Raw genomic sequence first — 144,179 nt, forward strand, 5'->3', positions numbered from 1 at the left:
CATTTTAGTCCTTTTAGGGACTAATATGGGTCTTTTTTGAATTTGTGAGGGACCACGATTTCAACTAAATTGATCCATTTTGAATTTATTAGGGACCACAATGGGCCTTTTTATTTGCTAGGGACTAAAGCGAGCATCATGAAATTTACTGAGGACCAAAAAGGGTATTTACTCTAATATTTATAAATAGCATGATTAATTTTTTTTAATTTTTTTTGTATAATAAATTCATGGATTCCCCGCCTAGTTCATCGTCTGATTCACGGTGTGGTTCACCGCCCCGTGAGGACCATGACCCCACACCTCCTGGCTCCCTAGGATCTCCTCGTAGCATGATTACACTGGGCCTCATTGACCCCTCTCTCCTGACATTACATGATAATCACATATGCACATATGTGTGGTATGGTGCAAAGGATCAACGATTTAATGTCAGGATGACGGCCACACATGATCCTATAAACATACCTGAGGATATCCATCCATACTTGAGGCAGCTGGTTTCTTTCACATTGCGCGATTGTGCAACCACGATGTTAGTATACAATTTTTGGTTATTTTGGTTCATATGGTTTAATTGTAATAATTCAAAAACTTTACCCATTTTTGTTGTTTCAGATTGACCATGCTCTTATTTTTGTTCTTGTTGAGTGTTGGCGGCCTAAGACGCAGACTTTTCATATGGTATATGGTAAGATGACGATCACTTTGGAGGATGTACACCATCTGTTGGGTTTGCCCACGGATGGTGAAGTTATCTCTAGTCGAGCTGGACAACATTATTGGCAGCAGCTGATATTGGAATACATAGGACTTGTGCCAGCCACAGATCGAGATTTAAATGGAGGTTGGTTGAATCTATGATTTTTGCACTAGGCATATGGTTCTTATGCTCGGCATGCTGCGACTGAGGCATATCGCATTATGTACAAGTGCGCATTGATCATGTGCATCTTGGGTGGGATTCTATTCATGGACATTGCCTCCAGCTTTGTGTCTGCACGGTTTTTACTATTCCTTGATGATTCTCAGTGAGCGGGCACTTTTAGTTGGGATTATGCGGTACTTGCGCATCTATATCATGAGTTGTCTAAACTGATAGACATAGCACAGTCAAATATGGATTATGTGTATCACTTCTACAGCTGTGGACGTTGACGTGATTGCGGAGGATCTCTCCTCCTCTCCCCCATGTGGTAGACCTAGAGGCCATATATGGTCATAGGTATGATATATAGGTTACTTTTATAAATTTGCTATGGTTGCTATATTTATTACTCATACCCAAATTTTGATTATACAGATTTAATGTGTATAATCGGCAGCAACATCGATCCGCAAACTTGCCCAGGTATCATTACCGCCTGGATGTTATATGTAGGCACAAGAATATTTGGAGGTCGTATTTGGATTTTTCCTGCACATCAGTTGACCGTTGAGCAGTTTCGTAGATGGCTGATGGCCTACCCCCTTATTTATTATCACATTATGGTGTGCCATCAGCCAGACATGGTGCTTAGACAATCTGGCTTCAGGCAGCTGATCCTCGCTCCCCTTGTTAATTGTCCGCCTTATATGTCCACTACTGCGCTGAGGGGAAAGCCCAGTGTGGACTGGTCAGATCGGTTTATTGTTTACATTTCACAGTGGCATAACAGGGATAATCTAGTGGTGGAGAATCTTCAAGATATGGCAGGTGAGGAGCATTTATCAGTTAATAACAAATATATTTACTGGTATAGGGGAGTGACCTGGTGTTGGCTTACTTAGAGAGCGGCTTAGGCATCACATGTGGTATGTTTAAGTAGTTGTTTCTTATTTAATGATTTTTACATCCATATGAGTTAATATTGATTCATTTTGTGTAAAAAAAACAATTGCAGGCTGATCGGGTGGAGACGATCTACTATATGGCACAACCTTAGTCTCGAAGTGTGTTCTCGATGAATAACCTCATTCATGAGGCAGAGCGAGCTTTGTTTGCCATCCATGAGGGAAACAAGACACTGAGCTTGGAGAGGATTTTCCAGCGCTTATTTTCCATCACACGCAGTGCCCACCCCACGAAGGCCATAGATTCCTATCGGCACGCATTGAGGGACATCCTTTGCACCACACTCATTCGAATGTTGCAGACAGGCCTATGTGTGTGCTTGTTCTTCTACAGCGACCCCCGAGGTTTTTCTTTGCACCAAGATATCCTACAAGGCCATCACTGTCGTATTTTCGGCCATCAGGCCCATTTACACAATACGGCCACTGCCCCAGTATCTAGGACCTAGTGTCAGTGGTCACGCATATCCACCGTCGTAGTATCCCATGTATATAGATGGAGCAGTTCATAGCCCTCTCACGGCTTAGAGGAGTTCGTAGAAGGAAACAAGCTCGACCCTTATGTGGCCACCCTACATCATTTGCCACCAGTTTCATGCAGTCACCCCATGGATGTTTTATTCCTGAGTTTTCATGGGAGAGAATGAAGACGATACACAGGACGATGTTGGGCATGATGACGATGAAGTTGGCATACAGAGGAACCTGTAAGAACCCGCACCGTTAATTAAGGTATTTAATTAATTAATTATGCAAAAATAAGAAATGATTCCATAATTGACCCTAATAATTATTTATGAGGCTTAATAATCATAATAAGTGATTAAGAATGCTGAAAGTCGCTTTTCGGAAGAAAAGTGCAGATACCGACTCTGCTAGTCGGTATAAATGTGTACCGAAAAAGTATCCCGGAAAATTAAAGTAAGTGCATGATAATTACTAGAATAATATGTAGGACTTGTAAAACGAGTTTCAAGTCCAAATAATGAGAACTGGTGCTAGAAACCGGTACTGACTTGGAAAAGCGCGTACCGGAAAGTTGCTCAGAAAATTATAAGAAAAATATGTTAATTCTTAGAAAATTATGTAGTTTCATAATCCAAAGTTTGGGATTAAAATGCTAAGCGTAGCAATTAAAGTTAATACTGCGGGCTTAAGTGAGTTTTGGCTATAAATACTCCCATTATGGGCACAAAACCCTAGGATCAGTTTTCTATACGTGAGTTGGGGCTGACCATTTGCTGGTTACTGTTCCATTGGCTTTCCCTTCCATTTCTTGAGCCAAGTTGTGATCTTTCTTGAGTTTCTTCACATTTCCACCTTGTAAACACTTGGGAGCAGCCTTGTGGGAGTGAAAGGAGGGTCTTTTCTGAGTCTTAGCCACTGTTTGAGTCAGTCTTGGGGGCTGAGTTTGGAGGTTGAGTAGTGGAAGCCTTGGTCTTGCCATTTGTGAACTCCAAGTGTCTATCTTTGTGGAGAAAGGAGCCATCTTGTTGTGCATTTTCGTGCACCTTCTTAGTTAGAATTGTGAGGAGCTGTGTTGAGCTCCAAGAGCATCTCCCTTTGCTGTTTTTGAGCTGTGGTATGATCACCAACCTTTAACTTGAGTTTTAAGGCTTAAAAATGGAAGCTTGATGCATGTTAAGGTTAAAAGATGATAACTTGTTGTTGAGTAAGGCTTAACACACCTAGAAATGCATGATTAGGTGTTTAAAATCGGTAAAAGGGAACCTTTAAGGGATATCTTCACGGAAATGCAGAAACTGCATTCTGTCGTGAAATATCCGGATATCTGCCCGTGGAATATCCGGATATGGGATATCCGGATATATGTATTCGGATATGGGGTTTTGGGATATCTGAATATTGTATATTCGGATATGGGATTCTGGATATCCGGATATTGAATATCCGGATATGTACAGTGAGATATTCGGATATTGCATATCCGGATATGGTCCCGAGGAGTATCCGGATATTCTGGGATTTCGCAGAACAGTAGCTGTGCTGTGCATACAGTAGGCTATTGGGGGTTTGTAGACCCTAGATTGATGAAGTTGAACTTCTGTATTTAATGGATTAAGCCAGAATCATGGGATTTAGGGTTTGTGGCTTTGTTAGAAGCTTTAAGACTTGAAAACGTAATGAAAAGGCGTTGTCTTTAGTTTGTATGCATGTGGTATATGTTTTTGATTTATGTTTGGTCCATATCAGATTGTGATCTGCTGTGATTGGACTTTGAGCTTGTGGCATTGGATAGCTAGCTTAGAGGTAAGCTTTCGTGTCCTCGGTTTAGCCATGCTGTGGTTCCACCATGTCCCATGGGGATATGGTATATGCATGCTGTGTTACATGCTTTTGATGTTTTGGAAATGTGGTTGAGCTATTATATGTTAGTGCCTTGTTGATATGCATGGAGGTGTTCCACCTATACGGTAAGCCTGAGTATGTAGAACATACAAGAGGGTGAGGCTGTGGGTGAGGTGCAAGCGGTGTTCCTTGTACTACATGTAGGGAATAGACGTATTCCTACATTTCTCTGGACAGTAGATAGTGATTACACACATGCCATAGATATCTGTTGCACTACATAGTTTTGGAACTGATAATGATATAAATGCTTTTTGAACTTATATTGCACATGTAAGTGAGCTTGGGGTGGAAGATCCTTGAGGACCCCTTGTCTTACTGAGATTTCTAGTTTAGAGATCTCACCCCACGTTTGGGGAATGCTTATTTCAGGGTCAGGTAATGTTGAGACCTCAGGCGGCAGGAGGCCGGAGCTGAGTTAGATTGCTGTTATATTATGCTGCCATGATTGGATGCTGGATTTGCATGCTGCTTATGCTTATAGCTTTAGTTTATGTTATGGAGTTTTATGTTGAGACTTGTTGTTTACTATGTTATTTGGTGAGCATGAGGATTGTCCATGACACATAGTATTATTATGTCTTGGTTATGTCTTGAGTCTTTTGGAGTTGTATTAATGTATCAGGATATTGTCCGGATTACTTGATGTAATGCCGCGATCTAGATACACACTTTATCTATATATTGAGGTATTTCAGTAGATGTCTTATTGCAATTTACATACAGGCGATATTTTATGAAATTGATTAAGTAATCAAGTTGGTAATTGATAATGACGTCATAATTGAAAAGAAAAAGAATATTCCGCATTTTTAATTAAGCACCGCTTAATACGATGTAATGTTAATATTCCGGGTATACACGGGGTGTTACAGAACCCTAATAGAGGGGCCAGAATTGATGTAACCTGTCATTATATTTTCATGACACAATACTCTGTCGGGTGATCATGGACCCCATTAATTGTTACTTTTATATATATTTTTGGTTATAACGCTGTGATGTATGATGATGCACTATGGACATTTATGACTTATTTATGTTTATGTTATTTTAGTACTTATTGTGAGCTGCACCGAAGCCGTGATAGGAAGATTTCTTCTGCCCTTAAGGACCTTATTAACACACTCCGACAAGTTTGTGGTCATATGACCAAACCTTTTTCCCTCTTCATCGTATGTGATTCTCCATTTTTCTTTCGAAATGGAATCTTTCCATGCAGCTATTTGAGGACAGGTTTCTTTTAATTTTTCTAATCCAGATCAAAATCCAACCGGGAAGTTGTATAACCTGCATAGAATAACAAAGACAACAACTTATGACATACGAAAAAAGAGATGAATAAGTCTAAACGTATACATAACTTCTTCAGTTGCATCTTCAAAATAACATTCTTGAACTTGTGATTGAAATTATTGCCAAGATGTTGAATATAGAAGACATGGTATGCTTTGGGAGGTTGCTAACCCAGCGCCGCATTGTTGATTGCAAACAATATGTCTACATGCTGATCAAAAACAAGACAGATGAATTCTTTTTGGGAACAGTGACCAAAATGTCAATGTTCACCGAGTTATTTACCTAACTGTCACGTGAACAGTGTTATTTTCCAATATGCCACGTGTCCAAGTTCGCTACAATGCCCAGTGAACTTGGTTTGCTGATGTGGCACGTTTGTAGTGGACAACAAGTTCGCTACTAGGTGTAGCGAACTAGGTAACAATAAATGTCCCTAGGCTCTGACAAAATGGCAGGAAAAGTAGACAAGTTCGCTTCCCATATCAGCGAACTAGGTGTGATTAGACAAAAAAGTAGCACAAGTTCGCTCCTCTATCTAGCGAACTAAGTACAAATGGGTAATACTCTTACCCCACTTCATTTTCCACCTCGATTTACTCAAAAAAATTTAGGTGCCAACTTTCATTTATTCACTTTGAAAATCGCACCAAAAATACACATTTCTACTGTGGCTTGGTCTGTTGCCTAGGCATTATTGTCTTATATATATAATAAAGCACTCAGCTTTTTTTGTTATTAGAAATATCAACTTTTTTTATCCCTCTTCTATGCTTGTTTTGTCTCAAATTTATATGTAGTTTCTTATTGTGTGCTTATTTTGTTAAATTCATGTCTTGTGAAGAATTGCTATTTTGATCCTCTTTAATCAAGTGTACACACATTATCTGCTTGCAATTTTCTAAAGACACAAAATGCAAGTTTAATGAAGACCTTAATTAAAAAGGACCTGTTTGGTTTTATTATTATTTTTAAAATTTTTAAAATAGAATTAATATAAAAAAATATTTAATAATGTTAAAATATTTAAAAGTTTATTTTGAATTTTATCTCAAGGACAAACTCTTCAAACTTAATAATATGCCAGAAATAAAATGATGATAGCAAAAAATTCTGATATCAAAAATATTGGAAATAGTTTATTAGATTAAAGTGAGTGTATATATTTTATAAAAATATTTTAAATAAATAAAATAAAATAATTTTTCTACTTTTTATTCTTTAAACAAATTTATAAAACAATGAAATATTTAAAAGTACTCAAGAAGACACTATTCCAAAGATACAATACTTTTGATGCCCTTTTCAAAATGGTGAATCACAAAATCGTAATCAGTAAATTGCTTTTGAAAGCTGGCACCAAATAAACTTTGAGTATATCGAGGTGGACAATAAAGTGTGGTTAAGAGTATTATCCATCGTGGAATGGGTGTGGTGACAAATTTGCACTGAGTTCGCTTGATAGAGGAGCGAACTTGTGCTACTTTTTCGTCTAGTCACACCTAGTTCGCTGATATGGACAGCGAACTTGTGCTACTTTTTTGTCTAGTCACACCTAGTTCGCTGATATGGGCAGCGAACTTGTCTACTTTTCCTTCCATTTTGCCAGAGCCTAGGGACATTTATTATTACCTAGTTCGCTACACCTAGTAGCGAACTTGTTGTCTACTAAAAACGTACCACATCAGTAAACCAAGTTCGCTGGTCACTGTAGCGAACTTGGACGCGTGGCATATTGGAAAATAACACTGTTCGCGTGGCAGTTAGGTAAATAACTCGGTGAACAGTGGCATTTTGGTCACTGTCTCTTCTTTTTGTGTCACATGCATCCATTAATGCTAAAAACTACGACCAACATCAAGATTCTCCCATTCTACAATTGTGAAAGCAATTCGCAACATGTAACTATTACATCCATAGTTGTTGCAATTAATGGGGTCCCCTGATATTTCCTATATAAGTGTGTACCATCTATTTGGATAACGGGCTTGCAATAATTGAAGGCATTAACACATTGTTTGAAAGTCCAAAACACCCTATCGAACACCTTTCGAGATCGATCTAGCCAATTGTTAATAAAATGATCGTTCAAATCCAGCTTATATATAGCCTCACGTGAAAATAACAACATATAATCCAACCATCTTGGCAGAAAAACGTAATATTTATCCCAATCCCCATAAATTTTGATAATTGTCTTTTCATTTGCCTTCCATGTCTTCCTGTATGATATATGAAACTCATAATTTGTTGCTATCATTTCCTGGATTAAAGCAATTTTAACATTGTGCTCCTCCCTTATAATCTATTCATGTGGTCAAACAATTATTTTTTTCCATAAATATTAATAAAAATGGCTTTAATTTGACATACCTAAGATTATTGAACATATGAAATTAGAGTCCAGTTGCTTGCAATCTTGAGAAATAGTTTGGTTAACACAGTTATGTTCGTTAACCTATTTGCCAATAATCCATTCAGTGCCACCCTTTTTAATGTGTGCCCTCATCCTTCACGGACAACTATCATTGTGATTTTCACATACCATAATTAATCTTTTGGTATCACTTTTAGATGCAATGGTTATGTGATACTCATCCATACAAAATTATTTTATTGACATCTTCACATCGTGCTTGTTGTCAAACACTCGGTCCTTATACAGCTCTTGATCCATCTACCAGTTAGGTATTTGCGCTCTATCTATTGCCAGCAACTCGTGATTTGCATATGCCCATTTAATATGCGTATAGTGACTTCTTTGAGACCAAATTGGGACATTAGTGTCTCATGTATAAGCACACATGCGTAGCAATTATCCACATGTGTAGTGAACAATCATATTAGTAAAAAATTCATTAATTTGGGTTAATAATCTCCCACTAGTGGGTCGTGCATTTCAACAATGCCCGATGAAGGAATCGGATGACACAGGCGGTAGACTGACATGAATCAAAATCGCCATCCATGTCAGTGTTCGATGAGTCACTGTCTGGAACAACGCCTCCATCCACCTCTTCATCGAAACTATCAGTATGCCATGCCAAATCATACATATTGTTAGCAGGAATAATTTTTGCAGACATTGGTGGGGTAGGTGTGGTGGGGGTGACATGTACCTGTCTTCAGGATTCACCAATGGCTCCCTGTTGATGTCGATGAAGTGAATAGAAGGGAAAGAATGTTGACTGCTAGACTGTACGCTGGAGTCTACTTCTGCATAAAGTTCAATAAATGTGGAGTGTGGATGATGTCAAAATGTATCTACTACTAACGCGATATCTTCATCCTCAATAATCTTTACAGGAACCCAACTTTCTGGTCCCAAGGCGCATCTAGCAGTCAACCGAGACAGAGATTGACCGCATTGTAATCTCAACTTCTTGTATATTGTCTTCTTCAGTTCATTAAAACTACATCGCGGGCTCATGCGAAATAATTTCGTATCTACTTCAAAAACTTGTCTATTGAGACCAAAAATTTTCTCCTATTGTAGTATACTATGGCAATTACTAAATCATTGTTGTCACTCTTTTTGAAAATATTTAGGCAAAAGTACAAAAGAAACAACGAAAAATTAGAGCACTTGAAATAGAAAAACAAAATTTAGAGCATCGACAAAATGTTGCAACTGGCATGAAATAAGGTATTTTTATAGAATTATACTCGATGTACTGTTGGCCAAGTTGTACACGTGTCAGTCAGTAAAATACTCGGTCCATAGTGTAGTGAGTTATGTTGGCTCCTGACATGTGGAAAAAGCTACACCAAAGTCGCGCAACAGCCTAGCGAATTATGCCACGTGGATAACTTTTTCATACCGCGTATTATGCCACTTTGACTGGCAATCTCGCTTCACTTTTCACCGGCTTTATTGGCCTTCAAGAAACAACCACATGTCCAAAAAACTGTCGCCTATTGTTGTAGCGACTTTGTGATGTGACATTTTGGAAAAATTTGACTCGAGCATTTCATTATGATAAATAGTATGCAATACTGTGGCAAATGGGTATACTAGTTTTGGGGACATATGATTTTATGATTTTTTTAACAAAATCGTATCATTTAATTTTTCGGGAAATGTTATACTTTCTACATTTTTTTTTACTACCAAATTTTCACCGTTGATTTCCATCAATCTAACCGTTATAATTTATTGGAAAATAATAATTAATTAATAAGTGTGGCCCAATACATTATAACCGTTAGATTGACGAAAATAAACGGTTAAGATTTGGTAGTAAAAGTTAATAAAAAAGGTTGTAACTTGTAAGTATAACCCCCCCTAATTTTTCACTATATTTTATTATTTAATATTTAGAAAAATCATATCATTCAATTTTATTTTTTGCCATATTGTACCATATAATTATCTACTACATATATATCCTATCATTAAATTTTGTGTGATATATATGTTGTTGGATATTTGTTATACCCAAACTTTTTAATTGATTTAAAATATGTTTTGAGGATTACAATCAATTTAATGTTAATTTAATTGATAATAATGTATTGTTTTAAAATTACTAATGAGTTGATTGTTTGAGATTTTAGAATAATATTTATTCTGAAATGAAATAGTATTCAATATTGTATAAAGATTGGAGAAGATATGGAAGATATCATGAAGAGAGAGAAGATCGGAGAAGATATGAAAGATATCATGAATAGAGAAAAAAACATGGAATCAAGTAAAGTTTATGATAGATTTTATCTTTTCAGATTTCATGTAAGAGAAATAAATTATCTTTTGCCAAAGATTTTGATTAGGATTACATTGCATAATAGGATAAGATATTTAATGCTTCACACATTTTTATTTGAAAAAACCATAAATCTTATTTTTGGTAATTGCATTTAAAATTTCGTATAAGGATAAAAGATTTCTAGTTAGTTTTTGGAAAAGATTTTAAAAATTAATTTTGAAAAAGTTGTTGGGAAAAGTTACGTTCCGGGAGAGAGAAAATCTTATTATTATAAATATGGCTCATTGCATATTATTTATATGTGAACAAATACAAGAAGAAAGAGAATATTTTCAAAATTAGGATTCTTTCTTGTACATTAATTGTAAAGCTTTCTCAAGAACATTCATTCATACATTCATCTTTTGGCAAAGTGAATGTTTCTCTATAGGAATTCAAGTTACCCATCTGCTTGAAGAAAGGAAGCATTGAGGTAAATCATTTTAATTGTAAATTTCTTCTTGACCTTTTTTAATGTCTGTAATGAGAAATTTGGATATCAGTTCTTGTGCTAGGAAACTGGGATACCAATATATGTCTTTTCCTTGGAAGTTGAGAGTAAATTGAGAACTTTTGTGTGATTGGGTTTCAGAATCCCAAAGGGTTAGGATTTCATACTGGGAAACTAGGATAGCATGTGAGAATTTATGTAAGGGGTACACTAGAAAATTAAGATACTAGAGAATTCCTTGTACACAAGTTTCATAGTCGAGTTGTCCGTCGAATTTCAGTATTCGATATTAGGCCCGTATTTTTTTTTCTTTTGGATTTTTCACGTAAAAACTATTATGTCAATATATCTCTTTCCTTATTTTGATTCATTGTTTTGAGTTAATTTTTAATTAACAAATTAATTTTATAAAACTTAATTCATCACCTTCTTGAGTTTATCTGGACCAGCATATGTATCATTTAACTTTCAGTAAAATCATACCACATTATTCTTATCAGAGGCATGTCATTTATTCTTCTGCCATACCACATTATTTTATTTTAACAATATCATATCATTAAATTTTCTGTCAAATTATATAATCCTGTCGGTTACTTTTCTTCGGTATATACAATTTGATTTAAGTAAATTTATGAGGTTACAAGGAATTGAACACAACACCTTACACTACACACACTCCTAACACACACACCCTACACCACTAGGCTAACCCTAGTGGTATTTAAGTAAATTTCTTATCATTTAAGTTTCTATTGAATCATATTTTCTATTGTTTTATCGCGTCATATTATGTATATTTCTTTCATAATATTCATTTCCGCATCATTTAATTTATCTTTATCTCATTTCATCTTTTTTTACGAAATTGATATTAGTTGAACAAAATATATCTTCGTCTTGATTCATTCTTTACCCAAGAAAAATGAGGAACAAAGTTTCACATTATCACCTTATAAAAAATCAATAAAGAGGGATTGACGAATGAAAATAGAAAGTGTAAAATAACAAGAGACGAGAGAAATATTGAAACAAATTTGTATATTGAATTGATTAAAGAGAATACAATATATAAAGAAATATTGATGGGCTTGGCACATACGTATCCTAAATCATAATGAAATAAAGAAATAGATTTTTACAAATAATAAAGATATTCCAAAGATATTTTTTTCAATAGAAAAATTACGAGATCACAAAATTAGATTGAGAGAGAAAAAAGAGAGAGTAGAGTATACTATTGGAATCCAAAAGAAAATTAGAGTTCTTTTATCTCTTATATAACTCGTGTTTATTCTTCATAGAAGATTATACAAGTGTCTAGATAGTGTCTCCACCATTCAAGAGGAGTGTTCGAATAGGAGAACCCACTTTATAGACAAGTCTTTCGTAGATCTGCGAATCGAAAGAGGTATGTTTTATTTGATTTATTTTTGTATACCAATGTTTCAGTTGCTAACTTAATTTAAATATACGCCATTAGAATTGGTCCGAGGAATTCAGGTAGTATACATGAGGTCATGTATTTGAATCTCAATGCCATCGTTGTATCCAAAAAAAAAATACTTAATTCAAATGTTCACTTTGTTCTCTTGTATGCTTGTACCTCCTTCCCACTAAAAAATTTCTATACGATGAAAAGTATATATGATTTAATAATTAAATAAATGACTAACTGCAGCGGCGGACCTAGGTGGATGTAAGCGTGTGCAAGTGTACACACATATTTTTTGAAAAAAAATAAAATAAAGAATAATATATATTTTGGGTCATCAACAAAAATTATAGGATCCAATTTAATCTCTTAAAAAAAAGTCGGCTCGTGATACTTTTAAATTCCAAAATAAACCCATGTTACTTCTTTTGAGGGATTAATGTGAGTCTTTTTGAATTTCTGAGATCATGATTTTGTTTATCTGGATCTATTTTTGAATTATGAGGATCACGAGTAGACTTTTTTTCCCTAAAAGATTAAATTGAGGCCCGTAAATTTTTTTGATGACCCAAAATATTGTATTATAACAATTTAGTTGATTTTTGAATGCCTGTTTGGATCCTTTCTTTTTTTAAGCTAAAAGCTACTCATAAGCATAAGCTAAGTCAAACGGGTTTTGAGAAAAACTCTCATAACGAGAAAACAGGTAGAAGCTATTTATAAGCTAAAACTAAAAAAAAACTTAAAAAATAAGCTAAAAGCTGTTTGGAAATTTTATAAAAATTTTAACTTAAAAATTATTTAAAAGCACGTATTTCAAGAAAATTCTCTCTCTTTCTATCTTTATCACTCTTCATTTAAGAAAAAGCACACAATTCAAGAAAAACAGACAACAACTTAGTTTTCAGCTTTTTTCTTCATTATAAAAAAAGAGCTTTTCATTATAAGAGCTTTTCCCAGAGCCTGTTTGGATCCTCTTATTTTTAAGCTAGAAGCTACTTATAAGTTAAAGCTAAAAAAAAGAGCTTAAAAAAAGAAGTTAAAAGCTGTTTGGTAATTACATAAAAAATTTAGCTTAAAAATTACTTAAAAGCACATGTTTCAAGAAAATTATTTCTCTCTCTATCTTTATAACTCTTCATTTAAAAAAAAAAAACACACAGTTCAAGAAAAACAGATAAGAGCTTAAAAAAAAGCTCCTTCTATCATTATAAAAAAAAGAGCTTTTCATTATAAGAGCTTTTTTCAAAACCTGTTTGGCCTAGCTTATGCTTATAAGTAGCTTCTAGCTTAAAAATAAGAGGATCCAAACAGGCACCAAAACCTATTTGGTCTAGCTTATACTTATAAATAGCTTCTAACTTAAAAAAGAGAGGATCCAAACAGGCACTAAAAGCTCCTGGGAGGGGCTTTTTTTAAGCTCTTATCTGTTTTTTTTTTAATTGTGTGCTTTTTTTAAATGAAGAGTGATAAAGTTAGAGAGAGATAATTTTCTTGAAATATGTGCTTTTATGTTATTTTTAAGCTAAACTTTTATGTAATTTTCAAACAACTTTTAACTTCTTCTTTTTAACTTTAACTTATAAGTAACTTCTAACTTAAGAATAAGAGGATCCAAATAGGCTCTCAAAAAAATTACGAATTGCACCACTAACAAGATCCTCATACCAGCCCGTGAAATTTGAATAAATATAAAAAAATGGGTAATAGAACTATCATGTAACATGATAGTTGTTGCATCATGTCACAGACACAATATTTGTGGGGTCTACCAATATTTTTTTTTTTTTTTGAAAAAAACAATTTAATAAAAAAATATGCATGTGTGTGCAGGAATGAAAATAGAATTCCTGTAACAGAACAATAGCAAAACCCTAAAAAGATTGCTATGGGATTCTATCATCATATTGCAAGTTCTAAAACTGGTTTTCATATGAATATAAAAACTATGAATTCTTAAGATTCTTATTCATGCTTTTGATTTATGATTGTTGAATATGAATTTCATACATAATTTAGATATAAGAATACAATTTTAGGTGGGAGAAGATATGATTTATTATCCTTTCATTCATATTCAATATATGGATTATATTTCAACTTGTTTTAACCAGTTATATTTTATAGTTAAAATTACAATTAAATCACTGCTGAATCAAATAATATTTAGATTGGAAATATACTCGATTCGTGGTGAAGTTTAATTAGACAAATTAGTTTGTTTTTTAAATTGAAGTTCTTGCTTGCAACAGAAGATACGCAAAAGCAAACCCTGAAACGATATTGGTTTAGGGTTTGAAAAAATACACAGGACATTTTAATAAAATTTATATTATAAAAAATAAAACTCCCATAACATTCTATATATTTTTTTTTCTAAAATCCAATATATATATATATATATAGGAAGGATCCGTTTACAAATTTTTTTTACAAAATTTTGCAAATTACACTATGTTCTCCTGGGAGAACATAGTATAACTTAATGTTCTCCCGGGAGAACATAATGTAGCTAGTAAGAGTTAGTAAATAAAAAATTTGTAAATATAACCTTCCCTATATATATATGTGTGTGTGTGGGTGGGAGAATTTAATGTCTCTTATATTGTAAGAGATAATTTTATCTTCCATACATACATAAAAATATGTGGGATCTATTTTTTTTCTCTCATTTTTTTCATATGGCTCCATATGTGTGTGTAGGAGATAATTTTATCCCCTTTACCCTGAGAAATATCAAACCTTATATACAGAGAGAGTTAGGATGATTTATTAAATATTTGAGCCATTAGATACAAACAAATCAATGATTATGATTTATTGTAAAACTTTTTATTCTTATATCGGTGTAAAAACATTCTACCCCACACACGTGTGGTAATGATTCTAATTTATTAGGTATTTGAACCATTAGATAGAAGCAAATCCATGATTATATTCTACCCCACGCTTGTGTGTTTGTAAACACAACCACCCAAGCCAATACGCCAAACCATACACACATCCAATTATCCAAAGCAAACCTTGCACCTACTCTTGGGTTCGTGATTTGGGTTGGGTAATAGGTTTAGTTTTTTTTTTTTTAAGGCTAATTTGTTAAAAAAAAAAAAAGCCTTAAATCTCTTTGAGGGTTTGATTAAAATTCTTGCTTGACGGTATTTTTTAGGTGGTTCTTTTATCTATTCATGTTTTTCTTTGCTTGAGTTATTATTATTGGCTTATTTAATCTTATTGCACGTGTTTTTTTTTCTAATCAATAACAAAAAATCTTTTATATTTTTCAATAAAATCATTTTAAAATTTCATTTTATGCTCGCAACAGTTATTAAAGTTGTTCAAACAGCCTTGTGCTATTTGCACAGCAGTTTGAATCCACAAAAGTTTACCAAACTAGTAACATAATAGTGACAAATAAAAATAATGAGTGTTTTTACATTGAAGTAATTTTACCCACTATAAATCAATTTTTTTAAATTGAGTTAATTTTAATATATTTTTTTACGATAACTAATTTATAAATTGGATGTTTTTAGAGATTCCAAAACCAAGTAATGTCTTTAATATAGAAAATGATACACAGATAAACAATTCCGTGATTAATTTTTCACAAGCTTCCATATGCAAGGTCAATGAATAACCTTTTTTAATTTCACTATAATTTTTTTATTAGAGTTTGTGAGAAATTAGTAAAAATAAAATATCTAAATATAATGTATGTTTTTTATTTATTTAAGAATGTGAGGTTTTATAATTGATAAAGACTTGTAAATTTTATATAAATCCATATAATAGTGATATAAAGACTAGAAATCAAGCCAAAGCCCGATTAAGAAACCCGGAAAGTTACAAAAACCCGAAAATGTCCTTGGGCTTAAACACTTTACACATGTTGCAAGCTTCAACCCCAAAAAGAAAGTTGACCAAAAAAAAAAAAAAAAAAAAAAAGAAACCCAAAGGAAAAAAATAAAATAAAAATCATCTTGACATTAATGAAGAGGATGCAGATTTGTCTATGTTGCTTCCTCAATCGTCTTATTCCTCCATCTTGTTAGGGTTTGTAGATTTTGCAGTTTGTCTTCAATTCTTTACGCTCATCGTTCTTAACAACAGCCATCTATAGGACTTCGAAATTGTGCTTTCTTTATTGACCTATACTTTATTGTATTAACCCATATTTTCCTGCATCACACCATACAAATAGAACATCGCAATTCCTCCACGATTTCCTTTAGGAATCTCGTGATAGGGTATGGTCTTTTGTTAGTTGTTAGGATTTTAGCTAATTGCTACAAAATTGCTTGATTATAGTAAAATTGACCAAGGTTTCTTTTTATTATTATTATTATTACTATTATTGTTATTATTATTATTTGTATTATTATTTGCTTGGTTTCCATCCACTTAAAAATTCCAAATAATTGTATTGTAGTGAATTTATAATGATGTGTTATGTTCTCTGAATCTGTACATATAATGGTAAGCACAGCTTTTGAAGAACCTTTCTACCTGATCTTTTAGGTTATATTTGAGATTCTGTCAGTGATTGCTGAATTGTTTCAACATTTTTATCTTATGATCTGGCTGTTGTAATGTAATGAACTAGGGATTTGGTCCTGAGAAAGGGTGAAAGGAGGGTGAAGAGAAATATTAGAAGAGAATATGTCAGAAAGGGATAAACAATGTTGGTCATTATGTGCATTTAGATTATGCATTCTCCTACATTAAGCTTTTCCCTTCATTTGTCGATTAGTCCTACATGACCAAACAAGAATATCAACAAACAAGAACATACTGAAGTTTCAATATGCATTTGCTTTCGGATCTGCCATTCTGTTGGATGAATGTAAATACCCTTAGTGAAAATAATTATAGTTTTAGTCAGACAATATTAAGGATAGAGATTTTGACTAGATATCATAGAAAAAAAATAAGAATATTAAGATACTAAGTTGCTTGTATCTGTGTTACTTTATCTGAGCTCTCTCTCTGTCTGTTTATTGTGACATATTTATGATTGATGCTCTCCAGCTATTTATGAAGTTATGGGACCTAGAATCACCTTAAATCGCTATGATTTCTAGCTGTAATATTCTGTGGAAGTTCAGAGATTGAACAAACTCTACATCTTTCACTTCATAAGTACGCTTCCTATCAAAGTAAGTTTAACAAAACCTGGAATATCTGCTCTCTTTTTTTGTGTGTGTGCGCGTGGATTATGGCATTGTGCTGACTCCTTTATTCATACAGGGAAGACAAATCAGAGACATTATTATCTATTGCCTCTTGCATGAGGTTACTGATGGGGACTGAGCTTATGAGAATATGTGTCAAAGAAGATAATGATGACTTTCCATCAGTTCCACCAGGTTTTGAGTCATATACATCTTTCTCCCTGAAGAGGGTAGAAGAGAATGAGAAACAAGGCGATAAGAATATGACCAGTTGTTCAGCCTCTACAAGTGCTTCTGAATCACAATCAACTCAGGTGGAAAATGATGTTGAAGTTCGTGGTACTGCAAAGGTTCCTAGATCCGTTCGAGGAAGACCATGGATTAACTATGGTCGGTTTGAGAACAGTTCAGAAGAAGACTCTGATTGTGAGCGGCTTGATCAAGTCAGTCTTATGTTGCTTCGTTTTTTGTTTTGGATGTCTTGATTTTGTATGACATTTCCTAAATGTAAGAGTGTACTTTCTGGTTAGTGTCTTACATATGAATGTCAATGCAGAATTTCTCCTCAAGACCTTGTCTCCCCAGGGGAGTCATCCGTGGATGTCCAGATTGCAGTAATTGCCAAAAGGTTCTGTTTATTTAATATGCATGCTTTACTTCTGTCTGCATTACTATCACCTTAATTAATGAATCAACTCTGACCTGACATTTCCTCTATCATTATTATTTCTATTACTTATATTAAAATATAGTAATAATGATATTTGCATTACCATTTTTTATGAGTTGGGATGTTCCCTTATCGTCTGTTAAAATTGAAGTGACTTGGTTTACCTTAACATCTAACAGACTGATTATTGTAATAACTACAATGGAGATGAACTGGTAATTTTATCATATATTATAGAGGCTCCTTAACCGCAAATTAGCCAGAGATGCTCTTCTGTTGTGGGCAACATTTTTGCATAATGAGTAATTAACAATTGAAGTTTCTGACAGGTTGTTGCCAGATGGCGACCGGAAGATGCCCGTAGGCCAAATCTCGAGGATGCTCCTGTTTTTCGCCCCACTGAAGAGGTCTTGTTCAGTTCTTGTGGCTTATTTAAATTCACTTCTGTACCTGTCATTGATCAGTTTATTTCTACAAGTTAGCTATATTGTAGAGTTAGATCTTTGACTTGTTCATAATTTTTTTTCAGGAGTTTCAAGATACTTTGAAATATATATCAAGCATTCGCGCCAGTGCTGAGCCATATGGAATTTGTCGCATTGTTCCTCCGTCTTCTTGGAAACCCCCTTGTCCTCTCAAGGAAAAAAGTGTATGGGAGGGTTCTAAATTTGCTACTCGTGTTCAGAGGATTGACAAACTTCAGAATCGTGAGTCAGTGAGAAAGATATCAAGGATTCAAAGTAATATGAAAAGGAAAAGGAGAAGATGCACAAGAATGGGAATGGATAATGGCACTGGAAGGGGACCTAATATGGGATTTTGTGAAGCTGAAAGGTTTGGGTTTGAACCTGGTCCAGAATTTACCTTAGAGACATTTCAGAGATATGCGGATGATTTTAAGGCCAAATACTTCAGACAAAATGATAATATATCTCATTTAGGTGCTAATACAACAATTTTGAATGGCACCTTGGAGCCTTCTGTGGAGAACATAGAGGGTGAATATTGGCGGATGGTCGAGAATCCTACTGAAGAAATTGAGGTTACTTTCCTTATAATCTCAATACTTTGCTGCTTCATCAAATTATTTCGTATGCATTGCGCTTTGTACGTATCCCTGTCCTTACATTTCGTTTTGTATGTACTTCTAGGTGCTTTATGGAGCTGATCTGGAAACTGGGGATTTTGGGAGTGGTTTTCCTAGTAAGTCTAGTCATGTTAGTTCTGCATCACATGAACATTACAGAAAAGCCGGCTGGAATTTAAATAACTTTGCAAGGCTACCTGGATCTGTACTCTCTTATGAAAGTAGTGATATATCTGGTGTTCTGGTGCCATGGTTGTATGTAGGAATGTGCTTTTCCTCCTTTTGTTGGGTAAGGACCACATCTTTACGATAATTTTCTAGCTTGTATTTCATGTATTCTTCACCCAATTTGTACTTATAACCAATGAAATTATATGTATCTTTATTAATTTAATATATATTACCATGACTTGCATTTGTTGTTCTTTATACGAGCCTATGCATGCCCATGTGTATGTTATGTTTGTATATTTTGTCTACATAGATTGTTGCTTCTTCGTATGCCCATCTAGGGTGTGTGAGGGGATGTTCTGGTTGGGTGGGTGGGTGTGTTTTTTTTTTTTTTTTTTTGGGGGGGGGGGGGGGGGGATGTAAAGGAATTCATATAGTTGGCATCATTTCCTTGATTTGTTTGGTAAACCACTACATCATAACTATTCATTGTGTCTTGAGTGGAAATTTGTTGAAGTTTTTTTTGTGTATGGGTGAGAGAGAAGTTGCTTAGCTAGCATCTTTAATTGTTGTAGCTGCTTTATCTTTTCTTAATGGGTTAATTATGGGTACAGCATGTGGAAGATCACCATTTATATTCCCTGAATTATATGCATTGGGGTGCTCCAAAAATGTGGTATGGTGTCCCTGGAAAAGATGCTTGCAAATTGGAAGAGGCCATGAGAAAGCATTTACCTGAACTTTTTGAAGAACAACCTGACTTGCTTCATAAGCTGGTGAGTTATAGTTCTTCTACCCTTGCTCAAATGTCATTTGGTCAGGTGTTGCTAATGGGGATCACATGTTTGTCTCTTGCTTCGCATGCTATTCTTTTCCTTCTTTTATCATTTTGTTTGTTTTGTCTGCTAGAGAGAGATAACAAACAAGGTTAAAATTATTGTTATGTTGGGTGGGGTGAAGTTCCATCTTCCGTTTTTTGCCTATCTTCATTTCATCCACCTGTCCGTAATTCTAATTGAGAAGATTAATGGCCATGTAGGATGATTATGTTTCTTTCTTTGGACATATATTTATCTAATGCCTTTTGTTTGCAGGTCACTCAGCTTTCTCCTTCTATCCTTAAGTCTAAAGGAGTGCCAGTTTATAGGTGTGTCCAAAACGCTGGTGAATTTGTTCTGACATTTCCTCGAGCCTACCACTCTGGGTTCAATTGCGGCTTCAACTGTGCTGAGGCTGTTAATGTAGCTCCTGTTGACTGGCTGCCCCATGGGCATATCGCTATAGAGCTGTACCGGGAGCAGGGACGCAAGACTTCTATATCCCACGATAAGCTGTTGCTTGGGGCTGCAAGGGAAGCAGTACGAGCTCAATGGGAGCTTAATTTGCTGAAGAAAAATACTTCAGATAATCTACGATGGAAAGATGTCTGTGGAAAGGATAGCCTTCTGGCAAAAGCACTCAAGGTAAATTCTGCTTCTCCTGTTCTCCATGTAATGCAGTATGAAGGGATAGCATTTATGATTTTGTATTAATTTGTGAAGTGACCATAATAAGGGAATTTGAGGCTAAGTAGTTTTGTTTGAACCACCATATAAGGCATATTATCTGTCTTAGGGATTTCTACTTTATTATTAATTTTTTGTTGATAATTTTAAGTGTTTTTGGATATTTCCGTTCTGTTCATCCCTTTGTTCTAATTGGTCTCGTCTTCTGTATTTTATTGTTGGGAGTCTGTAAATTGAAAGCATAAAGTGCTAGATTGAATTTAAATGTTTTTTGATGAAGATTTATTTTAATGGGTAGGAAGAGATTAACATATAGAAGAACAATGAATCTTTCTCCTACAATAGAATAAATTTAAAAAAGAAAAAAACATAAAGTCAATGATTTCGATACGTCATTGACCAATTATCCTAAAAGCTTAAGCTGTTAAGTGAAGGCTCATGAATTTATATGTAACAAGTCCCTTTAACAAGAGCCCTTTGAGCTTGAAGTGTAAACAATTCACAAGCTTGCTTACCTTGTGCTTAAATTCCACTTGAATTCAGAAGAATGGGGTGACAAGAATCAATCATGATTACTTGGTCATAGAGACTCTACTAAAAGATTAAGCTATTAAGTGAAGGCTCATAGCTGGTTTTATATCTAACATTATCAGTGTCTACATTTGCTAATATTTTGAAAGTTTAAGTTGTTAAGTGAGGACCTAAATATGATTTTCTGTATCTAACATGGCTCCTCTACAACAAGAGTATTAGAGCACTTAGGGCTTGAAGTATAGGCAATGCACAAGCACATTTACCTTATGTCGAAATTCAAATTTATTAGGAGTACAGAGGCAACAAGGATCGACCACTTTGTCATAGAGTTTTTTTTTATACATGACTACATGTTAAAGTCCAGTTCTCCTAAAAGCTGAAGTTGTTAGGTGGAGGCCCAAAAATGGTTTTAAATTTCTAAAAGCAATTATCTTTAAAGAAGTTTATATTATATCTTGCAAGATATTCAGGAGTCAGGATTTGATACTAAATTTTTAACCACACAACATAAAGGAATGGAGGTGGAGTGAAGCATATATCTGGATACTTAATTCATATCCATTGAGTTTTTTATTGGGCCTCTTGAATATTTTATTGTATGCAAACTTATTTATGGTGTCATTTCTGTTTCCTATTCCGCCATGTCCATTTGGAAACCATCAATATTGGTTGGCATGCACTCTCTACAGGTTATTTAGAGGCCACAGCCTGTATTGGTCATCATCCTTTATAATTTTTCACTTGTCTTCCACTGGGCGTGAAAAATCCCTGACTAATAGCAAGAGGTCCTTTTATTTACTGGTTGACACCTAACTTCAATAATGACAACAGATTCTAATTCCCTAATATTGTAACTAAACTAAGGAGTTTTTGTTCTATTTGCTGAATATTTGGGGATCTTGTTTTAAAATATGAACTTTTTAAGGTAGAGCAAACATTACCTATCAATTACATTTTCAAAGGAATTGAAATCGATCCTTCTAATTTATAAGCAGCCCCACCCCCCCACCGTGCTGGGAAAAAATAAAAGGTTTGAATTTGAAGTATAAATCAAAATTATATGCCAAATGAATTGAAGATATATGGAATATGCTTTGTGAATACAAATTCTGTAAAGGTACATCATTGGTACCCTTTTATTGAATTTTAATGTTAATAATCTCCCTTTCTGATTTTCTTATGTATTCTACCCTAGATGCGTGTTGAGATGGAGCGAGCAAGAAGGGAATTTCTCTGCAGTTCTTTACAGGCATTAAAAATGGAGAGTGGTTTTGATGCTACAAGTGAAAGGGAATGCAACATTTGCTTTTTTGATTTACATCTATCTGCAGCTGGTTGTCACTGTTCCCCAGATACATATGCTTGCTTGGATCATGCAAAGCACTTTTGTTCATGCCCTTGGGATTCCAAATTTTTCCTCTTTCGTTATGATATTAGTGAACTAAATATTCTTGTTGAGGCATTGGAAGGAAAATTGAGCGCGGTATACAGATGGGCAAAATTCGATCTTGGGCTGGCATTAACTTCTTATGTCTCAGTAGACAAGGAAACAATACTTAAGGAATTGAGAACGCATTCGTCCAACTTGTCTCATTCTTCCGGGGCCACTTTGCATCCTTCAAATAAATTTATTGAAGATTCTCAGTTGATAGATGTTCCAATAGAGAATCAAGCAAATCCAGCACATAGCGAAGATCAGAGCTATCTTCAACAGAGGAAATCTGCAGAAGCTGTGTCTCCTTTGAGTCACATGAAGGAACTGTTAACAATTAATTGCTCAAAACCAACATGTGAGGCGGCTAATCTTAATATCTGTGTTAATAAAGAAGGATCTGTTATTTGCAGAACAAAGTTGAGAACCCCTGGTAGTCAATTGTCTCAAGAGGATTCATCATATGCTTTATCTCTGCCTCTAGCTCAAAATGGAGGTGAGAAAAGTTCACTCTACAGGCACAACAGTATTATACTTCTTAGTGACGATGAAGATGATAAAATGAAGATGCCAGATTCAAATAGAAGGAAGGATTCTTCTCAGATGCTTCAAGGTTCTAGAGATAAAGCAAGCCCATGTAACAATATAGAAAATACACACTTGACCATCCCTGTGACAGATGCTGCTGTGATGGGTGAAAAGGATGTTATTGCATTGCCTCGCAAAGATAAAAGTCCTGACTCAACTCAGCTTTTGCATGTGAAACAGGAATGTCATGAAAACAGAGGACCAGTTCTTGCTTCTACCCCAGTAGATCTTTCTTTTCATATAGGTCTTACTAGTGCAGAATCAGTTGGAAATATTCCAGCTTCTTCAATAGTAGAGGCTGGCGGTCATCGTTTGGAAAGTTCAGGGGTTTGTCCTGTGGACCCACAACCTTCTGGCACTATCAAGGTTAAAAATGAGGATAATGATGAAAAGTTTGGAGGATGTGCCACCTCTAATGTAGCAGACAATGTAAGAGCCATTAATGGAAACTTTTCTTGCAACCTAAACAATAATCGTCAGAAAGGACCTCGTATTGCAAAGGTTGTCCGGCGTATCAACTGCAATGTTGAACCTTTAGAATTTGGAGTTGTGCTTTCTGGAAAGTTATGGTGTAGCAGTCAAGCTATATTTCCAAAGGGTATGTATACTTTGCTTATAATGAATTGCAGCTTCCCTGGCAGTGTTTAATTGAATATGTAAACTGTGTATTTATGCAAATTAAATTAATTGATGCAGGATTTAGAAGCCGTGTTAGATACATAAGTGTCTTAGATCCATCCAGTATGTGCTACTATATTTCAGAAATTCTTGATGCTGGACGTGATCGACCTCTATTTATGGTACTTTCTCTTTCTTATTTTTAATTCCAGGCTTTTGTCATGCTATTTGTATTATAATATGTACTTTTTGTCAGTATGTCTGGAAAGGTCTTTCATATTTCTGATACAAATTTGTCGACACACACTGAAATCTAAATCCCTTGCAAACATTTCTAGAGTTTCACCGTTTTGTTATGTGGGCGAAAGTTTGGTGGAAGTTTCTTGGCTCATCTACTTTGCACTTCATGACTTTACTGTAGGTTTGAGGCTAAGTTTTGTTTTTCGGAAGTTGTTCCGTTTGACATTAATGTTATAGACAGTCTTTTGGCCCTTCACCTGAGCCCTTTGACATGGATATTGTTTAATTACAGGTCATTCTGGACCGTCTAGTTTTAAAAGTGGAGTCATGAAGAAAATGTGAATAAGCTGTTGTGATCTCTTGTAGGGATGGCAATGCGGGCAACCCGCCCGCCCCATTTATGAAAGTGGGTTGAAAATCTCTATCCATCCAATTTTAAGGTGAATTGGTGGGTCATAGTGCAAAAATAATGAAAATAAATAAAGAAAGAGAGCGAAAGAGGAAGATTGAGTTGACTAGGGTTTAGAAGAAAAGTGATATATTTTACCCAAACTATCCAATTAAGCTTAAAAAAATCTCAATGCATTGGGTCAACCTGCCACAACCTGCACCCGACCTACTTTAACCCACTTGGGTGAGTTGTGATGTGTTTGAACATGTAGCTCAACCCGCCAAATTTGACGGGTTAGGCGGGTTGACCCAACAGGTCAAACCCATTTTGCCATCTCTATTGTACTCTTATTTAGGAGTAGTCATGTGTTTAACCCATCGAGTAACTTACTGCTTGATTTGTTCATATCAAAATTGAGATTTTCATACTTTTAGGTGTTAGTTCCTTTTAGTTGAGAATTACATTGGACGTTGAAATGGACTGCTGTGAGTGATTCAGTTGGCTGGAATTGGGAAGAGGTGATGTGTAAAATAGCTAAATCTTGTTTATCCCCTCAGGTTTCCTTGGAAAATTGTCCAAGTGAGGTCTTCATTCATTTGTTGGCTACAAGATGCTGGGAACTGGTAAGAGAGAGAGTGAATCAGGAGATCACAAAGCAACATAAGCTGGGAAGAAAGGGTCTTCCTCCTTTACAGCCTCCTGGCAGCCTTGATGGCTTTGAAATGTTTGGGTTTTCTTCACCAGCAATAGTGCAGGTAATTTTACTGATCAAAACATTTACAATTTAAAGTGCTTCAATTGAGTATGACATGGACTGGAAGGATATTCTGTTCCAATCCTTGTGTTCCCCCACCTTCCATGAACAAATATCTAGTAATTATGCATCAACATCAACATCAACATCACCTTTTTCCAAATTAATTGGGGTCGGAGTAATTATGCATATAACCAAAAAATTTGTAGCTTCTTTTAGGTTGATGTAACAACGATTTGGGATTGAATTGTAGCTTTTGGAGTTAGGGAACCAACGAGTAACATATTCCTTAAAACTCAATCAAACATGTTTTTAAACCTGTTCACGCTCATAGCTAGTTTCGTTACTATATCTACTTTCTTTACTAAGAGAGCAAGTGGGAGTGTGTCTAGACTCAATTTTAATTTATTTTAAAAATATTTCAGCTTCCTTTATGAAGAAAACATGAAGACCTAGTAATGCAATGTTCAGTCTCGTCACTTGTTTTACATCTGGATTTTAAAGATAGCCTTATTTTTGTTTATTCAGCGTAGCCTATCAAAACAAATAAAATTCAATCATTTAGCCTTTATATAATATTTTTTAAGCTAATTTCTTAGGGATGTAAACTTCTTTCTGGTTTTTCATCTAAATTGTTAGTATTTATAATGCCCTATTTGATTTTGTTTCCTTAGATATAGTTTTGATAGCTCTCAATATATGCTTTCTTTCGTCAGGCTATTGAGGCACTGGATCGATGTCGAGTTTGTAATGGATATTGGGACTCACGGCCCTACTCCAGGCCTCAAGGGCAGTTTTCACAAGCTTACCAAACCGATGTTAATGGTGGAAATGGTCAAGGGGTTCTCATGAATCAGCACATGCCCGTTGGAGTTGTTGCAATACTAAGGAACCTATTTAAAAAGGTTAATGCAGAAGAATTGAACTCATTGTATAGCATTCTTAGTGACAATATGCCAGCGGCTGACAGGGTCCTAATAGCGCAACTTCTCAATGAAGAAATTCACAAATCACAACCGCCCTAGGTGATTGATTATTTGGACGGAATTGTTCATACGCCTAACCTTTTCTTAACATGTAAATTGTAATTCCTGAGGTTGCACATGCAATTTCATGCAACCTTAATCTTTGGTTTTTTCACCTGAATGGAAGTTATAGAGAAAGGAAAAAGAAATAAAATTACACAAAGGTAAAAAGAAAGCCTATTTCCCTTTTAAATTTTGCTTATTTCAAGTGGCAGCGAGGATAGGAAGTTGTCGAGTGTCACTTTGGCTGCCTCATCTGAAAGAGAGTATAGGTACGAGTCCACAATGTAATAATATTTTCAAATTTTGTCGTATTTGGAATGAGGGATTTTTTTGGTATAACTATTTAATTTAATTTAATTTTATAGTGTTTGAAATTGTTGATTTGAATATAATCTAATGTTAGAAGAATATAATAAGGATACAAAGATTGAAATGTAGTCAATATCAGTGTTGTGAAAACTGGCTTGGACTGGTAGTTCGACTCGAGAATTAATGAATTTGTCATGTTATCGGTTCGAGTTATACAATATATTGATCATGCATACGAATTGAAGTGAACCGGCTTGACTTGTCGGTTTTTGTAAAAATAGTTAAACCACTAGGTTATAAAGTTAAGAAAATCTCATGAAAATAGGCTTTGTTATCGACAACTTGGTGCTTGGAACACTTGGTTCTTGGAAGGCGGAGGGAAATTTAGAAGCTTCTGGCAAAGATGAACCCGGATGATATATTGAAGATAAAGAACTCATCGATGATCATCGCCTTTTGGTGAAACAATGCCTTCTTGTTGAAGGATTTGTGGGGGAAAAAAAAATAGTTTGAGGTGCGACAATGACTCTTGCTAACGGACTCGGATTTGGAACTAATTTTAGATGCGGTACAAAATATTTCTCTTAGGTGTTGATGAGGGGGTGATAGACCTTGTTACCCCCGATAAAAATTAATATTACAACTTTGTCTTCGTACCAAAACATATAATCAATCTTATGTAATCGAGTACAGGACCTTGATACTCAAGTATTTTTCGCGAAACAATGTTTACTCGGTACACTGGTTGAGTACACGAGTATTGTTTGTCAACTGGATTTTTTTCAGCATTATGTACTCGAGTACTTTTTGCGAGCTGAGTTTTTTATAAAACCCTTATATCACAAATTCCTCCCCCCCTCATTACCCATGTGAATACTAGAAAAATTTTCGTTCAATCACCCTCATATAGAGAATACAATAAACCATTAAAAAGGCTTTCACCCAAAATCTTAAGGTTTTGGTTGAATTGGTTCTTTATATGGTATCAGAGCTTGTGACCATAAGGTCACAAATTTGATCCTCACTGCCCCCACTTTCTCGTGGAATTAAATAAAAAGCACAAACGGTAAACCAAAAATTGGGTCTGTGTAATATTCACGTTTTAAGGCCAAAGGGCTCTTGCGTGAGGGGGTGTGTTGGAGAATACAATAAATCATTAAAAAGGCATTCACCCAAAACCTTAAGATTTTGAGTTGAATTGGTTCTTTATACCCCTACTCAGCAACTACAATCAATTGGTCTTTTTCCCACCATCATCATCCTTTCCTTCTTCAACCGATTGAAATCCCACTTAGGTATGTATTTGGGTTTTTTTTTGTGAACCCTAACCCAAATCCCCCATTTTCCTCTCAAAATTTTTATTTGTATGTTAGTTTTTTGGGTTTGTTTGGTTGATTAACATGTAAAATTTGTTATGAATTAGAGTTGTGAACCCAAATTTGTGAAACCTAGGTTTTCCAATTTGAGTTTTTTTTTGGCTGAATTATTCACTATTTTGTTGTTGTTGTTATTTTGTGTTTTGTGTTGTTGATTTAACATATGTGTTTTATAAAATGTGAAAATTAACTGACAGACGTTCTTCCAAGAGAGCCTTGACCACCGAGAAAAGCACAAAGCACCGACACGACGCGTCCTCATCCTCTCAGCCAGAGCCAGTTGTGAAGGAGTCTCCTGACATGCCTTTCGATTATTTATTCAATAATGATATGGTGGGCTCAGTTCGTGAAGGACTTCATAAGCTGCCCCATATGTGAGCTGAAGTCACTGGTTCGACATTCTTCCAGTTCGAGGGGTTCCACATTATGTCACTGTTGGGACAGACACATCTCTTGGTGCTTGTGGAGATGGAGTGCCTGCATTCAGAGGTTATGATGAGGGCGTTCTACCAGAACCTCCACTACTCATTGGGCGAGTTGACGTCCCGCGTCTGCGGAGTTGATATTGTCATGATTGCCCCTGTGTGGACAGAGCTTCTCGGCTTCGACTTTGATGCGCAACCAGACGCAGCTATGTACGATGAGACTCCCCTACTATTATTAATGGTTATGATCAGGATGCGATCGTTGTCGAGACTCGGAGGCCTAATGCAATGGCTGACCATTTTACTTAGTATCCTGTGAGCAATTTGAATGTGCATGCTCGTATATTTCATTATGTCATGACACATATCCTGTTCCAGCAGCCGCATAATCACGTGAAGGTGCTGGAGTGTGATTTTGTTATTATGTGGGCCATACTTCACCACATTAAGGTGAACTAGAGGCACTATATATGCATACTGATGCGTAAGGCTGCCAAGTCTAGATCTGCTCCACTTCCCTATGCATTCCTGGTTCAAAAGATATTACATAGATTTGGTGTGCCTATGGGGATTGAAACCCTGAAGACTGTCATGGGCTGGAATGTCAGGTTTGGCAAGCGTCTACTACAACTGTGTGAGATTACTCAGAGGAGGGAGGGTGTGCGACAATGGAAGTCTGCACCTGTGCTCCTGAAGTTCCCCTTCACGAAGATGCTGACACTCCTAACAATGCTGGTGTACCTGCACATTTGCCCCGCGTTCAGCCACCACTTCCTCATGCTCCTGAGGGCGAATAAACCATTGATGATGTTATGACATCCATGCATAACTTGATGTGGGACATGAGTAATGTTATGACATCCATTGGCACCTTGACGATAGAGTTAAGGGGATTTAGACAGGCCCAGTGCAGGTGGCGGTTTGAGATGGAGTTGAAGGTGGGATGCCTGGAGGCAGGGTACAGACAGGGTCCACGCACTGTGGAGGAGTCTGCTGATGAGGACAAGGTGACACACTCAGATACCATACATTAGGTTTTTTTTTATGTATTCACAATTAAGTTTCACTCACTCAGGATCCAGATGTATTTAGGGTTTATCTTGTACTTGGTAGTTTATGTAAAAAAAAAATTATTAATGAAATGATTATTTGTTAATGTTTAACGACTTTATGTTTACATTTTAGCATAGATATTGTTATTTTGCCGCTTAAAATTGATCTGAATATGGGCCATTGCATTTTACATGCGGAAACACCCTACCCAAGTCCAAATGCATTAAACTATGCCAATTGACTCATGGTTTGGTCATTGTTTGACCTAAATGACAACTTGGTATATTGAAACCAAGTTGCCTTTAATGGTTTTGTACGCACTAAGGACTGTTTGTAACCCTTATGCAGCCAATAACGCCTTCCCTGGGTCATAACGTATGAGTATACACATTTACAAACTTATTTTGATAAAAAAAATCGTGGAACAGAAGCTAGATGTCAAACCCAGCTGGTGTACTCGAGTAACCTGTACCGATTTATTCGAGTACACTATACTGTGAAGTGCTTGTATGCATGGGTAAAGATGAAGGCTTACCAGAATCAACTTCAACATATATCTCAATAAAATTTTATACTTTATGATTAACAAAATGCATCTATGACACTATCTACATCTTCATCATCATTGATATCGTTACCAATGCAGTATATTGTATCGTTACCAACTATAGTCTCGTACCTGGCTATCAAGTGATTAATGCATTGGCTGCCTTGAAGCCCCATTTTTTGGTGAATTCTCCTCTTGAGTTCATCGTATGTAGTGCTTCGTTTGATTTTCATCGTTTTCATTTTCTTTAGATTATTGGGACCTTCAAATTGCCTCCCATTGTGGTAGATAAGGTTTGATTTGAACTCATTTTTCACATGAAAATAGGATTAAGGTTTGAATTTGGTTCATATTTTTGAAAAAAACTTGGAATATATAAGTGTAATGACAATGATTTAACAAAATTAAGATTTTAGAGATGGTGATATAAAATACAATCTTGATGGGTTGGAATAGAGATGAGAAACGAGAGAGATTTTGGTGTAGAAAGCATGTAAATGAAAATTGAGGCCGAAACCCACTCATATTGGGGTTTCTGGCGGACAATTACTCGAGTACAAGAGCTGGGTACTCATGTAACTTGTGACATACTCGAGTATAAACCCATGAGTTGTATAAGCAATTTTAACCCGCAAAATGTACTCAAGTATATAAGTTGCATACTCGAGTATGACTTCTAGTCAACGATCAAACATGGGCAGATAGATGTTATGTTTAGCGAAAAGGTCAATTTTTTTAAATAGTTTAAAAATGAGGGCATAGTAGTAATTTTTACTTTAATTAGGGGCACAATGGTCAAAAAGCCGTTGATGAGGAGATTACGATTTATTTTGAAAATATAAGTTAGTGGGTCAGGTTGATTCTCGGATCATGGATTATTGGTTTTAGGCTGACAATAGATTAGTCTATTTTTTACTCTCTCTTTTTCCCTAAAGCCTTTTAAAAGTTAAATAATTTTCATTTTCATTTTTTTTATTTTGTTAGATGCTACTTTTTTTAGGTTGTGTAATTATAATTTTTAATTTTTAGTATAAAATATAAACTTATATTCATGTATTAGGTTGAAGCGGTTAAACCAATTACTCGCAGGATTAAACCAGTGACCCGGTGATCCCATATTCCAACCGAACCAATAGCCGAATTGGTTTTTATATCATCGATTAATATCACCAGCCATTTAGGATTATTGCCTTTAGATGATATCAAAAGCTCACGGAGAGACAACTTTTTACCCGAATTAGATAAATGAGTTATAATTATCAATATCTTACGATACACGATACGATATAATTCACAAGCCTAGTGATACCTATCGTGGGGTGTATCAGAAAGGAGTTTGTATCGAACAATACGATATTGTATCTTACGATACGATACAATACGTGTATTATATGATACAAAAATTAACTCAAAATTTGTAATTTTTAATATAAAAAATAAAGATTTGATTTTGTGATTTAAACCAAAAAATTATATGAAAAACCTGTATTAATAAAGAAAATAATTAAATAAATATTCTATTTTTTTTTATCTATAAGGAAGATAAATGCATTATCATACAAGAACGAGAAAATGTCAACAGGCTTGATAAACGAAATGATATTGACAACAAGAATAATAAAGAAAAAGGACCTCAGATTGTTGAACAAAAAATGAGAGATGAGTTATGTACCAAAAAAAAATTTGAGAGATGAGTCAAATGACTATCCTAATGAAAGAATAAATCTTTGGTACTACTGTTGTATCTAGATTCAGTGCATCTCATCAATGAGAGCATTACACATCAGAGGAGAGAGAAAAAATTTGACATAAAAAAAATAATTTTAACTGACATGTATATTTTTATTGGTGGGGATACACTGAATCTTTGGTACAACAGTAGTACCAAAGATTTATTTCTAATGAAGAGGATGTTGGATTAGTTATGTCACTGGTAGATGCTGATAGTGTGGAAAGATCCGATGCAGCTATCGAGAGATATAAGCTTGCCAGCCCGGAGTGGAGGGAAAGATTAGCTCCTTGTCAGTAGTGATAATATTATTCTTAATGATTGATGTGTAGGAGAATAAATAGTTTGCACTTTAGTTATGTATTTTGCTTATGAGATCCTTTTTGGAATTTAGATTTATATGATATTAATTGTATTATATATTTTTAAATTATTTTTTTATTATATTTATGAATTTTACGATTCGATATAATTCACGGGCAAAAAAATTAAAATATTACTATTTTAATAAATAATTACGAATACATAACTGTTTCGAAACTATCTACAGATCTATTGCACTCATTCACGTCCAAATTAGGCTTGACTATTCACGCCCAAATTAGGCGTGACACCCAAGGCATTCACGCCTAATTTAGGCGTGAATCATCTGGTGTTGACACGTGGCAAAAAAAAGTCAACTTACGAATCGTAAAACTTTGAAAAGCCATAACTTTTGACTCGGGTATCCGAATGAGGTAATTCTTTTTTTGATTTTTACATAACTTTTTGAGATCTACGCAATGACATCTTATTTGATATATTTTATCTCTCACAAACACAATTCAAATTTACAATAATTGTATTATATAGTGTATTACCAAAAAAAAAATTAAAAAATTATTAATAATATGAAAAACAAAATAAAGATTTAATTTGTGATTTAAACTCAAAAATCAATTTGAAAATCTTTATTAATAAAGAAAATAATTAAATAAATATTCTAAACACTTGGTAGAATATTATATAAATGTGTATATATTTTAATAATTACGAATATATTGCACTCATTCACGCCCAATAATGGTACTATAACATTAAATTCAAAATTCAAAATTCAAATACCTCCAATAAGTTGATTGCATTTTGTATTTAATAGGAGTTGATTGTGTTTTGTATTTAATAGGAGCTGATTGCGTTGTAATTTTATGAGTTGATTATAGATTGTCGCCAATTCAAATAAATTTGCTGGTGGTTATTTGAATTTTTTATTTAATTTAATAGGAGTTGATTGCGTTTTGTATTTAATAGGAGCTGATTGCGTTTTGTATTTAATAGGAAATTTGGTGTCATCTTATTTATAGATGAGTTAATCCACTTTGATGCCATCTTTATAGTATAACATTGTTGTAAATTTGAATTGTATTTGCGAGAGATAAAACATATCAGATGAGATGTCATTGCGTACATCTCGAAAAGTTATGTAGAATCAAAACAAGAATTACCTCATTCGGATACCCGAGTCAAAAGTTATGGCCTTATAAAGTTTTACGGTTAAACTATTAATTTTTTGTACCACGTGTCAACACCAGACGAGTCACACTTAATTTAGACGTGAATGGCTTGAGAGACACGCCTAATTTGGACGTGAATGAGTGCAATAGATCATTCACGATATAAAAAATTCGTCAAACAGTACAGGATAGGTATTGCGATTTAACAACTTTGTGTTAGACCATTTTTTATTTCTTTTGAAAATCTAATTCGGAAAGTGATTTTTTTAATGCAATATTTTGTTGTCTTAAAACTAAATATTTAACTTACAGGTTGAAATAAGTAAAAAAAATAAAATGGGAAGCTAAAAATGTATATCACTTAAGAGATAAAACCTAATTAAAAAATTGTAAAAAACAATAGGTATTACTAAAATATTGCACTATCAAATATCAAAAGAAGTTGGGAAGTTGTCATTGGGTGGACATTCTAAAATTTTATATAAATAGATAAAATCAGATTGAGGATTTCTAAAAATAGAAAAAACCTAAAATAAATAAATAACATCTATCCTTTCAAAGAATATAAACTTAGATCCTTTTAGATCCTAACCGTTGATTTCTGTTCATCAGCGGTTATAATTTATTGAATTAAAATTATTAATTAATTTATAATAAATTTGGCCCATTAAGTTTGGCCCAATAGATTATAATCGTTGATGGACAGAAATTAACGGTTAGGATCTAAAAGAATATAAACTTATATATTTAAAAAGATCAAATGCCTTGACTGAAAAAATAAAATAAAATAAAACAAAATAAAATGAAATCCCTCGGATGAGGGTAACCGTGTTCGTGTATTGGCGGAAATTTTACGCTAATGAGGCCTATATATAAACAAGAAAATGCTTGATTCAATCCTAGTCTGTGTAACTGTGGTTGATTGAAGCCAAAGGTAAAACGCTGTGGCTGAACCCAACCCTAACACCGTTCAAGTCATTGACTTCGAAACAGTTTCTCTTTTCATTCTCTTGCCCTAATCGCACGATTCAACTTGTGCAGCCAAGATCTATCTTCCCAATTCCACTGTAAGCGTTTTTTTCCCCCCTCTTAAACTCAGAACTCGCATTTTCGTCGTTTAATTCCTGTGATTTACGTGATATAATGTCGATGATAAATCCATCAAAACCTTACGACAAGCTGCGTTTTGCGTATTTCTTTCTTGTTATTTTTATTTTCTTCGTATTGTGAAGAAGCAGAGAAAAGAAAAGCTAATGATTTGATGTGTGTTCAAAATCGATTGCAGTTAGAGAGAAACAAGTTACCACTGTGTTTGGAAAGTTATAAGGATGTTCGGTTCAACAAACCGTAAGTTTCACCTCCTTTTCTATTATACTGTCCGTTAACTTGCTTTCTTTCTCGGTTTCTGATTAGGCTTATTGCATATTTGTTGGAGTGTTGGGGTCCTTATGGTTCCTTTTCACTGTCAAAATTGAATAATCTTTGTTAAATGGTGTTAGGAGTGATCTAAGTATTGGACAATGATTGTTTTTCATTTAGTATTCTTTGTTGTTGTTGTTGTTAATATCAAAATATTAATGAATGGAAATTATTTTAACAGCTTTTGGGCAGTCATCGACGAGCCCATTTGGCTCTCAGTCAGTTTTTGGACAGAACAATTCAAATAGCAATCCTTTTGCCGCTAAGCCATTTGGTAGTACAACTCCATTTGGTGCGCAAACAGGTAGTTCCATGTTTGGAGGTACTTCTACTGGTGTATTTGGTGCAGCTCAATCCTCTTCTCCCTTCTCTTCCACTACAGCTTTTGGTGCTTCGTCTTCACCAGCTTTTGGTAGTTCAGTGCCTGCTTTTGGGTCATCTTCAACTCCAGCTTTTGGCAGTTCATCATCATCATCATTTGGTGGTAAGCATGTACATGGATTGCTTTTGTTATTACATTTATTAGTTGCCTCTTCCTTTTATTCATTATACAGTCTTCTTGGACCCTTTGAAAACCAGTTTAGTGATGTGTAATTTGTGGAAAGCTCATGATTTTAGTGAACCAAAATACCAGTTTTCAGATATAAATACTTTCTGCTGCTTCTCTTGTGCGATATAGCAGTCTTCTAGGATTCTATGTAGTGCTCAGCTAATGCTTTTTGGAGGGAATTGTTTTTATGATGGACTTGCAAAACAAATGGGGAGCTTTTTCTATTCTGAATTTACTTTTTTTATGCGTACTTTTTTATTTCATTTGGCATGATATCTTATCCTCTACTGGCTTGTACTTCATTTGTTTACTACTGGTATTGTGACCTACGAAATGTTTTTGCTATGAATGCTAATACACATATGAGGACAGAGTATAGACGTTCAGCCACTCAAATACAATTTTGAAAATGTCAGACTTTGTAAAGGAGTAGATTTGTTTATACTCTATGTATGATAATACAGAGGAAATACTGCATTCTGTTTACGGATTTGTTCCCCACCCCCACCCCTAAGTTTTTTTTATTTACATGTCAGTACATTGTTATCATTAGAAACACAGGATAATGCCAAATCTCATGTGAAAGTGAAACAATTAAGAACAATAACATTATGAAGAGATGACATTCCTTTCTGCTGTATATTCTCTCTATCCATTACCAGTTTGTAGTTCTCTTTAAAGACTTGAAGATTGCATAACTTAACAACTGAGATATGCATCAGTAGTTTATGGCATCGTTGAATTTTTTACGTATAATGATAGCAAACATTATTATCTTTTGCTTTCTTTTCTTCCTTTTTCATATTTATTTTATCTAAGGTTTTCTAATTCAATCTGAGAATCAACTCTCTTGTTTCCTAGGATCATCAGTTTTTGGTCAGAAGCCTGTTTTTGGAGGCTTTGGATCTACTCCTACTCAAACAAGTCCATTTGGAAGTGCCACCCAACCATCACAACCAGCATTTGGAAGCAGCATATTTGGTTCCTCTACTCCTTTTGGGGCGTCAACTCAGCCAACATTTGGTTCAACAGGCAACCCTGCTTTTGGTGGTTCCGCATTTGGTGCTACAAGTGCCCCTGCATTTGGTGGCACGAGCACCCCTGCATTTGGTGCAACGAGTACTCCTGCATTTGGTGCAACTAGCACCCCTGCTTTTGGTGCAAGTGCAACTACCACCCCTGCATTTGGTTCAACCTCAAGCCCACCTTTTGGGAGCACGGGGAGTGCATTTGGTGTGTCAAGTGCTCCTGTGTTTGGAGGTGGGGGAGCATTTGGGGCCTCAAGTAACCCTATGTTTGGTTCATCAAGTACGTCTGCTTTTGGCACTTCAAGTACTCCATCATTTGGGGCTTCTAGTTCTCCTGCTTTTGGTGCTTCTAGCTCCCCGGCCTTTAGTTTTGGTTCTGCTCAAGCTTTTGGTCAGTCCACTTCTACATTTGGTAGCAGCAGCCCATACGGGAGTACAACCTCTCCCTTTGGAGGTCAGAGTTCTGCATTTGGTAAGTTCAAAAGCCATTAAAATTTTGACTACTTTGTGGTATATCTATTTTCAAGACATAAGGGACTTCTGTATCTTAATGCCTTTTTTGTTATTAAAAGTTATTTTTACATATTTTCTCATGCAGGATCCCAGACTCCAACACCGACTTTTGGAAATCCTGGTATGGGACAATCAGGTTTTGGAGTTCAACGGGGTGGAAGTAGAGTTGCTAGTTACACACCAACAACTGAAGCAGATAGTGGTACCTCTGGACAGACTGCAAAATTGGAGTCCATATCAGCCATGCCTATTTACAAAGATAAAAGTCATGAGGAGCTAAGATGGGAGGACTATCAATTGGGAGATAAAGGTACTTTTTTATTTAACTATAAATAATTTGATAATCCTGCTGGGTTTCATTGCAGTATTGATGACCTTGACTTCTATTATATTTAATTGAAATTTAGGTGGACCACTTCCCTCTGCCCAGTCAACTGGTTTAGCAGGCTTTAGTTCATCTACAACACAGACAAATGCCTTTTCTCCTTCACCAGTGTTTGGTCAATCATCAGCCAATCCTTTCTCTAGCACAACGCCATCTAATTCTAATCCATTTGCACCGAAGACTTCAACTTTTTCTTCTGGATTTGGAACTTCTGCTGCTCCTGCCTTCAGTTCATCAGCTTTTGGTTCTTCAACATCAGCTACAGCACCTTCTATATTTGGCTCATCCACGTCTGTATTTGGAGCTAACTCTTCTTCATCACCGAGCTTTGGACAATCTGCATCCCTGTTTAATCCTGCTCCTGCTCAGGGTGCGTCATCCCCATTTGGCACAAGCACTTTTGGAAACACCCAGTCATCCCCGTTATTTAGTTCTGCACTCCCTACAGTTGCACAGACAGGTTCTACTTTTGGACAGAATACCTCCCCCTTTGGGCAGACTACATCTTTTAGTCAATCAAGCTTGTTCAATTCACCTTCTTCTGGGCTTGTTGGAAGCATTTTCTCAACCAGTGCACCACTCACTTCTAACAATCTAACAGGTTTTGGTCAAACAGCGGTGAGTAGTTTTGTATTTAATAATGCTTTTCACTTATAGTCTTTTTATTTTCCCATAAAGATCAGAATTTTTTTATGAGTCAAGCGAAAATGTAATCTTGCTTGAGCTGAACTTTACAAACTTACTGAGCTTTTTACAAAACTGGTTATGTCAATATTCTAAAAATATTGCATATAAATGATAAATAGAGCAACAATCACCACCAAGCCTTATCCAATTATGTAGGGTTGGCTACATGGATCAATATATGTCATTGGGCTCTATTAAAAACCAAATTCAGTAAAAGTGTAAAAGCGTTTGTAAATTATTGTTTTAATATTAAATGAGCTATTGCAAACTAAGCAAATGAAAGATTATCTGTATGAAATATGATCATACTATTTAAACATTAAACAAGCTATTGTAAGCTAAGTAACTGAAAGATTATCTGTATGAAATATGATTATACTATTTAAAAATTAAAGAAGCTATTTGCAGCTTAAACAAATGAGGTATTGTTTATGTTGAGATAGAGAACCATACGTGTTTCACTTCCCAAAAGATTAAGCTATTGGGAGACTTGATCCTTAACGAAGATCAGAGAGTAAGTTGAGAGAGAAGAGAGAAATGAGTGAGAGAATCCATTGGAAGATCTGAATGTTATTAAAACAATACAATAAGACACAAGCACAGCTATTATTTATATAGAGAATGTGGAGCTGACTCAGCAATGAGTCAGTTAACTAACAGAAACTGACTAGATCTAACAAAATAACACTAGGATATATAATCTGCTGTAACTCAGCATACAGTAAATGCCCAGCTAGACAGTGCATAAAGCAACAGATAGAGCAGTAACCAATAGGTAATTCTATATCTATGATAATCCTCGACAAGGTATCAGAGTACAATGGCCAACTGATTAGGAGTTCGGTCTCTGATGCCCCATTCTTTGTAATTAAAATTAAGTTTCAGCCCAAAAAGCTATTGCTTTTAGGGGGCTTTTTTGAGATATAAAACCATTTCAAGGTCCTCTACACAACAGCCTAAGCTTTTGAGAGAGTTGGTTCCGAGCTATTTATATATCATTACTCACACAGACTTCAATTGCGAGGATGTTCCAACTTGATTCAATTACACCTTTAGATCCCGCATAATGAATTATGAATCCTTCGTGGAATTATTGATGTGAACTTATAGAGCATAAATTTTAAAATAGTTAATTTATTCATATGTGGATATTTCTGACTAAACTTAGCATCTTTATATGTTAATTAATTTAATTGTATTTTGTCCATTTTCAAGTTTGAAATCTTTGTGTTATGCATGTATAGTGAGTTAATGGACTCTCAAGTTTTTACCATGTTTTGTTTGTTTGACTTTATACGTGCAGCCATCCATGTCAACACCTTTCCAACCCGCACAAGTTGCTCAATCCAGTGGTACTTTTGCCTTTAGCAACTATGGCCAGACACAACCTGGTCAGTTCAATAATTATATATGCATATACTACTTGTTATGTTTCATGAAATGGTATTAGGATTAATGTTTGGAATTGATTGTTTTACCCTACTGTCTTAAATAGCTGGTGCAGGTAACTTCAGTGGCGCTCCAGGCATGTTTGGTCAGAATAATTTTGGACTTCCGTAAGTTACACTTGTTTTAGTTTCTCAGAGTTATGCATTTACTTTCAATTTTTATATTTGTTTGCACCTTTGGGGGGTGACCAAGGGGCAGTGACTTTTCTCAGACTCATTTGTGTAATGTATCTTTTTATCTTCTCTCTCTCTTTTTTTTTGGAATAGAATGTTATTTTATTTTTTCGTTTGGATGTTTTTTGTTTGACAGGTCTTCTACCCAGAGCTCTATGGTCGTACAAGCAGCACCCCTTACTAATCCATTTGGAACACTTCCTGCTTTGCCTCAGATGTCAATTGCTCGAGTTGGAACCACTCCTTCAATTCAATATGGAATCTCTAGCATGCCTGTAAAACTATATTTCTTGATTTTAACTTTATGATTTTGTTATTTTTATACTGGTTTTGTACTTTAACTTGAGCAGGAATTATTTCAATTTTTTTGCTATCCAAACTATAGTCAACCTTTGAGTGGTTTTACTTTTTATGAAAGTGAATAAGTTTCAAGCTGACACTTCATTTCAGGCTCTAGACAAACCTGCTAATGCTAGAATATCATCTTTATTGACTTCTCGACACCTCTCAAGACGAATCAAGTTTCCTGTCAGGAAATATAATTCTAAGAATGATGGAGCAAAGGTGTGTAATTGTATTTTCATTTATTATCGATCTGTTTTTCTATTATAACATGGCTTTTATGATGCTGAATATGGTATGTATCTTAACTATACCGCTCTCTTGCAGGTTCCATTCTTTAGTGATGATGAGGATACTCCAACCACACCTAAGGCTGATGCTCTTTTCATTCCTAGGGAAAATCCAAGGGCGTTAATCATTAGTCCCATAGAGCAGTGGCCTGGAAGGGCTTCCGAGAAAGCATCATCTTTCAAGGATAGATCCACACCAGTGAATGAGAATGGTAATATCTTAATTGATTGCATTTAGTGTTCTGTCCTACTTGAGTTGTAGGAATAAAGTAGTGTGTTTTATACAATGGTGATTAGGCGTGCCATACAAATATTTGTGAATATATTTCTGCTCTAGGACATTGGGCACCACTTTCTAATGGGATTTTGAAAACCTTACTTATGGATGAGTAGTGTCTCATTCCTTCTATAATGTCTATGGAGAGAACAAGCACATTCTGCCTTATTTAGGGTATGTTTGGATAAGCTTTTAAAAAAGAAGTTTTATAAATTTTTTATAGATGTTTTTCAAAAGCTACTCTTTCTAACTTATGAGAAAAACAAAAACTTTTTTTTCTTGGTTCGTTAGAAACACAAAAAAGGTTACAAATAAAATAGCCCTTATTTTATGTGTAATGTTCCGGAATTATCTCTAAAGAAGCATGTATCATTCCTGCTGATTGGACCAGGCGACCAGCTCATTGTGAATTTCTAATATTAAATTATAAAGGATAGCTGTAGCTTTATTGATCTCATCTGATCACAAATTTTGGATTATTTTATTGAACATTGGTTGTTGTGCTCCTTTAGTTGCAATGACATCCCTGGTTGCCGTGGATGGTAATGCACGTATTATTAAGTCACTATGTTTAAACAAATTTTAAAATCATGGATACCCTCCCACATAGTGAGGTGATTGTATACATGGATGATGCAAAGAAACCTGCCAAAAAAATTATGCATTTTATAATTTTTATAGCTTTATTCCTGTGCCATAATTTCTGTGAATGATTCCAGAAACTGCAGTAGAAAATGGTCATGTCAAGGAGCAAGTTCAACCTACAACAACAGAGCAGGTGGTATCCAATGGGAGTAATGAAGACCATTCTCCACAAAAGGCGGGCATGTATAAGACCCTCAGCGGGTACAGAGCTGGTGAGGCTGCCATTGTGTATGAACATGGAGCTGATGTCGAGGCATTAATGCCAAAGCTTCGACGTTCTGATTACTACACTTTGCCTCGAATTCATGAACTGGCGGCCAAGGAAAGAGCTGAACCAGGATTCTGCAGTCATGTCAAGGAGTTCGTGGTTGGAAGGCAAGGTTATGGAAGCATCAGATTTTTGGGTGAGACAGATGTACGAGGGCTTGATCTTGAGTCCCTTATTCAGTTTAACAATCGTGAGGTGGTTGTATACATGGATGATGCAAAGAAACCTCCTGTTGGACAAGGGCTGAATAAGCCTGCTGAGGTAACACTCCTCAACATAAAATGTGTTGATAAAAAAACTGGAAATCAGTATACGGAAGGGCCAAAGATCGAGAAATACAAGGAGATGCTTAAGAGAAAGGCTGAGGACCAAGGTGCTGAATTTGTATCATATGATCCCACCAAAGGAGAGTGGAAGATTAAGGTCAACCACTTCAGTGTCTACAAGCTGGTAGATGAAGACAGTTGGATAAATGTTGACAAATGAAGGTTGGTCCCGTAAAATATAGGGGATGACAACATTACACTTAAATAGTTTCAGAACGGACTCCTGCTTTAAAGTGTTTTTTGTTTTTTCCTGTAAATTTTTACTGTTTTATGTTGATAGAGCAAGTTGTTGATGTGCTTTCTATCTTGCTTTGGGTTTTTTTTTTAATAGATCGTACAGTTGGGGATGTTCAAATGTTGTTTTGCTAGTATCATTTTTTCTCAACTTCTTAAATACTATTAAATTTGTTTTGCTATGGTGGTGTTTGATATGACATTTTTTATTTCATACGATGTGATTCTTAAGAATATTATCAAAATGTGTTTGGTTTGTTTAAAAATATTCCTTAAATATTTGGAATTTTTTCAAGAATATGACTTATTTTTATTTCAGGACAATAGTCGGAAACATACTTGACATTTTATCGAAAATACACAATGTCAATTTCGATCAAATTCTTAATTATGCTATCAGTCACCAAATCTAATGTAATAATATAACAAGTCATAGGATAAAGTTGTTCAATCCATAAACTAAAGCAATTTATCGAATGTTCATACCCAGAATGATCCTTAGTTAGTTTGTTCTGTTTGTTTATTTTCCCTAATATCCAAAAAAGAAGAAGCAATTTATCGAATTACATTTGCCATCATGGCAATCAACGAAAATGTCATCAACATATTGTGTCAACTTTGGTGGGACAATAAATAGAAGATAATGAAAATAATCATATGGGTCTACTCCATAAATTTAAAAGGGTTAGTATTTGAATGTAAATTTTCGAGTAATTTGAAAATAAACTACAATTAAAAACAATATCTTCGTATTACCTAATTAAATGTAAATAAGAGATTTGATATCTCTCAAATATCGGATTCTGCACGAACTTCACAAAAAATTGCACTAACAATATAATGAATGGACTTTGCTTATGCTACAAACATAATAAATTGTACCTCAACCCATATCAACAAAATTTATATCAATAAGGTTTATACTAATTCCTTTACCTAAACTGAATCGTCATCAATCCATTTTTCTTTCTTTTTTAATATACATTTGCTTCTTCTTTTTTCATGTTTTGATTCTAGGAAGATACAGCTTAACACTTACAGAAGTGTGTCATATTACGAATAGTTTGGTTAAGTCAATAAAAAAAGGAAAAAAAATATAACAACTTAAAATTAACAATTTAAAACATTATTATCATCATTATTATTTTATAGTTGATGTTATTAAATTATTAAAAACGCAGAATTCAAGGTTCCATTTAAGTCTTGGAATAGTTAATGTCATTAAATTATTATTATTATTATCATCATTATTATTTTGATATATATTATCCGATGAAAACGTATTGTGACCGCTAATCTGATGATCCTTATCCGTATCCGTATCTCTCCACGACAGTGTGTCGTGTTGTTCAGTATCCCTTAAAGAGCCCATTTCTTTTTCTTACTCGTCCCTTATTTATCTTGTTAGCCAAAATTCTCCTTAATAATCAATCGCTGTGCTTTCATGCCCCCACCATTTATCGATTAAATTTATGGAAATTTTGCAGAGACCCACAATTGTTGACATATTAGGAGACTTTCTCATGTTCATAGCTCCGTTATGGATAGCTGTTATCTTCGGTGTTATCGTCGGTTGGGTTTGGAAACCCGAATGGGCCATCCACCTTAGGGATCTCTTCAAGTGCTTTCGCTTCCCTTGGCCCCTTAATTCGGACCTCCAAAACGACTCTGCGTTTTCGTACTCCACCAGGTTTCGTAATTTTGCATTTCTATTTCATTTCATTTCATTTCGTTGTAATTTCATTCTAATTTGTAACCGTTTTTCGATTGTGCAATGCATGCGCAGTTCGAGTTCGTCAGAGATTGAAAAAGACGCGAGTCCTGGTTCGGTGACGGAGCAAGATTTGCAACATTTATGCAAGTTGGTTGAGGAAAAAGATGGTGGTCCTACTTGGATTCAGATGATGGATCGTTCTACCCCAACCATGAGTTATCAAGCTTGGCGTAGGGATCCAGAGGTATTATTATTTGATTGGATTGGTTCAACTTGAATATGCAATTGAAAATTGTAATGTATGGTTTATTGGTTTTGTTTGTTTGTTTGTTAGAGTGGACCGCCTCAGTATCGGAGCAGAACTGTGTTCGAAGATGCGAGTCCTGAGTTGGTTAGGGATTTCTTTTGGGATGATGATTTCCGTTTGAAGTGGGATGACATGCTTATATATGCTTCAACCATACAAGAGTGTGCTCTCACTGGAACAATGCTAGTGCACTGGGTGCGCAAGGTTTGTTAGTTAGTTAGTTATTTTTGTATTACCCGAAGCTTCATTGTATTCTAACTTTATCTCTCTCACTTTCTTGCATTCTCATTTTTTTGCAATTCTCGCTTGCTACAGTTTCCCTTCTTTTGCAGTGATAGAGAATATATCATTGGTCGTCGAATTTGGGACGCAGGACAAGCCTACTACTGTGTAACTAAGGTATGCAAGCTAACAAATATCTCACGTTCTTGTGAAGTCTTAGATACTAATTTGTGTGTTGGGATTGGGTATGTTAAGATTTTCTTGTTTCATCCATGAAGAGTTAACAAGCTAGTTTTTGCTGGATCTTTCATAATATTCTTATAATAGAAGACTTAAGTTAAGAGTTACACTAGTACAAGTTTGTATTGTGAAGTATGCTCCATGGTCGTCTCACTTGACTTGAGACTTTACTTACTGGAATTTAACAAGCTATTTCCCATTTTAGAGAATTGCTAATAGATAATTATGATAATTTTCTCATTCTTTGATATCAATTTGTGGCATATTTTGCTTCTTCAGGGAGTGCCTTGCTCCTCTATGCCAAGGCATAGCAAACCTAAACGAGTTGATCTATATTATTCGAGCTGGCGTATTCGAGCAGGTAATGAGCAACTTAGAGCTAAATTCTTGAAAGTACTATCTATTTGACAAGCATTGCATGTGTTAGTAAATTATTAATGTGTGTACATATTTGAATTATCAGCTATGGTTTTAGAAAAGCTTACCAATATGTATTTTGGAATATGTTTTCTAGGACTCCGTTTTTTCTTTTGAATTCTTTTTGGGTTTGTCAACTTTCGAATCCAACAAGGTTGGGATGAAGGTGATGATGATGTTGATGATCCTCGGATAAAAAATCAATTTTAGTTTGGAATTGAGAGCTGGTACATGGATTTTATTTTTTTTTTCCTTTTTTATTTTTAGACCAAACTAAGAGAAGGCTTTCAGATGTTTTATTTGGAATGATCCCCTTGCCTTCAGTATGGTTCTACGTCTGGAATCTTGAGGTTCATATCTAACCTTTGACATATGGTTTAGATTGGGCATTTTTGGTTTTTATCCTTTGCTATCTAGGTAATTTTGTCAACAACCAAGCCTTATTCAACCTGGTAGGTTAGCTACATGGATCAATTAATGCCATTATTCCAAAATTTAAATGAAAACCATTATTCCAGTCTAGAGTTGGTTCGCGTTATGCTTGAACTTTAAACAATATTATTAAGTGGTAAAAAAATTATCAACAGGCCCATCATTCCATTTTTAAAAACTAACCATAGCCCATAATATCATCAATGCATGCTATTGTGCTTTTTTTGTTGCTACTAGGTTTAAGTTCGGAACAATTTCAAAGTAACATTTTGGGTCAATTGTTACCCACTTCCCAAACGTGGTAAGCAGGGGATTTGAGCAAACGATGTAATTGTTCTAAACTTTCTCTTGCATTCATTCATTCTTAATTTGCTCTTCTCTTGTATTTTCGTTCATCTAGCTCAGCATCCTCATCTACGCTACATATATTATGTTTCTTTCGTTGGCACTTAACTGGCCAAAGTTTACTACCATATAGCATGTTGGTCTTATAGATGTGTGGTAGAATTTTGATAGGCTGATCTCAATTTATGCTTAAACCGTGCAATTTGTGTTTGATGTGTTCCCCAATTTTCATACCCAAATTATTGCTAACTTGTGTCTTACTGAACTAGCATTCCATGTTCTCTGTCATACTCCTACTTAACTGGGACTCAATTTTAGAATTTACTCGTCTCAAATCATCAATTAAGACTTCATTATTGTCTAAAAATTATTGCTCTTTAAATTTGGAATCCAGCTGGGAGATTAAGGTTTCATATAAATGATGGAACCTGAGAAAGTTCTGTTTATTTTCCTCAAAGTAGGATTTATATCATGGGATGCCAAAAAAATCTTTAAATTCTGTATTATTTTCATTTGTTGTGGTTTTATAAACAATAGAGATTTATGTGCATCTGTTGCATATGTGGATCAGTTAAATCAAGAAAAGATGGCCAGCTAACTGCATGTGAAGTGTTATTGTTTCATCATGAAGATATGGGCATACCCTGGGAAATTGCTAAGCTTGGAGTTCGTCAGGGTATGTGGGGAGCTGTCAAGAAGTTTGATCCTGGACTACGGACATATCAGAAAGAGAGAGCTTCTGGTGCCCCATTGTCACGCTGTGCTTGTGCTGCTAAAATCAACACTAAAGTAACTGCAGACTATCTGAGGTCTCTGGAAAACACAACCAGTAACTTGTTGGAGACTGAAAATCAGGAATCTTCTGGCAAACCAATTGGGAGAAACATACCTAAGCTTCTAGTTGTTGGTGGAGCCATTGCCCTTGCCTGCACTCTTGACCAAGGACTACTGACTAAGGCAGTTATATTTGGAGTCGCCCGGAGGTTTGCAAAAATTGGAAGGAGGTTATGATACATTATGCTTTTTGCTTCTTTGAGAAATTGCCAGCCAAGTCTTTCAGGCAGTAGAATTAGAAACAGAGATCTCAGATCTTGCTTTCAAGCATCAGTTTGCAGGCATGATTCAAGAGGAATGGTACTATTCTTTCTCCATTTGTTTGAGCTATGAGGAAGCTTTTAATTGGAATAGGGACATTGTATATTTAAGTCATTGAAAATTCTCGTGCTGCAGAGCACGAATAACACCAATCTTCCTGTTCTTTTTCTTTGGTTCATGTTATCTTATTGTTAGCTTCTCCGGTCTTTCGTGTCTTGTCGACCTTCTCAAGTTGAGTTCATTTAGAATGCATTTGAAATGGAGTACATAGTTACCTATGTGCTATTGTGGTTATAGTCTTAATAGACCTGACCAGCGATACAAATTAGACAATATTGGAGGGAAATTTTGAAAGACCAGAACACTGACAACATACCAAAAACATAACAATAGTTGGAGCTAAAATTTCAAAAAAGGAAAAATAGAAGCAAAACACTAAACCACAGACCAAATAACCAAATTCGTATGTTAAACATAACAATAGTTGGACCGGAAAATTGGAAGCAATAAAACACTTACAGCAGACCAAATGAATCGAAATTCGTATCCAATGCACAACAATAGTTGCAGAAAAAATTTGCAACAGCCAAAAATACTGACACCAGATGAAATCATCAAAATTTTTGAACAAATCTCCTTATCTATTGCTATCTACTTGTAATGGCTTGAGTACAAGGACTTATTTCTGTTCTAAAGCAGGAAAAGGAAGCTCAGATACACCAAACCTGGTTATCTGCTGCTATCTACGCGCCATGGCCTGAGTATAAGGAACTTTTCCTGTTCTCAAACAGGAAAAGGAAGTTCAGATACACACAAAAGCTAGTGATAATATGCCATCCAATTAAAAAGTTTCTTCCTGTGGCGCTTAAGAAAATAAAGTGCATAATTTTGATGAGAAAATCAATTGTTTCTATATGGTAATCCATTTTTTTTTTTAATCAACGATTGTAATTTTGCAGTTTACTCAATGGGATGCATCCCCCGCTATAGAAGATTCAAAATTAAGGTTGTTAAATCGCTATACGTATCGTGTATCGTTTAATTATTTTTTTGTATCGTGTATCATAATCGTAAGATACAGAAATATAATAAAAAAATAATTTAAAAATATATATTAAAATATTTATTTAGTTATTTTCTTTATTAATATAGATTTTTCAGATTGATTTTTGAGTTCAAATTACAAATCAAATCTTTATTTTCTTTTTCTTCTTAATAATAAATTTTAGATCTTTTTAATTTAAATCATAAATCAAATTTTTATTTTTTTTAATTTTAAAAATTATAAATTTTGATTTAATTTTCGTATTGTATGATTCACGATACGTACCATATCGTGTGATACAATATCGTATCATCTGATACAAATTCTTTTCCGACACATCCTACAATATGCATCATTGCACTTCTGAATCGTATCGTGTATCGTACTGTACTAATAATTATGTTCAAAAATTTTAAATTTGATATGCCATAAATAGTAAACAAATAACGGAAATGACAAAAATGCCTTGACCTAGCTAAAAAGTAGAAATATTGATAAGATCAAAATTGTCATTGTACAGCAACATTAATAGAAAAAAAAAATACCAAAAATACACTCACTTTCGAACAATTGATAAAGGGTTTAATATTTTTTTGGTCTCTAGACAAAATTATCTTCAATAACTTTAAAATGATGTCATTTTGAGTTTGAGAGGAAAAAAATTAATGATAAAAATTAATATAATTCTAGAATAAATTAGAATTACAAAAAAAAGTTTTTTTCCAACATCATTTTAAAATCATTGGAGATAATTTATTTCCCGCAACGAATAAACATTAAATCCAATAAAAAAAATGAGATTATAAAGAAATAAAATCTAAGGGATTGGGTAAGTGAAGAAAGGACATTTTGATAAAAATGGAGAATGAACAGGAACACTGCTAAGGAAAAACAGATTTTTTTGTATATTGGATGATGATTAGTTAAAGTTTCCTCTCTTCTCATGGGAAAATTTCTTCTCCTACTATATAGAATCTAGATACAAGATGAGATGGGTTTCATCTCTCAATAACAAATCAATAACAAAAAAAAAAAAAAAAAAAAGTTGTTACACACATTTCGATGTAGCACTAGTAGGAGAAAGAATTCTCTTATAATATGAGAATTCTTTTCCCTTTAGTTAAAGGGAAATGCATCCATTATGTTGTAGGAACCAAAAGTTTTATCATGTTAAGAAAAGGACAAATCAATTCATTGAATAAAGTGTCTTATCATTATTTTAATATTATATATACCTTGTCTTTTTTTAACATGACAACAACATTAGTTCTTACAACATGAAGGATATAATACCTTAGTTAAATAATACATACTTTGCTTTAAGTTTAATAATATAAAGTAAAATATTTAAGTTATATAAATATAGGGTTTTACATATGTTATGTTGTAGAATATTTTTAGTGTATTAGAGTAACATGACACTACAAATGTCCTACAATATCACATATATAATGTATTCGAGTGGGACCCACATTAAATATATTAGAGTAACGTGACACTAAAAATATTCTACAACGTCACGTGTATAAAACCCATAAATATAATAGTTAGCAAAGATTTTTCTGATAATATGTGAAACTGGTATCCGTATTGGCTGAGTTTATTCTTTATTTGGAGTGAATATGAAAGGTATCAAGCAGATATTATTTAAAAATTGCAAATATTATATACATAGTATCAAATAAGAACATAAAAGGTGAGAAAAATAATTTTTGATCATTCATATAAAATTAAATATTCAAAATTTATTTTTTCTTTACATTTTCATTTAATACGCTCGTATAGACATTTTTTTTTTGAAACGGTAATAATTACATGAATTAAATAGAATTTAAAATAAATAGTTTAAGCACTTATAATTTATGTTGTACCGCAGGATACTGGACACAAACTCTACATATTAATTTTAAAAAATATTTTGATATTAAATAATATTTTTAATTTATGTAATATATATTATATTCAATATTCATTACATATTCAATAAGCACTTATAATAAATGTGAATGCATCCGATTTCATTGTATATCCTCCTCCACCGTCCATTGCTTCTAACATGTCCATTTCAGGTACAATTTGGTTGGGTTGCTTTGCAGACTGCATTGGCCTTCACATAAATTTATTTCATTTTAAAATTTGCCTTAAAATATCTAATCGGATAGCGACCTTGTTCTAGGATGCAAGCATGTCCCATACTAATATTCATTAAAAAAAATTCTAGTGTCTTGACTCTTGACAGAGATAGATTTATTAATTTGTATCGTTGATTATATATCGTCTCGAAAAAAAACTTTGTTGAAGCATGTTGCTAAAACACATTCGAAAATCAAAATAAAATTGATTAACAAAAAGAATGTTTAATATTTCAAGAATTCAAAAAATATATAATATTTTTAAAACATTTGAAACTATTTGATGAATTATAATAAATGTTTTTTTAACTTGTACTATGAAGTGTCTATCATTTAAAATTACACAACTTACATCTTTTCACTCTCACAAAGAGGTAGGACCCACACCTTTATTTTTTTTTTGTCAACTCTCTCTCCTCCTTTATTTATCTCTTTCTCTCTCTTAAAATGACACAACTTTACATCCTTTAAAATTATACACACTTGTTATCAAAAAAAAAAAAAAAAAATTATACACACTTTTCCCTTAACAAAATCATAAAAATACAAAATAAAAGTCATGTCAGCCTTGTCTCCTATTGTAAGAATATTCATATTATTTTGAGAAAAAAATTATATTGATAAACTTTTTTTTAACAAATTTATAGATTATATTATATTTTATCTGTAAGATTTCATTTAAAAGTGTCTTATCTTTAAAATGTAATGTAATTTATAAGAATTTGTAAATATAATATATTTTTTTATTTTCAATGTAAAAATTATATTTATAGTTTTATGATTAAAGGGATACCCCTTCAATTATTCGAGCATATGGACTAATTTTCATTTTGAGCTTTCCAATTCTATAGTGTATGTTTTTCAGTTTCCTAGGAGGTGTTGACCCACTTATTTTGTATGATAGTGATGAATCTGTATCGCATGGTGGGGCGTTTGTTTGTCCTTTTCGCCTACCACTTGATTTTTCTCGGCAAAGGAACACTGAAATTATTTTCTGTTTTTTGACAATACACTAAAGCCAACTAGTGCTAGTGGCAGTGTGGCACAACCGCACAATATATTATATATGTATTTATTTATCGGAGAAAAATAAAAAAAGAGAGGCCGTTGGTTCATTCAGCTAATCAAAATTCAGCAGCCTTCTTGCGATTTGAGTTGATGTAACAATAGGAAAATCCACGTGAAAGTGGGTTGCAAGAGGAGAAAAAATCTTCGCAATTCCTGAGGCATTATTGACATGTATCGATATTTCAAAATATTTCACCTATCGTATACGATACTTTTCGACATTTTGTTGACACAGACATTTTTTTACACTCTAACATGTACTGTAGAGACTTAAAAAGTTCAAAAATTGTTTTGCGTTACGTTTTTTGTTTTAACTATTAGATTCGTTCGATTATAATTACTATTTTATTAAATTTAATATAAATATTTATGATATCTTATGTTTTTTTATAAAATTGATGAGTATTATAAATTTAACTTTAATTTTTTTAAAATTATTCAATATTAAATATAATATACACTACTTAAATTAAAAATATTATTTAATATCAAAACGAGTCAAAATCTAATATTTTTTTAAAATTAACTATCATAATATTGTGTTGTATCTCGTGTCGGTGCAGGTTAGTATTAACCTCTAAAATGCATTTTTCTGCATCATATTCATTATTTACCAGAATCACATGATGGTATGGCCCACTGGCTTGAGGTACTGATTGCCACGTGTCAACATGCAATACGCAAAGGTGGAAGGCACCCCTCCCTCTACAAATGCCATGCCACTCTCGTGATCTGTGTTGCACTCAACTCAACTGAACACACTCAGCAGCCATTATTTCTGTTCAGCTTCCTTCCGCCGGCGATTGTTGCTCAGATCACTCTCTTAACGGTGAATGACTGTAACTGTTTACTGTTACTATCTTCTTTCTCAATGATTCAAAACACACGTCACCATCAGATCCAGATTTATCGCCTTAATTTCTCACCTATTTATTTTGCTCTTAAGTCGCAACTCTAATTTTAATTTTAATTTTAAATTAATCACACTCCTTCACTTGTTTTGATCACAAGCTTTTCACTCGTTAGAATACTTTAATAACTCACGGTTTGATCTAATTTCTTTAGCTTAAGCTTCTGTTTTTTTTTTTTTCTTGTTTCTTAATATCTTTACATGATGATAATCATTCATAAACAATAAGTATTGTTATTCTGAGTAGCATAGCGTATTTTTAATGTGGCATGCAGAAGCAGAAGTGCTATTTTGACATAAACCATGACAACTGTGACGGCCTCTTGTGTGGTAACAAGAAGCGCGTGCCTCAACAACATTGGAACCTTGAGAACAGAGGCCAAAGTGAATTTGCATCAGATAACTCTGAATAACCAGGCATTGACTTATGATGGGTTAAGATCTCTGAACAAGCTGTGCCTGAGAACCACCAATGCAATCAAAACCTCTTCCTCTCAGAGAAGTGATAAAAGTGGGAGTGACAAGGTTTTGGGGAAAATTGTATGTGGCAAAGGGATGAACTTGATCTTTGTGGGAGCTGAGGTAGGACCATGGAGCAAAACTGGTGGACTTGGTGATGTTCTTGGAGGGCTTCCAACAGCTTTGGCCGTAAGTGGATTTTCAATCACACTCATGTTTTTACAATTATCTTAATTCTGTGACCTGTTTTTACTTTTGGTCATTGTTATTATTGTTATTATCTGATACAGTTTTATGCTAATTAATTTAGGCAAATGGGAACCGTGTTATGACAGTGTCGCCGCGTTATGATCAATACAAGGATGCTTGGGACACTTGTGTGCAAGTGGAGGTAACTTTTTGTTTCTCATGTGTATATAAATCTAGGAACTACCCCTCGTTAATGATTTACCCGTTTCATCTCTGTTTTTTTGTTGGTAGGTTGAAGTTGGAGATAGAGTAGAAACTGTCCGTTTCTTTCACTGCTACAAGCGAGGAGTTGATCGTGTTTTTGTGGATCACCCACTGTTCCTTGAGAAGGTTATATGCTTTTGTTGTGGTCAACCATTTCATACAATGGAATATTTATAGGATTGAATTGAAGACAGTGTGACGCCTTAAAGTTTAACTGACTTTTTTAAGCATTTTGAATTTGAAAGGTATGGGGCAAGACAAGGTCAAAACTCTATGGCCCAACGGCTGGACTGGATTATAAAGATAACCAACTTAGATTCAGCTTGTTGTGCCAGGTATCTTTTTATTGCCTTTTGCTTTCTCCTTATAGTTTACCCGGTATATATCTTTGTTGATGTTAAAGTACTTTGTCCAAAGCTCGTGAGTGCCCAGAGAGTCTTAAGACGTGTATTTCAAGACATTGTTGAATCCCTTCCACCACAGATTTGTAGTTTTGATTTTTGATTGTTGACTACCATTTATATGAGCTGGGATTTGTATTGACTTTAATGCATGTTGCCTGTACTTATTTGTACTTGATAGCTGAGAATTACAACTCCCACGCCCTTATGTTGATTGTAGATATGACATTATCAACGTGTTTAACAACTTTCAGGCTGCACTTGAGGCACCAAGGGTTTTGAACTTAAACAGCAGCAAATATTTCTCTGGACCATATGGTGTGGCTCTCTGATTTATTCCTTGATCCTAAATCTTCTGTCGAGAAAAAACTTCAAATTAACTTTACAAGCTTTTTCTGTATTTCGGCAGGGGAAGATGTCATCTTTATTGCAAATGATTGGCACACTGCTCTCCTTCCATGCTACTTGAAATCAATGTACAAGTCCAGGGGGATTTACAAAAGCGCAAAGGTCAGGATTTATTTGCTTTTTGGGTGTATAAAATCAATTTTGCGTATGTGGCTTCATTCTAGGGAAGCTGATTTTCCTTGGTCGATCATGGCAGGTTGCATTTTGTATTCATAACATAGCCTACCAGGGTAGGCATACCTTTTCGGACTTCTCTCTTCTCAATTTACCTAGCGAATTCAAGAGCTCTTTTGACTTTTTTGATGGGTATGGTACCATTATCCTTTTAAAAGTCACATTACAACATGGATCTTGTGTTTCTACACTTAAATCTATTGCCAACCATGTTTTTTTTTTTTTTTTGTTTCTTTTTCAGGCATGTTAAGCCTGTGAAGGGAAGGAAAATTAATTGGATGAAGGCAGGCATATTAGAATCGGACAGAGTGTTCACAGTAAGTCCATATTATGCCAAGGAACTTGTTTCAGGAGAGGAAAGAGGTGTGGAATTGGACAATATAATTCGTGCAGCTGGTGGCATCACTGGTATCGTGAATGGCATGGATAATCGAGAGTGGAGTCCACTAACTGATAGGTACATAGGTGTACACTACGATGCAACAACTGTAAGTAGAACTTTCTCTGCTAAATTTGGTTTCCTAATTGACATGGGCCATAGATATTCGTGCTCATCAAAAGTGTCATTCTTAGGTCACCGAGGCAAAATTTCTGCTGAAAGAAGCCCTTCAAGCAGAGCTTGGCTTACCGGTTGACAGGAGTATCCCTTTGATAGGGTTCATTGGTAGGCTAGAAGAGCAGAAAGGTTCAGATATTCTTGTAGAAGCTATCCCAAAGTTCATTGATCAGAATGTTCAGATTATAGTTCTTGTAAGTGTTCTGGTTCTATTTTAGTCTTTTTCTGAGTCCATATTACTGATAATGCTACCTAAACAAAGTTATGCTGATGATTCATATCCTTTTTTCTTCAGGGAACTGGCAAAAAGATCATGGAGAAGCAAATTGAGCTACTAGAGGTCATGTATCCTGACAAGGCTAGAGGGGTAGCAAAATTCAACGGTCCCTTGGCTCACAAGATTATTGCTGGAGCTGACTTTATAGTGATCCCAAGTAGATTTGAGCCCTGCGGTCTAGTTCAGTTGCATTCTATGCCATATGGAACGGTAGAGTTTATATGCCTACTTTTCCCTATTTCATTCTCATCTACACCTTGGTGAAAACATTTTTTGATCGTTTTAAACATGAAATGCTTGCAACAGGTGCCCATAGTTTCCTCAACTGGTGGACTAGTTGACACTGTAATAGAAGGCTTTACTGGATTTCACATGGGAGCATTCAGCGCGGAAGTAAGTAGAGAAATAGTCTTGTTTCATTTTGATATATAGAGGAATGAAATTAAAAAATTCTAACTGGGGTTGTTCTTTAGTGTGAGACTATTGATCCTGCTGATGTGGATAAGTTAGCAGCTACCGTTAAGAGAGCCCTTCGAACCTATGGTACCCCTGCCTTGAAAGAGATGATCCAGAACTGCATTGCCCAAGACTTTTCATGGAAGGTAAGCTTGCAGCATGCTGCTGTGTGAAACGTTTTTTTTGCTCATAGCACACTGCAAAAAGTTTTACACCTTTAGAAGCATGAACCATGGAGGGAAATTCTGTTCTAATCATTTGATGATTCTGATACAGGGACCAGCCAAACAATGGGAAAAGGCGTTATTGAGCCTAGAGGTCGCTGGCAGCGAACCTGGAATAGATGGGGAGGAGATTGCTCCTCTTGCAAAGGAAAACGTCGCCACTCCTTGAGCATCATCGTTGATATTCTGATTTCTATTATGGTCATGGTCAAGAACGTTATCTAATGCTTGCCTACAGTCAGATTATAGACGTACGTAGCTACCAACTCATAACTTGATCAACGAGTTCCAACGAAGGGACCCAATCGTTTTACGATTGAACTTTTGTGTAAAGCTCTTTTTCAAGCAATGTATAAAACCAATACTAACATCAATGAAATTTGAAGCACCTGAGTTGTACTAAGTTAAAATGTGATGTAAGGGAATAAAGGCCTAGATGTTGGTGTTAAAGCTGTTCTTTATTTTCCATCTAAACGCATGGCATATTCCATTTTCTTACATTATTGGCTTCAGTCTTGCACTTTATGTGCTCTAGATAAAGTTTTAAAGTTATATACCATTTCGTAAGTTCAATCCAGACTAACGCAACTCGAAGTTGTATGCAAGCATCGAGAGTAACACAATCCTATCAGTGTTCACGTCCTTACAGGTTTACGATGCCACCTAAAGAGTTAGGCCATAAATTTTAATGGGTGCAGCTCGGGAGTTAAGTAGTGTAGGCAACATTTTTAAAAAAAAAAAATTAAACACTTAGCCATTAATCTCACAATTTATGAACAAAAAGATGAATTTTGTTCTGTATGGCCCACAACCGATTGGCCCATTAAGATAGGCTCAAACCCCCTCCTATCATCCACGTTAGCCTGGTTGACCAAAGACTATAAATCCTTCTTCCCTTTTGTCCCCGCAAGACAATGTAACATATCAAAATATCTTACCTTGGTATACTATCTCCCTCGGATGGTTCCCCAAACTCTGTAAATAGAAGTTTTCCTTCTACAACTACAGTAGCAGTGACTGCCATAGATAGCATAGACTACATCGCTGCCGTTGCAGCCATGTCAGACACTCATGGCACCCCACAAGGAGAGTTGACCCGGCTCACTCTTTCATGTGAGCAGGACATCTTCTCCCCCTATAAACACCTCTCCATCACCGGGCAAGGGGTCCATCTTATGTGCTGTCACTCTGTCATTTCTTCAAAGCCCTCACCCCCCCCCCCCCCCCCTCCTCCTCCAACTTGCGGATTCAGACTTCACACTTGGGATGTCGCCATTTAACTTGGTCTCCGCCTCTGTTGGCGGCAACATTCATATAATGATTTACATCTCTTTCAAGAGAACATACTAGGCTGGCAGCTTTCAATGATACAAATTTGATGTCTCTTTTCATATTAAGGAGACAAAAGAATACTAATATTTGCATCTTTGAAGGAATAAAATGGGAATTTATTATTATTTTTTCAAAAAAAAAGTATAAGTTGCTTTACAACTAAGTTAGGTATACATAACAATTAGCGGATGCTTAACAAAAATCGGATATATGGCTCTTGCTTTGATGAATCATTCACATTAATTGAGTCAATTCTGACAAATCCTTCTTAGAATTTTAAATAAGATATCTTCATCGGCTTTATGTCTGTTGAAAATTCAATATCTCATACTACAATTGTAATTATATTAAATCTGGCAACTTCTCACAAAAAAAAGCAATCAACAAGGATGAAAATGAAATGCACCAGATGCATTTTTTTTTTAATCATATTTTTTACGGGAGGCAATTTTATTCGAGACAGGTTTAGGATTAAGATTTTAAATTCCTTTAAAAGATGATACTGAAGAGAATCGAACATATGCTCTTATCCCACTTATTCAACTCCCGTGCACGAATTGAATTACCATAAGTTAGTTGCAATGGATGCATTTAGTTTTAAAGGATAAAACTTCAATATATCCCCTCTATTACATGTCATTTGAATTCTGATGTCAAGAATTCAAAAAATATGCAAATTGATGTTTAAATTTTTAAAAGTGCCTGACGTGATTCCTCCATCTAACTTATTCCATAATGTAATGGAAAAGGTACGCTTTATTCACGTGGTCGTTTTCCTTTCCTGAAATACAAATTTCATCAGTTCATAGCAGCTTTCATATATTGAGTTTCCTTGTTTGGAGAGTGGGTCTTGGCTTTTTGGTGTTTCGGGAGGACATGAAATGTAACATCCCGGGCGCTGACGAGGGCGGGGAGTGATCGCCGGTGCAAAAGGGCATGGACAAGGAGCGACTCCTAGCCGACTTCTACGGACGGGGTACATGAATAAATCGAATCAACACCCGAAAGAGAGGGATTCCAGAGACTGTGCTGGTATGGGACGGTACAGTTGGGAATGACTTATAAGAATTAATCGGTACTACCTATACTAACAAGATGCATCTACTTTTCGGTAGCCCGGAACGGAAGAACTCCATAGTTAACCGTGCTTGACTTGGGGCAATTCTGGGATGGGTGACCTCCTGGGAAGTTTTTCCGGGAAGTGTGCGAGTGAGGACAAAGCACGCTGAAAAGTCTCGTGTTAGTGTGTGGGGACAGTCATTAATCCTTGCAAGTTGCCAGGCGTTACATGAAACGTGCCTTTAATTTTCCGTTTGATTAATAAACGGAAGTGAAAGGGAAAAATCACATTGGATACTGTTGCATTGGCTTCTTTGGAATTTTAGTGGTCCAAGGCAGTTGAGATACCTCACAAAAACTTGGAAACTCATTTTAGAACTCTAATAAGATGATGGCGTAAAAGTGAAAAGAATTCTACAAGGATGATTGGAATTATCCCGAAATATTAAACGTGAGATCTTGGTTCAAAGTATTAAAAATGATATATAATTATTCTAATATATTAATGTAGAAATCCAGTAGGCCCAAATACTTTTGAAACTTGAGATAAAATTTGTACGTTTTTAAAGTTGTAAAATTAAAGTGGCCGTGACTCATAGTTAAAAGGAATACATTTAAAGTTTTTTATATTGAGCTTGGAATCGTATGGATGAACTTCACCATCAGGGCTCAGCTAGATATATAATAAGAAAATTTTTATGAACGGAGAATTGGACAAAAGTCTAATTACTCAAGGCAAGAGTGGATCATTATATAATAAGACTAGAGTAATAAAATAATGACAAAACGATTAAACCATCTAATAATAATAAATATGATATTTCCTATCTACTTTATTTAATGTATTCTCTCTTTTAATTTTTTTTTCCTCATACTGTAATTATTTTTATTTATAACTTTTTAATTTTTCGTTTATTTCTTTTTGCAATGGCAGTCGGCAGACATGTGTCGGGTAATAATAAAAAGATGAGTGTTGATCAAGTTTCCTAGTTGTAAAGTGCATGCATCCAAAATAACAAAGTGTCCGTGCGTCCCCTGGTGCTGGTGGTTGGGTCTGGGAAATGTTGATGATGTGAAATCAAATTGGGAACAATTGCTTGGGTCCCGTCGCCATTGTCCAGTGTCACGGTTATCATAAATCAAATTATATTATTATGCAGATGCCAATAAGGGTGGCCATATAAGTTAGTTAAAAATTAGCTCATATTGAATCTCGTTTTATTGATACAAAGACTTTGTTAGTGAGTGATTTATAATCTCTCACAAATTCTTAAAGAACTTGTGAGATGTATACTGATTCTAATGAGATAGTAGTATCTAATCTCACATAAATTTTTAATTATCAAAAAAAAAATTATCATGCAACTCGTTATGAACTCATTCATTTTTATTAAAGAGTTTAAATTTAATATACTCGTGCATGTTAAATTATTAAAAAAAAATAATTATCGTTATTACAACTTAAAAATTTTAAGCTTTTTAATCAGGTACGAAAATATAATTGGAAGATAATGTAAACAAATTTGCATTAACGATGTATTAAATTTAAACTCAAGTTGCTTCGACGCATTCGTCACATATGATTTTTTTTTTTTTTTGGATATTGTTCCAAGGTTATCTTAATTTTTTTTTTTGGTAGTCTAGGTTATCTTAATTTATTTCCTTACTTTTACACATTTTTTCTTCGTAATTCCTTATTTCGTTCATCTTTCTGATCTTTTTATTTTTTTATTTTTTCCATCTCTATAGATTTTTTGTTTTCCTTTAGTTTTAAGTTATATTTTTAAAATATAAATACTCTTCATGGAGAAAATTATTGAATTACATATAGAAAATAAAGGATAAAATTAACTATCACATCTTTTAATTTTCCTCACAAAAGGTTTCCTGTCAGTTGTTAAGCAAACTATTGTAAAAGTTATTTAAAATGTCATATTTTTTATTTGATTTGATTTGTAATTAAATAAGATTTAGTTTATAATTTTTTAAATTAGGAGTTATAATTTTTTATTTTCATAATTAGTGATTTTAGATAAATTTCTTAAGCCATTCACAAATCTTGTTATATCATATTAACAAAGTTTTGTGAATAGCTGGAGAGATTCCTCAACATTTCCATCATATTTGGCGATAGTGAAGATTTAGAACTACTAATTATGTAAATGAAAAACTATGGAAAAAATATTTTTCTTTTTAAATGACACAAAAGATGGAACTCATATCTTTTTTTTTGTCCACTCTCTCTCTCTCAATGATCTATATTTTTCTCTCACTTAAAATAATATGACTTTACATCATATTTTTTCCAAAAATTATATTTTGACATTAATAAACATTCATATCATTTTTTTATATATAATAATGGGAATTGGACATATATCTTAATACAAATTACTCAAATTTCTGTCATTTGATCAATCTTAATGTCTTTTCGTATCAAATTTTACATCGGAAAACATATACCTACAAGTCACATGATATTGTTCCAAACTTTTTCTAACAGTTCGCTCGACAAAATAAGTTTTGTATTTAAAATGTGAAGTTTAGGAGATCATTTACATCTTTTGAAATTCTAAACCTTGATATGTGGACGGCCCAAAGTTAAAATATTTAAGCAGTAAATTACTTAAAAAAACAATAAAATAATCATAAAACAAAATTATATACACACATACGTAAAGGGATAAGATTAACTTACTTCAGTATAAAAATAATGTTTTATATTAAATTTTAATAATTAAATGCATGAAAATTAATTATTAAAATTTGGTATAAAATTTATTTATTATAATTACATCAAAATAAATTGACATATTATATATATATATATATATATATATATATATATATATATATATATATATATATATATATATAGGGAGAGAGAGTTTTTGAATAAAATAAGATGGGTAGCAAATGTAATTCAATGTATAGTCCCATCTTTTGGCATCCAGGCCGCCTATAAAAGATTTCACACAGACGAGATAATTGTAGAATAAGTTACTTTTACACTTTTTATTTTATATTCATGCTTTTACATCTTTGTTTTAGTAAGAAGAAGAAAAAAGCAATCGGAGGCTTCCGAGTTATATTCCGTGACGAAGCATCTCATTCCTTTTTTTATGTTTGTAAATAAGGAAATTTGTTGCAGCCATCTTTTTCCGTGTCAGGTTTTCCATTATTTTCTAGGGAATCTTTTTATTTAACTAACTATTTTATGTTTCCCCTCTAAATTAAAATATCCTCTTATCATCTACTCTCTCTTAATCTATTGTGGTGGCAGTCGCAGGACCGTTGTGCATTGATTGCGTGCTGAATTGACCTCTGATCTATTCATTCATTCATTCATTTATTACACGTTGCTGATAAACACCCACACTAGACACTAGAGAGTAGAGAGTGCCTTCACATTCCTCCATTCCTCCTAATTTAAGTAAAAGGAAAGATCCATGGATCATTCTAGATTCAGGCGCTGCTCTCGTTGCTGTTGCTGCTCGTTTATGCTTATGATTTTAATTACTGGTAAGTAATAATGGAAACCATAATTCTGAACCTTTCTAATTCTATCATAGTCTTGTCTTGTTTTTAGAATGAATGTGGTATGGTGGTGGATCTATCTATCTATCTATGCAGGATTGGCAATGAATGTTGTTGAATCAATTGGGATTAACTACGGTCAAATAGCAAACAACCTACCATCTCCGGATGAAGTAGTGTCGCTGGTGAAATCAATAGGTGCAACGAAAGTGAAGCTGTACGATGCGGATCCACGAGTGCTATCAGCATTCGCAAACACAGGAGTGGAATTCATGGTTGGCCTCGGCAACGAGTACTTATCCAAGATCAAAGACCCAAACAAGGCCCAATCATGGATCAAATCCAATCTCCAACCTTACCTCCCACACACTAACATCACTTCCATCTTCGTCGGCAACGAGATTCTCACCTTCAACGACACCTCTCTAACCGCCAACCTCCTCCCTGCTATGCAGAGCGTTCACACCGCACTCGTCAACCTCAACCTCGACAGACAAATAACCGTCACAACAACTCACTCCCTCGCCGTTCTCCAAACCTCTTACCCTCCCTCTTCTGGATCCTTCCGTCCGGACCTCGCTCCGTGCCTCGCTCCGATCCTCAGCTTCCAAGCCAAAACGGGATCTCCTTTCCTCATAAACGCGTACCCTTACTTCGCTTACAAGTCCAATCCGAAGCAGATTTCGCTCGACTATGCTCTCTTCCAACCAAACCAGGGTATGGTGGACCCTGCCACTAATCTTCACTACGATAACATGCTATTCGCACAGATCGATGCTGTCTACTCTGCACTCGCTTCCATGGGATACTCCAAGTTACCGGTTCATATATCCGAAACCGGTTGGCCCTCGAAGGGGGATCAAGACGAAACCGGTGCGAGCCTTGAGAATGCTAAGAAGTATAATGGGAATTTGATAAAGATGATGAGCAGCACAGCCACAACCACAACAACAACCACAACAACAGGGAAAGAGGAGAAAGGAACCCCAATGAGGCCCAATAATGATTTGAACATTTACGTTTTTGCTCTGTTTAATGAGAATATGAAACCCGGCCCAACTTCCGAGCGTAACTATGGCCTCTTTAAGCCCGATTGCACCCCTGCTTACCCCCTTTCACTTTCTTCTTCTTCTTCCTCTTCTCCTCCGTCAGGCGACGCCGTTAACAACAACAACAACACCAACTCTGGCACGCCGTCACTGACGCCTGCATCTTCCTCCGGTTATTTGTCCATTTCCTCAGCTACCTCTTTGGTAAGTAACACTTACACTGTTTACCATTCTATTTTCTTGCCGTTCATTTTTGTCAATATCAATATAATAGTTATAATTTATTGAATGATATTTATTAATTAATTATTAATTTTTAATAAATTATAATTGTCAAATTAACGGAAATTAATTGTTAAAATTTGATAATTCTACCCTAGATGTAGTCCATGTATACGAATAAATTAATTCAAGTTCATCTTCCATTAATGAAATCGCTCTAATGAATGCATCTCATAATGACTGTTAGTTTCCCTTTAGGGATAAAACAAAATGGTTTTTTTTTTTTTTTTTCATATCATCATTAGCAGAAAAATGTTAGGATTCCATTTTCATATAAAGGTGTCACTTCACAAATTAAAGGTTTTTTCTTTTTCTGGCCTGAATTTGACTGTGTTATCTGTTTCGTAGTTTTTTTTTTTTTTTTTATAAACAAAAGGGCATTAAGCCCGTTTTGTAGACTTTTTATAATTCAAGTTTAGATATTCTAAGTTTCTAACGTGTTAAATTTATTAGTTGAGATTATTTATTTCCAACATCGATCGTAATAAATTTGTAGCTGCTTTCAGTTTTTTTGGGCCTACTTTTAAGGAGATTTTAATAAAAGTGTTATTTTTTCTTTCTTTTTTTAAATGTAATATTTCACAAATTTTAAATAATTTAACCGTTCAAAAATAATGGATAACATCGAGTTGTGAGGTTTTGGTTAAGAAAAAAATGTGACTGTAATGAGTTTGATATTTAGTTTTTTGTTGGATGACTCAGGAGAGATACCGTTTACTTGGGGGGGCTTCTTTATCCTTTCTGCTGCCGTTGCTGATGGAGCTGATGACTATGAAGTTTTGAGGATTTTTCAGTGCAGAATCCAAACAAGACCCCATGGCATGGCAATACAGAGAAGAGTAAAGGCATAATGAGAAATGAGTAAAGGTAAATAAAATCCCACAACACAAGCCAAGTTATTATTTATTTTATTTTTCACTTTGCTTGACCTTTACGATTGGAATTATCATCGCCCTCGTCACAAAGAGCATATGAAACGTCACCATTGTCTCCATTCAAAATTTAATAATTGGATACAAAAATGATCGTTTAGATTGGATTAATATTAAATTGCAGCGTAGGTTTCAAATATTAATAACACCATTGGAAAGAAAAAGTTGAGACATCTGAAAAAGGTATTCATTAGGAAACGGACAGCATCACACACTTTTTTTTGTTGGCTGCCATTTGCTAGTTGGCAGCAAAAAGAAAGTTAACACTTTTCCGGTCCCTTTTGCTGTGTTTTCTTTTAATTTGCAGGGAGTACGCATTGTCTTTGCGACGTCGCTTACCGGTCTAGGAAGGAAAGGTATTTTGTCGTGGACTTCAGGATCAGAAGACTTGCCCCAACCCCCCATTAATTTATGCATTATAGAAACAGATACGATTTTATTGGTATTCTTATGAGATATTCTTTAATAATGTGCTACCCTCACATTTGTGGTATTCAACTCTCATACGCAACAACCTCGAATTCTTATAAGTTATAATCTCCTATCATCGCATACACATACACTAACCTCATAACAAACACCCTTTCAAAAACAAATAGTATTAGGTTCACGATACTCTGCCATTTCCAGCATCTGCTTAACGTCATCATTTAACAATAAATTATCATTCTAGAATTACCCGATGCATGTGACCGTTAAGAAGTGGACATATTTGTTAAATTATTATAATAAATATAAATGTATGAAGTTAAACCTATTTTCAATAATAATAAATACAAGAAAGAAAAAAAAGTTAAGTTTTCAAATTATCCTAATTTTACTTTTTTTTTTATAAATTTAGAGAAAAAAACAATTATTTAAAAATTAGCTTGGAATTTACTTGCTTGAACTTGATGATTTTGAATTTTGAATTATATTAAAACATATTGGACGCCATTGTTTAGGAATTTATTCTTAAGAGCACATTTTCACAGTTGAACGTTGATATTAGTTGCATTTACGTTATACTTAAGCTTTTATTTTTGCAATTAGATTGATTTAATTTAATAAGCTATTGTTAATCATGTTTCAATAACAATTTATTATGATAATTTAAATTTAATTTAATAACTATTTCCAGTCAAATTTTAATTAATAATTTTAATTGATTTTTAAGAGTCAAATGCTAAAAAACTATTATCATAAAAGGGTTTGCTTTTAATACGTGTTATGTATAAGAAAATTGATAAACGTTGTAAATTTTGTAACATTATTATTAAGATAACAGTATAATAAAAATATATGTATTTACTTAAAAAATTAGATTACATATTTAATAAGTTATTAAAATTAACGATTTTTATATTTAATTAATTGTTAAATTAAGTGACTATATTGTAGGTTTAATGAATAACGAGTTCAATAAAATATTTATTTTAAAAGTAAACTAATATATTTTTTTTTAATTGTGAATACACACAAAAGGACTACACGGCTAATCGGCTATCGAGGGAATAGAAGGTATGCGCCTATATTTATAGGAGCACAGAACCTTTGCGCTGAAGAAGGTAGCTAACTTCCAAAGCCCCCATACTCAGTGGCGCGCCCCTCCTAATTTGAAGTACTCTCTCATTGTGGCCCCCTCACCTAGCTCTGCCCCACACTTGATGCTTCTTTAGAAACAAATACAGATGTTTGGTGCTTAGCAGAATAGGTTTTGTGAATAAAATTGCGATTCCAAGGGATATGAAACTGATGTCAGAATTCTGGACTAAGAAGTTTCTGTATACATGCTGACATAAGAGATGCTGCAAATAGTTCCTCATGGCATATGCTTTTGTCTACACAATAGCTTTGACCATACTATTGTGCTTAGCAACTCTATTATTCTCATGGGGGTAAAATTCTAAAGTAGTAACCTGATCCTGGTCGTGCTGACCTCTTGTTGACTACAAAAGACGACATGAAATTCAGCAGAACAAGCAAACCTTGCCAAAGCTTGATGGGGGAATCCGCAGCGGATAACAGTAAGAACCACACAGAAACTGCAGATCAAACCAATCGAGGCTAAATTGACAATAGTGACACAACTTCTAGGGCTCAAAGTTTGCAGACCTCGAACTAGAGAATACAGAGAGAACGAGACTGGAGACACCTTGTTTTGGTTCAAAAAAAATTGGGCAATGCTTAGTTTGACCTTTACCGGACAAAAATCTGAAAATTACTCCAAAAGTACGGATGAAGCAAAATCATACGCATGTTCAGTAATGCACCAGAGATGAAGGAGAAAGACAACACAAGAGCAATGGGAATAAACCATTATTAAAAAAAAATATATATATAATCAGCCGCTGTTTATAATCTCTTCCACACATTTTATGTAATTGTTGCATGATATTAGGTCCCAGAATCCTAACAACATAATGGAGGGTGGGTACAAATTCTTTCACAAACACAAGCTTCCCTATTAAGCACATTATGATATACAACTGTCAAACGGCAATGATGATCAATTCATGATGATCTGTTTTAACCGATGAAATGAAATAACATCAATATCTAAGCAAGTTCATAGGCTGCCAAAATTTCTCTATCAAAAAATGATATCATTCCTGTAGCGATAAACTGATACTCCAAAGAACATGTTTTTTAAAGAGCCTCACCTAAAACATTTACTTAATTGCTGTTACGACATGGTAACATTTTGTCTTCAAGCTTCCTGTGTTGCACTGCAAAGTATAATAACTATCCAGGACGTAAGCTCCGCATCGGGTTAAGCATATAATCCAGGCACAAAACTAAACAAAAAAATGCCCCATCACTGTCTATAAGAACCTGTATGAACCTGAGATAACTCTCCTTCCTTCTGGCTTTTACTTCTAACTCTCTGATAAAACAGCACATATGCAGCTGAAGATTTAATTTCAGCTTCAGTAACAGGACTGACATGACTGTCATCGAAATGGTACCATTTATTGTCATCGATCAACTGCACAAAATTGGCAGAACAAATGAACACAATTGTGGTTTCAAACAGAAACATCTCAAACAGCAGAAAGATTTCACAAATTACAAAATCCAGACTTGGCATAACAACACGTAGCATGAAGAATCAAATATCATTATGCATGTTATGAACTTACCTTAGCATACGCAGTGTAATGCCCACCTCCTAGACCACCATAATGGTTGCTGATTGCATAAAGGTCATACACATAGGACTCTCCGTCCTTGCTTTTCACATACTTGGTCAAATCAAGATCGTGAATGGGAAAATTCACAAAAGTGTCAAGTTTGTTTTTCTGGTATCTACTGTATGAGAATCGTTTTAAGTGAAAAACAAGAATATCCGGCAATTTCCACAAATCTAGCTTCTTGGTAGCTTGTCTGTGCTCCTTGCATCTAGGGCAGTACCTAGTTAATTAAAAAAAAAATTAAAGCAATGATATTACAAGAAGTGAATAGCCCACGGTAGTCTAGTATGAAATCCGTTTCAAAATCATTAAAGCTATCTTACCACATGTCATCAGGTCCTAGAGGTTCTTCAGTCAAGAATGCCTCCAAGCATGAAAACAACGAAATAGCTTCTTGCCGGGTTTTTTTCACAGTGAATCCGGTCTTGTGAACTTCAGGGAGATCCCTCAGATAGCTGGCATCATATAATTCGTATTCTTTATCAGTCCAGTCAAGAAAGACTCTTATAAGCTGACTGGGTTTTATAAAAGAATCCTTCTCAATGGGCTCACAGCTCAAACAGCTTTCATTAGTTAAAACAAGTTGGAAAGATGACTCTCCACAGGATGTCCCCTCGTCTTGTTCTCTGCTACCCATTGTCAGACTCCTTGGTTCACTGTGAGTATTGCAGATGTTTGATTGCTCATCACTGTCAGCTGAGATGAAACCATTTTCCTTCCCATCATGAGACTTAGTTGAAGAATATGCTCTTCTTAATGGCGCCAACATTTTATGTACACACGTCTCAATGTTGGCTCCATATTGAGGGTCTTCTACCAAATACGTAACCAAGGGAGTTCCAAAGAGCTTCCTGTCTCCACCCTTCATACTGTCCAGTGAACATCAAGGTAATTGAAACTTACAAATTGAACAGCAAAAGAGAAATTGAAGCATTATCTCGTTCTAAGTCAATGCACCAGGAACAATTCAGTAAAATCTCTATAATCAGTTCTGAAATCATGCTATGGTAAACTTCTCTATGCTAAGCCACAGTAGCAAACAAATGTGTAATGTATATCCTGTGTGATACCCTGAGTAGCAGGTACCAACTTGAATGGCACCTGCAAGATTCTGTAGTACTTGAAACACCCAATTATGGAGAAAATAACCAAAGCATTGGAAAAATTATAGGAAAATTTTGTTCTAACGTTTTGGGTTATAAACACGACAATAATGCGTTCAAAGAGACAGGTGGCATTAATCACCATTATCAGTTTCTGGATGATTCATTCCCATTGTACTCTGGAAGAGATTAATGGGTACATGAGAACTGTGACTATTAACACTGAAAAATCTTGCGAAAACCCCAGTCCCCAATACGTTACTTTCAAGGGGAGAAAAATCCATTTAACCAAAATTTATTGAAAGTTCACAACAGAATTCAAGCAACCAAGAGGAATATTTTCAGTTAAAAGGAACCTTAAGAAGAAATCTCCCAAAAACTTATGGACCAAGGCCGCTGTAATGCCATCTTAGACAATGGAAACTATCACATATAGGTGTTAGAGTAACTTGTGCTGTTACTGCTTCTGCTACTGTTATTGTTACTTTACTGAAACAGTTAGTTATGATAATTGCTATCTGAGTCAGATAGTTAGCTATTAGTTGAGTGTATAAAAGACTATCATGTAAGATCCTGAAGATCAAAAGAAATAGAAAGACTCAGAGTTATTCTCTTGGCTCTCCTCTCTCGTTCATCATTTTCCTGCTCTTTCTATCACTTGCTCTCACTTTCTGTAAATAGGCACCATGACTCAACAGAGCCTTGCGCCTTTCATTGTAAAGAGTATAACCTGACAACACACACAAAAAGAGGTAAACTTACTTATCCATAAATCGATGCATTATTTCTAGTTTTGTTTTCCGGGCTCCACTTTTGAGTCGATATGCCACAATATGTTCATCATCCTTTATTGAAGTGAGTGATTCCAATGGGTTCTCTAGGTATCGATAAATCTTATGATCATAAACCTGAGATAGACATATACATAAAACATCAAATCGAAGTCAAGTAGAAAAGGAATAAGTAAATCTTATTCTGAGAAGCACATACCTCTGCAAGTAAAAGCATTTCATCACTCTTCAAGCAGCATGCAGTGCCCAATGTTTGGCAAAGATCTCTGCAGCAACCATGCTTCAGAACTGTCACGGTGTATGGCATGGGAAGACCAGTCCCATCACAATAAAAAACAGTCACTGTCATTGTCCGGGTGACAGTGGAAGGCAGTGGTAATGATAAGTACATGAAGGGATCAAAAGTGATTGAAATTTTGCCACAGACTGGACAAACCAGTGTTGACTTGTATTGACCCTGAGCATTTAAAAAAAAAACACTCCCTGTTAGACCCGACTAATGAGTGACCCTATTGCAAAAAAATAAAAATGTCAATGCTTAGTAAAGATAAAGTGGGTGCTTGAAATTCTATCTTGTCAATATTTTATTGAAGACTAGGTTCAAGAACTGATAGAAATCAAAGCAGGCTTATTGAGAAGGGAAAAATTCAAGAAAGCCCACAAACAACTTATAAACCAAAAGTGAGTAAGAGTAAAACAAATATTAATATAGCAATTAATAACTACAGGTTCTTCCCTTTCTTTTCTCTCCTCCTTTTTTTTTTTTTTATAGACGGGGCAGAAATTTAGGCATTTAGCTACTCGGCTTACCAATGGTAGATCAAATGGAATCCATGTAATATGTGACTATCAAACATGGACATATGTATAATTACTCACTTGGCATACATCAACAATCAATGAATCATTCCGAGCCATATGATTTTTCCAACACTCATATGCGACTTCCTCATCTGGCCTACCATCTGAGTCCTTCATTTCAATGTAAGGCTTTTGTTTCACACGATTCAAATCTTCATGCAGTCCATCCAACAAAAAGGCAAGCAATTCCTAAAGAAAGTAATCCATTCCTCAATCATAACAAGCAGAAGTTTAATGGATTCTCTAAAATTTAGTGCAGAAGGTCAATTTTAAAACAACCACATCAAGAACGTCAAATTTTCTCAAGTCCAATTTTAATTTCACGCAAACTAGGCTCTCAAGGTAGGATTGTTAAAAGATAGACTACATGAGAAAACATAAAATTACAAGTTACTCGCGATTCTCCAGTCCCTTCTAAAATTAACACACATGTATAATGCAAGTCTACAGGATTAACTCGCTCAACAATCTCCAATGAAGATTACATCCCCTCTAGCAACCTTTAGCTTTGGTTTGTGGATGGTAGCTTGACATAACACTGCAGTACAGCAGCATCAAACATCCATGACAAATGATTCTCAAATTTGAAAGATAACTCATACTCAGTAACTATATCTTGTAAATGATCCATTCATGTATATGTTATACTAAAAAGGAAAGGCAAATAGAACAAAAATTTGAATTCCATGTGATGTGGTCCAGATTTCCAGGTATAAATTATTTGCCACCATTTAGATTTTTGTCCTTAGCAAAGACAGTGAAAAGGAATAAAAAATATCAACACCAAAAAAATAAAAAACTCTACTTCTACAAACACATACATATATAGAGAAACATTCATATCAAGGTTTACAACTCATGAATCGGAGCCATGCAGATATGACATACAGGCAACAGCCAACTTCAACAGGTCTAATAAATGATCCGAAAAGTTCATGAACCCCTAGCTGTGATCTCCTCCTAGTCTAGAATGAAAACCAGATGGCAGAATGTAGCATCTTTTATTATAAAAATGCCATACACCAAATTATAGATAGAGAAAATGTTATGAAAGAAACCCTATGCTTCATGATAAATATCTGCACTCTGTGATAGGAAAGTTATAGAATGCAGGGGGTCCTTAATTTTCATTTTTTTTTCCTTTAAAGCTCTCATTACTACAAAAATAGAATCCAACAAAAATAAGGTTAAAAAACAGTTTGAATCCCAGAAAAATGCATGATCCTTCATTTGGGTCCCTAAAACTGGATGAAACTGTCAAGTGGCTGACAGAAACTTCTGGCAGCCAATTTTCATCAAAGAATTGGCAGTTACAATTACTTTTAAACCATTTGAAAAGTGAATTGAAGACCAAATTGAAAAAAATTGTATTTCAAGGACACCAAACCAAACTTCGTGTGGGCCAAACTATAATTTAACTTGAAAAATAAACTCATGCACTTGTTCCTTACTTATATAATTGAAAATGCTAACCAACAGAAGGTTGAAATGAGTGACTAATGGCAGTGCCATATAATCAACGGAAACAAAGTTGTCGTAATGTTGCATGACGAGACAAAGTTCTCATAATAAGTAATAACAGCACTTGGGTTTATTTACTTGATAGCATTCTCAAAAATTAAGAACTTTGACAATTTGCAGAAACTAACTTGAGAATCATGCTGGTTATAACCACTGAATTGTGGAGCAAATCGGCCCAATTTTCCCTTGAATGTACGGGGTGCAATAGCAGTTCGCCCTGAGGACCATAGTTTCCTCAACAAGTCACCGAATGCAAGTGCTAACTCACCCTGCACATCAGAGACATGTTACAACTTCAAAATCAACATAAATTTCCTTAAAGTAAGGCCATCATAGTACACAATATCTTATAAACAGTAGAACATTGAAAAATTAAATAAATCAAAGCCAGTGGAAATGATCACGTACACGCAATCCTAAAGGATTGTCCATGTTGATTTCCTCAGTGTAATCTTGTAAGAAATATTCAACAAGAGGCGGAGTGTGGACTAAACATTGAATAGCACTATTCATGAAGCAGGTATTCCCCAAGTTCTGCAGTCCTGCCAAACCACCCCTTTCACCTCTATAGACATCATACTTATCATCCATATTAGTCAATGATGAACTTACAGAACTTCCCTGATACGAAGTGAAACTAGACCCCGCAGAGTAACCATTTGACATGGTAGGTCCCCCTGCAATTGACACAGATGACCTTGGAGGTTCTAACGGTACCAAAGCTAATACATTTCCCATTGAATCCATGCCAGAATGAGAAGAACGATCTCTATCAAGTGATGCTTCTAGAAGAATCTGTGAGCAAGAGATGAATAAGGATAATCAAATTTCTATAGAAGAACCATTACCAAGCAATAAGTTTGGATATCTTCGTATCTAAACATAAAATCAGAAGAATGCCATAAAAATATTCAGCTCAAGACTCTATTTGAGACACCCGCAATAACAAATATTTGACATAAACTTCCTTCCAATGGAGAACCATAATCACAGTGCTTCATATGATCCACTTTGTAGACAAAAGAAGGTCCCATTAGAGCTTTGTATTTCTATTTCCAAATTGAAATCAATTATACTTAAAAATCTAAACAACTCAGGGTTACTCACATTTTGATCCATCATCAAGTTTTCTTCCTCCAACGTCTTGTCTGAGGCAACAAGCAATGAATCTCTCTTCAAATTGAAGTAATCCCAAATACAGGCCTAATATAATTTACAAACAACAAAAATAGAAAATGAACAGAAGTGTAAGATTTCATTACAAATGAAAAAATAAAAAAAAAACCAAATAAGCAAAAAAAAAAAAAAGGAAAGAAAAAAGAAAAGCACCTTGTTCTGTTCTACTCCTTTAATTTTGCACACCAGCTCATAAAGTTCACTTATGGTAGCCTAAAATATATTACAGGAATAGAAAAACAAGAATCAGAACAATGGTTGGTCTCGCATTCCAATCATCAAATCATCTCATGTTACATCCAAATCTGGTGCTAGTCCAGATTAAAAAAGTAAAATTTCTATACTTGCAATCTTATTGGAAATTTCAAGCTTCAATCAGATTTTAATGGCCTTGAAACATAGCTAATAGGAAAGAAGAGAACAAATTTACTTATAATAGCAAGTCAAGTTGATAACATGATAGAGAGTATCAAGAATTGATGGTCTTTCATTTCAATTAAGTTAATGCTGATGTTTTTCTCTTTCTTCTTTTAATTTTTTTTCCAAGGTTTTAGCAACGTGAAGTTGAGAATTGAAGAATGAGATATACTAATGCAACTATACAAAGGCTGTCAAGCGAATAGATGATTTATGTCATTTAAAGATTCCATAAGCACAATATATATATATATATATGTATATATATATATATATAGGAGCCCGCAAAAAGTTTTGTAAACTTACGCCATCCAAAAAATTCTTATAAGTAGTTATCATGTTGATCTTTTATGCCAAATTTTAGAAAAACTAAAAATCAATAGGAATTTAGTCAAGTAGATGAGGAAGGATCTTTTGATTCTGGTGTAAGAATAAATCTTACTCTCCATCTCAGCCGTTGATTACCATTATCTGACGACGGTAATTTATTGAGTTATATATATAGGGTTAGGATCATTTTACACCAGTGTAAGTTACACTCTTAATCTTGTCCACTGATCCCATTTATATCTAAGAGCTCAAATTTTTTAGTAATGTGAGCCATTGGATACAAGTGGATCAATGGTCAAGATTAAGTGTAAGACTTCTAACTCTTACACCAGTGTAAGAATATCCTGCCCCATATATATATATTAATTCTAAATAAACTACAATCGTTAGATGAATGTAAATCAACGGGTGAGATAAGGAGTAAGACATCTTAATCTTACACTGGAGTCAAATGATCCTGCCCCCAAGTAGATAGTATTTTATTATGCTTGAAAAGTATCAATTCACATGAATTACAAGATATGTCAATAAATTACAACCTCACTATGACTTAACACGAACCCTATTATCATAAATTACATATAGGGAACATTTAATCCAACAATATGTAGAGATTTTGACTCTTGTTCTCTCTCTATATATTCTAAGTAAAATAAAATAAGAATGCAGATTGACTAGTATGTAATGGATCAAGATGCCAGTATACACATATTAATGTTATCATTTTTATGGGAATTCTTCAACTAAACAAAAACATGTCGGTATTCTATTCCACCACCTACTCCAAGTGAAATCCCAAGTTGATGACCTGATTTAAACTTAAAATTACAGGAAATAAAAATTGCTTCTTTTGAAATATAGTGTAAGTAATATTAACATTTATATAAACTAAATAATATAATCATTTATTATAGTGGTAAGGTAATCGCAGGCCAATCATACAGTGCATACAAACAGATACATTAGCACTCTCTTCTAAGCATTGGAATTACTGCGAAGCCAACTAGAATAAAAGAGCCTACAATGAAATCAATTAGTACCTTTTTGCTTAATTTTACAATTGTCTCACTATTATCCCTGCCATCTGTCACCTTTAGACTAAGTGGGTAAACCTCAACACCGTATTGCTTCTGTCCATTACCCTGAGATATCAACTTCCTTGGTATTGCTGGTCCACCTTTATACCTAGACAATTGTGAGACAGAAATCTGTTTAAACAGGCACTCTATAAATCAAGCATTTTAAACCATCTGATGACAAAATTGAATTAATGACATGCATTTTTTCCACTGCCTGAATCCCAAGACGTTTTCATAATCCACGCATGGGTTAGCTTCATATTTTCAATATTAAACCTAGCTAAGCAAAAGGTTCAAGACCAACTTCCCTGCAACATGTAAATTTTTCCAGACTTGACTTACAACAAAACAAGAATATGCTGCCTATAAAGGATTCAGGGAAAAAATTCAAAAAAATTAAATTTAAACACAATTTGGGCCCTTCTTTCATTATATTCCCATATAACCCATTAAAAAGCTGTTTCCTGAAACTCTTGAGTGATATTAAATCTGTGTATACAAAAATATCTCTCTGCACACTTAATTAAATGTATTAAAAGATGGTCTTGTGGCATGCTTATCTGACTCTTCTTTTAAACTACAGCCCACTAGATCATTAATCTTCTCCAAACAACAATTAACCCAATGACTATAGCTCAGTTGGCAACACAAGTTGAGGAGGCGGGGAGAGAACCTGGATTCAATTCCCACCAAATACATTTTTGGGGAGAGCGAGAAACTTTAACTATTTAAGCCCGACTCGGGATTAGTCTTATAACCGACTCAAAGAGCTGAAGCTTGTGGGGATACCAGGGGGCCAACTCGCGTCAAAGAGGTAATTAGGATCGGTATACCAAAAAAAAAAAGCAACAACTATATTGATAATAACATATTTACCATTCCAACAGCCTTTCCCACACTTTTTGAGGAACTAAAACATAGTCTGTCCCCTCTTCCAACATTCGATGAATATCTACATTATTGTCATCACAATTATCTCCATTTGAAATAATATCAGAATTATCAATTGGCCCAGGTCTATCTGCAATCTGCGAGTGAACCGTGTTAGCATGCTGTCCATCAGAAGATGGCATGTCAGTTGACAGCATACCAACACAAGGCCCAACATACATCTGCCACTTTGAAAACCACCTGCATGGGTGGCAAAAAATCTTGATTAAAAATGCATAAAGGTAAAATGTAATAGAATGAGTGTATTTTGATAAGCTTTTGAAGAACTTTTGAAAAAAAATCACCAAAACTGCTTTTTTGTATTTTATCTGTTTTTCAAAAAAAAAAAAAATTGTTAGAAATTTTTGATATATTTTTAATTAAAATAGTATTTTTAAAATAATAAATAAATGAAACACAAACAAACAAGCCCATATAACCATAGCTAAAAGTAAGTCGTTGAAGTTTATTGCAAGATCAGGATGCAATACAAAAATGCACAGATATGCATTAATAGAATAATAGGTTATATATGGAAAAATATCGTGTGATTTGTGAAGGATAAATAATAATAATACCAAGGATATTACTCCGACACCCATCGTTTTTTTCAACTGTACTGGTACTCTATCTGAGTTGTCAAGCATTTATTGTTTGTTGATCATATTTAATGAATTATCAAATATTTATGATAAAACTGGCTGTCGTTGAATATTTGATAACTCACATTAGGTATAGTAATTTCCTTAATCTTTTCTTGCTTCTACATCTAACTAGTTTGAGATACAGGTGATATTAGCGTTAACCTCAGGTATAGGATAGAGTAGCAACTCTCTAATAAGATTTTAAAAAGGCTAGCCTAGATGTTCTTACGGAGGGGGGAAAACGGAAACATATATCGGAGCAAACTGCACAAGTGATACAATTTCTATACGCATATGTATGTCTAGGCACAAAAAAGGATCCATTCACTCTATGATGGTGAAACAAATAGAAAACTGTACAAAAAAGTCCCCAAGGCGAAGGGTGGGACAGGTCAAACGGTTTAATTTTTCACATGATAATCATATCTAAATTCATCATGAACAGCATAGCATAGACTGGTTGTGGACTTTTTGAAAGAAATGAAAAGAGAAGAGATAATATTAAGACCTATTAGAAACAACGTAGTATAAGTTTCCTTCTTTCAAATTAAGCTCCGATTCCTTGATCAAATCGGACACGATCCGGTTTTCTTCCTCTGGTGGAAGCGGTAAGCAACTCTCCCCATTGTCCATCGGAAAAACTGAATCAGCGATTGTCATGGTGGATTTTATTGACCCGAGGTACAATGAAGATCTCGAATTCAAACCCTAAATCGTCCAGATTAGCTCAGAGTTAATGCTCAAATCAGCGTTAAATTGAATACGAAGTTCAAATATCAAAGCAATTCAAGAAGAAGAAGATTGGAACACGGCACGTACCTTAATTGAAGAGATCGAACTCGAGGAGCAGTGACGGGGAAATCAAACAAATCAAATGAAAAGCCTAAAACACGTTACTGTATATTCCAAGAACCCTAGATTGCAGGGACGAGGACAGGGAGGGAGCAATGTAATATAACGATCCCACTGCACAAACATTTACCGTCTTTTCAACGGCCTCTTCCTTCTTTTATATTTCCCAGGCTTCAGTTTCATTTTGACCAATGTAGAAATTTTGCACTATTACGATACTTTTTCAACACATTTCACTAAAATGATTTGAGAATTTGTTACTGTGTTCCTCGTTTTAAGAAAAAAATAGACACATTGAATAAAAATTATGAAAAAAAAAGTGGACGATTTTTTTAATTTAAATTTTAAATAAAAAATAAAATTATGTGTCTATATTTCTCTTAAAATTACGTAAGTTTATGTTATTTAAAATGACAAACACTTTTTCTTTGTTATTTGAGAAAATAATAATTTGAATTCATTATTGATTTAATACTTTCTATGTTATTTTTTCATCAAAATGGATGTCGTAAATAAATAAAATATTGACAATGCGATCCTTGGTTGCTTGAGCGTCCATGTTTGCTTGGTCCAAGCATTGAAATTAGTCCAAACAATTCTAGAATTTTTTTTTTTTTGTGGGCAAGAGGGAAAAGACTCTGCTTCAACATAGAATTTCTTCTATGGTATAGTTTAATGTATCCTCTATTCAAATTAGGAGGTAGCCTTTAAAATTGTATTCCGAAAATAAAAAAAAATTGAATGAGATACCTCCAAGTTTCTTAATATATATATATTGACAATGCGAACACAACACATCATACATATGACGTCCATAAATTGTTACACGTAAAATTCCATTTGCATATTATACATGAGCTCCTAACAGTCAAAGCTTATAAGCAGTCAATTTCCAATATCTTTATTTAATCCCCCAATTATGTCATTAGTGCAGAATATCTATATCCATACACAATTAAATAAAATTTTAGTAACCAGAACCTTCTGATGCTTACTCGAATATTAATTTTAGCAAAGTGTCAATTAACCAACATAATAAAACAAACCAAACGAGATGTAGTTCCATGTCCTCTCGATTTACCTGTTCAGTCCACTATATTCTAAATGTAGTTCAGATGACCTTTCTTTAATTATACATTCAGTTCCAATATAAGGTTAAGAATCTAAACTGATAAATTCAAACAATCACCATATGAAATCCGTCACTATAATCAGAGACAATAAATTACATGCAAGTCCAAAAGTGGTCAAAATCATACAAAGCAATCACATACGCATGAATTAAAACAGCAAGTATCACTCACATGAAGGACAAGGAGTTAGGGGTCAGGTATCTTCCTCCACACATCACTATTTTGTTTTACAGCTTCTTTCTCAGGAATGATGTCTAGTGCTAATTCACCATTAGAAGGTTTGTAAAGGACAGCGATCCCACATGTTAAAGCCTTAATTAATACTAATTTTACGTTCTAAGAGCATTAACCGGATCAACTTAGGTAAGTGACCTATCCCTACATCAATTTTCATAATTAAATCACTGCTACTCTTCTCAACATATTAACCCCTTACGCAATTAAGTAACATAACAGAATTAGTAAAGAGTAACAGTTTCTACTACCCAGCTATCTCCACAGCCACACATGCAGGGAAACAGCATAAACCTCAAGGGCAAGTACACACCAGCAGTCATTATTTAAAGTTTACATGTTATCATTCACAGCTTAGATTATCACAAAAATATTCACATCAAGCATATATGCATAAAATCGTGCTTAGAGTCCTTAGAGAACATAATTATTAATTCACCTTTAATTCAAGTAGCAATTTACTATTTCACACCTCGTGCTCAGACACAAGTGTACCCCGTGATAACTATGATTGTGCACACACAACTTACGCGACGGTGAGTTGATTAGGCTCACCACCTAGCAAGGGAATGGGCATAGCCATGCTTAGTACCGTGTACTACCAGTATCATCACACTTCCAAATATAAGGCAATTTTAACTAGTAACCCATTCACAGCTAAGTTCAAACAGCAACAATGCAACGAACATATACAATTAATCAATAACTTCAAACAACAACCATTCAGCAACCAAGTACAAACAACAAATATTTCATCAAATACGTACCTTGAATCAAAACTGCTCTGATACCAATTAGTGTGACACCCCCTCCTGTAGTCCAGGAGAGTTGTCTGCTAAGCGGATTAGAGTACTTAATGTCATTACTTGAATACTGAAAAATCATTTTAAGTTGCTAATTAAAATCTTGCGTCGAAGTCTAGTTGTTCATAAAAATCAGAGTGTCAATTTTAAAAAATACATAGCTTGCTGAATTTCCTAACTTTTCTGGCAGACCTTACTGTCTTGAAAAATTCGTATAAAATCAATTTCAACGATTCAAAAAATATTCTTTGTTATATAGAAGCTAGACATCTAGGGCTTCGCGTGCATATAAACTATACGTGAATCGGAGGAGAATAGCCCATGAAACAGAACTCGTAAGGTACTCAAAAACTCAGTGTATTTTTCTAAAAAACCTCCTGACTTATAAAAATCATAATAAATCGGGATTTCAAAATTTAATTGTAAGGTGTACATAATTTGAAAGTGCACAACTGGGGCTTTACATCCATATAAAATATACCTCAATCGGAGGTCTGTAGCCCCAGAACGACAACTCGCAAAGTGCTCGCAAAAGTAGTTTAAAAATTCAGGATTGAAAACGTGCATGAAATATTTTGCTAAAGAACACCAGATTTGCACAAGTTACACACAGACCCCAAAATCCAAATACAGCAATTAAAACAGGTTCTAACACTTTCTTACAACATCTCAAAACAATTATTACAGCATACTATAACAATCAACCAAATCAGCAGGAACAGCATATCAACATCAAAATTCCCAAAACAGCAGCAGCAAGTAAACAAGACATCTCCAATACAAATACATCATCATATGCCATTTCGTACTCCTGCAATTTATAAAAATTGAGCCCCCGAAGGGGTGAGAAAAATCTCAGTAGTGTGGCAATAAAACTAATACAACAACAATATTAGACTAGGTACAAAATTCAAAAACAGTCGCATCAACATTTAATTTTTCCCAGATAGATGCTAACATAATAATCATAGTGCGTACATAACGCCAAGGTACTAATCGTATTGCGTATATAACGCCAAAATACTAATCAAGATGTGTATATAACGCCAAAGAGTACGTTCATAGCACCGTCGTGCACGTACTAACAAGTACAGTGGAGATCCCATAGTGGCTCCTCAAGAGGGTTCCAACTGCAACCTATGCGGACTGAAGCCAAGTGTCCCATACCCTGGTACCGGAGGGATGCCTATATGATGCGTGCTCAATCGTATACTTACTTATATCATATACTTTGATTTCCAGAATGAATGCATAATGTCGTATGCAATGACATGCTTGACCCACACCCAAACAGAAACAGATGAAGCATGTTGTGCATATGCATGGCTAGATCATAATCGTATAGCATATATCTTTTGTATATGTAATACCAAGCTGCCAAATAACAAATACTTTCATAGGCAGAATTTTCCATCATGACAAGTCCAAGGCAGATTTCATATATCATATAATAGAATACGAATCATAAAGGACATGTATCAGTTCAAAATTTCATACTCTAGCTAATAGTCACAGTAGGTCTCATCACCAAACACATACCTTGTGTCCAAGCAATAATTAACAGCACCAAAATTCAGCTCACTCAATAAGAGTTACGTGCACCTAATTACATATGTGACAAGTCATAATTGGTCTCATGTTATTCCTATAATTTATCAACAAATTTTCATGCTTCTAATTCTTATTCTGTAATCGGTTTCAATACATACAATTCGGTTTTTCATGGTCCACAGACTAAATTAAATTTTATGACTTAGAGTTAATACCCCAATTCGTTAACAGTTAAAAAAACCCATATTAATCTCATAATTTCCAAGTCATTTCCATTCTTTCCATTCTTGTATTTTATTCGATTTATCAAGCATCCAAAACTAATAGTTTACTGCCTAAATTTTTATTCCAACAACTGCTAGCTAAACAAAATCTCCAAGGTTTCATAAGCATGCAGGTTCAGTTTTTCTAGGCAAAAAGGAGTGTTCAAGATTTTATTTAAATAATTAGTTCCACTAAGCCTAATGTGTGAAAATGGCTATTATACACGCTGCCTGGGTGAATTAAACACAAGCCACACACTAGTTAACTTCTACTACTTTCGCCAAAACAGAGGGTCCTACAAGGGGAACCACATTTCATGCTCAAAACGGTTCTTTGTGTGTGTGTGACCCCAAGGCCCAATCAGTCCTAGCATGGCATAGACCAGGAGTTAAAGATAACAAAAAAAACAAACTAATCAATTTTTCTGACTTAGTACGTTACAATAACTTGTTAACCAAAGTAAAACCCAAAGTTTCCCCCAATCCGTGCAGGTGCGGTTTCATTTTCCTACATCAGTAACTTTCCAAATTTCGCAAGACAAGGTAAGAGGGTCTCTGCATATATTGTCCCATCACTTTTACCACATGTAAGGCCTAACCAATTTATTTAATACAAAAAGCAGTCAACAGGGCTAATATCTAATCTCATAATAAAATAATTTAACTTGCATGCTTCAAAGGATTCGTGGTTCACCTACTGAACAGAAAGGAATGGAACAAAATAGCAAGATATATTTTTCCTAAACAGATGACAGTTCCGAAAATTAGGATGATTCCTAATTCATGTTTACAATAATTCAGTTTTTAGACTTGCATGCCGTAATATCGTGGCTGTCAAAGTGGGCAGAAACAAGTAAACATGGATGACCCAAAATTAACTTCTTCAGACACACACATTCAGCCGAGTAGTTAAGGAAAATGGTTAAAATTTTGGTCATCACCTTCTCGTAGATACCCCAACGTTCACCACTCAGCCAAAGGACCGTCATTGCATTCTTTTCCCATACAGCAAACAGAGCCCAACATTGGTGTTATTTTTTTCCAAGTTCATCAAGTAGATTTTTTTCAAAGTTTAAGTGCACTAAAATGCCCTTTGACATATAGCTGGACAACAAGGAAAATTGGATGACAGTATCAACTTCCTAATATAGCTATACAGGCTGAAAGCGATTGGGGAAAAATGACCGCACAGAACCAACCAAGAAAATGCTAGAGAGTGTCCATCGGCTATGGCGAGAGCTGCAGCAGTTCAGGCAGATCCACTCCAGATGGTTCCCCTTCCACCTTCAGCGACACCTGTTGTGCCACCTACCTCGGGGCGTGTGTACACATTGGATCGCCAGCAGTCGGATCTCGCTCCGGACCTTGTTTGAGGTACTGTTACCACTGGCGGTGTTGCTTTCGATGCTTTGTTTGATTCCAGGGCTACGCATTCCTTATTGCAACCCCGATTGCTGTGGGGCTTGAGTTGTCCATGTTTGTGCTTTCTCCACCGTTGCGGTTGACCACCGCCACCAGAGTAAAGTGTGATTCTACCACTGTGCATCGAGATGTCATTTTTCAGTGGAATGGTCGTGAGTTCTCGGTAGATCGGGTGGGATTACCGATGGATAATTTTGGAAATCATCCTTGGCGTGGATGGATTATCCAATAGTTGTGCGATGATTGATTGATTGTTGTGCCTAGCGAGTGGTGATGTCTCCGTGTGATTCCACAGCCAGTTCCTCGCCTTTTATTGCTACGGGCTAGGAGAGCCTTGTGAGCAGGGATATTGGTTATGTCATGTTGGGAGCAGGGATATTTTGATGCGCCTTCACACCAAAACGCTACATGAGTGCCTTCGTGAAATCCGGCTATAACCGAATTGTTCCCCCTTTGTAAGTCCATTGGAACCATGACGAAGCAGGACCTTCCATCCTCAGACCTGCTAGTTGAACCTTTAACGCTAGTGGAACCCTCTGCAATTCGAAGAAGAGTTCCATTTTGAAAATCCAGTTGTCTGGATTTGTACTATCAAATAGCGGAATCTTCATTTTAACAAATTTCAGCAACGTGCGTGGGTCTGTGTTATCCTTTTGCCCCATCTCGTTCTGAACATCTGCCGGACCGGATGAAGATGATTCGGTGACTGGATCTTGATGATTCTCCGGTGATTTTCTGGAATGTGAATGAAGAACCCCCATTGATTCATTCAATTGTTGCATTTGAGCAACCATTAGGGAGATCTGGTTCTGTGACTCGTCGAAGTGATTCTGCAAAGCGACAACTACCTCCGCCAGTTCCTGAACTCGCATTGTGAGAGGAGATCACGCATGAAAGCACCAGTGTTACAATCTACCTGAGCAACAGGAAGAAAGAATCAAGGATACGAAATGGGTAAAGAACTTTCTGAGCAACAGAAAGAACAATATTTTGTATTCAAGTAACAAGTGTTTATTACATCAATCAATGCCTCGGTATAATGTTCTGTTCACCTTATATACAATGTTCCTACTTTGACTTTTGCCTACGTGTCACTATTCTAATTACCACTTCTCTAACCCACTACACCTGTCACCTAACTCTCCACCAACTTACATGTGTCCTCAACAATAATAATCTTTAAGCTTTGATGAAGGCACTTTTTCTCTGATCATTTTGGTTGGCTCACTACTTTCTCTTCTCCTCTGTTTGTTGCTGTTGGTGTCTCTTTGTGTAACAGGCTGCCAAGGAACATCATCAGGTGTCAGTAAATCGCGTAATTGACGATGCACGATGGAAAATTCAACATGATCTTGGCATTGACCAGCTCAGCTTTGATCTTTTCTTTGACACGTAAGATGAAATTTGTGTCCGTCGACACCGAAGACGAGGTTATTGGGATTGTGCCGTATGTGGTCATTGTCACAGAAGGGGAATTGATTTGAAATTTCGCTTGCCCTTCCTCCATTCATTTGGTCTTTAAATAATTAGGGTTATACATCATTGGGCTAAAATAAAATATCCAGTAAATAAGGGAACAATAACCAGCTAGCCCATGTAGCTTCTACCCCACTACATAATAAGAGAGATACTTGGGCTGACTAATCCATCTCTTGTTGGGGTTGACGAATTCGGGTTACGAGTTGGGTCTACCTACAACAACCAACCACTCGTGCTGGGTTCTTTGTTACAAAAAGGTACAGGGAAACAGACAGTAATACAACAATAGTTGTTATTTGTTAAGATAACAATATATGATATGAAGCTTCTGTATCATGCAATTTTTTTATGTTGTGAGGTATTAAAATTTGTGGTAATTTTTTTTTTTAACAAGTGATGAGTTCCACCACCACTTGTTATATATATGGTACAAAGATATTACTTCATGCTACATAAAAAAAAAACAATATTCTTATTTGTTTATTTTTGTAACATCCCCGTCATTCAAAGACCAAACTAGTCTTTAGGGCATGTTTGGTGCATAGTATAAGATAAGGCCTGATTGTATAAGACCTGATTAAATTTTAATACTATCCAGCGTTTGACATGATATTGTATAAAATAATATATTGTATAAGATATATCATCTAGTATTTACACTGTATAATACTATATAGGATAAAAACAAATATTTTTAATAAAAATATCCTTTAATAAAGAATTTATATAATTATTCAAAAAATATCATATGATATTAATTTTTATAAAAATTTATTGATCAGTGTGTCCAAAATATAAATTAATTTTTATAAAAATAAGAATATTCAATATTTTAAAAATTAATATATTGAAAAATATATTTTTATTTTAATAGATTAATATTAAAATAATATATTAATTTTTGATAATTACATTGGTCAACGATGTTAATACATCAATCTCTTATCAGGTCTTATCCCTTACCCTTAGGCCAGATTAAGTTATACATCATTTTGATGTATTAAGGGATTATGTTGTATAAGCTTATACTATACGATGGTCATACCAAACAACTGAAAATGTCATAACGTATAGTATAAGCTTATACTATCATGCCTTATACCTCACACCAAATAGGCCCTTAGGTCGGATTAAGTTATACATCGTTTTGATGTATCAAGGGATTCTGCTGTATAAGCTTATACTATACGATGGTCACACCAAACAACTGAAAATATCATAACGTATAGTATAAGCTTATACTATCAAGCCTTATACGTCACACCCCTTGGAAATAGATCCTTTCATGTGTAATTTAACATAATCATGTCATGTGGAAGGATCTTAGCCATTAATAATTAAATCAGCGGTGATGATTTTATAACTTCCTATCTTTATATTTTTTTCTCTCCTCCTTTATCACCATTAACATACCCATGTATGATTATGATTGCCCCACATGACATGGTCATGTTAATTAACACATGATCCACTCCCCACTGCCCTTATAGTTATCTTGTTAACATATGGGTTTCAGCCCACGATGGTGTGGGCCGGCATATTCTGGATCTGTACCAACTTGGTCCGGCCCAATAAAATCCAATACAACACAAACCGAAAAACGCATTCGTTTTCAGCTTCGCCATCTCCGTGCGTGGTTGTGGATTGAGAAAGAGAGAGAGAAATTCGACCGGAGATCCACTTCCCATCCACCACAGTCGCTGACGAAACGCAACGCAAAACCTTCCTCTCTCTGCTCTCAATCACAATTTCATTTCAGGTACTCTTCTATATCTGATGCCGAACCCGAACCCGTGCCTTCAATTTCTCAATTCAATAAGGTGTTGAATTAGGTTTAGGACAATAAGGTATTGTGACCAAAAACTAGATCGCAAACCGCAACAATGAAAGGGCGATCTCACCGCCCTCAGAGTTCGGACCCACCGGACGAATGGGTCGACGGTACCTGGACCGTGGACTGCATCTGCGGCGTCAACTTCGACGACGGCGAAGAGATGGTGAAATGCGACGAGTGCGGCGTGTGGGTGCACACGCGCTGCTCTCGTTATGTTAAGGGGGACGACACCTTCGTCTGCGACAAATGCAAGAGCAAGAACAACCGAGTTGAGAATAACACCGAGGAAACTGAGGTTGCCCAATTGTTAATCGAGCTCCCCACAAAGACTATGTCTTTGGAGAATAGCAATTCTCTTGCATCGAAAGTTGCATCTCATTCGCGCCGCCCTTTCAAGCTTTGGACTGATATACCCATGGAGGAGAGGGTTCACGTTCAAGGAATCCCCGGTGGTGATCCTTCTCTCTTTGCCGGCAAGAGCGTTTCCTCGATTTTCAGTCCACACTTATGGAAATGCACTGGTTATGTTCCCAAGAAGTTTAATTTTCAGTATAGGGAGTTTCCTTCTTGGGATGAGAATGAGAATGCACAAGATAATGATAATGGGGCTGGGGTTTTGTTCTCTTTCTCGAAAGAGACTACTACTGTCTTGGCTTCCCCTGTTGCGGCTTTGGTTGACATGAGATCCAGGGATGGCGATGACAGCAAGACGTCTTTCAAGGACATGAGCAATTTAGGCAGTGGCAGTGAAGATACACCGTATGCCCACAATTCCATTAAGAAGGAGAGGAGTTTGCTGAGGCCTCTTGTTGTTCATAGCAGTAAGGGAAGGAAAGAGGACTTCGGGACTTCCAATTCCAAAGACAGGAGTGGGAAGAAGCGGGTTAAGACTCCTGATAAAGAGGTAGATCTCAAGAGGAGAAGTTCACATTCTTCTAAAACAGGTTAATTGATTTGCTTTTTTATGCCCTTTTTTGTGCTATACTAAATGCTATTGTTATCTTGGAGAATTGCTAAAATGAAAACCTTGGCCTAGATATGGACATTATCACACTAATTTTTTTTTTTTTTTTTTAAATTTCAAAAAGTGGTTGATTAAGTCAATATGTTCGCAGAATGTTAACTATCTTTCTTATAGCGATTGATTTTTCCCTCAGATTCCATTTCTTCATCAAGATCTCTGTCTTAGTGATTCCATCTTGTTACTATTATTACCAGTTACTGGGAAAAAGTTATCTATGTTCTTGTTTCATTGTGCTCATGGGTGAACGTCATCAACTATGGCGGTGCTTCACATCTTGCAATACTTGACATGCGCTTGTTGACTCGATCTTTTTTTTCCCTTCTCATTTTGATTACTAGCGTTTACACCCACCAGTGATGCAAAACAATTGGAATTTTATGAAGACAGAGGTCCGAAGATTTTCAAGGCTGGCAATCGGAGCATAAGGAATAAAAACTTAAAAGACATTGTGGTTCAGGAATATAGTTTGAATGATTATTTTGCTGTGGATACCATCGTGGAAGAGCCAAATAACAACTTGACAGCTACTGAGGATTCTTCAGAAGCCTTTTATCCTGACACAACAAGACATAGTCTTTCTGTTGGAGATGTATTAGCAGGAGAAAAGACTGGCCATAAAGATCCTAGTTTGGTTGAGATGTCTTCTAAGACTGATGATGCTGTTACATCAGTTTTAAAGCATAATTATGTTGGAAATACTTCAGTTGAAGAAAAGGTATGTATTGCTGTCATTTCTATAATCAAAGTTTGGCAAGTGATATTCTGTTTTTTGTGATTATTATGTGTCAATTGGAAATACTGTTGGTGTCCATTCTGTGTATAATAAGTTAGCATCAATGTTGGGCTATGTGTGCTAGTTTCTTGTTTTATGGCAACTGTCTGTCTACTTGTTTCTCGCTATCTGATGATAAATGATTAAAGGGAAATGATAATTGAGAGCTAAGAATATGCATGTTATAGTGCGCTTGATATCTGATAATAATCTCCTATTGGGCACTAACTTTTGAGATCCCCTATTGGGCACTAACTTTTGAGAGCTTAAGAGTTTAGAGTTAGACTATATGATGCAGTATTCATTTCTTAATTTTCCTCTTCCACTTTATTCTTCAACCTTAAGTTTAGCCTTAACCTCAGCGAAAGTATTGGAATTTTAAAATGGATTAAGAAAGGGCGTTCACATGGTGTGCCTTCTATCCAGATTGACAATTAAATCAAAAGACTTCAAGTCTTGAATTTAAAAAAGCTTGGTAGTCAAATCAGGAAATAAAATTTAATAATTTTTTTTGTATCTCCTGAATACTAACTTAAAATGGTAAGCCTCCCCCCCCCCCTCTTCAAAAAAGAAAAGAAAAAGAATATGAATAAATAAAAATTAAAAATTTCTGGCTTAGCATAGGAAAAAAAAATCATATGCTGGCCTACCTAAACCAAACTCCCAAAAAAAAAAAAAAAAAAAAACAGAGTAGGATCTTCCATCAATGCATTTGCTTCAAATACTTAGAGCTTGTAATTTTGCCTGAATATGTGATACTTGAAATTTCAGCCTGGGAGCCTTCCTCTATTTGCTAACATCTGAAACTTTTTATTTATCACCATTTAAAAACATTTTTACTTGGTTTGTACATGCATAGCTTTATGGATTGTTTTGTTTTGTCTTGTATGCCTGTAGACTTGATCTCACACTACATTCTGATGACATTTTTTGCTCCTACAAACAAGGACGGAGATTGCTTGGCAGCTGATAATGCAGATGATACTTTAGTAGTAAGAAGCACTGTGAGTCCTAACATAGAAGATCATTGTGGTTCTGCACCCGAACTTGTGGAGAACCAAGTTTCTCAAGATTTTGACTGTAACCTGCGTCCTAGCCCTGCAAAATGCAAAGTTAAGGTGAATAGAGAAGAAGATGATGATAGTTTTAGGAAGATCTTGAATTTTCATTCTTCTCCTATAAGTGATCTTAAAAATAATGAAAAACCATGTGATCACACTTCTGATATTGTTAAAGTGAATGATGCTGTATTTCCCAGTTTACCATCATCTGAAAATAAGGTGGGAGATATTGACATATTGTCAGAAGTAGTTGCTGATGATCTTACCAATAAACCTGATGAATTATCTGGTGATTTTTGTCATGGAAAACAAGAACTGGAGGGGTCTGAAGGTTCATTGGAAACACAAAAGGGTTTTTCAGAAACAAAAGATGGTTCGGATTCTGCTAAAGATCCATCAAAAATTGAAGCACTTGGATGTCCACACACGTCAACCATGAAATCCAGATCATTGGCTCATGACTTTAAATCTGAAGATACTGAAATCCCCAATTCTTTTATAAAACATGGAGCGATGGATAATTGTAACATCCACATAAAGAATGAAAGTTGTTCGAGTGATGCTGCAAGGGATGAAATTCCAAGGAAGCCTGTAAGAGAGCGACAAAAATCCTCTTTAAATTCTAATTCAAAAGGATTGCATTCAAGCAGGAGTACGCAAAATTCTGTTTCAAAGCAAGTAAATTCAGATGCGAGAGATTCTGTTCATTGTTCATCTTCTAAGCCATCTCTGATACATAGTGAGGTTAATGCATCATTGCACCATCAAAAGGCTTTACCAGTGCAGAATAAGATTTCATCTTCAGTTCCACAGAAAGTTGAAAAGCTTAACCAAACAAACGTCCTTTCTTCCTCTAAGTTGAACCAGAGTCACGTGCTATCAATGAATCCTTCTCCAACTTCAAATTCTTCAATGCTGAGTGATGAAGAGGTCTGAGCTGGACTTCTAGCTTCCTAATTAAGTTTCAAAGAAGTTTCTCTAACAGAATTTGCTTTCCTGTTTCTTTTTCTCTTCTATTTTATTTATTTATTTATTTTTGTTTTATTTGTTGGCAGCTTGCTTTGCTATTGCATCAAGAACTGAATAGTTCGCCCCGTGTACCTCGTGTACCCCGAGCACGCCATGCAGGTAGTTTGCCACAGTTGACTTCTACTAGTGCTACAAGCATGCTAATGAAGCGAACATCATCGGTTGGAGGAAAAGATCATTATTTGGTAGGATTGTGCCAACAATTAAAATTGATAAATATGGCTTCATATACCAATTTTGTTTCTAGAATTTTTGTAAATTTTAACAATAAAGATGATCAATTTGGCTCTGTATTGGTGACTAATTCCATTATGAGTTGCACAGGGATCTAGACGAAAATCCAAGGATGCATCTAGAGATGGGTTTTGTAGTCCTCGAGAACTTGAAGATGAAGCTAAAAGGACAGAGAAGGAGAAGGGTTCATCTTCGTCTGATCAAAGGAAACAAGATATGGCATATGTGGAAGATGCATCTGTAAAGGAAGAAGGCCTTGCATCTATGACAGCTGTAAACTCTATCACTGACAATGTTGTTTCTGCCGCCTCTGCGATTGCAAACATTAGTCCACCCTCCCCTCCTGACGATCAGAATTTATCTGATGATGATACTGCAACTGCTGGAAGGCCAGTTCACCGTACCTTACCTGGTAGCTTCCTGTCAGGGAGATAATGACTGTTCTGTTTGTTTTTGTTTTAATTTTTAAAGCATGTTCCCTTCCTCTGCTATCTTGATATAGGATTAATCATTGTTGGTTAATAAATCAGTGATTTTAGAAAATTTTACTTGCTGGGCTAATAAAACTCTTTCAATTATCTAAGCTTCAGTTTCAGTGTGGAGTACCTCGACAAATTTAATATAGATTTTATCATAAAAATTACTTTTATATAGTCACTAGGTTGTACCATATGTGCACGTAGGTCTGGGCATGATCAGCTCTTGTAACTTGTAGCCAGGCAAACACTGAATATCAGAGTTTTATTTTTATTTTTTGCCAAGATAGAAAATGAAAAGAAAAAGAACTGTTGCTTTTATTGTGCAGTTTGTGGATAGTTTCTTATTATATAAATATATATCCAAATGCAGGCTTGATTAATGATATTATGAGCAAAGGCAAGCGTATGACATATGAGGAACTCTGTAATGCTGTGCTACCGGTATGGTTCTTTATTCTTTGTCAGTGTTGTTTTTGTGGTTTCTGCTTTTGTTCATTTATTGCTTTTGAGTTGAAATAAGTTGTCCTTGAACAACATGTTTGTTTGTTGTTATGTTTCGTGTTACAGCACTGGCAGAACTTGAGGAAGCATAATGGAGAGCGTTATGCATACACAAGTCACTCTCAGGCTGTTCTTGATTGCTTGAGGAACCGACATGAATGGGCAAGGTTGGTTGATCGTGGTCCAAAGGTATGCAGATGTAATTGTCGTTATCACTCTTCAACCTTCTATTGCTTATTGAATCCTGAAGAAGATCTCATTTTCAAAAACCCACACCTAGTGAAGGAGGATCGAATTATTGTTTGCCACTAAGCATATTGTCCTAACAAATTTGCTTTAGAATTATGTGCTCTATAGTTTTGTGAATAATTGGAACCTTGGTTGTACTTTTTTATTGTTGCCACATAAAGCATTTGGCTTTAGCCAGGAGTTGCTATGTTAGTCATATTTGATCATTCTCCAGCCTTACGAAATTGGCCTCTATTTTCTTTCTGTTTGTGTCCCATTTATAGTCTGTCTGCAGTTGATTATGAATTTTGACAATTGAAATGGCCAAAGAGGACCAAGAGATATACAACCTTGATTAGAGCTTGTGTTGCAGAGAAAATGATAAAAAGTTAGAGAAAATGCCGGGATAGAATTGAGAGAGTGTGATCGCTGAAATCTGTTTTTGTCATTCATACTGAACCTGTTGAAATCTGTTGTTCACTATAAGAAAATATGTGGACTCAATTGTGAGGGAACACCAGAAGTTCAAGGTTCAGAGGAAGAGTTGATGTTTGTGAGCTACTGGTAGTAAAATATCATTGTTAGTTAATATTCCTTAGTTCAATTGCATTCATCCAAAATATGATACATTAGAAGCTCACTCTTTTATTCTCATCGTCATCCCTTTGCAATGTGACCTGCTTTTATCTTCATTTACTTTGTGTGACATTGCTACTGTATTTACTGTTGGGGAAGCTTCGAATCTGAACATGAATCAATGTTTCAGACAAATTCTAATAGGAAAAGGCGTAAGCTGGATGCTGAAGAATCTGATGATAACGGATATGGCAAGGGAAGAACTGCAAAGGAGGTTGAAGGGAAGAACTTTGAGCTGCAAAAAGAAGAGTTCCCTAAAGGCAAGCGTAAAGCTCGAAAACGCAGGCGCCTGGCTCTTCAGGGAAGAGCAGTAAAGGATGTCAGGAGGAAACAAAAAGCTGACTCGCTAACCGAGGAGGATGTCGGTCAATTCTCCAATTCCAGTGAAGAGAGCATGTTTAGTGAGGATGAAATTCAGGTTGGCAGAATATGTCCAGCAGGAAGTACATCAGATGAGGCAGGTAGTGCCTGATTTTCAAGTGGCTAAATATCTCAACAGGTTTTTTGCAAGAATATAAACTTCTTGGCTTGCAGTCAATCTTCACCGTGCTGTCTTTGTGACCTTGTCTAGTGGGGGATGGATTACTGGTGATTGGTGTGATGTAACATTGTATCAATAGTGTAAATATTTTAGGTAGTATGGTGTGCCTTTTTCATGCATGAGGCATAACTGAGTAGGTTATGTAGAATTTGTAAGTGACTCTGGATTCAGTTAGAGAGCAAAAAGGAATTTGCAATTGCATTTAATTAGGAAACCCTAGTTTAGTAACTACCCTTAGCCACTGGGAGCCGGGGATTACACTATAGGATAATTACTGATTGGCAGCTGTTATTGATTGATGATTGTAATGGTTCTTGTTGTATATTATTTAGGCTTGCCATTTCTCAATCTTGTGATTTCCCAAGTCTGCTTTTAAAAATGTGATCCAGGATTAGCGTCCAACGAAAATGAACTACTTGCCATTTCAAGCAGGTGGGTTAATTGGAACGCATATGCCTCTAAACAGCTAATCTCTCGATCTCTTTGGAACGCACTAATGGCAACACAGTGAAGAAATTCAACTTGAACTTTGGAATATGTTTCTCAGTAGCTATATGAACAGTAGACAATAATCAAATCATTAATGTATCAGAAATAATGTATAGATTAATAATCGTAAATTTGCTAAGCTTCATTTTTATTCTTAGCATGTATGCTTCTACCTTTCATTGATAATTTGATACATGCATTACCATCGTAAACGAAGCGTTTGAAGCAAAATCTAGTATGTTATCCATGTGATGAAAATGTGAACAATTTATTTTAAATCAATGTGGGTTGACCAAAAGTAAGTTGCAGCTCGTTTGTATTTCTAAGTCAGTGTTATGGCATGAAAGTAATTTAACAGTGTTATATTAACCTAAGTTTTAACAAGAAAATGAAAATCAATTATTTATTCTATTTTATGGTTTTAAATTTTGATTCACCAACATTTATTTTATTTTTTTCATTTATATCTTTTTGTTTATTTACATCTTTGGACAAAACTTCTTATGGAGGAGTATAATGGACCTCATGATTGGACATACAGTTCAAATCCACTCTCAGATAAGAAATCCTTTCACTTCACATGTATGCATCCTGAAACACCCAAGTCCCATTACTATTATTGTATACATGAATAACATACATTATCCCTTTTTATTGGCTCTCTGCTCCTCGTTGTACATAGTGATTTGCTGCTACCTATGACCGTCTCCTCTATAGACACTGTTAGCACCCTTCGATCCAACAGAAACCTTCGATCCACTAGGATTGATTGTGCATAATGATCGTCTCCTCTGTAGATACTCTTAAGCCCCAAGATCCAACAAGAAGCTTCGATCCACTAGGATTAAACAAAAGTATTAATGTACATTGTCGAGTTCCAAGATATAAAGGACCCCTAATATTTTAGTTCTGAATATGTTGAACGTGTCCGATGTGCGGCTTCTAACATTAAAATTTTGTTGTTTCGATCATAATTTTGAGACACAATTCACCTGACTAATTTGATCGGTAAATTAATGACCAGGAATCTAGACTATCAAACGCGGTCGGGGATTTGCACTCCCACTAAAAGGAGGTACATTTTTTTTTAAGGATTTTGTGTTTTTGTTAACGTTTATCTTTATAGAATAAAAATGAATAAAAAATATCAGCATTAAATTTTTTATTAATTTTAAGATAATTAATAAAGAGTGTTAAATAATATTCATTTTTCTTAACGTATGCCCCTGAGAACATGTAAACCTTTCTTTTTAATTAAAGTTATAAAAATAGTCAAAATTCATGGTTCAGCTCAGTCGGTCTTGCATGTGTGATGAGCTTTTATTGCTATTATGACAGCTCATTTAAAACGGTGCAGTCACTCATAGCTGCCTGGTTAACGAGTATGTGTTGGATACTTTTTGATATTATTATTTTTTTGGGCAAATTACATGATACCACCTTGTACTTAGGTATTTTTTCAAAAAGGCACCTTGTACTTTCAATTAAAACAATTACCCACCTTACACTATAACATTTAATCAATTAAACATATTTATTAATTATAAGACAAAATTAACCTTGTTCTCAATCACCACACCCATAACTCAGCCTTCGCCACCAACCACCATTTTTCACTTCCCGTCCATCCACAGTTTAATGAAGAAAAAAAATGGTGATTATGGGTCTATGTCATATAAGAAGAAACACAATTTTCTGGCAAAGAAGAGAATGAAAATATATGTTAAGTAAATTGAAGCAATATCTTGCTTTTCTAAAATAGTCAGATATATGGTGTTACTGTTATACTAAGGTAGCATCTGGAATTTGGGATTGGGTAAGGGAAAGATAGGGTGAGTGTGCACATCCTGATAGTTGCACTATTTTTTAATATTGCTGATTCAACGATGTGTTTCCGGTGAAATTAGTTTCTTGCTTATTCAAAATTTCAGTACAGCAATTAAGAGCCTTTATGGTCTGGAAACATTGTCCCCCAACTTCATGTCTCTGATTCAGATGGCAGAGCTATATGTTCTAATTTTTTTTTTTTTTTTGGATAACTATGTTCTAATTTTTAGGTTACGAATGATAATTGAACAATGTAAACCAGAGTATCATTTGAAAGCTAGTTTAACTCACTATGAACTGCAATATTCGTGTCAAACTGTAATCAAGAATTATTTAATAATTTATGTAAGGAATTACAGGACTGGCAAGAATAGCAATTCCAACATCGTATTTTGAATCTAATGGGTTCTTATTGGATATTTATTCTTGGGTATCTCACCACCATGTGAGATGAAAAACAAAGCATTAGAAGAGAAAACTTTCCAAATAAGGACAACGCAGATGAGAAATAGATGAAATCTAAGATCTAAAAGAAGGCATAAAAAGCAGAGAGAGGGCGAGAAGCCCTCTTTTTTCCTTTGTCTTACAATTACATGATACCATTGTACAATAAGCAGAGAGAAAAAGTGACAGGGCATAATCACAATTTTATTTTCGTTTAACTCGAAATGTACGACTAGTGAAAATGGATGGTTGGTGGTGGACGCTGAACAATCATGAGTATGGTGATTGAGGATAGGGTTAATTTTGTCTTAAAATAAATAAATATGTTTAATTGATTTAAAATTATAGTGTAAGGTGGGTAATTGTTTTAATTGAAAGTACAAGGTGTCTTTTTAATAAAGCACCTAAGTACAGGGTGGTATTCTGTAATTTGCCCTATTTTTTTTAGAAAAATTTAAAGTTTTAATTTTAAATTTGCTCTGAATCAAATTATTTACGAAACGATGAATCCATTGGAATATATATATATATATATATATATATATATATATATATATATATATATTAAAAAAAGACAATAGTAACGAGTAAATAAAAATGGGTCATATTCCGAACAAATGTTTTGATTGTCTTGGAATAAGAAATGGGACGATCGTGATTTTGTGAAATAATGTGTTATTTTGTGTTTAATTTTTGTGTATTGCGACTGTGTATAACTTACAAGAGAGAGTACATATATGATATTTTATTAAGGGGTTTATATTTCTCCTGCTGCTGTACGTGCAACAATCAAATACTTGCTATATATACTTGAAAACATTAAATGCGGAGAATCATAATTATATAAAATATGACAGCATTAAATATAGAAAATCGTAACCATACTTATTACTGTACGTAAAACGGCTACAGAAATGATTTTACTTTTTATTAATTAATTTTTTTCCTTTTTAGGCTAAGGGTGGATTGAAGTTTAGAGCCCATACCACATTAAATGTCATATTAATTATTAAAATTTTTAATATTATTTTCACATTTCAATCATAGAGATTGGGGCCAATGTCAATTCAACTACAAACTCGTTGTCAATAATAATGATATTGTGGACAAGGAAAACCTCCCAGTTTGAAGGCTTTGGACACGTATTATTTGAGTAGTATAATGATTGCACTTGGTATTTTATTTTGGAGAACCAATGCTTACTTGAAGTGATATGTGATTTTCTTTTATGGGTAATAAGCAAGTGATAAGTGATTTATGAGAAAAGATACAATTCTTGAATTGACAGAGGAAAAGTTTGAACAGAAATCTAATCAAGGAGTGCTGCTAGAAGCAAGTGCATTGGCACGACATGCAGCTTTTAAATTCTAGTTGTTTGTAGAGCTCCAAATCTGCTCCAATTCTCGAGCAAAAGCTTTCTGTCTTCCAACAACAATGGTTATGTGATCTTTGTTGTCAATGATTCTAACACGGGCACGAGGAATTCTTCTTTGGACCTCATAGCTACATTCAACAGGGATAACCTCATCATCTTTGCCATGGAATATGGTAACTTTACAATTTATGTTTTCTCTTACAGCATCCAAATATGATCCAATTTTTCCCGCAGTTCCACATATAATGTTGTGTAGGGTATGCCAGGCTGCGTTGTGTGTGTGACAAAAGAACCCTTCAAGCAAGAAAGTCCTTATCCTGTAAGGCATTGGAGTAGTGCATCAATGATCAATATAAAATGTCAAGTTAATTAATTAGCTAAAGATCTGTGTCACCACTCACCAGCACACTTGAAATGAACAACATCATTCATGACCAGCAAACTCAGAATCAATTAAAGGGGTTCTCTAACTTCTAATTAATGCAAACATAAAACCTTCTGACTTCATCTACTACGCTCAGTCTCTGACACATTTGACTTATGCTACCCAAGCAGCGCGGGGACAAGAATCTTAAATTCAACCAAATATGTACCCCAATATGGTTTAGTCAAACAAACTTAAAAGAACAAGAGAAAGAGTACCAAAACATTAAAGAAGAAAACTGCTGAAATTGATTGATCAGGGCCTTTGAACTCCATCTTTCAATTTTTGAGATAAGATGGAATATTAGAATGGAAGGATATTCCTACACACAGTAATTCTCAAACTTGATTTACTATAAACACTCACATTAATAATTATTATTATATATAAAAGTCTATTAAGAAATTGAGTTCATTTAACAAGCTTACTTAACTTCATAGCTATCTACCTCATATCTTTATACATATCAGTTTTTATATTTGCTTATACCTAGCTAAGAATTGAAAAACTTTAAACCCACATGTTTGAAGATGTGTAGACTCAAATTAAATCCACATATTTGAAGACGTGAGTTGTGGCTTAAAGTTTGACAACCCCAAATAAAAAAGAACGAGAGACTATGGCTTAAAGCACACTTCGATCTTGTGATTTATAAGCGTGGTCTTCTGTCACGACCGTTTTTATTTTTTTCGGTGGTCTTGATTTGGTATCACGTGCATTCAGGATACATATTAAGAATTTAAAAATAAATATTAAATGAAAAATAAAAGTATTTAATATTTTATTTTTTTAAAAAAATAAGAATTTTTTAGATATTTAATATGATAATATTTTTTCTTTATTAACCTATCTTTACAACAACAAAAAAGTTAACAAAATCATTGTTTTTTTTTTTTAAATTATTCTAGCATTCTGTTTTTAAGAATACTTAAAGAGTAAGTAGTTAAATATTTACTATTATATTTAATTAATTATCGAACATTTATAATAAAAACAACAACTATCAAATGTTTAGCAACTTACTCGGTACCCTTATAAATATACATATTTTTTCATTTTCAAAAATATAATAATTCTTCAAACTTCAATGTCATAATCATCCCTTCCGTTCTTTTTTCCCAATGTAACAGCAAATTTTTTTTCTCATACTTTTATAAAGAAATGAACAGTGTCCACATCTGTCGCCCAAGGGTACGATTTAAAGAGTTTAAAAAGTGAATGAAAAAGATATTTGCATTAATTACATGACCAATGTGCAATCTAAGAATTTTATAATATGCGAATATAATTTTATCCAAGTATCATTACTTATAAAAATCAAGTTACATATAAGGGTCTTGAGAAAATACCAAGAAAAAGAACAAAAACTGAAAGTCAAAAACGGGCCATCTAAACATGGACGAAACTTGTAAATAATGAAACAGATGAAATGAGTAGTTGCGTGGTTGAGTGACAGAGAAGTAATAAAGCTGAAACATCTATATAGAAACAAAAGACGGTGTGAATTTATGTATGTACCTGTTTCGAGTAATGAGTTTGGCTAGAAATTCCCACAAGCGGTGGTTTTTGCAAATGAGCAAGCAAATCATCCTAGTTATGTGCTCGTACCAGCACACTAACGACGCTCCAAACGCCATGGGTGGCCACACGCGCCTCGGAGCAACTCTCCTCATAACATACTGTGTCGCCTGTGCTTCACCCTTTGGTACTGGATAGAAAGGCTGTTAATAAGGTAATAAAAAATTAATAAAAAAATAACACAAAAAAGAAAGAATGAATATTGATAATATTATAAAAAAAAATAAGTTATACTCTTACAAACTATATTATATATTATTAGAAATACATTCTTAAACGAGTGTATTTTCGAAAATATATAATTAAGTTTATAACCAATTTTTTTTAAAAATATAAGTAAAAACATGAAGAGGATGGAAGATAATTACAGGGGCAAGCAAGGTTAGTGACTTGACAGAGTGAGGGTGCTTGACGGCAAGAGCAAGAGCCAAAATGCTTCCTAATGAATGGGCCACGATGTGGAATGAATTCACCTTATGGGCTTCCAACACAGAGCTTTCTATCATCTCTAAATGCTCTCTTAATGTGTATAGCGATTCACTCGGTTTTGGACTTTTCCCAAAACCAAGTAAATCAACCGCAAATAACCGATAACTTGATTTTGCTCCACTCGAGAAGTTTGGGAACAATGTTTCCGTCCAAAACAATGACGATGATATAAACCCATGAATGAACAGCACATCTTCTCTTGCTTCATCTGATACATACATATATACATACACACACTCATGTCATGTCATGTCATTAATTAACTATTAATGTACATCAACACTTTTTTTTTTATAATGAACTAGTATATAACATGATAGTGATAAGTTGAAAATGATGTTACCTATGCTGGGGCCTTGAGCATTTACAAAGAGAGTGTTTTTACTATTATTGGTAGTAGGTGATGATGAAGAAGAAGATGAGATCCAACATGTGCATAGTTTGCAGTGACAATCAGACCATCTTGGAATGGGATGAACTTCTTGCCTTCCAATTTTACCTTGTAGCATTTCCACAATTGGTGTGTTCACTGTGAATGTGGTGGAACAATGGGAGCTCCCTCTCTTGGATTGTAAAATGGGGTCCTCTAACTTGAAGCGTTTGAGTTCATTGAGGGTTAACCTTGAAACCTCAGACACCAAAGAAGGACGAGAGTAAAGGGTATCTGAAATGTCCTCCAAGTGTAACTTGGTTGAGCTCAGTGAAACGATCTTGGATTCTCCACCTTGTTCAGAAACCAAGATCTCTCCACAGCTTGTGATTGCATCCTTTGTGGAAGAACAATAGCAGGGTCTCCACTCTGCCTCAATCAACAAGTCCACAGCTTTGAAAAGAAAACACAAAAGAAAATCAACAAGGTCGAGGACACAGAAAACAATGAAGCTCAGTGCCTCGTTCAAAACTCTTCCACTCAATGTAAGAACGGATCTTGTTTTTCCCATTACATCCATTTGCATGCAGATCACACAAACAAAGAAACACACAGGGAAAAAGAAGAAGCTGAGTGGGACAAAACTCATAACAATGAAGTAAAATATATTAATTTAATGAGAGAAGGTGGTGTTGGTTGAACTGAAGATTTGATCATATATGTATCCTAAATAGAGTTGAGAATGAATGAAAATAAAAATGTTGAGCCAATGAAGGTACTAAAATTTGCAAAGGCAACAGAGAAAGGATGTTGGCATAGCTAGCTTAAGGGTAGTAGTGGACACAAACAAGTAGACCCTCCTTTCCTTTAGTTATTTTTCGGTTGATCAAAGCGTGTGGGATTGCCTCTCTTAAATTAAAACTTCAACACTAAACCAGAGAGGCAGAGGAAGAGAGAGAGAGAGAGCAAAATTGATTGTTCACTTAAAAGCATTTGTTGGCCAAGAAAAAAAAAAGGTAGTTGGTTGTTGAACCCCCCAGGGAAGAAGCTATTTCCTCACTAACACCCAAATATTCACCACCATTCAGCTTTAGAAAAAACGTTACCAATTCACCTTATATACATATATATATATATATATATGTATACACAATGATAATAAATTAACTTGCCTAATTCTATTTGTAAAGTCACTTTCTTGCCCATACGAAATCATCGGTCACCATTTTCCTTCTTTGCTCATCTGCTTAAGTGTACAACTCATCCAGTGTTACCAGTAAGCCAGCCTAATTAATGTGTACAATTATATCATTCTCAATAAATAAATAGTTCTATTCAACCAAACCTATTGTATTTAATGCAATCTGTCTCTGTCACATGAGCTCCATGCCTTTTTTTTTTTTTTTTTTTTTTTTGGGTAAGCTGAGCTCCATGCCTTTAGGTCCCAATTTAATACCGTACTCAATCCCTTCTCACCATTGTTTTCAAGACTGTGTCAAACTTAGTTGTAGGACTTTAATTTGAAAGAACATTTAAGTCCGATATGGATTACGTTTTATTGTTTATATGAGGTATATATAAATCAAAAGAGGAAACTAAAAAATTAAAGTAAAAATTCACATACTTACCATTTTCACTTTTATTACCTCATAATTTTGAAATGTGTTACTCTGCCTTCTTAATTTTTTTGTTATCAATTAATTAATTAAAAGAAAAATAGTGATAATAGATGAAAAGAGTATGGCAGCTAAGAAAAATGTAAGTTAAATCATATAGTGTGATTCAAAATTCACCCAATTCACAAAAACTCACAATTTGTTTATAAAAAAAAAAAATTTCAATTTTACTGTTAAACTTTTTAACTTGTATGATTAAACTGTCGGTAAGATAGAAAGGCTACTGTAAATTCAGGTTTGAAAATTCAAAGATGAAAATGCATTCTACTGTTTAAAAATTAATATACATTCTGCGGATCGTACATTCTAACCTTTTCAGATGTTGGGTATTCATGGTCAATTATATATCAATATCAGGTCACTGAAGCATTAAACTGAACCCAAATAAATAAGGCCCTAGGAACCAATTAATGATATAAAATTTATGTTTTTATACATTTTACTAGTATTTTCAAATTTATATAAATTTTAAAAGTACAGATTAAAAGAGAAAAATTTATAAATTTATAAAAAAGACAAGTATATTTAACTTTAAAATTTAATATTTGAAAAACTTAAAAAATAAGGTTAAGAATAACATATATCATTCTTAAAGGAGAGTAGCATGCAAGACAAAAAAATTTATTTATTATAAAAAATATACTCTAATTTAATATATATAAGGGTATATTTTTTTTTTTGGAAAACTATAAGGGTTAATTTATAAGATATTTTAATTTTAAACATCTATATTATCACTATCATTGCATAAAAAATAATAAATTTTTTAAAAATAAGGAAAATGAAATAAAAAGGCACATTTCAAAAATTACTCAAATGGATAATATTTGAGATTACTGATTTAATCAATTACAGAAATCATAAAGCTACATGCAAATTAAAAATTATAGCATGTACAAATTCTAAAAATGAGAAAGAAAAGATGGCAATTGATAATTGAATTATATATATACACATATATATATATATATATATATATATTGTCATAATTAAAATCAAATTTCAAATTAATATGCAACCTTCAGTAAAATCAATTAACTTTTAATAAGATTTTTTTCCCGGCCTGTAATTTTTACTCATTTAGTTTTTTACTTTTATAAATTATTTTTGTTGTTATTAGTCCTCATATTTTAACTTAATTGAATTTCAGTTCCTCAAACATTAATACCTTAATAAATGAAAATCATGGGGACCAATTCTTCTTGGAAAATAGCAACTAATACCTTAATGAATAGAATTTATAAGATGTGAGATCTAAATGATGTAAATTATAAAGACTGATACTATAACGACTAAAAGCTAAATCAGTGAGAATATAGATATACCAAACATACAAATAAAAAATAAAAAAGTAGAAGGATCAAATTTAATTTAAAATGAGTAATTAAAAATTATATGAATCAAAATCTTATTTAAATCAATCAATTAATTGGTAATATTCCAAAGTGGCAGCGGCTCCAAGATTAGACATTACCATATGCTATAATAATTCCTAAGATTTGATTCTCTACTGGCTAGATCTTCAGTAGCCTCCAATAAAGTATTTGATTTTTGAAGTGAACAACTGAAAGTGATTCACTCTTGGTTATAAACTTATAAGTTGAAGTAAATTGTGATATCAAATCACTTACTTTAAGAAATTCTTTTTCCGAAGACCACCTGTCTTCAAGTGCTTACACATCCCTATATACAAAACAAAAAAAGAAATTGGTAAGAGTAGACAGTGTGTATGTGAGCAAATTACGATAATCCCCATCACATAAATATAGTAGGAATAATGAGCTCTTTGAATTCATTTTATATAAAACTTTTCCACTTTGCATTAAGCTTTCACTTAATTTTTTTTTCATTAAATTGAAAATGAACATTTATTGCAACTATATACGTATTTAACTAATGAAACAAATGTAGAAACTTCTATCCTCACACTCTTTTTTCCCACATTTATGTTATAATACTCTTTTTACAAACTTAATTTTACCTATAAAATTTATATATAATTAATTACCTGAATACTTGATTGCAATATATCAATTATTATCCGTACAAGAATTAACAATTTTAATAATAACTTTTTATAAAAAAAATTAGGCCTATCTTACTGTTAAAACATATAATTTTCATTTGGATATTACATGTCAAACTTTAAAGAACTTAAACACATAATACATTTTTTTTATAAATTTACTTAGTTGATGTATTCATTTATTTGAAAAATATGCTATTATCATATATTATATTAATTTTGAGACATTAATTTAGTGGAATTATTTTTTGGTGAAAAAAAAACTTGAATTATATTTTCAATGATGAATTTAATTTGTGAACAGTTCGTCCTAATAAATTATTCAAAGTTGAAGACCTGATCATAGGAGAGAAGACATGCTCAAAGATTTTGTTACCTGGCTTGGCTGGCCATGCGAAGTGTGCTTGTCTCAACATTTTGTCTCAAATCCACAAGTACTCTAAGCAAGCCAATATTTTTGTTTGTAAAACGTCAGTACAAGTTTCCAGAGTGTGCTTCGATACATATATGAATACAACGAAATCATATGCATGCACCAATTTTTAGGGCATTCTTTGTTTGTTAATTAAGTTGATGGTTATCTGCTTTCTATGTTATGCCTGCCTTCTCTTTCTTTCACCTCTCGAGAGTTTGAGTTTGGGGAATCTCATCCATTGCGGAAACATCGACTCCATTCATACTTAGGATCCTTTTCTTTTTGTTGCTATGAGCCTATGACGCATCCTTATGTCATCCATTTCTAGCCATCACCTATATATGTACACATAAAGACTTACTAATTAATGGCCGAACCAATAAAGCCACTTGTTCATTTTTCTTCTCCTAGGGAATTTTGACTCTTGCATCACTGATAGCTGCGATATATTATAATACTTAATAACATCGTAATATAACATTTCAAGCCATCACCCACACAAATATTTACAGATGGTCAAACCATATATTGGGTTATTTAAGTGTTGTGAAATTCTACATTAGTTTTTTTTTTTTTTTTTTTTTTTTGATAAACCACAAGTATCCTTTACAGGAAACAATTTTGTTTGGGACGGATCCAAAATTAAAGTTTTAAATCCTTCTAAAAAATAATACTGGGGAGGAGCGAACGCTTACTCCTATAGATTCTACTTTAGTTCTTACAGTAGAAAACTCATGAATTGATAAAAGGAAAAGAAGCAAGTTTTATTGAAGAAAATGGAAGTTTGATACATATTTTCTCGTAACCAAAAAAGAACTAAACGAAAAGGTAAAGTATTATACAATCCTATTTTCCAAAACACTCTACTAACTAGAGTTACCATACACCAGTAAACTAACTAATACAAGGTTAAAGACTAACTATGGTTAAATAAAATAACGTATTACTTATTTCTCCCCCTCAAGATGGCCAATAAATATCCAATACTGTCATCTTGGACAACAAGGAATGCAAAGCTGTGGAAGGCAGAGCTTTTGTAAAGAGGTCCGCAAGTTGATCTTGTGACCTTATGGGCATCAACCTGATCTGTCCAGAAGTGATTTTATCTATGATAAAATGACAATCAATCTCTATGTGTTTAGTCCTTTCATGAAAAGTGGGATTTGAAGCAATATGAATGACAACCTGGTTGTCACAAAAAAGTAACGCAGGAGAAGAAATGTGCAGTCCCAAATCAGTGAGTAGCTGAGAAATCCAACTAACTTCTGCAGCAATGGAAGTCATTGCCTTGTACTCAGCTTCAGCTCAACTCCTTGAGACAGTAGTTTGCTTTTTAGCTATCCATGACACCAATGATTCACCAAGAAAGATGCAAAATCCAATTACAGATCTACGGGTATCTAAACACCCTCCCCAATCAGCATCACTAAAGGCCTTGAGTTGAAGAGAAGAAGAAGAAGGAAAAATAAGTCTTTGGCCTGGATGATTCTTGAGATATCTAAGCAAGTGATGAACAACATGTAAATGAGGGATCCTAGACTGTGAGACAAATTGACTTAACCTATGAACAACATAGGTTATATCTGACCTAAATAATGTCAAATAAAGAAATATGCCCACCAAATTCCTATACCGAGTAACATCTTGAAGAAGTTCCCCATCTGTATTATTGAGATTAAGCTTTGGATCCATAGGCATAGCCGCTGGTTTAGAGGCTAGAAAGACAATGTCCTCAAGTAATTGCAATGTATAATGTATTTGAGATAAAATAATTCCTTTCTTGGCACGAGAAATCTCCAAACCTAAGAAATATTTAAGCTGACCAAGATCTTTAAGTTTGAATTGGGAATTTAGAAATTTTTTGACATTGCTGGATTTATTCAATAGATGATCTAGCCAAGATTATATCATTTATATACACCAAAAGAACAAGAAAAGTGAAACCCGAGCCTTTAGTAAAAAGTTAGAGACTAGCTAGGCGAATGGTTTGGATATGTGTGGCTGATCCAGGACAATAATCTCTTCTTTTATAATAATTGAATGTTAAAATGGAAATTTGTGCATATGAGTCAAGTATTATACATATTTTAATTTTTTCCTTATTTTTATTTTAACACATCATAAAATTAAAAATAATAATTTTGATATCTATACATTACAAAGCTCGTACCAATTAAAATGTCTTTAGTCCCAATAACTTAAGTTGATATAAAATATATTAAATAAATATTTAATCGTAGGTGCATTATAATTATCATAACATAGTTAGGGGTGACAATTTATGTTAGCGGGTCGTGCTCGTATTGAGTAAAGGTTGAACTTTGAACACAAATATACTCGACACGAACACGACACCAATGAAGATTCGTGTCAGAATTTTTAACACGAACACGATTCACTAATTTTATAGGTCAACACAACACGAATAATCTGTCAACCTCAAAGTTTGCCGCTTATTATGTGGATTGACAATACACAACATGATACGAATAACCAACAAATCTCAAAGTGTCTTGCTTATTATGCGAGTTGACATTACACAACACGACAATAATAACCTATGTATTTAGGGATGGAAAATTTAGACACGACCCACTGATACGACATGAACACAACAAGAAAATTTAGTGTTTGGGTTGACATATTTTCAAATACTTGTCGTGTTCGTATTGGAAAAAATTGACATGAAAAATTTGTATGGTGTTGCATGTCAATCCACGAACCCAAAATTGACTCGCGTTAATCTTCTTATAGGTTTTTGGTATCGTGTCTTGTCGATCCGCATAATAAATAACAGTTTGAGATTGACAGGTTATTTATGTCACATCATGTCATGTTAACCTGCATAATAAACCACACACTATGGGTTTGCGGCTTATTCGTGTCATGTCGTTCAACACGCAAAATAAGCGTGTTGTGTTCGTGTCAAATATTTTAAACTGATTTCAAATTTGTGTAGTGTTCGTATTGAGAGTATTCATGTTCATGTCATATCGTGTCGATCCAAATTCCCACCCCTATATGTATTCAGTGGCAGACCTACCTAAGCGGACACAAACTTTTTAAAAAAAAAATTACACCCAATCAATCTTTGTTGTTATTGCAAACAAAACACACACAGAAATAGTGATGATGATGATAGTGAGTGAGAGAAAGAAGAAAGACTAAGCAATGGTGGGTGAATTGAAATCCATGATACACAAATTTTAGAAGCACCCATTTGAAGATAAGTGAGTGATTAGTATTTCAATATAAATATAATAAAACCTACCATTTTATATATTCTTTTGTTAAGTTGAAGTTTTCTTTTTTTGTTTATATTCTTTTTTTTAATGCATTTAAAATTTACTTTAAAAAAGTTTTCTCCGGGGCATTACCCCCGAACCCCCGTCATTAAGTGTGTGGACATAAATAAATTTTTTTAGATCCATTACATAAAATATTGCTTTCATAATTGTCATGTTTACACACGACACTATGTAATACAAATAAGTCATGAGAATATTAACGCATGTCAATGTCGTATTTGTAGGTTCACACGCAACATAGCATGAATCTTTTTGTATTAATTTTTAATAACATAAACATAATAGGAGTTTGAAATTGGATTAACTTGAATATAAATTTTTCATGTCGTGTCGAGGATAATCAACCCCTAAACGTAGCATGACATTTTTCTCCTACATTTAGCGATATTTGATTTGGGGTTTATAAGTATTATGTTATAGGAAATTAGATTCATCCTGCTACTGAGACAAACAATGCATGGGTCCCATAAAAAAGTACAGGAAAAAAAAACAGATGTAGACCCCAAACTTGTTTGAGTCTATAGGAAAAACATTTTTGGCGCCAACCTCCAAGCTTCGTACCCCGACACTAGATCCTATCATTGAGTTCTCCTATTAGTTGTTTGACATGTTTTTCATGATTATTTATCAATATTTGCATCATATTAATTGTTTTGAATTATGCTACATACAGGTGGTTAGCCCATCTCCTCTCCCATCCTATAGCGCAGAGTCCACCGCAGCGATAGCAGGGAGTCATCCAGATTAGCAGAGCACATATCCTACTGATAAATTTTTTTGGACATGTCCCCTCCGGACAACGTAAGTGATTAATACTTTTCATCAAGTCAAATTAAATTGTTCATTGTAGATGAATTGGTAATTATTTGAAACTTTTTTCACAGGTTTGAGCTTTCGTATGTGAACCGTAAGATAATGCCAATCTTAATGCGTAACTTTGACCAATCTTGCGAATCATATGGGAATTGTTCTGTCAATATGCGTGAGCTGTGGTATAAAAAATTTCGGGTATGTACACATTGTTTATTTTTGCCTTTCTATATTTTTTAAATGATGGTTGTATTTTTTATTAACCCAAACATTGCATTATAGTTGTATGATTTATAAATTCAGCAAAAGTACAAATGTCTTCCACATGATGAGAATATGATGAAGAACACTTTTGATTTGAAAGCATCAACTTTGTTGTCACATCACTTGAATAGGATTCGAAATGGGCAGGAGAGTGACACATGGCTTAAGGATGACGCTTTGGCTAACATGAAAGAAATATGGTCTTCAGATGAATGGCAAATAAAGTCTCAAAGAAACAAGCAAAATAGAGCTTGTTTTGAATGGGCTTCCCATGTTGGAGGCTCCATTCCATTTATTGAGCACAAAAAAGATTGGTAACTAATTTAAATTTTAAGTTTCAATAATTATAAACAATTATTCAATGTTTCTGTCTTGTTTGATTGGCTGAATTTTTGTATTGCAGCTGGAAGACCCTACAGTAGATCCAAATTCAGTAGATTGGTTGCTATATGAGAAGATGCATATAGTTAAAAAAGATGGTTCGTGGACTTCCCAGAGATCAAAGGAAGTTGCTGTAATTTTCTTTCCATTACCTATAAAGTTGTGGACATTGTTGACTTTAGTCACCTTTAGTATACTTGATAATAGTATTAAACGTGTGTCTACTTAAAATTATGATATGATTAAATTTTGCCTTATAAAGCAAATTTGGTTTCTGACTTGTAATCTTTGTAAGGTTTATTAGGTGATGTTGATAACTTGATTATGTTCGTTTAGTTGCTACCTTGAAAGCAACTTAAATACGTTCATTTGTAATTTTTGGTTTAATGCATGATATTACTTGGTAATCTGCATAGATATGTTGGCAGAAAGCTATAGGTATCTTGCTACCTTTTATTGGAACACCCTTTTTGAAATATCTGTGTGTTTATAGAATTGCCACATGTATTGATGACTAGTGTAATTTGTTTATTTTCAAGATAAATTCTTTGAGCGGAGGAATGAACGTGATATGGTTATTGGAAATGATGCATCTACCGGACAATCTGATAATGAATTATTCCTGCAGACTGTTGGAGGTATGAGCAAAAAGGGCCACATTTTTGGTTTAGGTGCAGAGGCGAGTAAATACAAGGCTTCACAGAAGTCTGCTAGTTCGTCTCAAGGAGTCTCTGCAAATGAGTATAATCGTATGAGAGAGCTAGTGACAACCATTTCCACCCAAAATCAAGAATTGCAGACAGAGATGGCTGTTATGAAAGAGCAGTTGAAGATTTTGATGGCTCATGTCTCTATGCCCACTGCTACACCTCCTGCTCGTGAGGCACACAATGAGGTTCAAGTTGGTGATGATGTGGAAGATGATGTCTATGATGTTGAGTTACACGAAGATAATTGATAGTTATTTTATAATCTTTTAATACATTTTGTGAACAATACTTATTAGTTGATATTGTAGTTTGATACATTTGTTATTTTTGCTTCTATGATACTTTTTATCATTAAGACTTTTTAGCTATTTGATTATGACTATGATGGCTTGTATGGTTATAATTATTATAAATTTCAAATCAGCTTTGATTGGTTATAACTTATATGACTTTGATGATTTATATTATGACGATTATCAGGTATAAATTTTGTTAAAAAAAATTCAAAATATTTTATTAAATATATTTTGAAAGTAGTGATAACATTAGGGATGGACAAAATTCGTCCCTAATAGGGACGAACGAAAATTTCATCTCTAATAAGGACGGACAAAATCTATCCCTAATAGAGACAGATAAAAATTTCGTCCCTAATAGGGACGGACAAAATCTGTCCCTAATAGGGACGCAAAAAATCCTTCCCTAATTCCGTCCCTATTAGGGACGGATTCATATCTTTTACAACTCTTAATTGTTGATAACATTAGGGACGAAAAAACACATGTCAGAGACGGATTTTATTCTTTCCTATTAGGGACGGAACTAAAGTTTCGTCCCAAAACATTAGCTAGGAGCGATTCAGGAACGAAAATTGTTTCGTCTCAAATTCTATCTTAAATAATTTAGAAACGGATTTATGACTTTTAGGGATGAAATTTGTCCATCCCTAATACCAATTTTTTTAGTAGTGCTATGACATGATGATCGTAAAGCCCATTTGATTTTAGCTGCTCACACGGCAGGCAAGAGAAAACTTTTAGAAGCTCTATTGTTTGAGAACCAAGAGAGAGACCCTTAATTTGATTAAACATAATTACTAATCAATATCCCAATAATTAGCTGCAATAAAAGCACTCCGTGGTGTGTTCTTCGATTATTTAATCCTTCACCGTATTTCTTCAATTCCACTAGCTACCTTTCAACTAATTTAAGGCAAGAAGTCAAATATTCAGTTAAAATTAACTATATCCGATACTTTTCTTTTTTGGAAAGTAAAGGAACGAGACAAATTAAGCAACTAAATACAAAGTCTTTTGGAGTGTACACTTTAAATTCTAAATGAATTAAATCACAAACCACTATCGTTCTAAATGAATTTTGTTTAAAAACTTATTTTCACTTTAAAGATTCTAAACACCTATAAAAGGATTCGAAATACAAATTTGTATACAAATAATGTACAGATCGACCGACTTAGTTGTACTAAAATACATACATGATACAATTTAAAGAGCGAAGTGCAAATAGTTCGCAAGGGGGCGAATCTGTGTTCTTATATACATCAATTTATTGAATATATAACTGTCAATTTGGGCAAAACCAACACAGTTGTAGCTATTGTGGGTTCACTACAGATAAGGTTGGAACTTCCTCATAAAAAAGCTTACTTAATAAAATTGGTTTATAGCTCTTGGAAAAGTATAATTACCATGATGAATTAGATTTTGGACATTGTTTATCTCATTCGTTGCTGAATTAGATTTTTGTGATTGGATTAGATTTTTAAATTGAATTTTGCTTTAACTTGATTTTGTTGAAAAGAGAGTTTTTAAGTAATGATTTATGTTTGAAAGATTTATCTAAAAAATGAGAGCAGAATTATATTTACAAACTTTTTGTTTATAAATTGCACTATATACTACGGGTAATACATACAACTTCAGCATGTACAACCCATAATTTATAGTGTAATTTGTAAATATAACTTACCTAAAAAATAATTATGGTAAAATAATGTTTGAATTTATTAATAAAAATTATTTTTTAGCTGTGTAATTATTAATATATAGGAAAATGTAAATATCGTTAATGTGATAATATAATATTAAATTATGATAATGATTTTATCAAGGAAAATAAAGTGTCATGTTATATGACATCACTTTTTTTTACACACTCAAAAAAGTAAGTGTGAAATCCACTTCAATTTTTTTTTTTTTTTTTTTTATGCAGTGAAATTCATAATATTTACGTATCTATGGTATAATATAAAAAATATCATACAACATTATATTCATAGAACCCTTTTATCAATACACATCTAATTAGTTTTGCGGTTGGGTAAAAAATTGCAAAATCAATTTACTTTAAAACGGAATAATTAAACTGACATAAATTTCAAATCATGCTTTTGGCCTTAAATGTGATTATATAATTTTCAAACGTCAATCCAAACATGCATGTCGACTTTGCACTTGATGGGATTTTAATGCTAATAAGCTATACTACGGAGGAGTAACTTTCCGCCCAGAGAGAGAGAGAGTATATTATTACTGCTTTATTACAAAAGGATTAGGTATATATAATCCCACCTATTTTTTGAGCCATTTTCCTTACTACGGAACTTTTGACTTAGTTGTGTTGCCTACTTTGTTAATTCCTCGACGGCAGCCAAGGTCAAAACAAATATTCCTAGCTAACATCTTAATTTTTGATTGGCTTGGTATTTTGGATTAGTCACATAATTGTTTCAAAGAGTTAAAATTTATGAAAATATTAGAGAAGCCTATTCATCTCAGAGAGATAATCAGGATTGATATAAAAAAAAAAATATTCCTATCTCACCTGCTTGTATGATATTATGTACGAGGTACATCTTGGAACAATTTGATTTCCCAAATATGATACCACTGAGTGTTGGTAGATGTTGATATTATATATTTTTTAAGTCTTTCTTTCTTTGCAAATAAATACTAGTCATTAACGTATGAGTCCCTTTTTTCTCTTGTTATAGAAATTTTTATAAAAAAAAAAATTATATATTATAGATAGTACATAGTTATAAGAAGTATGAAAAAAATCTTAATATTATAACTATGTACTACACATAGTACATAATTATGTTACTATGTATTACCCGTAATATATAATTATTTTTTTGTTATAGAAATTCCTTCAAGATAAGAATTCTTTTTGCCTTAACGTATTTGTGTTTTAAGTCTGGTTTATACTAAAAATATTTTCATTAAGAGTCACTACAAGAAAAGTGATTTTCAGAGGCGATTATATTTGCATTTTGAGACGGTTCAAACCGCCTCTAAATTCTTGGTTCGACAGTTCATAAATCGCTTCATTTACCATCGTCGCGAGGTAAAATACGGCAATTTTCACAAACCGTTAGAATGCCTCTACATGACAATATGAGGCGGTTATTTTAACCGCCTCCACTACCGCCTTCCAACCATCAAAGGATTACTTTCTTATCTATTTATAATTAGCACATCGACTTCATCGTAGAAGATCTCACTCCCTTGCACAGCTCACCTCAGTACACAATGATCGAGTAAATATTTCTCACACAACCAGTGAAGTAATAGGTAGAAATGGTTAGGGCTCTTCTCTTTCTAATCATTAAGGAATATTATTTCTACTTATATATATATACCACTCTTCAACCGTTAAGGAGTCATTTGGCATCAATTATCTTCGTGAATAAGTACTCTGCTAAAATGTAAAGTCGTCATCGAGTCCATATTTGAGAATATATGTATAATGACTCTTCCAAGAGCTTTGTTCTATTTCATCATTTCTAAAAACACCTTAATAGTGATATACTTCAGCCATCGAGTCCGACAGATAGAGACTTCGTTATGTCACACAACAGCTCAGTAATAAACGGCTTTCTTAATTTTATTTACGTTCCATTTTGAATTTTATAATTATCGTAATTAATTCTAATAGTTCAAAATTTTAAAATTTTCTTGAACTATACAAATTAAAAGTCTTAGAAAATAAAAACATGCAACCTGGAAGTGACAAATGGGGTGGATCATGCAGAGCATTAATTGTGCGCTGAATGAAGGTTTTTAAAGGAGCAAAAGGTCAACTATAGAGCAAGCCAGCAACTGTCTCTGCACAACTTTAATTTTACGGAGCACAAGCCAAACCTCTCCCACATGAATAATACCCCACTCGGGAACCCCCCCAAAGAAAAAAAAAAACTAAGAAGAAACCCCGCTTAATGTAGGACGGTGGATGGAATAGGATATGTCGCCCAAATTTAACTTCAATTGCTGCACCCCCCGTCTACTTCAATGACTCAATGATGTGATGTGATGGCTCCATTGAAAAAAGTATACCACTATGACTCAGGTCAAGGACTAACGACGCAGAAATCGTGGGTTCTTCAATTTCCCTTCACCTTAGACTTTGCCTTTCCAACGCTCACCAAGGAAGTTCTACGAGGTTTCGTGCTTTCATTGGTGACATCGCCGAGTAATAATAGTGCTTCAAGATAATGACTTAGGCAATTAATGTTGACTTTTTCATTACTATATTTATCTCGCTTTTCGCTATAGGATTTTTATTTTTTTAACCACAACCAAAAAATTTTAATTAACAAGCCATGAAGCTATGAGCTGGAGCCTTAACGTGTTACAGGAGGTATTACTTACTACTCTAAAACTTGGTCAATAATTAGCATGTGTGGTTGTCAGCTGTTTGGATTTTGACAACCGTTGATGGCATATGTAAGTATTGTTTCTATTCTTCTACACTTCCATTCCGTTTGCCTGTTGAATTGTTCTTTCATATATACATGGCCACTGCAAAATAAAATATTTATATATATTATCGAAATATTTTATTGTGACTTTTTTTATTTTTTTCCAATGAAAGATTACGTTATTCATATGTTTGTAGTTCACAAACCAAAATATAATGGAGAAGTACATCAATTTAGAAAATTATTATTTTTTGTTTTATTTTAATACATTATTAGTTATAATTTTTTTTTTACTATCCCGCAATTATCTATTATTTGTGACTTTGGAGATATCTGTTGTTAGCATTAAACTTTTATTGTGACACCTCAATGTTTGATTGAGTGATAATATAATTATTTTTTTACACTAACATTAGACTAATTTTTTTTTTAGAGTAAAGCCAATTTAGGTCCCTAACAAAAAAATATGATTTTCACTTTAGTTCCTTACAAAAAAAAAAATTAGTCCCAAAGTCCCTAATTAGAAATTCAAAGTAGACCCATTTAGTTAAAATCGTGATCTCTCACAAATTCAAAAAAGACCCATATTAGTCCCTCAAAAGGACTAAAATAAGTCCACTTTGAATTTCATAGAGATCAGCGACTAATTTTTTTTTTGTAAGGGACTAAAGTGAAAATCATGTTTTTTGTTATGAACCCAAAATTGACTTTACTTTTTTTTTTTATTACAATAAAGACTCGAATCAAAGAAACAAATTATGAAATAAACGGGTAAAAATATTTCATCTTTTTTAAATTTATCTAAATATTATTTTTTTTAAAAGTATTTATCAATTTTAAGTAATATTAGAATTTTAATTCTAATAAAAATTAACTTAATATTTTAATTTAAATTAATCAAATAAATTATTTAAAATAATATTTTAAGATTCTAATAATATAAATAAGGAAAGATAAAAAATACGAATATAACATCGTTAACTTTTTTTTTTTTTGATAGACACATCGTTAACTTTAGTACTTGAATAAAAGGATCCTATATATCACTATTGTAAAATATACTTTTTGGGATACTATCTTAGTTACAGAATATTAGTTTTCGAAATATCTGATTAAGTTAAAGGATCCTTTAGCTATTGTAAAATATGCTTCTAGGGATCCTATCTTAATTATAGAGTACTAGTTGACGAATATCTAAAATAAGGTATTGGAAAAAGAACGAGAAAACCTCAGATTCCACAATTTTGATAAAATATATATCAACACGTACGGATAGTGTCTTCTTTTATTTTCCTATAAATTTTATTTGATTTGATTTTATCTGATATGCGTTACAATTAAAGCAAAGCCTACTTTGAGTGAGCCTATATTCTTTGTGTATCTTCCATATTGTGTTCCCTACTATTTAGTATACTTCATCAATGCTGGGGATTTTCAAATTGTTCATGATCGCTGCATTATTAAAACAAGGAGACTATACGTAAAGGCAAAGCAAGGTGTTTCCTTCATAAATTTTCATGGCCCTATTCTTAGCATTTATTTAAAATCATGTACTTACTATTATTTTCACAATAGGTTTACTAGTAGCATTGAATACAATTCATCCATTCTTGCGGGCTTCCTTTTGCCCTTTTGTTTCCTCTATTTCCAACTACGACACGGTCACTCTTCTTTGGTGTAATAATCCATCGTACAATCCTGCAACATTAATAAATCCACATTGATTCATTCTTTTCTTACGACTTAATTCAATAATTATATTTAACTCGCTTGCAAATTCGATGCATTGCATGGTTCTTTGCAAGGGCGTTTTTATTCAAATCACAACCAAAATCATTGAACAAGAGCCATGAAGTTATGAGCTTGACCCTGAACGTGTGTTACAGGATGAGGTATTACTACTCTAAAACGTGGTCAATAATTAGCATGTGGGTTTCAGCTGTTTGGATTTTGACAACCTGTAGTGATTTGGCCATATGTACTGTTTTTCTTCTACACTTCCATTCGATTTGCCAGTTGAATTTGACTTGTTCTTTCATATCAATGGGCACAGCAAAAAAATAATTATATAAATTATCGAAATATTTTGTTCGGGATTTTTTGTCCTAATGAAAGGTTACCTTATTCATGTATTTATAGCTTATAAATCACAATTTGGCAACGTATAATGGAGAAGTATATAAACATAGAAGATTATTTCCAAGTTTTATTTTAATACTATCATATAATAATTTTTTTTTATACTATTACTCAATTATCCATTATTACATTATTAAAAAAATTGTGATTTTATCAAACCTTTTTAATAACATATTAATTTTTGATTAAGTGATAATATTAAAAACTTTTACAGTAATATTACACCTTTTTTTTTACAATGATCAAAGGACAATAAAAAAAGGAAAATATATTCATTAGTACTCTCTAATACTGAATATATTTAACTCATTTTATTGTACTTTTAACCCACTCATTTGTGGTTTATGTCATTTGACTATTTGAGTCCTTTTTTGTATTTTTTTTTTAATTTCTCTACCGATTTATTAATTATCCAACTATAACACATTTCAAGCTAGGTATGATCATAAGGATAATAAAATTCTTCTTACCAAATTTTTCTTAGGTGCTCTATATTACTAAAGATATCCTCTGAATAAGATATAGGAAATCATCATGTATGTCTTCTACTTTTCTATAAAATTTATTTGATTTTCTTTTTATCTGATCTGCGTAACAAATCAAGAAAAGTCTTTCTGAGTGAGCCAAGTACTCTCTTAATACTCAGTGAATCTTCTGTGTGTACACTACTAATTATCTATGCTTCATCAATATATAATGGTTGTCGAATTGTGCACGATTACTGCATTATCAATACAAGGAAAACATACGTAATCTAAGGTGTCTCCTCCATAAATTCTTATGGTCCTATTCTTAGCTTTTATTTGAAATGATGTAATTAATTACTACAGCAATAGGTTTCCTGATAGCATGCAATATAATTCATCTTCGATCTATTTCCTATTATATGGCTACTTTTCTTCCTGTAACAACCCATCATACAATCCTACGAACAATCAGTTCACATTCATTCTTTTCATACTATATACTTCGGTCATTATTTCATAATATGGAAAAAAATTTGCAAATAAATTTCATATGGCTACTACTCCTATAACAATCCCACTTTCAAAGGCAAGATCCCTAAACATATTGTCCTATAAATAAAAAAGAGCACAGGTAAGGCAGAGGTATCCCTAATCCGGAAGGTAGAGATCCCAACAAACTCAATCTTTAGCAATAATAGTAAGGGTCCCGTCTAGCTTCCTTAGCATGATATTCTGAAATCATTAGAAAACAAACAAAAATGATTCTTTGTTAGAAATACCAAACTCATCTTTGCACCGTTTGTAAAATTAATAGGTGTCAAGTTGTTTTATTGCTGTCCTTGTATTAAGTAAATGTAATAGCCGTGCATGTTGTAATCGGTTAGTTAATAGTCATGATGTCAGGTGTTATGTATTAAGACTAAGTAATGTGTGGTGTTATCCATGTGTTAAATGGGTGAGTAAGTGGAATCGGTCAATCAGTGAAGCGGTTGGAGAAGCATTACGTTGGCTGAATTGAAGTTATAAATAGATTGGTGTTATATATATTCAATATGTGAAAAAAATCAAGTGAAAAAAAAGAAGAGAGCCACAGCACTGTTGAGAAAAGAAAGTGCAGAAAAGTCTTTGTAACTTTGAGTGTTGTTTTTCAATAAGAAAGTGCTATTCAGTCTCCATTAATTTGTCTTTTACTATTATATTTCCAACAAGTGGTATCAGAGCCACTTTCGATCCAACAATGACGGATATGATGCAGCCACAAATTCCAAAGTTGTCAAAAAACAAATTATGGAAATTGGAGCATCCAGATGAAGACTCTACTAGGTTCTCAAGATATATGGGACCTTGTAGAAGATGGATACACGGAGCCCGCTGATGCTGCCGCTAAAGCAGCTTTATCAGAAGCACAAAAGAAGACGCTGAAAGATTCACGAAAGAAGGACAAGAAGGCTCTATTCTTAATTTTTCAAGGTGTTGATGAATCAACCTTTGAGAAAATATCAGATGCAAAATCATCAAAGGAGGCATGGGAGACGTTACAGAAATCCTGTCAAGGTGCTGACAAAGCTAAAAAGGTGCGGCTCCAATCACTTAGAGCCGAGTTTGAAAACATGAAAATGCAAAGTGAAGAGCAAGTTACAGATTATGTCTCTCGAGTGCAAAAGGTGGCTAAGGAGATGAAAAGAAATGGAGAAGTCTTGGATGATGTTAGACTCATGGAGAAAGTTCTTCGATCTCTAACAAGAAGATTTGATTATGTTGTCACAGCTATTGAAGAAGCCAAAGATTTGACGGAGATGTCAATTGATGAGCTTGTGGGTTCACTTCAAGCTCATGAGCAAAGAATGAAGTTGAATGAAGGCTCTAGTAATATAGAGCAAGCTATGCAGACCAAGATGTCTCTTGATGAAAACCAAGCCAGTAGCAGCTTTGTACGTGGTAGAGGAAATCGTGGTGGATACAGAGGAGGCTTCAACACCCGAGGTGGATTCAACACTCGTGGTGGTCGTGGCGGACGCGGTGGACGTGGTCAAATAGGTAGAGGATTTGCAAATGATACTGAAGCATATGGACGTGGACAAGGAAATTATATCGTGAACGAGGTAGAGGTCGTGGCAGAAGCCGAGGATTTATGATTCGAGGAGGAGGTAGATTTCAACAAAGAGGTGACAAATCTCAGATACAATGTTATAATTGCAATAAATTTGGTCACCTCAGCTATGAATGTAAAGACACGCCTCCAGTTGAAGAGAGGAGTCAGTTTACATCAAATGAAGAAAGAGTTAATGAATCAACTATTTTATTCACCTACGAAGGTGAAGAAGATAGTAGCAGAAACGTGTGGTATCTTGATACTGGAGCAAGCAATCATATGTGTGGAAGAAAGGAGTTGTTCACGGAGCTGAATGAGAAAGTTCAAGGAGAGGTTACATTTGGAGATTCATCAAAGACTCCAGTCAAAGGCATGGGTAAGATTATGATTTTCACAAAGAATAGAGGTAAGACATATATCTCAGATGTTTATTATATTCCATCTCTGAAAAGCAATCTCCTCAGTATTGGCCAGTTTTTAGAAAAGGGATATGATATACACTTGAAAAACAACACTCTTGTCATACGAAATCAAAAAGGAGAGCTGATTGCAAAAGTTGATATGTCAAGAAATCGTCTTTTCAAGCTGAATATTCAGACAGAAACAATAAGGTGCATGAAATCCATCACAGAAGATAGTTCGTGGTTGTGGCATCACAGATTCGGTCATCTTGGTTTCACTGGCCTGAAGCTGTTATCCAAAGCAAAAATGGTGAGCGGATTGCCACAGATAGATCATCCAGATCAGCTGTGTGAAAGCTGTATGAGAGGAAAGCAACACAGACAAAGTTTTGAAGTTGGCAAATCATGCAGAGCTAGAAGACTATTGCAGTTGGTTCACTCAGATATTGCTGGCCCAATTGATATTCCATCACTTGGTGGAAACAGGTATTACATTACTTTTATTGATGATTTCAGTAGAAAAGCTTGGGTGTATATTCTTAAAGAAAAATCAGAAGCTTTTGCAAAATTCAAAGAGTTCAAAGCAATGGCAGAAAAGCAAAGTGGTCAGTATTTGAAGACACTCAGAACAGATAGAGGGGGTGAATATACTTCCAAGATATTTGAAGAATTTTGCAGGCAATATGGGATAATTCATCAGTTGACAACGGCCTACACTCCGCAGCAAAATGAAATTGCAGAAAGAAAGAATCGCACAATTCTTGATATGGCAAGGAGTATGCTCAAAGAAAAGCACTTACCAAGAACGTTGTGGGCTGAAGCTGTTCAGTGTGCTGCCTATTTGCTGAATCGATGTCCAACCAAGAGTGTGAAGTTTAAGACTCCAAACGAAGCATGGAGCGGCTATAAACCAGAGGTAAGTCATTTAAAAATCTTTGGTTGTATAGCATATGCTCATATTCCAGATCAAAGGAGAAAAAAGCTAGATGACAAAGGGGAAAAATGTATTTTCATTGGCTATGAGCATAGGAGCAAAGCTTACAGACTCTACAATCCTCTAACCAGAAAGGTGATAATTTCAAGAGATGTAGAATTTGATGAAGCAGATTACTGGAGATGGAGTAAAGAAGAAAAGAAAGTTGAAGGTTTATTTTTTAAAGATGATGATGACTCAGAAGAGCAGACAGTTCAAGAAGGAGATGATCAAACTCCTCCACCAAGTCCTGTTCCAACAACCCCAGTAACTACACCATCAACATCAGGGAGTGGTAGCAGTAATTCAGGGGGAGCACCAGTAAAGATGAGAAGTCTAAATGAAATTTATAATGAGGTACAAATACCATTTGATTATTCATTATTTTGTTTAATGACGGAATGTGATCCAGTGATGTATGAAGAAGCTGAAAAAGATGAAAAATGGAAGAAAGCAATGAATGATGAAATTGCTGCAATCAAAAGAAATGACACGTGAGAGCTTACAACTTTGCCAAAAGATCACAAGTCAATTGGAGTGAAGTGGGTGTACAAGACAAAGACCAACCAAGAAGGAAAGGTAGAGAAATATAAGGCAAGATTGGTGGCCAAAGGTTATAAGCAGAAATATGGTATTGACTATGAAGAGGTTTTTGCACCAGTAGCACGGATAGATACTATCAGGTTATTCACAGCAGTTGCAGCACAACAAAAGTGGAAAATATACCAGATGGATGTGAAATCAGCATTCCTCAACGGTTACCTGGAAGAAGAAGTTTATGTTGAGCAACCGCCAGGATACATTAAAAAAGGAGAAGAAGATAAAGTCTATAGATTGAAGAAGGCACTATATGGGTTGAAGCAAGCTCCGAGAGCCTGGAATACAAGAATAGATGAGTATTTTCAGAAGAGTGGATTTGTGAAGAGTCCATACGAGCATGCGTTGTATACAAAGAAAAATAAAGATGGAGATGTGATGATTGTGTGCCTATATGTGGATGATATGATATTCACTGGTAATAATCCAGGTATGATTTATGATTTTAAGAAAGCAATGACTAAAGAATTTGAAATGACAGATATTGGAGAGATATCTTATTTTCTTGGAGTAGAGGTGAAGCAAATGGGAGAAGGAATTTTTATTTCACAAAAGAAATATGCAGAGGAAATGTTGAGTAAGTTCAAAATGAAAGATTGCAAGTCGGTCTCCACGCCAATAGAAACAGGAATGAAGATGAAAGTTGATTCAGATAGAAAGCCAATAAATCCTACACTATACAAAAGCTTGGTCGGGAGTTTAAGGTATTTGACTTTTACTCGACCTGACATTATGTTTGCAGTTGGCTTAATTAGCAGATATATGGAGCAGCCAAGGCAGGATCATTTCAGTGCGGCAAAGAGAATTTTGAGATACATTAAAGGAACTGTAGATCATGGCCTATTTTACACGCATTCTGAAGAATTAAAGTTGATTGGCTATTTAGATAGTGATTATGGTGGAGATACGATTGATCGCAAAAGTACTTCTGGTTATGCGTTTCATATTGGCTCGACAATATTTTCGTGGTCATCAAAGAAGCAACAGACGGTAGCTCTTTCATCATGTGAAGCAGAATATATGGCCGCAGCAGCATGTACGTGTCAAGCAATTTGGTTGAAGAATATTTTGAATGAGTTGCATCAGGAACAAGAAGGTCCAATCACTATATTTGTGGACAATAAGTCGGCTATATCACTTGCAAAGAATCCAGTCTCCCATAGCCGAAGCAAACATATTGACATGAAGTATCATTTTATTCGGGAGCAAATCAAAAATAGAGTTGTGGAGTTAATCTACTGCAAAACTGAAGAACATGTAGCAGATATTTTTACAAAACCATTGAAGGTGAATGTATTCCAAAAATTCAAAGAGATGATTGGCATGAAAGATGGAGTTTGAAGGGGAGTGTTAGAAATACCAAACTCATCTTTGCACCGTTTGTAAAATTAATAGGTGTCAAGTTGTTTTATTGCTGTCCTTGTATTAAGTAAATGTAATAGCCGTGCATGTTGTAATCGGTTAGTTAATAGTCATGATGTCAGGTGTTATGTATTAAGACTAAGTAATGTGTGGTGTTATCCATGTGTTAAATGGGTGAGTAAGTGGAATCAGTCAATCGGTGAAGCGGTTGGAGAAGCATTACGTTGGCTGAATTGAAGTTATAAATAGATTGGTGTTATATGTATTCAATATGTGAAAAAAATCAAGTGAAAAAAAAGAAGAGAGCCACAGCACTGTTGAGAAAAGAAAGTGCAGAAAAGTCTTTGTAACTTTGAGTGTTGTTTTTCAATAAGAAAGTGTTATTCAGTCTCCATTAATTTGTCTTTTACTATTATATTTCCAACAATTTCGAGTGAGTACAGGTTTTCAATTTCGTGGAATTAGGGACAAAGCCATTCATCTGTTTACCCATATGTACTACAATGGAATTGGGTTTGACCTAGCTCCTTTATTTAGTGTCTCAGTTCTAGCAAAAAGCATCTAAAGCCATGCTTGTCTTTGTATCTTGCACTTCATTTGCCTTGTCGTTTATTTGATCTTGTAATTATAGCATTCGGGATGAGGTTGTGAATGTAATTCCTGAGCCACATTATTTTGTTGTGAATGCCTAGATGTTACTATATAGATTCCTCTTAGCTCTCCATTATTTTTTAATTTTTAGTCTAAAAATAAGACTAATTGTTGGAATTTTTTTCTTGTTCTTGATTGATCAAATAGTTTTTTTTTTTTTTTTTTTTTTTGGAAACAGATTGATCAAATAGTTTATTTGATTGTTTACTGTTTTTTTTAGATTATCCCTCGTAATCTCATATATTTTCTATAGACTACTAATCCGAAAGTTGAGACGGATTAGAATTAAAATTTTAAATCCTTTTCAAATATAATAATGAAAATGATTGCCAGCTGAACTACCATCGTTTGGTTGTTTGTGTTTATTTTGTTTACTTTAATTGTGATCATTGTGCAAGTTCAATGCATGTTTTGCATTCAATCTTAAGCTGCATATTTGTTCATCTTGAAGCTGAAGGTGTTTGAAAAAAAAAATGATCATTTAGGTTCCCACCAGAATGCCAAATCAATATTGCTAGGACACAAATTCCTCTTATTCTCTCTCGGCTCACCGAGGTATGTTGGTGTGAGCAACACCTTTTCGGGTATACAAAGGGTTGGGCCGTGGCTTGATTTTATTTTTGGGTTTTTTTAGGCTGTGTGTGATTTCACCTTAAAGCATTTGAGATCGATAGTCTTTTTTTTCATTATATCTTCCCCTAAATTGTTTTTTTTTTTTTTTTTTTTTTTTTTGTTAAAGATTACAGGTGGGTGGGTTTAACCAAACTTGTTTCACCTTGACAAGTGTCTCTGGCAGCTACGCATGATAGCTAGCTAGACTCCCATTCTCCAATTTATCCGTCAGGTTTTCTTTTCCTTTACTTGTATCGCACACGATGCCCCCATAATTCATGTAGATGGACACTTCTTAACCCATTACAGTAATACTATTGTCATTATTGCCTACAAACATCCATTTTTAACGTACGTATAAGTAGCTACTTCTACCTGTATGTCCCCTACCCTAGTGTTACTTTTTTTATTTTTATTATTAAGGTTCGGCCAAGCGAGCCATAATACAGCAGTACTCAGCCACTCACCAAACGTTGTATGTCCCCTAGTGTTACTTAATATATTATTGTTTTTGTTCTTGACTTTCGAAACTTTCATGATCCTCAAGATGTTATTTCTTTCACAGGTAATGTTGGATAACACACTAATAAATTGGTGACTGGAATTTGTTTATAATACTCATACACCTTCATTCCAGATTTATTTCAATTTTCGAAGCTAAGGGTGTATTAGGATGATTTCAATGTTTTCACATGTCAATTACGTTTTCGCCCATTTCGCTCGTGAACCTCTATAGTATATATTATGCTCTCCTTCAAAAATCCTAATTGTCACTCCATTTTTTAAAAAGTTTTTTAAAATTATAATTTTTACCGTTTTATAATTAGTGCACACCTACGCATAAAAATGCATCTATTTGGGCCCCCAAAAGCCCAAATAAATAATTTGTTTCTGTCTCCAGTGCACCTCGGTGGAGAGTGATGGTCGCATGAGCTTGCAAAAATTTGTACATTTAGATTTAGCCATCCGTATGATTGATAAAGAATGGGGGTGATGCTCTTTGATTTCATACGACAGGTATAACTTAAAATATATTCATTCAAGGTTTTAGTTAAGATAGATACGGTCTGTAATACCTTTATAGTGAGAAAGCAAATGGAGTCTGCTAGGGTTGGTCCGGTGAGAGAGGAAGAGGACCAGATTGAACGGAGTGTCAAGAAAGAAAATGAAGGTGGTGGAAAAGATGATGATATGGAAGATACATTGCTGGAGAATCCTCAACAAGAAATGGGAGCTTCATGTGCCCCATCTGGGGTGAAAGGAACGAGGCACCAAGAGACAAATGACGGAACTGGGAGGAAGCTCGTCTCTTATAAGGATATAGTTCTGCAATTAAATGGAAGTGAGGAAGTTGGGGAAAGGGAATATGAGGATTGGTCAACTTCACTTTTAGGAGAGGAGGAGGATGAAGAGCTACGCGGGGTAGACAACCTTGTCCTCCAAGCAAACCCTCTGTGTCGTGTGTACCATTTCTCAAAAAGTGAACATAAAGAAGAATGCCAAAAATGGAGGAAGGTCCTAATCATCAAACTTTTGGGGGAAAAAAGCTTAGCAACAAGTTTCTCATGGCCCGCCTGCTAAAGCTCTGGAGGCTCTCGGGTGCCTTTGAAGTCATTGACCTTGATAACGGTTATATCCTTATCAACCTTCACGAGGACAAAGACTACTTTCATATCCTCCATGAAGGCCCCTGGATAATATTCGACCATTACGTGGTGGTACAACGATGATCAAGTCAAAAGGCTAGCTGTATGGATGCGCATCCCTGGTCTACCGCTGGAATTTTATAACTCCAAACACCTATGGAGGATAGGGAATCTGTTTGGTAAAACTCTTAAGATTGACAGAAACTCGCTCCGTAAATATGATGGAGGGGAATGAGAGTATACGGAAAAGGCTAGGGGTAGAGGTTGATCTCAGGAGGAGCTTCGTTTTCCAATTCGAAGTGCTGGGCAAAGTCTTGAATGTTGCTTACGAGGGACTAAATCAAATTTGCTTTGGATGTGGTCGTTATGGCCATAGACAAGAAGCCTGCAGTGGTGGAGTCCAAAGTGCTGTTAATCAAACAACAGACCATCACAGCTCAGTAAGCAAGCATAAGAGTACAGTTGAGAGCAACCCCACTGGTAAGGAGGAAAAGGAAGCGTTTGGGGAGTGGATGATTGTCCAGAAACACCACAAAGGGAGAAGACCCAAGGTGGTGACACAAGCTCAACCGGAGGAAGGCACTAGGGTTCTGCCCCAACATCAATCTTCCGGTCAGGATCCTAGGAGCAAAGAGACAGGTGGGAATCCCGAGGAGCATAACAAGTCAAGGTTTGCAGTGTTAGCAGAAACGGAGCCACAAAATGGGCCATGCATGCAGGCTCCTTCTGTTCAGAAAATTACAATGTCCAAGGAGTTGACCTCTGTTAAAAAAACAAAAGAAGCTAAAGGAAGAAACCTCTTCTCGGACAATGCTAAACGTCCAATTGGTTCTGCTGCTAAGTTCAATGCTAAAGCAAACTCTGACAGTGGGCAGAGAATTGGGCCAAAATAACCCCCCCCAAAGCTCTACAGGAATGCGCATCAAGGTCAAGAATAAAGCATCTCTAAGTGAATCATCAGAAAGTGCAAACCTTAAAAAAGGGGACAGTAGTGCTATGCCAATGGTGACAAAAATAGCTGCTTGACAGGATCGTAGTCTAGAGGAGATAAAACGAAAGGAGAAGGAGATTCAGTCAATTACGAAGCACATGCCTCAAGAGGAGAATGAGAGGGCACTAAACGACGTCATCTCCTGTATGTAAGTTAACCAGACGCTCCTACCCCAAAAGCCTGTTTTGCCCCCAGTTTTAACCAGCAACTTTGTCCCTCATGAGCAAGGGAATTTTCATGCTCAACGGTCGAGAAGCAACAGTCTTGAGAGAAATGTGTTTAGGATTAACTCGTGTCAGCCTACGGAAGGGATCAAGGTCAACGGGTACGATGGAACCCAGGAGTCCATTCAATCCCCCACATGTACCCAATGAATCTTTTCGTCTGGAACTGTCGTGGGGCTGCAAAACAGCGTTTCAAAAACATTATGGGAACTTTGATCAGAAAGAACAAGTGTGACATCGTTGTCCTTCTGGAGCCTAGAGTGAGTTGGACATCCAAAATTATCCACAAACTGGGGTTCTCTAGTTCCATCCTCGTGGAAGCCGTTGGTTTTGTTGGCGAAATCTGGGTGCTGTGGAACCAGTCTTCCTTTTCAGTTTCGGTAATTGAGAAAGGAGCGCAGTTCATCCTCTTACAGATCTCCATCCCTAATAAGACCCCATTTTTGTTCACTCCCATATATGCTAGCCCTAACCTCGAAAAGAGTAAAGAGCTATGGGAGGACCTCAGACGCTTGCATGGGCTCCATAAGGCCCCTTGGATCCTCGATGAGGACTTTAATGAGATTACCTCTGCAAATGAGAAGAGAAGGGGTGCACCGGTTGATATGAGAAGATGAGCTACCTTTTCCTCTGTGTTAGATGACTGTCACCTCATGGACCTTGGTAGCTCGGGTCCCTAGTTCACCCGGAGAGGACCCAAATTCACTCATCTAGAGCGGGTTTTTAAAAGACTTGATAGGGTTGTTGCCAACTCCCAATGGAGAATGGAGTTTGATGAAGCGGTGGTTCATATCATTCCCAGAATTTATTCTGACCATCATCCCATCCTAGTTTCCTTGTTTAAAGATACCTCTGAGTGGGAAGAGAGACCCTTCCGGCTGTTCCCCCCTTGGCTGGAGCATCCTAAGTTTAAAAATGTCATTTCTGAGTATTGGAGGAATGAGACAGACACTGCCACTAACCTAATTGACCTGATCCCAACTCTTAGAGACTGGAATACTAGGACCTTTGGCATCATCTCTCGTAAAAAATCTTCCATCCTGCGGAGGCTCTCAGGTATTCAGCGAAGCATCGATAGAAGGCATAACCCTTTCCTTGAGAAGCTTGAGTTTGATCTAAGAACCGAGTTGGACAAGACCTTGGATCTTGAGGAGCAATTATGGTACCAAAAGGATAGAGTCTCTTGGATTCGGGACGGGGATCGCAACACCAAGTTCTACCACACCACATCTGTTGCTAGGAAAAGAAGGAACAAAATCCTACCCTTGAAGAATAGTATGGGGGTGTGGATCAGAAATGATAACGCCTTGAAAAGCTTGGTGACAAACTACTATCACCAACTGTTATTGGAAGACCAATCTGCTAGAGGCTGGTACACCACCCTTGTTAACTGGCCCCCTCTTGAGGACACAGAGAAACAATCTCCTAGCAGACATATTTCAGATGTGGAGATTAAGGCTGCTGAGATGAAAATGGGTCCCCATAAGGCCCATGGTCCAGATAGGTTCCATGCTGCTTTCTATCAAAAGAATTGGGATTTCCTCCAGAATAAGGTTTGCAAGGATATCAGAGGGTATTTTGAAAAACCTGAGGACATTACAAGGATCAATGATACACTTCTCATCATTGTTCCCAAAGTCGACAAGCCTGAGAGAGTTGAGCAATTGCGTCCGATTGCTCTCTGCAACGTCCTCTATAAGATCATCACTAAGACAATAGTCAATCGATTAAAGCCTTTTATGAACAAACTTATCTCTCCCTTTCAAACTAGCTTCGTCCCAGGGAGAGTTATACACGACAATGTCATTGTTGCCCAAGAGATGACCCATACCATGAATAGGATGACGGGGAAGAAGGCGATCATGTCCATCAAAATAGACCTAGTCAAGGCCTATGACAAGCTGAGCTGGACCTTTGTTAACAAGGTCCTCACCGAAGTAGGTATCCCCTCCTACCTTGTGCACATTATAGGTTCTTGTATCTCCTCCTCTAGGTTTCAGGTGCTCTGGAATGGCAGTGCTTCTGATCATTTCAATCCTTCAAGGGGAATTAGGCAAGGGGATCCAATTTTGCCATACATTTTTGTTCTATGCATGGATAAGTTATCCCACCTAATAACAGAAGCAGTCAGCAGCAAGGCTTGGAAACCTATGAAGGTGAGCAAAAAATAGACCTCTTATCTCCCACTTAATGTTTGCAGACGACCTTGTGCTGTTCGGTGAAGCCAGTCTAGAGCAGTTAAATGTGATGATGGACTGTCTCAACAAATTCTGTGACATGTCTGGCCAATCCATCAGCATTGAAAAAACGGTCATGTATTTCTCCAAGAATACGAACCTTGCTGTCAGGATGCCATTACTCAGGCTAGTGGATTCAAGGTGGCTGATTCACTAGGAAAGTACCTTGGCTCTATGCTTTATCATGGGCGTGGGAGAAAGAGGAACTACAATAGTGTCATTGACCGTGTAAAGGCTCGGCTATCCAGTTGGAAAGGCCACATGCTTTCCTTCGCGGGACGAGTTACCCTTGCAAATTCGGTGCTGAGTACCATCCCTACTTACCACATGTAGCATGGGGCCCTTCCTGTCTCAGTTTACAACAATATCGAGCATATCCAGAGGGCCTTTGTGTAGGGAGACACTGTGGAAAGGAAAAGAGTGCACCTCCTTGCGTGGGAGAACCTCACTAAACCAAGACAGATGGGAGGCCTTGGTATTCATAACTTGAAGGCTCACAATGAAGCGTTCTTATTCAAGGTGGCTTGGAAAATCCTTAACAATAGTGAAGACCTTTGGGTCCAAGTCCTTAAGTATGAAAGAAGCATGGATCTTCGTAGAACTATCAAAGTCCAACCCTATGACTCCAACCTCTGGAAAGGAGTGGGAAGAATCTGGAGTGATTTCATCTCCTGGCTTAACTGGGAGGTTGGCAATGGAAAAGATATCTGATTCTGGCAGGATACTTGGACTCAGCTTGATAGGCCTCTCATGGAGGTGGCTCCTCAGCTCCTAAATATTTGCAACTCAGATGCTACGGTTGAGGATTTTTGTGTCCCGTCAGGTAACTGGGACTTTGAGAGCCTCCTTAGACAACTTCCACAAGACTTGATTCAGCATATCCGAGCTACTCTCCCTCCCTCCGTTGACAGAGGACCTGATCGTTTGGTGTGGAATTACAACGTTAATAATAGAAGTGTGGTCAAGGATGCGTACTCGAATATTATGAAATTCAACTCCCTTGACCTGGATCCAATCTGGAAAACTATCTGGAGTTGGCAAGGTCCTCAAAGACTGCGTTCATTTATGTGGTTGATCTACCATGGCAGAATCCTAACCAATGACTACAATGCCAAATGGGGAGGATCTCCTTTCTGCCATGCATGCAACATCATCCCTGAAAATATCACCCATGTTCAGCGTGACTCCAAGCTGGCCTTGCCTATTTGGAATGCCTGGATTGCAGGTAACATTCCACGGGATTTCCTTTCCTTACCGTTGAAAGACTGGACCCGGAAGAACCTCCTTAAGGGCTGGAACCATCCCCAAGCCTATGATTGGCATGATATCCTCTTCTCTACAGTCTGGTTCCTCTGGCTTTGGAGGAATAATGATACGCATGACCCTTTCTTTTCCAGACCTCATGACCCCTTAATTCTGATATCTGATTACATTGGAGACGTAATGCTAAGTAGGCCTTCAGGTTCAAGGGAGGCAATTGCTGCACCTCCTCCTCAGCAAACCCGTTGGTGTGCTCTTGCAATGGGTTGGTGGAAACTCAACGTGGATGCCGCTGTTAAGACTGCCTCTTCCTCAGCAGCGTGCGGAGGCCTCATAAGAAACAACAGTGGCAACTGGATTTCAGGATTTATGTACAAGATAGGTATTTGCTCCCCTATGATTGCAGAACTTTGGGCTATTTACAAGGGGCTCCAGATGGCTTGGGATATGAAGGCTACTATGCTAGAAGTTGAGAGTGACTGTCTTACAGCTGTTCAGGCCATCAACAAGCCTAATGTTGCCTACTCGACTCATAACCCGGTGACATGCATAAATCGGATGTGTAACAGAAGCTGGCATATGGTGTTTACTCATGTTAAAAGAGATGGTAATAATTGTGTTGATTGGCTAGCTAAGAAAGCCCTCTACTTAGATGTTAATCTCGTGGTGCTCCCTGTAGCGCCTTCTGAGCTTGATCCCTTGCTGGATTGTGCTCCCCTTTCATTGTAGTTTTGTTTCCTTTGGGCCTTAGCCCCTTCTATGTACTAATATATATATATATATATATATATATATATATATATATATATATATATTCGATTGATGTGATTTTAGTTTCGATTAAAAAAATTTTATAAAGATTTTCAGATCCAATTCCGTCATATAATTTGCTTGAAAGACAAAATTAATGAGATTTTCTAATATTTGAAAACATGACTTTTATGATAAAGTTTATTTTGTGCCAAAATTCGACTCAATCACCTAAAACTATACCAAAATAATTAAGATTATCTTAATTCAGTACATAAATGATAATTGATAAGTGTCCAAGACACTATGTTTTCATGGTTAAAAAGAGTTCAAATAATGATTAAAATAACTAAAAATATGATGTTAATTAATAAAATATTAAAAGATAGTAAATTGCAAACAAATGGATAAGATCCTAATCTTTGTTGTTGTTTCAGGTTGTTTCACACTAGAATAACAAATTGCAATCAAGAAGGATAAAGGCAGTTGCAAAGGATAAGGATCAAGAAAAACAAAGAATTAATCAAAGACCGGTGCACTTGCCGAGTTCGTCAACAAGTTTTTGGCGCCGTTGCCGGGGACTGATTTAATCAACATTAATTTTATTTATAAAATTATAGATTGGATCATTTTATTTTATTGTCATTTATTTTGCTTTGTTAGTTTAATATTTTTATTATTATTTATTTTATTTGGTTTTTTATTTTATTTTCTTAGTTTAATTTGTTTGCTTTAAATTTTAAATTTTAAATTTCCTGTTAGTTAGTGGTTTCCGTTAGTTGGACCCATTGAGCCTTAATTTTTCCGGTTTAGGCATCTGCGAGACACTGTTGACACCAGTCCTTACAATACAAGCTAGAGTTAGGAAGAACAAAAAATTAAATAAATAAAAAATTAAAAAGATTTGGTTCTTTAAGAGATACTGTCAACATCATGGTTGATCAATTTGAAATTCCACTAGAATTAGAGGAAGAATTGCTCAACATAAAATATGAAAAACTTTTTGGGGGTAAATATGCAGAGGGTCCTCATGATCTAATAGATCAATTTATGAAATTTTGCAATGGCATAAGGATAGAAGGAGCCACTGAAGACTCCATTAAGGTCCATTTGTTCCCTTTCTTTTTAAAATATAGAGCTAAGACGTGGTTGAAGACTCAACCTCGACGAAGCATCTCTACATGGGAGGACCTAAAATTCAAGTTTTTGAACAAATACCCCCTATCATCTAAAGCCAAAAAGGGTAAAGAGCAGATTGATTCCTTTGCACAAAAGGAAGGAGAATATTTACATCAAGCTTGGGCTAGACTTAAAGGATTATGTAGAAAATACCCAGATCACCTTCCTGAAGATTGGCAAGTGGCTCGCACTTTCTACAATCGTCTATGCCCATTTTCAAGAATAAAGTTAGATCTAGCAGCTAGATGGCCACTTTATCTGAAGAAACCTGAAGAAGCTCTAGCGCTGATCAAGAAAGCGGTTTACGATGAATATCAGGAACTCAATGCCCAACCAGTAGTTGAGCAAGGAGTCAATGAGAAGTCATACATTCTAACTCAAGAGCAGTGTATAAAACAACAAAATACCCTCTCCCATTGGGAAAAGTCACTCTTACGGGTGATTGAAGCGGAGACAATGTTTAAACTAGAAATGAGAACCTTGTTAAAAAACCAAGAGGCATCTGTCAGAGATCCTGAGCAACTCACTGAATATGCTAAAAGAAATTCGCACCTGAAGGATCAATATTTGGAGAAAGCTACTAAAGAATCCGAAATCGAGGAGGAATCTGCTGCAGAAGAAGAATCCAAAGTTGAGGAATATTCTGAAGAGGGGGAAGAGCGAGTGGATGAAATTTATGCGGAAGAAACCCCCTCTCCAATGAAGATTACCCTCCTGCAGTATCATGATAAAGCACTAGAAATGGAGGAATATGGAACTGAAGAGGATGCAAACTATGAGATGCTAGAGATGAAATTTTCAAACGAGCAAGATTACGAGGAAACTAATCTTTTGATTTCAACTGAGGCATCCAATGAAAGAAGCACTGACATTCCCACCCTTATGGCAGACATATACGTTGAGCAAACTTTATATGATGTTCAGACCACTGTGAATCAAAGGCCAATGACCTTATTGGAGAAAATGGGAATCAAGCATATAAGGTCCGCGAAGATGACTCTGCAATTTCCTGATCGCACCATTCAAGCGTTTTTTGTATTGCTGAAAATGTGCTAGTCAAAGCGGGAAATTTTAAATACACAGAAAATTTTGCAGTCATTGATATGGATGAGGACCCCGCTATTTCTCACTTTCTAGAAGGACCGTTCACGGTCATTACAAATCCAGTGGTAGTTGAGCTGAAAGATGAAGTGATTCACGAGGAGGATGGAGACCAGATAAATATTGCTGCTTTTATAATTAATTCTCCATTACTTACATCCTTCTCCTCTGATTTACATGCACAATTTGGTGAAGACAAAGGAGAAGGAAAAACAAGACTCGAAAATCCTCATCTATTAAGAACTAAAAGCAAACCCAAGGTTAAGATAAAGAAAACAAAAAAGATGACTATGACCAAGGGAACAAAGGCAGCTTTGGTTCTTTTCTACAAGCCACCTTGATCATCTGTCAACGTCAAGCTAATGACGTTAATTAAGCGCTTGTTGGGCGGCAACCCAACATATTTTCTTGTTTTTGATTTTTTTAATTTTTATTTTTTAGTTTCCTCTTTGTTCTTTTTATTTTATTTTATTTCTTTAGTTTTAATTTCTGAGCTCCATGGTGATGTATTTTGACAATTTTCTGATGCTACTTATTATTTTTGTTGTTATTACGTGCTCCTTGTTTCTTACGTGTAGTCCATTGCTGAAGACAACAAAATTCTAAATCTGGGAATGGGGAGCACCACCATTACAGTAGCAGTCAGACTTCCCTGTGAAGATGTGAAGAGCTGCAAATTTTTTCAGAAAAACAGGGAAAATTATTTTCCTTATTCCTCTTTATTTTATTTTATTTCTTTTCTCTCTCTGAATTATTAAATCAGTCAAGTAAGAATTAGTCAGTAAAAATTAATTTATGATGTGATGACTTAGAAAATGTTTTATTTTAGGAATAAGCATTGATTGAGTTAGTCTAAGAGTCAGTAAGAATAATAAAATTACAGTATAAGTGATTGAGAAAGAGCATAAATTACTGAATTGCACACATATAACCGTGAGGTTTGAGCCTAAATAGAAAATTTCTTTTCAGTGTGCATTTCATTGTTGAAAATATTACCAGAACTTGCTATATTTCTCCTTGAAATAGTTGTTTACATGCATGTTTGAAATGATTGAGGCATTTTATTGTTTTAGCTACTTAACCAAAAAGCTTACCATTATTATATTCTTTGTTTAGTCCCTTCAGCCTAAGCCTTTTATGTTCTTAATACCTGTTGTCTTAATTAGCCACTCCACATACACATCTACCTTAAGTAAGATTGGATTATAGAAATTTCATGGTAGGGTGTAAACATGAGTACTTCATCATGTAATTCAAAAGTGGTGAAAAAAGAGGTTAGGTGAATGGAGCAAAAGCAAAGGTTGAAAAGTGGTGAAAAATAAAAATATTTATTGTTTCTATGCAAATAAAAGTGTTAAAAAAAATGAAAATGAAAATGAAAAAAGAGAAAAGTATTGGAGGTTGAAAAATAAAAATACAGAAAAAGAAATAAAAGTGCTGAAAAAGAAAAAGGAGGAAAGAAAGGAGAAAAATGTTTACACTTTACTATAATCTTTCTGTGTTCCAATGTTATAGCTAATTTTCTCTTAATTTTTCTATCTTTAACCCAGTCCCATTACAACCTGAATAAAGACCTCTTGATCTTTTGTGCATATGAATTAACTGTGGAAAGTGAGAATATTATCAAGCTTATGAAAATATTGATACAGTGAAAATTTGAGTGAAACACTTACCCTTAGACAGATGAGTGATGAATGACTTGATATATCTAGTGAGGGATGTGTTAAAACTCAGTTTTATGCTTGATTGACTGAACTCATACTTTGATTTTATAACTTGCTCACTTTTAAGGCTGCTTAGCTAATTGTTTGTTCTTAAAAATTCTATTATTTTTGAACCTAAGTCTGATCATTTTTAAATTGATATACTGCCTAGTCTTATATTAAGCATGCTTACATTATTCCATGTTTTTAATTCAATTCATTGCTAAGGACTGCAATGAGTAAATCTGGGAATGATTTGATAAGTGTCCAAGACACTATGTTTTTATGGTTAAAAAGAGTTCAAATAATAATTAAAATAACTAAAAATATAATGTTAATTAATAAAATATTAAAAGATAGTAAACTGCAAACAAATGGATAAGATCCTAATCTTTGTTGTTGTTTCAGGTTGTTTCACACTAGAATAACAAATTGCAATCAAGAAGGATAAAGGCAGTTGCAAAGGATAAGGATCAAGAAAAATAAAGAATTAATCAAAATTAATCCTCAGCGAGTCTGGTCCAAATTAAAAAGCCAATTTTTATTTCTATAAAAACGCACGTTGGGCTCATTCCATTTATTCTTGAATTTGGAAGACGGAGGACAGCAGAGCTCATGATGGTTGCGACTTAGGAAAGGGAAAAGCTCTGTTCCGGACCTGAGGAGCGGAGAAACGGTCAAAGCTTCACCGTGGAGATCGGGTTTTATGTTTCTTTTATGAATCTTTATAGTTTCTTAGTATCTTTTAATTTTGTTTTTATAATTATGCATAGCTAAATTTCTGTTAGTAGTTAGGAAGATACAGAATCAATGAGTTCTTAGTTGATGTTTGTTTATTCTTATGAATTACATTCTTGTTTCTAAATTATGCAATAAATCTGATATTTATGCTTAGTTTTATTTATGACTTGATCACTCGTAGATAAACATATGAGTCATATATGACAATAGGGATGTTGGTGTATAATTCTGATTGGTTGATTGCTGAAATTTGCATGATCTAGGAATAGACTTGTGAATTTTATAACTGTGAGTTCTTGCGTTAATGCTTATTTTATGAAAAAGTACTAAGGGATTGAGCTTTGGATTAGAATAAAGGATTAGATTACCAAGGGAATGGGATTTAGTCAATTATAGAAAGAGCTGTTAATAATTTAATCTTGAATGTAATCGTAAGAATAGGCAAACTCGTTAAGAAACTATTGGGGAAGTTGAATCCTAACTACGCCTTGTTATTGAAAACTTAAATCAATTTCTTTTAGCTTTAATTAATTCTGAATTAAATTTCTAAAATATTAAAAACCAAAAATAAGTTTATAAATTCTGCTTTTAATATAATCACAATATCCTCAAGAAAACCTTTAATGATCGATCCAACTTTGATTAAATAAATAAATTATTGCTTGGTCATCAGTCCTCGTGGGATCGACAACTCTACTTTATCACTTTATTACTTGTACGACCGGTGCACTTGTCGAGTTCGCAACAATAATTCATAGAAAATGATCACTAAATCAAAAAAAAATTCTTAATTTAAGAATTTTAAGACTTCTTTTCACATTGAAAACAGCGTGAAATTAACCAAAATTTATTACTAAATTAATGTAAGATAAACGGCTCTCTGTCAAGGCCACCCTAAACTCATCACTATCTCCTTTGCCTTTCTCCTAGTCTTATCACTATCCTTCACAAGCACTAACAAGTGGAGAACGGTATCAAATGCCTAGAAGAAATGGAGAAAAATGAAGGAAATGAGTTACAAGTTTAGATTTAGACTGATGAAGAACATTTCATCTTACACTAACATTGTATCCCTGATTCAAGAGTCGACGAGTTGACCAACTCATGTCATCAATTTTTTTTTAAGATAATAAAATATCTAGTTCTCTTATTATGCTTATGTGAAATTCGGTTTGAATTGATATAGGTGGTTGGGTTGGGCTACACTCGAGTCTTCTGTTTGTTGATTTGGAAATGCTACCCTACCATGGGTCTGGTACACTGAAATGCAAATCCGATCTTGCTCTACCTAAATTCTAATCCAAGTATTCTGCATCATAGATTTTTTATTTATTTATTTATTTATGTAATAATAGTTCTTGCAGCTTGTTTTTATGCTTTAGAAAAACTGTGCACATTGTTATTTTTATTTATTTATTTTTAATGCTATGGAGTGTTCTGCATAACCGTTCCCCGAGAAAATCGAGTTCTGCGTCATGGGTTAGCATCATAATCACATCCTGAACAACTTTATGGTATTAGAAATGCAACATGCATTTCTCATTCAAGGCATAATGGGACTGTGCGTTTGGGCCTGAAGAAAGGTATTAGAAATGCCACCTTGGCGTTCGTAGTTGGACCCAACAGCATTATCCCCCCCTTGTTGGAGGCCCATCTTTGACTTCACTAGGCTTGCACAGCCCCTGTCAATTCTCAATTATAATCATCAATTTTCCCTGTCAAAACACAACATTGCAAATCATATTCATCATTTAGAACTTCCTTTGGAGTGTTTGGTAGGAGGGAAAAAAAAATTGCCTAGGAGAGTTGGGTGGGGAAAATAATTTGGTCATGTTTGGTAGGAATAAAACTAAAAAAATGGGTGGCAATTTTTTTTTCCAATTTTCTCTTTTGCACATGAAATCTTTATGAAACTTAGCCATTGATGGTCTGGTGAGAAAGTTTGCCCATCCAGTGGGAACGACAACACTTTTTTATAAGACCAAAATACCCTAATAAAACAATCCTAGTTTATCAGAAGTGTGAACAAAACTAATTGGCGTGAAACACAACTTGAAGTCTGAAACACTTGTTTTGCTCTTCGTCGTCTTCCTCTTGAACTGTTTGGCTTGTAGATGTTCCAAAGCTCTCCTTTTTTTTTTTTTGAAAAAGATTTTATTTTGTCTTGGAATGCTTTTTGCTGATCTATTTTCTCACATTACAGTGTTGATGAAGACGATTGTAGAGGCATATTCCAGCTTGAAAGGATCGTCTTCCACTTCTCGAAGACGGTTGTAGAGACAGATAACGCATGTTACACAGAGGTGAAATAATGTTACTAATAACAAAGACCTTCAATTTTCAAATTGGGGGTAATTTAGTAACTATAGGCAATTTTCCCGTTAATACCATCATTCAAATATAACATCACTAAAATGCACACATTTTTTTTGAAAAAAATTGACTTACCAAACACATTTTCTTAACTTATCCGACAATAAATTTTTTCCACCATTTTTCTGACAAATTTTTTTTCTTAGCAAAAAAAATATCTCTTGTACCAAACGTCCGCGTAGAAAAATACATAATCAAGGAATGCAAGGATAGATCCAAATATTATATATAAATATATATATATATTTTAAAATTAATTAATTATATATTCTCTTGATTCTTAATTGAATGCATAATTCTACAAACAAATAATTTCTATATATAAAAATTTCACCTATATATATATATATATTTTTTCTTTAAGTAGGTTTTTTTTTTTAACTAAAGTATTTTAAAAGTCATATAAAAAAGTTTTAGAGTTTTCTTACGTCATATCGATATAAGTTAAAAATTTGAGAGAAAAATAATCAGATAATATGTCGCATAAATAATAATAATAAAATTAATCTTACACATCTGAAATATTGATGATGTTTTATTGATTTATGGGTCAAAGATTTCTTCGGTCAATGGAGATAAGTTATCTCCAGTGAGCCCAAAATGATATCGTTTTGGAACGAAAATCAAAGTGTTTTTGTAATTTTAACATATTGATTTTAATCTTAATCATCATAATATTTTAATCTTATAATTTGAAAACGATGTCGTTTTGAGCTCACTGGAGATAACTTTATCTCCGGTGTATGGAGAAATACTTTTCCCTTGATTTATATATGAGTTTTATTTTTCTTATGTCACATAAGATAAATCTTCCCTCCTACACGAAAAGAGAAAAAAATAGAACACGAAAATCGAAGTGAGAATAGGAGATAAAATTTCTCTTACACATGAGAGAAATAAAACCCTTTATATATTGGTTCAAGAGTGGTTTACACCAGTGTTTTAAAACCCGGCTCGGATCAGCCGGGTCGACCCGGGACTCGGTGACCCGTTGGGTTCTCCGGTCCAAGCGGGTAGTTAGACCGGTTATGCAGTCAGCCCGGATTGGACCGGTTGACCCGGCCGAAACCCAGCAACCCGGCTGACTCGGGTTAATCCGGTTTTTCCTTCTTCTTTTTTTGATAATTTTTTTGTTGTTGTTGATAAGAACTCTTGAATTAAATCATATTCATATTTTATGATGAATATGATTAAAAGTAAAGTGAAAATAATAAGGTATTTTAGATTAGTGTAGTTCGTTTATGTAATTTAGTTGCATCTTATAATGATCTCATGAAGTTAAGTGGTGATAAACACTGATGGTCTCAATAGAGCTGTCAAAATTAGTAGACCTCTCATGATCTCATCTCAACGGTCTAGAGGTAGAAGCTTAGAAGTATATAATATTTGCTATCATTGAAAATCAATTTATTTTTTGAAGCTCATAGATAGTTTTCTTATGTGAATTTTTATTAATATAAGTAATATTTTTATATTTTTAATATGTGAACAGTAAAATCGGTTCAACCCGGTTGAACTCAGTTGAACCAGTGACCCAGTACCTCGACCGGTTCGATGACTGATCCGAGTTTTAAAACACTGGTTTACACATTTCAAACTCTATTATATCTTAAATTTAAAGTAACAAAAATCAACAAATAACTCTAAACACTATTTAATTCACACCTTCCAAACTCTATCATAATGGAGAGTGGATCCTCTCATGTGAAAAATTAGTCACGTGGTCATGTTATTTGATCACAACCACTCATTGAAGATGAGATAAGAGAGAGAAAAGTGTATAATTTTTAAATGAGTGATTGTGATCAAATAACATGATCACATGACCACTTTTTCACATGAGAAGATCCACTCCCATTATAATGTCCTTAAAATACGTTTGATTTGATACTCACAAATTTTTACCCTCGGGTCGCCTTATTCATTCATTTTTATAAATAATGATCGGTTGGCAACTTTTTTATATACAAAATAAATTAAGTGGTATCCAAAGTTATTTGGGAAATTTTATAATTTTAATTGTCAGCCCCCCACTAACCGTTCATAATTTAATTTGTGAATATCAACATTTGCAAAAGGTGGTGCTAATTGCCAGAGCAAATGGGCTCTATTGGGTTAAGTTTTAGCTTAAGGTCAATCCTATATAAAATATTTTAAGTTGGCGTGATCTATTAGCCTTTTGTAAATTCAAATTATAAGTTTTACATAATTTATATTTAAAAAATAAAAGTTTTGGTATAAACATGTTAGTATGTTTAAGCCTACTAGGCATTAATAATTAAAATAAAATTATTATTATTTAAAATATTAAGATAATAAATTTATTTATTTTAAATAAATTAAGTAATATAATATATGTCGGTCTATAAACTTATAAACTCGGCATGTAAAAAAAAATTTAAAGTCTATTTTCTAAATAATTTTTTTTAAAAACTTTAGCATATTTTATTTAAATATATGTAATAAGCCGAATCTAACTTAATATAGGCAGAATCCCGAGCTCTTATGAGTTCTTGACGTGTTCTGGAAAGTTGAGGATGAAAAGGCCACCTTGCTACCTAGCTGTACAAATCTTCACTTTCGAATGGGTCTGTGTAATAACACGAGGAATCTTGAAAAGTTAGTGCATATGGGATTGCATTCAGGGGGCATTTGGTACCAGAATTATTTGTAAAAGCATGGGAAAATGAGTTTGGATAAATTGGATTTCCATGTTTGTTAGATAAAAAATGAAAATTATCCCAATAAATATGTTTTCCTGGATTTCCATATACTGTGTAAAAGTTGATGCAAATCCCAACCAAAAAATACCACACATTTGTTGGTTTTCTTCCTTTCCCATGGAAGAGCAAAATAAACCACGAATCATTTGACCCAAATAACCCTGATGTAAGCCAAAAAAACCTTCCAGATTGGAGCTTGCAGACATGGCGACCTTGTTCCAGAGAATATAAAATTAAAATTAGTACAATGATTGGAGATAAGGTTAAGCGGTTGTGTTGTGAGACTGAGATACAAAGTAACTGAACCGAGCGCTAACGCCATTTTTTTATTTTTTTTGCTCCATCGGGATGTTTTTTTGCTCCATTTTCTGACCATTGGTTTTTGCTCCATTTCATCCATATGGTTGTTTTTTATTGAAAAACCAGAAAGAAAAAAGAAAGCATCAATATGGATTGGATAATGGATTCTTCGTTCAGCTTTGTTTTTTTGTTAAATGTTAGATTTTGTTTTGTGGATCTATAGTAATTTTGGCTGAACGAAGATGATGATCGATAATAAATTTAAAAGGCAACGATAGTTTTGTAAAATATTCCAACATTCCCAATAATATTTGACGATTAACTAAACATAGATTTAGTAATCTTGAGTCAATATTTTTGGTAAAATAAGGCAAGGATAGTTTTGTAAAATATTCCAACATTCTCAATAATATTCGATGTTGTAAATAATATTGATTTAGTTATTATTTAGTTTTTATTTAGTCATTTATTGTTGTATTGGGCCAAGCCTTTTGTTGTATTGGGCCAAGCCCATTAGGTTAAAAGTAGGTCAAATATTCTCTATAAATAGAGAACCCTTTGTACATATTATTTACAATTCTATAATATATTAGAATACCCTTTTTCAAGTTGGTATCAGAGCTCTCGATCTGAGGGCTTTGCTTCCGCACATATTATCTTCTTTTTTAACAAAACCCTAATTTCTTTGCCTCTTGCCGCCATTAGCCGCCACCGAAAATTTTTTCCGGGGACCTTTTGGACCAAGGGGACCATTGTTGATCTTATTTTTCCTCCGATCTATCATTCTACGCAGTGTTCCTCCGCCACAAACGACCGAAACACCTCCGATCGCCTCCAATCAGATCTGTCTTCACCGTTTGGACCACTTTCCGGCGACTTTTCAACCGCGACCACCCACAGACAGGTGTGCGCTCACCGGACGTCCACACCAGAAAAATCTCAGCCGGCGAAGCCCATCCACGCGCTCTCACGCGCCGCCCCTTTCCCGGCGAGTGAATCCCACGCACAGCTCCTTTCTCCGGCGTGTGGAGGCGCGTGCGGCCGTGTTTTTGGACCGGACCACCACCATTCTTCTCGTCTTCTTGTCTTCTATCTGGATCTGTAATTATTTTTCTGATCAGAGGTCAATTGATATTCTGTTTGGTTGATTTTATCGCTGGTTGTTAACTTTTTTTGTTAAAGAATGGCTGAGCATGATAGTTCTTCGATCTTATCTGGTAAGAGCACACGTTCTATATCTCTTCTTGCTTCTTGCACTGATTTTAAAACCTCATGGATTTTGGATTCTGGTGCAACTGATCATATGGCTTGTCGTACTGAGTTATTTTGTTCTTATCATCCTACTGTTGGTAGTCATACTATATCCGTAGCTGATGGATCCCATAAATCAGTTATTGGTTCTGGTAACATTCAAATTCAACCTTCCTTGTTTCTTAAAAATGTTCTTTATGTTCCTCAGCTTTCTACTAATCTTATCTCCACTCAAAAACTTACAACTGATTTGAATTGTTCTATCACATTTTTTCCTTCTCATTGTCTTATTCAGGATCTTACCACGAAGAAGACAATTGGAGTTGCTAATGAACAGGATGGGTTGTATCATCTCCTTCCAGACCATGCTAGCAAAAATCAATTATTAATGACACGTCATCCTTCTACTGCAGAGTCTATGATTTGGCTCCATCACAAGCGTCTCGGGCATCCACCATTTAGTCTTTTGAAGTCTATGTTCCGCTCTCTGTTTCTCAATAAGTCGGTTGAGACCTTTCATTGTGATGTTTGTGAATTTGCAAAACACCATCGAGTGTCATTTCCTTCTAGCACTATTAAAAGCAGAGAACCTTTTTCTCTTATCCATTCTGATGTTTGGGGCCCTTCTAAAGTGCACAGTGTTTCAGGTGCTAGATGGTTTGTTTCTTTTATTGACGATTGTACTCGGATAACATGGATATACTTGATGAAAGACAAGTCTGAAGTACCAGAGATATTTATTCGGTTTCATCACATGGTTGAGACTCAGTTTGGTAAAGGTATTAAAAGACTCAGATCTGATAATGGTACTGAGTACGTCAATCAACGCCTGTCACAATTCATTTCAGACAGAGGTATGATTCATGAGCTCACATGTGTTGATACCCCTCAACAAAACGGGGTTGTTGAAAGGAAAAATCGTCACCTTCTTGAAGTTGCTAGAGCACTACTTTTTCAGACATCTGTTCCTAGTTCTTATTGGGGAGAAGCAGTATTAGCTGCAACTTTTTTGATCAACCGTTTACCTTCACGGGTCCTTAACAATATCAGTCCTATTCATTCCATGACTTCCTTCTTTCCTTCTGTTCCCATATTGCAGAGCCTTCCACCAAGAGTGTTTGGATGTGTTGCCTTTGTCCATGTACATAAACAACATCGGAGTAAGTTGGATCCTAGGGCTCTTAAGTGTGTCTTCCTTGGTTATAACCCTTATAAAAAAGGGTACAAGTGTTATCATCCACCAAGTCGGAAATTTTTTGTTTCTATGGATGTCACCTTTCAAGAATCTGAATCTTATTTCCTGGGTCCTCATCGTCAGGGGGAGAATAGTTCTTCAGAAGACTCGTCCCCTTCCTTCTTTGAGTCTGGATCAATCTTCTCTCTTCCTAGTGTGTCTGCTCCTGGTGTGTCAGAACCTTCAAATACACCTGAGATACAACCCATACTGTCTCACCAGCAACCTCAATCGTCTGAACCACTGGTAAGTCCTGAATCTCCTATTTCTTCTGAATCTCCTGTTTCTGATTCTAATATTATTTCCTCTCATGATTTGTCTATTTCTTCTGATATCTCTAATGACTTACCCATTGCTTCTACTTCTGATGACTTACCTATTTCTCTTAGAAAAGGAAAAAGATCTTGTCACAAGAAAACTTGTTCCTCTTGTCCCTCTTGTACTCAATACCCTATCTCCCACTTTGTTTCCTCTGCTAATCTTTCTGTGCAGCACAAAAGCTTTGTTTCAGCACTAGATTCTATTGCAATCCCAAAATCAGTACATGAAGCCTTGAAAGATAGGAATTGGGCTCAAGCCATGCAAGAGGAGATGAATGCTTTGGAGAAAAATAAAACATGGGAGGTTATTGATAGACCCAACGGAAAGAAAGCAGTAGGGTGCAGATGGGTTTATACCCTGAAATATAATTCTGATGGCACTCTTGAGAGATATAAGGCTCGATTAGTGGCCAAAGGTTACACTCAAACCTATGGCATTGATTATGAAGAAACCTTTGCTCCAGTTGCAAAGATGAATACAGTGAGAATCTTGTTATCCCTTGCTGCCCATTACAATTGGGATATAAATCAATTTGATGTGAAAAATGCTTTCCTTAATGGTGAGTTAGAAGAAGAAGTCTACATGAAAATCCCGCCTGGTTTTGATTCTGTGAAGGGGGAAAATAAAGTTTGTAGATTAAAAAAGGCCTTGTATGGATTGAAGCAGTCACCTCGTGCTTGGTTTGGAAGATTTACTAAAGTTATGATGACCTTAGGATACAGACAAAGCCAAGGCGATCACACTCTTTTCTTCAAGCACTCCCAAAATGGGAAGCTTACTGTGCTCCTTGTATATGTTGATGATATTATTATCACAGGTGATGATTTTGTGGAGAGACAGATTCTGCAAACACGGCTTGCCTCTGAGTTTGAAATCAAAGACCTTGGGAAACTGAGATATTTCCTAGGGATAGAAGTAGCTCATTCAAGCAAAGGAATTTTTATCAGCCAGAGGAAATATGTTCTTGATCTTCTCAAAGAAGCAGGAAAGCTCGGGTGTAAACCCTCTAATACTCCTATTGAGCAGAATCACAAAATGGGCTATGAAGAAGAGAGTCCTCCAGTTGATAAAGGACAATATCAACGGCTAGTTGGGAAATTGATATATCTGGCCCATACTAGACCAGACCTAGCTTATGCTGTTAGTGTTGTCAGTCAGTTTATGCACGATCCAAAAGAAAAACACATGCAGGCAGTAGAGAGAATTCTTCAGTATTTTAAAGGTACTCCTGGTAAAGGATTGTTATTCCGACGTGATGGCAATCTATCTTTAGAAGTCTACACAGATGCTGATTATGCTGGATCCGTGACTGACCGTTGTTCTACCACTGGTTATTGCATGTTTCTTTGCGGTAACTTGGTGACATGGAGAAGTAAGAAACAAGATGTGGTTGCCAGATCAAGTGCAGAAGCTGAATTTCGAGCTATGGCTCAAGGCATTTGTGAGTTACTGTGGCTGAAAATTGTTCTTGATGATCTCAAAATAAAATGTGAGGGACCTATGAAGCTGCTATGTGATAATAAGTCCGCTATTTGTATAGCTCATAATCCAGTTCAACATGATCGGACTAAACATATTGAGGTTGACCGACATTTCATCAAAGAGAAACTTGATAGTGGGTTGATTACCACTCCATACATTCCCACTGGGCGTCAATTGGCTGATCTATTAACAAAGGGGCTTCCTTCAGACAGATTTCAAGAACTTACTAGCAAGCTGGGAATGATAAATATTTATTCCTCAGCTTGAGGGGGAGTGTTGTAAATAATATTGATTTAGTTATTATTTAGTTTTTATTTAGTCATTTATTGTTGTATTGGGCCAAGCCTTTTGTTGTATTGGGCCAAGCCCATTAGGTTAAAAGTAGGTCAAATATTCTCTATAAATAGAGAACCCTTTGTACATATTATTTACAATTCTATAATATATTAGAATACCCTTTTTCAAGTTTCGACGATTGACCAAACATAGATTTAGTAATCTTGAGTCAATATTTTTGGTAAAATTTTGGTCTACCAAACAATTTTTTAATAACATTCTGAAAATTTTACTTTTCTACCATATTCTTAAAAATC

The 144,179-nt window shown here is 34.8% G+C and overlaps 11 protein-coding genes across 17 annotated transcripts; 8 read left to right on the plus strand and 3 right to left on the minus strand.

The window, feature by feature from the left end:
* The first annotated feature begins 16,140 nt into the window (after positions 1-16,140).
* LOC133288808 (putative lysine-specific demethylase JMJ16) lies at positions 16,141-26,641 on the plus strand. Of its 2 annotated transcripts, XM_061486627.1 has the most exons (13): positions 16,141-16,380; positions 17,162-17,289; positions 17,381-17,747; positions 17,861-17,932; positions 18,304-18,381; positions 18,504-19,016; positions 19,126-19,350; positions 19,847-20,008; positions 20,327-20,695; positions 22,467-23,889; positions 23,988-24,091; positions 25,098-25,295; positions 26,011-26,641. In XM_061486627.1, the coding sequence occupies exons 3-13, from the start codon at positions 17,421-17,423 to the stop codon at positions 26,317-26,319; spliced, it is 3,780 nt and encodes a 1,259-aa protein (XP_061342611.1). In that variant the 5' UTR covers positions 16,141-16,380; positions 17,162-17,289; positions 17,381-17,420; the 3' UTR covers positions 26,320-26,641. The 2 variants fall into 2 exon arrangements, with proteins under 2 accessions (XP_061342611.1, XP_061342610.1); XM_061486626.1 differs by having other exon boundaries at positions 16,141-17,289.
* Positions 26,642-34,171: 7,530 nt separating this feature from the next.
* Positions 34,172-41,908, plus strand: LOC133288823 (nuclear pore complex protein NUP98A). 2 transcript variants are annotated; one of them, XM_061486649.1, is made up of 12 exons: positions 34,172-34,321; positions 34,540-34,601; positions 34,855-35,157; positions 36,085-36,723; positions 36,850-37,074; positions 37,172-37,767; positions 39,140-39,227; positions 39,332-39,392; positions 39,595-39,733; positions 39,909-40,022; positions 40,128-40,302; positions 41,087-41,908. In XM_061486649.1, exons 2-12 carry the CDS (start codon positions 34,583-34,585, stop codon positions 41,764-41,766), a joined length of 3,039 nt encoding a protein of 1,012 aa, XP_061342633.1. In that variant the 5' UTR covers positions 34,172-34,321; positions 34,540-34,582; the 3' UTR covers positions 41,767-41,908. The 2 variants fall into 2 exon arrangements, with proteins under 2 accessions (XP_061342633.1, XP_061342634.1); XM_061486650.1 differs by having other exon boundaries at positions 39,341-39,392.
* A 1,314-nt stretch (positions 41,909-43,222) lies between these two features.
* LOC133288824 (uncharacterized) lies at positions 43,223-46,818 on the plus strand. Of its 2 annotated transcripts, XM_061486652.1 has the most exons (6): positions 43,223-43,530; positions 43,627-43,798; positions 43,889-44,065; positions 44,177-44,260; positions 44,603-44,684; positions 46,089-46,818. In XM_061486652.1, exons 1-6 carry the CDS (start codon positions 43,313-43,315, stop codon positions 46,526-46,528), a joined length of 1,173 nt encoding a protein of 390 aa, XP_061342636.1. In that variant the 5' UTR covers positions 43,223-43,312; the 3' UTR covers positions 46,529-46,818. The 2 variants fall into 2 exon arrangements, with proteins under 2 accessions (XP_061342636.1, XP_061342635.1); XM_061486651.1 differs by having other exon boundaries at positions 43,223-43,798.
* A 4,785-nt stretch (positions 46,819-51,603) lies between these two features.
* On the plus strand, positions 51,604-55,621 carry LOC133288776 (granule-bound starch synthase 1, chloroplastic/amyloplastic-like). Its single transcript, XM_061486589.1, has 14 exons — positions 51,604-51,686; positions 52,043-52,415; positions 52,537-52,617; positions 52,707-52,805; positions 52,925-53,014; positions 53,335-53,398; positions 53,490-53,590; positions 53,685-53,794; positions 53,904-54,150; positions 54,236-54,412; positions 54,514-54,705; positions 54,802-54,888; positions 54,969-55,097; positions 55,228-55,621. The coding sequence occupies exons 2-14, from the start codon at positions 52,071-52,073 to the stop codon at positions 55,342-55,344; spliced, it is 1,839 nt and encodes a 612-aa protein (XP_061342573.1). The 5' UTR covers positions 51,604-51,686; positions 52,043-52,070; the 3' UTR covers positions 55,345-55,621.
* A 5,331-nt stretch (positions 55,622-60,952) lies between these two features.
* LOC133288830 (glucan endo-1,3-beta-glucosidase 11) lies at positions 60,953-63,811 on the plus strand. Of its 2 annotated transcripts, XR_009748403.1 has the most exons (4): positions 60,953-61,088; positions 61,200-62,356; positions 63,137-63,301; positions 63,674-63,811. XR_009748403.1 is itself a non-coding variant. In XM_061486658.1 (3 exons), exons 1-3 carry the CDS (start codon positions 61,016-61,018, stop codon positions 63,215-63,217), a joined length of 1,311 nt encoding a protein of 436 aa, XP_061342642.1. In that variant the 5' UTR covers positions 60,953-61,015; the 3' UTR covers positions 63,218-63,563. The 2 variants fall into 2 exon arrangements, 1 of the variants encoding a protein (XP_061342642.1); XM_061486658.1 differs by lacking the exon at positions 63,674-63,811 and having other exon boundaries at positions 63,137-63,563.
* Positions 63,812-65,676: 1,865 nt separating this feature from the next.
* On the minus strand, positions 65,677-76,419 carry LOC133288786 (ubiquitin carboxyl-terminal hydrolase 9-like). Its single transcript, XM_061486605.1, has 14 exons — positions 76,211-76,419; positions 75,900-76,099; positions 74,694-74,948; positions 73,779-73,923; positions 72,145-72,204; positions 71,923-72,018; positions 71,224-71,610; positions 70,944-71,084; positions 69,313-69,483; positions 68,633-68,890; positions 68,405-68,550; positions 66,863-67,408; positions 66,489-66,759; positions 65,677-66,334 (listed from the first exon to the last, which is right to left on the minus strand). Exons 2-14 carry the CDS (start codon positions 76,049-76,051, stop codon positions 66,164-66,166), a joined length of 2,799 nt encoding a protein of 932 aa, XP_061342589.1. The 5' UTR covers positions 76,052-76,099; positions 76,211-76,419; the 3' UTR covers positions 65,677-66,163.
* An 8,348-nt stretch (positions 76,420-84,767) lies between these two features.
* Positions 84,768-91,861, plus strand: LOC133288782 (uncharacterized). 3 transcript variants are annotated; one of them, XM_061486602.1, is made up of 8 exons: positions 84,768-85,906; positions 86,370-86,701; positions 87,706-88,749; positions 88,875-89,033; positions 89,173-89,494; positions 89,932-90,002; positions 90,129-90,251; positions 91,057-91,861. In XM_061486602.1, exons 1-8 carry the CDS (start codon positions 85,012-85,014, stop codon positions 91,396-91,398), a joined length of 3,288 nt encoding a protein of 1,095 aa, XP_061342586.1. In that variant the 5' UTR covers positions 84,768-85,011; the 3' UTR covers positions 91,399-91,861. The 3 variants fall into 3 exon arrangements, 2 of the variants coding, with proteins under 2 accessions (XP_061342586.1, XP_061342585.1); XM_061486601.1 differs by having other exon boundaries at positions 86,325-86,701; positions 91,057-91,860; XR_009748402.1 differs by lacking the exon at positions 91,057-91,861 and having other exon boundaries at positions 86,325-86,701; positions 89,173-89,471; positions 90,129-90,182.
* A 3,733-nt stretch (positions 91,862-95,594) lies between these two features.
* Positions 95,595-99,043, minus strand: LOC133288783 (probable lysophospholipase BODYGUARD 3). Its single transcript, XM_061486603.1, has 4 exons — positions 98,437-99,043; positions 97,973-98,301; positions 97,545-97,747; positions 95,595-95,919 (listed from the first exon to the last, which is right to left on the minus strand). Exons 1-4 carry the CDS (start codon positions 99,041-99,043, stop codon positions 95,595-95,597), a joined length of 1,464 nt encoding a protein of 487 aa, XP_061342587.1.
* Positions 99,044-103,885: 4,842 nt separating this feature from the next.
* Positions 103,886-104,278, minus strand: LOC133288805 (uncharacterized mitochondrial protein AtMg00240-like). Its single transcript, XM_061486623.1, has one exon. The coding sequence runs from the start codon at positions 104,276-104,278 to the stop codon at positions 103,886-103,888; it is 393 nt and encodes a 130-aa protein (XP_061342607.1).
* A 12,411-nt stretch (positions 104,279-116,689) lies between these two features.
* Positions 116,690-117,517, plus strand: LOC133288806 (uncharacterized). Its single transcript, XM_061486624.1, has one exon. The coding sequence runs from the start codon at positions 116,690-116,692 to the stop codon at positions 117,515-117,517; it is 828 nt and encodes a 275-aa protein (XP_061342608.1).
* Positions 117,518-125,695: 8,178 nt separating this feature from the next.
* Positions 125,696-129,157, plus strand: LOC133288807 (uncharacterized). Its single transcript, XM_061486625.1, has 3 exons — positions 125,696-127,087; positions 127,280-127,468; positions 127,889-129,157. Exons 1-3 carry the CDS (start codon positions 125,696-125,698, stop codon positions 129,155-129,157), a joined length of 2,850 nt encoding a protein of 949 aa, XP_061342609.1.
* Positions 129,158-144,179: the final 15,022 nt, after the last annotated feature.

Source organism: Gastrolobium bilobum, unplaced genomic scaffold, assembly GCF_033153095.1.
Source record: "Gastrolobium bilobum isolate Gb01-03AN ecotype WA unplaced genomic scaffold, APGP_CSIRO_Gbil_v1 utg2264, whole genome shotgun sequence".
In the NCBI taxonomy this organism is placed as follows: Eukaryota; Viridiplantae; Streptophyta; class Magnoliopsida; order Fabales; family Fabaceae; genus Gastrolobium; species Gastrolobium bilobum.

What these genes read in the sequence shown, in the direction of transcription:
- LOC133288808 (XM_061486626.1), top strand. Translation starts at nt 17,421, where the DNA reads ATGAGGTTACTGATGGGGACTGAGCTTATGAGAATATGTGTCAAAGAA. An exon ending in TTTTTCGCCCCACTGAAGAG is followed by an intron (nt 18,382 to 18,503) that starts GTCTTGTTCAGT and finishes ATTTTTTTTCAG; the next exon opens with GAGTTTCAAGATACTTTGAA. An exon ending in CTGACTTGCTTCATAAGCTG is followed by an intron (nt 20,009 to 20,326) that starts GTGAGTTATAGT and finishes TTTTGTTTGCAG; the next exon opens with GTCACTCAGCTTTCTCCTTC.
- LOC133288823 (XM_061486649.1), top strand. An exon ending in CTATGGCCAGACACAACCTG is followed by an intron (nt 39,228 to 39,331) that starts GTCAGTTCAATA and finishes TGTCTTAAATAG; the next exon opens with CTGGTGCAGGTAACTTCAGT. An exon ending in CTAAGAATGATGGAGCAAAG is followed by an intron (nt 40,023 to 40,127) that starts GTGTGTAATTGT and finishes GCTCTCTTGCAG; the next exon opens with GTTCCATTCTTTAGTGATGA.
- LOC133288824 (XM_061486651.1), top strand. Translation starts at nt 43,313, where the DNA reads ATGGAAATTTTGCAGAGACCCACAATTGTTGACATATTAGGAGACTTT. An exon ending in CTTGGCGTAGGGATCCAGAG is followed by an intron (nt 43,799 to 43,888) that starts GTATTATTATTT and finishes TTTGTTTGTTAG; the next exon opens with AGTGGACCGCCTCAGTATCG. An exon ending in CCTACTACTGTGTAACTAAG is followed by an intron (nt 44,261 to 44,602) that starts GTATGCAAGCTA and finishes TTGCTTCTTCAG; the next exon opens with GGAGTGCCTTGCTCCTCTAT.
- LOC133288776 (XM_061486589.1), top strand. Translation starts at nt 52,071, where the DNA reads ATGACAACTGTGACGGCCTCTTGTGTGGTAACAAGAAGCGCGTGCCTC. An exon ending in TCTTTTGACTTTTTTGATGG is followed by an intron (nt 53,795 to 53,903) that starts GTATGGTACCAT and finishes TTTCTTTTTCAG; the next exon opens with GCATGTTAAGCCTGTGAAGG. An exon ending in ATTCTATGCCATATGGAACG is followed by an intron (nt 54,706 to 54,801) that starts GTAGAGTTTATA and finishes TGCTTGCAACAG; the next exon opens with GTGCCCATAGTTTCCTCAAC.
- LOC133288830 (XM_061486658.1), top strand. Translation starts at nt 61,016, where the DNA reads ATGGATCATTCTAGATTCAGGCGCTGCTCTCGTTGCTGTTGCTGCTCG. An exon ending in GCTTATGATTTTAATTACTG is followed by an intron (nt 61,089 to 61,199) that starts GTAAGTAATAAT and finishes CTATCTATGCAG; the next exon opens with GATTGGCAATGAATGTTGTT. An exon ending in TTTCCTCAGCTACCTCTTTG is followed by an intron (nt 62,357 to 63,136) that starts GTAAGTAACACT and finishes TGGATGACTCAG; the next exon opens with GAGAGATACCGTTTACTTGG.
- LOC133288786 (XM_061486605.1), bottom strand. Translation starts at nt 76,051, where the DNA reads ATGACAATCGCTGATTCAGTTTTTCCGATGGACAATGGGGAGAGTTGC. An exon ending in ATAACCAGCATGATTCTCAA is followed by an intron (nt 69,484 to 70,943) that starts GTTAGTTTCTGC and finishes TACTTTCTTTAG; the next exon opens with GAATTGCTTGCCTTTTTGTT. An exon ending in AAATGCTTTTACTTGCAGAG is followed by an intron (nt 68,551 to 68,632) that starts GTATGTGCTTCT and finishes TGTCTATCTCAG; the next exon opens with GTTTATGATCATAAGATTTA.
- LOC133288782 (XM_061486601.1), top strand. Translation starts at nt 85,012, where the DNA reads ATGAAAGGGCGATCTCACCGCCCTCAGAGTTCGGACCCACCGGACGAA. An exon ending in CAATGCTGAGTGATGAAGAG is followed by an intron (nt 88,750 to 88,874) that starts GTCTGAGCTGGA and finishes ATTTGTTGGCAG; the next exon opens with CTTGCTTTGCTATTGCATCA. An exon ending in AGTTCACCGTACCTTACCTG is followed by an intron (nt 89,495 to 89,931) that starts GTAGCTTCCTGT and finishes ATCCAAATGCAG; the next exon opens with GCTTGATTAATGATATTATG.
- LOC133288783 (XM_061486603.1), bottom strand. Translation starts at nt 99,043, where the DNA reads ATGGATGTAATGGGAAAAACAAGATCCGTTCTTACATTGAGTGGAAGA. An exon ending in TGCTCAAGGCCCCAGCATAG is followed by an intron (nt 98,302 to 98,436) that starts GTAACATCATTT and finishes TGTATGTATCAG; the next exon opens with ATGAAGCAAGAGAAGATGTG. An exon ending in CACTAACCTTGCTTGCCCCT is followed by an intron (nt 97,748 to 97,972) that starts GTAATTATCTTC and finishes CCTTATTAACAG; the next exon opens with CCTTTCTATCCAGTACCAAA.
- LOC133288805 (XM_061486623.1), bottom strand. Translation starts at nt 104,278, where the DNA reads ATGCCTATGGATCCAAAGCTTAATCTCAATAATACAGATGGGGAACTT.
- LOC133288806 (XM_061486624.1), top strand. Translation starts at nt 116,690, where the DNA reads ATGAAGACTCTACTAGGTTCTCAAGATATATGGGACCTTGTAGAAGAT.
- LOC133288807 (XM_061486625.1), top strand. Translation starts at nt 125,696, where the DNA reads ATGGAGTTTGATGAAGCGGTGGTTCATATCATTCCCAGAATTTATTCT. An exon ending in AGGCTTGGAAACCTATGAAG is followed by an intron (nt 127,088 to 127,279) that starts GTGAGCAAAAAA and finishes CCTTGCTGTCAG; the next exon opens with GATGCCATTACTCAGGCTAG. An exon ending in GAGTTACCCTTGCAAATTCG is followed by an intron (nt 127,469 to 127,888) that starts GTGCTGAGTACC and finishes TGATTCTGGCAG; the next exon opens with GATACTTGGACTCAGCTTGA.